This window comes from Oncorhynchus gorbuscha, linkage group LG11, assembly GCF_021184085.1.
Source record: "Oncorhynchus gorbuscha isolate QuinsamMale2020 ecotype Even-year linkage group LG11, OgorEven_v1.0, whole genome shotgun sequence".
In the NCBI taxonomy this organism is placed as follows: domain Eukaryota; kingdom Metazoa; phylum Chordata; class Actinopteri; order Salmoniformes; family Salmonidae; genus Oncorhynchus; species Oncorhynchus gorbuscha.
Window position 1 is genome coordinate 58,284,986 of NC_060183.1, and position 144,179 is coordinate 58,429,164.

Below are 144,179 nucleotides of genomic sequence, written 5' to 3' on the forward strand. Positions count from 1 at the left end.
AGGACCAAGCCTGGCCTGTTGAGGAGTGATGGACTCCATCCTAGCTGGACGGGTGCTCTCATCTTATCTACAAACATAGACAGGGCTCTAACTCCCCTAGCTCCACAATGAGATAGGTTGCAGGCTAGGCAGCAGGCTGTAAGCCCACCTGCCAGCTTAGTGGAGTCTGCCACTAGCACAGTCAGTGTAGTCAGTTCAGCTATCCCCATTGAGATCATGTCTGTGCCTCGACCTGGGTTGGGGAAAACTAAACATGGTGGTGTTCGCCTTAGCAATCTCACTGGAATAAAGACCTCCTCCATTCCTGACATTATTGAAAGAGATTGTGATACCTCACATCTCAAAATAAGGCTACTTAATGTTAGATCGTTCATGTCCAATGCAGTTATAGTCAATTAACTAATCACTGATCATAATCTTGATGTGATTGGCCTGACTGAAACATGGCTTAAGCCTGTTGAATTTACAGTGTGATAAATGAGGCCTCACCTCCTGGTTCCACTAGTGACCATATCCCCTGCGCATCCCGCAAAGGTGGAGGTGTTGCTTACATTTACATTAGTAAATTTAAATTTACACAAAAAAACGTTGTTTTTGTCTTTTGAGCATCTAGTCATGAAATCTATGTAGCCTACCCAATCACTTTGTATAGCTACTGTTTACAGGCCTCCTAGGCCATATACAGCGTTCCTCAATGAGTTTCCTGAATTCCTATCGGACTTTGTAGTCATGGCAGATAATATCAAATAGAAAAGTCCACAGACCCACTCAAAAAGGCTTTTGGAGCCATCATCAACTCATCGTGGGTTTTGTCCGACATGTCTCCGGACCTACGAACTCACTGCCACAGTCATACTCTGGACCTTGTTTTGTCCCATGGAATAAATGTTGTGGATCTTGTTTTTCCTCCTAATCTTGGACTATCCAACCACCATTTTATTACGTTTGCAAAACTTCAACAAATAATTTGCTTAGACCCCAACCAAGGATCATCAAACGTTCAAAAGTGCTATAAATTCTCAGACAACCCAAAGATTCCTAGAAGCCCTTCCAGACTCCCTCCACCTACCCACGGGCATCAGAGTACAAAAATCAGTTAACCACCTAACTGAGCTCCTTAATTTAACCTTGCACAATACCCTAGATGCAGTCGCACCCCTAAAAAAACATTTGTCATAAGAGAATAGCTCCCTGGCATACAGAAAATACCCAATTTCTGAAGCAAGCATCCAGAAAATTGGAACTTAAATGGTGCTACACCAAACTGGAAGTCTTCCGACTAGCTTGGAAAGACAGTACCATGCAGTATCGAAGAGCCCTCACTACTGCTCGATCATCCTATTTATCCAACATAATTGAGGAAAATAAGAACAATCCGAAATGTATTTTTGTTACTGTCGCAAAGCTAACTAAAAAGCAGCATTCCCTAAGAGAGGATGGCTTTCACTTCAACAGTGATAAACTCATTAACTTATTTGAGGAAAAGATCATGATCATTAGAAAGCAAATTACGGACTCCTCTTTAAATCTGCGTATTCATCCAAAGCTCAGTTGTCCTGAGTCTGCACAAACCTTAATGCTACATACTGGACCTTATTCCAACTAACTGAAAGAGCTGCTTCCTCTGCTTGGCCCTCCTATGTTGAACATAATAAACAGCTCTCTATCCACCGGATGTGTACCAAACTCACTAAAAGTGGCAGGAATAAGGCCTCTCTTGAAAAAGCCAAACCTTGACCCAGAAAATATGAAAAACTATCAGAATCTCGTCACGGTATCTCTGTGCATTGAAATTGACCCCGATAAAATTAAACATTTGTCTGTAGCTTATGCCTGCCCATACAATAACCCAACCGGCACTCTGTTCACAACGTTGACATCCACTCACCCTCAAATGACGCCATACTTGCTGCCTGCCTTCTGCCCGGTACAGTTCAAATCGAGATTCATCCTTGAAGAGCACACTTCTCCAGAATTCCAGTGGCCATTGAAGGTGAGCATTTTCTCACAGAAGTCTGGTCAAGACCCTGGTGAGGACAACGAGCATGCAGATGAGCTTCCATGAGACAGTTTTTGACAGTTTGTGCAGAAATTATTTGGTTGTGCAAACCCACAGTTTCATCAGCTGTCCAGGTGGCTGGTGAAGAAGCCGGATGTGGAGGTCCTGCTCTGGCGTGGTTACACATGATCTGAGGTTGTGAGGCCGGTTGGGCATACTGCCAAATTGACGTTGGAGATGGCTTATAGTAGAGGGATAACATTACATTCTCTGGCAACAGTTGTGGCTGCTTCGCGTGATGTATTGTTGTCTTTTGTGCTGTTGTCTGTTCCTGATAACGTTTGTACCATGTTTTGTGCTGCTACTATGTTGTGCTGCTGTCATGTTGTGTTGCTGCCATGCTATGTTGTTGTCTTAGGTCTGTCTTTAGGTGTGTTTTGTCTTATATTTTCATTATTTACATTCCTGCAGTCAGCATGCCAATTGCACACTCCCTCAAAACTTGAGACATCTGTGGCATCATGCTGTTCAATCAGCTTCTTGATATGCCACACCTGTCAAGTGGATTGGTTATCTTGGCAAAGGCTCCCTAACAGGAATGTAAACAAATGTGCCAAATATTAGAGAAAAAAATGTTTTTTTGTGCGTCTGGAAAATTTATGAGATCTTTTATTTTATCAATTTCAGATTATCCTTAGATGTGGCATAATAATGTCGATAAACCTTGTGGTGCTTGGGTTATTGTGTCCTGCCAATCTTCTCTATTTGGAATAGAAAAAACACAGCCATTTTTCCAGCCAAAGATAGGAGTCACAGAAAGCAGAAATATAGATAAAATTAATCACTAACCTTTGATTATCTTCATCAGATGACACTCATAGGACATCATGTTACACAATACATGTATGTTTTGTTCGATAATGTGCATATTCATATCCAAAAATCTCAGTTTACATTGGCGCCTTACGTGCAGTAATGTTTAGATTCCAAAACATCCGGTGATTTTGCAGAAATACTCATAATAAACATTGATAAAAGATACAAGTGTTATTCACAGAATTAAAGATAGACTTCTCCTTAATGCAACCGCTGTGTCAGATTTTTTAAAAACTTTGGAAAAAGCATAATCTGAGAACGGCGCTCAGTGCCCAAAACAGCCAGAGAAATATCCGCCATTTTGGAGTCAACAGAAGTTAGACATAACACCATAAATATTCACTTACCTTTGATGATCTTCATCAGAAGGCACTCCCAGGAATCCCAGTTTGACAACAAATGACTGATTTGTTCCATAAAGTCCATCATTTATGTCCAAATAGCCACTTGTTGTTACCATGTTCAGCCCACTAATTCATCTCCATGAGGCGCAAGCACTTCGTCCAGACAAATTCTCAAAGTTCCGTTACAGTCCTTTAGAAACATGTCAAACGATGTATGGAATCAATCGTTAGGATGTTTTAACATAAAACATCAATAATGTTCCAACCGGAGAATTCCTATGTCTAAAGAAAAGCACTGGAATGAGAGGTAACTCTGTCGGGAGCGAGTCATGAGACCAGAGCACTCTGCCAGACCACTGACTGAAAGAGGTCTCATGAGCCCCTCCTTTATAGTAGAATCCTCATTCAAGTTTCTAAAGACGGTTGACATCTAGTGGAAGCTGTAGGAAGTGCAACTTGACTCAATAGACACTGTGTTAGGTAGGCCAAGCTTTGAAAAACTACAAACCTCAGATGTCCCTCTTCCTGGTTGGATTTTTCTCAGGTTTTCGCCTGCCATATGAGTTCTGTTATACTCAGACATCATTCAAACAGGTTTAGAAACTTCGGAGTGTTTTCTATCCAATACTAATAATGATATGCATATATTAGCATCTGGGACAGAGTAAGAGGCAGTTCACTCTGGGCATGCTACTCATCCAAAAGTGCAAATGCTGCCCCCTATCCCAAACAGGTTATTAAAGGGTGCATGCTTATTGGTAACTGGAATAAGACATTTCATAAATATGTCAAGTACAGTGTCTGGTTGCTCCTCATTACACCACAGACCAGCAAATATTATTTACATCATCAACATAGAAATCAATACAAAACGTATTGTATGAAATCTTATACACTACATTAGGCCCAGCCTTTGGAACTTGGTTTGAAGCTTTTTCTTGAGTGGGCAGCTTAATGATAGCCAGTCAATATTGAAATCACCCAGAAAAAAATATACCTCTCTGTTGATATCACATACATTATCAAGCATTTCAAACATATTATCCAGATACTGACTATTAGAACTTGGTGGTCTGTAGATGTTTCCCACAAGAATGGGCTTTCGGTGAGGCTGATGAACCTATAGCCATATTACTTAAACAGTATTTAACATGAGATCCTCTCTAAGTTTGACAGGAATGTGGTTCTGAATATAGACCGCAACATTGGTATTTCTGTCTCTTCTGTGGATGTTATAACCTTGTATTGCTACCACTGTATCATATTATCTGAGTGAGTTTGAGATGTCATCTATTACTAGCAAGTTATTGATTTCATGAACCTTCTTTCTTAGGCTACATATGTTAATGTTGGCTATTTTAAGCACTTTTCTGGGATGCTGATTGTTTTTATTGTTTTACTGGGAAGCTTATCAGAAGTAGACATGGTCATGTTATTTATGTTTGAGCTGAGCTGCACACAGTGGACTTCCTACTAGGGCACACCGCCTCAGTGCTAACAGTATAACTATGGTTCATAGCCAGGTGATTACTGCATGCAATAGCTGTAGGGTCAACAGAGGTATTCAGGACAGTTAGAGGGACATCAATTGAGTTACTTACATTGTGTCTGCCAACACCCCTGGGATAATGTTAATTTTCAGCAGCACTACGACAACTCAACACAATGGTAGGGATTATCTGAGCTGGATCATTGAAAAATCATTGTCTCAACGCAGCCTTGAAATGCGTAGGCAGAGTCCAAGAGCCAAGATGATTTAGATGGACTCCGTCATCCCTGTTATTTGACAACTCAATCAAATATACATCAAAACTAGGTGTTGAACTGACACCTGTGCCCAGTGGGATGAATAATTGTATTACTTGTCATGACAAATTTATGTTAAATCCTGTGGTCAGCAGGGTCTTCATCTATATGGCTCTGGAGACCTACAAATGCATCTATGAATACGTGCTGTTTAGCGCTGCTTGGGAAGAAATAAGGAGATCACTGAATATTTCATGATGTTTGTGTCTCTGCACATAAATGAAATATTAGAATTATAAGAGAAAGAGAGGAAAAAAACTATCCCTATTTATCTCTCCTCAATAATCCAGTCTGTACAATATTGGTTCAAGGTAAACCAGCACAGCCAACTTCATGAGAGAGAAAGACTTAACACGTTTTAAAACAGACACGCATTTCATTCCTCCACAATCAAAGAGCCGTTGATGAAGACAGCAGGTGATTAGAAGTTACATGCATGATTCACCTTCTAGTATCCTTTTCCAATTAAGAAGGGCTCGTCCCAGGAGGGGCCTGTTTATTATTTCAGGACTTGTGACACATCACTCAGATACTGCATGATAATCGGGATAGAGTTTATCCGGAATTAATCCGGCAGGGCTGTTTTTTGCCCTTCGAGCAACAGCAGAGACACTCACAGGTTGGGTACTAATTTGGTTTCTGTGGCTTGTGGCATCTTTAACTAACACCTCGTAAGTACACAGAGATTTATTACAAATCCCCATCCATTCTCTCTGCTACTCAGGGACCAACGCGTTGCCAGGCAATGGGAACAGTAAAGTACAATCGCCAAGCACTAGTAGCTTTAAGACACCTGCTCAGCGCCCACGGGAGGATGCCTTGAGTGGTGTTTTTAATTAGCATTTTCTTTCAAACACATTGCTAATGAAGTTGCTGTGTGTGCCTGTGTGTGTCTGCATGTGTGTGTCTGCACTTGTATGAGTAGTAAAATATCAACTAATTACTGCAGTTTATTTAAGTGCCATTTTGATTTCCGTACTGGGTAAATAGCATACAATTTCATAAATGCATTGTGGGCACCATTGATAATTAGCTCTTTTGATATTAATGTGTTGTCCTACTCCAATACGCTGCTAGTCATGGAGCATTCTGACTGCAGATACATTTGGTTGTGTGAGAAAATAATATGCGTTTGAAATGTCAATGGGATCTGGTATCAGCATCAGAATCTCACTTGGCAGATTGAATTCAGCATTACCCAATGGATTGTGATCCAATTTACCTCTGTTGTATATGTTTCCAGCAGCCTTTTTGTTTCTATTGAGCAATGGATTTATATCAATACTCCAAATACTCTTTCTCTTCACTTCCTGTCCTCCCTTCTCAATGAGGGTTCAGTATATATCGTATCACATTACATTAATTGCCATGCAGACGCCTATAGGCTGGATGACTGTTCAATCACCTTCAACCATTTTCATGCTACACAGGTGTAGGAAACAAACAAATATCACTTTTATCTCACCTAAATAGACATCCTCTGACTCCCAGAATCTTCAAACTCGCTGTCATGACTTCCACGGAAGGTGGTTCCTCTCCTTTTTCGGGCGGTGCTCGGAGGTCGGCGTTGCCGGCCTACTAGCCATCACCGATCCATTTTTCTTTTTCCATTTGTTTTGTCTTTGATTCATTCACACTTGGTTTTCATTTGCTTTAATTTCTGTGTGTATATTTACCCCTGTTTCCATTTAGGTTTGTGCGGGATTATTTTCATGTTGCTCGTTGAGGTTGTCCTCAGTTTATTCACGTGTGTACGGTGTTGTAGGAAAAGTAAGAAGCGTTGTTTTTCTCCTTCCGTTAGTGACTGCGTGTTCCTATGTCTTGGGCATTTATTGGTATTGTACCTGACCCATTTTTGGACTTGCCTATTAAAGACGCTACTTTGACATCTCTGCTCTCCTGTGCTTGACGACCTTAACTACCTCAAGTACAGAATCGCAACACTTGCCCTCATTTTGCTCGCCGAGCTGCTTTGCATAATTCTCCATACAAAAGCAATAAAGTATAGAACTCTCAGACTGGGACCATGTGTCGCCATGCCGAATAATTCTTCTCCTCCTCCTCTGCCTCCTCTGGAGGTTTTTGGAGTTTGAGTGTTTGGTGTGGAGGGCACCCAGTTAGGGTGGAAGAAGACAGAGTTAGTTCCCTGTGTTTTGGAAGGTGTGGTGTACCAAAGGTGGTGTGTGAGCGATGGCTTCTCAGCCTAGCGCGGAGGAGACGCTGTCGATACGGCATGGATTCAGGTGTGTTCCTGAGATTGAAGTTAAAGTGGAGGAGGTTCTGCTCGCAGTCGGTAAACAGGTAGGGGCTGAATTTATACATTCTGCTTCCAGAATGAACAAAGCTGTGGTTGTGTTCATGAAAAGAGCATATTCGGATTTTCAAATCAGGAAAGAGACATTTTGGTAAGTTTGCTAGTGGTTTTTGTGTACTGTCGGCAGGTTTTCAGGCAGATGCCATTAAGCATGTTGTTTAGTTCCGGAGGCAAGTGTTCATGTTTCTAAATAACACTGAGCAACAGCTAAATGTGTATTTTAAAGAGAGGAAAGGGGAGGGGCTCTACAAAGGGTTTGGCAGCACAGATTGTCTACGGTGTTTTGAGTGTGGTGTTTTGGGGCATAAGAGCTTTGCCTGCCCACATAAAGGCCACAGACAAAGTGAGGGTACAAGCATCAGTGGTGAAATCGAGGTCAGTGTGCAGGGGGCAATGAGACAGCAGAGGCTGGGCCTAGTCATGCTATGGATGGTGGTGTAGCTGAGGTTGGGCCTAGTCAGGCCAGAGATGGTTCGGGTAGCTGAGGCTGGGCCTAGTCAGGTTATGCTAGTAAATGAGGAGAGTATAGTGGGGGAAGTGTAAGACACTAAGGGGGTGTCAAGTGGAAAAGGAAAAAAGGGAGAAGAAAGGAGGTGGGAGGGGAGAGGCTGGTGTGGTCAAAGGCACCAAGGAACCTTTGCCAAGTGCTGGGGGGAGGCTCTGACCAGAGAGGAAGGGCAGGTGGTCAGGATGGGAGATGAAGAGGAAAGTGAGTCTGAGGAAGCGGATGATGAGGAGGCCTTTTTTGGGTCCCCTTCAATGGGTCCGGAGCTTACAGCCAGTCAAGCAGAGGGGTCAAAGTACACGTTGAGGGAACTGACAAGGTTCCTGAATGAGACCAAGAGGAAAAAAGTTCATTTTGAAGCTTTTTTTTCTGATCCGAGAAATGCTATGAAAATGAGGGGCATTGTGCCCTCTCATCCAGGAAACGGTTTAGGTTGAGGAAGGATGCATGTATGGGGTGGTGAGTTTTTAATGAAATTAGAATGTTTTAATGAAATGAGAATGTTTCATAAGACAGAGTCACCCCCCCCCCCCGTGAGGATGTTTTATGTAAATGCACAATAAACACTCCAACTGTTTGTTCCTGTCTCTACAGAACTATTTGAGAGCAATGTAAAGGGCTGAGAACCTAAGTTATTCTTAAGATGAGTGAGTGCAAGTGAACTGGGTGTGTGTAGAGGGTGGGTCTCTACAGTATGTTTAAAACTCTATGGGTACCTAGAGTTTTAACCAATCAGCATCCAAGATTAGACCCACACACTGTATAAAACTCTGACCTTTGAATACCAATAAAATGTTTCCTGTAAGTCTATGATTTGAATTAATTCACATTGGCCTATATTTTATGCATCAACATTCACTCATGACATTAAACCTCTTCCCATTAATATAATTGATCATTACATCCACTATTACAGTACCATTGATAGTCTCGGTTGTCATTGTCAAAATTGTTTGTTATTTTATATTTATGGTTACAGATGTAATGCCATATAGTGGGGACAAATGCAATGTCACATAGTTACAGATACAGATGGTGATAGATTTGGACTTGGTCTGACATTTCTTGTAATTGACAGCAGTCTGAGCAGCTCAGGGCAGTTTGTACTGCTGGCCAGTCCACAGAGACAGGTTGGACTTGGAGAGGTGAGTTTTAATCACACCCCAGCGTGTTCTCTCTCTCTCTCTCTCTCTCTCTCTCTCTCTCTCTCTCTCTCTCTCTCTCTCTCTCTCTCTCTCTCTCTCTCTCTCTCTCTCTCTCTCTCTGCTGGTTAATAACCTTTTCTTTTAGTTTTGTTTTCGTTGGCCTTTAAACTGGGTGGAGGGCGGCGGCTCTGCATTCACAGTTTTAGCACGGCTCTGACGAATGCCCTTTTCTTCAGGACAGATTCATTTATTGGCATGCTACGCTTGACTGCCATCTACTACAATCTCCTCACACACCTCCGCTGCTCCACTCACACCGCTCACTGTTGTCAGATAGCAAGTGAAAAATGACCACTGACGCATGCCTCCTCCCTACCAGCCAGCGCAGTCGAACACAGAACAAGTGTAGAAACTCAACATTCAAACGCCCAAAGCAATAACATTCACTTTCTGAGATTGAGGAAATCGATAGTGCAGCCCCAATGATGCATCATCAGGCTGTTCTGGCCACAGCAACCCAATCACTCAAACTCTGTTAAGGCCAGTACAATACTACCGTGTCTATGGGCTCCTCCTGTTAGGTTTGTGTACATTTGTTTCATCATGCTGTGATTTGACACATCCAACATGTATTAGGCACCCTCCTTGAAGTCACACTATGTGTGCTCTGGCTGATTCAGCATTACTCCTGGGATTTAGCCAAGCGGTTCACCTTCCACCCAACCCTCAGGCGCACAACAACAATAGATATGTCCTAGATAAGGTCCAGTAATGTGTTTTGTAAATCAATCTGCGGTCACTGAACAGACAAGGCCACATTAGGATGTCTGCCTGTCTGTTATTCCTGATCCCGCCAAAAGAGGAAACTGCACAACCAGGCTTCTGAGAAACAAACACAAACTGTCCTGTATAACTGCCTGTACGAAACGCCTGCAAAACGCCACTCTAATCACTGCTGTCAGACTGTATAATAACATATCATATTTTAACATTAAAATTTCTTTCCATCATGAAAAATGTCCTGTAATGTTTACAATTGCTCAATATTCTATTTATGTCACGTATTGTGTTATGTATTTTAAATGTGCTTTGCAATTATTAGTAATGTAAATTCTGCCTTTCTTCATTTTCATCTGTGAGCAAGAATAAATAAATTAAAACTCATAATTCACTGGAATCGATTACCGCAGTCAGTGCATCCCTGTTGAGGGTCGTATGCAGCAGTTGTCTCTTCCTGTTATGCCTGTAATTACTTCCTGTCTGACTTGTGGTGGGCTGCACCGACCCAGGCCCATGAGGGGTGTAAGGAGGGGAGTTAGAGGAGGCCACAGACTAGGTTTGTCTTTATCGTTATGTTTACAGTGCCCATTTAATTGTGAAAGAGAAATAAATCGAAAGTAGAGGCCAACCAACAGCAGCCTAACAGTCTCCCGATGCCTCTGGCAGGTTACTGGCTTCCACACTGCTGTTAAGCTGTGATTGGACCAAACGACTCAAAAAGGCGATTGACGTTTACCAGCTCCCCTTCTCCTCAAAGGAAAGGCCTGATCTGGCTTCACCATTACTATTAGCCCACCATTATTTTGAACCTTGAGTGTGCACACATGCACCTGCCCATGCAAGACCCTTTATTCCTCCACCTGCTATTGTACTCAGCTACTTTTCCTCCCATGAGAAACTGTGCTCTGGGTACGAGACAAGGTAATTCAATTCTAATGCCGTGTACAATTATACAATTTATGGCATTAAACTCTCAGATGCTTTACAGCAACTGATTTTCAATATCAATGTGTTCCTGGCTATTGTCCTTTTTAAAAGAGGACAGGAATTTCAAGACGTTTGTGAGAAAGCGTACTGTGGGCAGGGAGAATTTATTGGTTGATGAATACAGTGCCTTCAGAAAGTATTCACACAATTTTTGAATAACTACCCCATCTCTGTATCCCACACATACAGATACTTGTAAGGTAGAGTAGTGCATTTCAAGCTCAGATCCAACCACAAACACTAGGGAGGTTTTTCAATGCCTCGCAAAGAGCCTCGATTTCAGACGCTGAATATCCCTTTGAGCGTGGTGAAGTTATCAGTTAGGCTTTAGATGGTGTATCAATACACCCAGTCATTACAAAGATACAGGCATCTTTCCTAATTCAGTTGTCGGAGAGGAAAAAAACTTCAAGGATTTCACCATGAGGCCAATGGTGATTTTATAGGTTGTAATATGAGAAAACTGAGGATGGATCAACAACATTGTAGTTTCTCCACAATACTAACCTAGATGACAGAGTGAAAAGAATACAAATATTCCAAAACATGCATCCTGTTTGCAACAAGTACTACTCTTCATATTTTCAAGCATGGTGGTGGCTGCATCGTGTTACGGGTATGCTCGTCATCAGCAAGGACTACAGGCCCAGGCAAAATCCTAGAGGAAAACCTGGTTCCAGTCTGCTTTCCAACAGACACTGGGAGACGATTTCACCTTTCAGCAGGACAATAACCTAAAACACAAGGCCAAATCTACACTAACGTTGCTTACCAAGATGTCATTGAATGTTCCCGAGTGGCATGGCTACAGCTGACTTGAATCAGCTTAAAAATCTATGGCAAGACTTGAAAATGGCTCTCTAATAATGATAATAATAAATGTTTAAAAATAATAATGGGCAAATATTGTACAAAGCTCTTAGAGACTTACCCAAAAAGACTCACGGATGTAATCTCTGCCTAAAGTGCTTCTACAAAGTATTGACTCAGGAGTGTGAACACTTATGTAAATTCAATATTTCTTTATTTCATTTTCAATACATTTGCACCAAAATCTAAAAACATGTTTTCACTTCGTGATTAAGTGGTATCATGTGTAGATGGGTGAGAATAGAATTAAAGGCTGTGACAACAAAATGTGGAATAAGTCAATAGGTATGAATACTTTCTGAAGGCACTGTATGTAAGGGTCGTCACTAGTTACCAAAGCCACAACTTAACCAATCAAATGAGGGAGTGTGATGATGGGCATGCCGACCGGCTTGCAGGGGCAAGTGAGAGACATTCTTCTTTCTAGTGATCCATCAATTATTTATTTTTTATTAGCTATAATAAACCCAACCATTCTAAATGCAAAGTGGTAATCGGATGTCTTATTTAAACTCAGCTTGCAAGCTTATCACAATGTTTGCCCTTACTCATAGTTACTTGTCTTAACCAAAATAGGTTTACTTCAATATCTGCATTGTTTTTAAAATGGCATATAGACAAACAAATTGACACATCTTTATTTAATTTTTTTTTATCCACAAGTAATCCACTAGTAAAAAACAATTCTTGAAATTGGCAGATTTAAGATGAAAACTTCAACCCTGTTACTTTATTTGTGTAACGTTTGTCGTCTTCCTCTGATGAGGAATAAGGGAGATCGGACCAATTTGCAGTGTGGTAAGTGCCCATTTTAATAAGACAAACTGAACACTACAAAAATACAAAATAACAAAGTGAAACAAACAAAACAGTCCCGTGTGGTAACAAACACTGACACGGAAAATAATCAACAGTGAAACCAGGCTACCTAAATATGGTTCTCAATCAGGGACAATGATAAACAGCTGCCTCTGATTGAGAACCATACCAGGCCAAACACAGAAATCCCAAAACATAGAAAAAGGAACATAGACAACCCACCCAACTCAATAAAAGAACGAAGGACAGAACGTGACAATTTGGTACCTAGGCACTTACTATATAGTCATTTATTTAACTTAACATAGCCCTGCAGTCCACCTTTTTGGTATTTTGTACCAGTTTCCATCTCTGCACAGAGGCATTCTCTTAAAGCTAATGAAAAGAAAACATTTCATCATAATAATTGATTGAGCTTACATGGCACTTACTAGACACCAAAAGCTGTTAATAGTGTAAGTGGACACTCACCACCCTAACCCCACTTACACGTATTACACTGTTAGTTAGTACTCACTAAAAAACACTACATAAAAGTATATGGTATAAGTTACGGTGTTCCACCTTTAAACTTACTGCCTTCTTTTTTTCCCGTCTTTCCCTGGTGGCATTCATATGTCTTTGTGCCCACAACTTGAAATGGAACACCAGTGAATGGAAGATTTTTACTTTCCCAAAAGAGCTTGTTTCCTACCAAAGGCTGTGAATCTGTTGAAGGTCAACAATATAAAATACAGTCCCTCCTTGAAAGTATTCAGACCCCATGACTTTTTACACATTTGGCTATGTAAATGTTTTTTTAAATGTATACATTTTTATTTACAAAAATTACCATTGCTTTGTTATTATGGGATATTGTGTTTAGGTTGAGGAGGGGAAAAACCTGTAATCAATTTTAGAATAGGGCTGTAACATTACAAAATGTGGAAAAGGTCAAAGGGTGTTAAGGTTCTCTTCTTCCTCCTCCTCTGAAGAGGAAGTGTAGCAGGGATCGGACCAAAATGCAGCGTGGTTATCTTCATACATCTTTAATAAAGATAATGACGAACAATACAAAAACCACTAAACGTAACGAGAAAAACCGAAACAGCCCTATCTGGTGCAAACAAACACAGAAACAGGAACAATCACCCATGAAACATTCAAAGAATATGGCTGCCTAAATATGGTTCCCAATTAGAGACAACGATAAACGCCTGCCTCTGATTGAGAACCACTCCAGGAAACCATAGACTTTTCTAGACAACCCCACTAACCACAATCCCATAACCTACCAAAAACCCCTAGACAAAACACACCACATAAATAACCCATGTCACACCCTGGCCTGACCAAAATAATAAAGAAAACACAAAATACTAAGACCAGGGCGTGACAAAGGGTCTGAATACTTTCCGAATGCACTGTATTACCAAAGATTTGTGTAACTAACCCAAGATAGATCACAGCCTGTCGTTTCTAATGGGAACAAACAAATCGTAGTGGGCAGAACAAGCATGAAGGTGGGCAGAGTCAATCTTGAGATAGCAAGAACCTATTGGCATGCTTTAGCATGCATTTGAATAATTCCGTTAGGTAAAGCCTACCTGCGAAATGCGTGTGTGCAAAAACTCAAATTGCCAAGTGGGTGCTTCACATTGAAACATCTGGTGAAATATCTGCTTTACCTGTGATATCACTATAAGAATGAAAGGCTTGTAGGAAACTAACCATTTTGCTCTGTCAAACAGAAAAACTCCTCTTTGCTTGGATTGGAATCCCTTATGCTAGTTAGCTCGCTAATTTTAGATGAGAGTAGCATAAATTAGCTACTAGTTATGTAAAAAATAAAATGCAACTTACCCCTTTGCCCAAAACCTTTGTCCTTTCTCAATGTTATGAATTTCAGTGATGTTGTCAATTATTGTTCCCAAATGTATTTAGTTATTCGGATCTCAAACTTGAACAAGATATGGCATTCAGAAAATGAGGTGTTTTCCGCAAACCGGAATACACGTCATCACACTCCTTCATCTGAATGGTCAGGCAGGCGGGCCTTCTGAGCCGACATACGTGTCATCACACTCCATCTACAGGGCTCTATAGTGTGAGTATTTCACTCGCATTTGCCCCTAAAAATAGATTTGTGCGAACTGGAAAAATGATTTATGAGCACAGTCTGCGAGTAAAGATTGCAACCTACCGTAATCTATTTCCCCCGCTGCTAATTGTTTAAAAACTACAAGTCCCTCGATCCACAAGCGACACGCGCCAACCACAGTAGGGTTTTCAGTGATGACGCAGTCCAGTCAAAGTGAAAGAAAGGTGCAGACATCGCTAAAAATGAATCCCATTCAATTTTATTTTAAGCGTAAAAGAGACGAGGAGAAAGAGTAATCAGGTGAGGGGCATTCACAAGGTTCAACTAATGAAGCCTCTTCACAAGGTTTACCTGAGACGGCTAACGTTGACATGGCGGCTAACGTTAGCGAAGCTACCGTGACCCCGCTATCACTTCAAAGCCCACGGCAGAGGGAGAACATATAGATTCAATGCGAATTGGCTCAAAACGTTCCCATGGCTAGAGTTAGAAAACAATGTCATGTTCTGCAAATATTGTAAGAGGGCAAAAACAGTTGGGCAACCCGTCCTTCCTGTCAGAAAACCCGCATCTGAAAAGAGATATAGCGTAGTGAAACATAACATCTCGCGGTGGCTTATCCAGTGCAGAGATCTGTACCAGTTGAGACAGAAGACACCATCAGGCACGGTGTCAGCAGCCTTGAGGAGGCAAGCACTGCTCTCTGAGGAGAAGAGGAGGCAGCTGAGAATAAAGATAAACATAACATACTAAATTGTGAAAGAAGAACCTTCGTCAAATTTGGTCGGACAACAGACCTTGAACACTACCATGCCATTGGTAAATTGTTTCTCTTTATAGGCTTTATTTTTGTGTGAAGTTTAATCATTATTCGTAATGGAGATAGAATTTAGTTGGTAAGAAATACTTTTGTATAATTGTTTTTTTGTGTTGTCCATTCGAGATGTTTTGGATGTCACCAAGGCCGTATTTCATGCTGTTTGCCCAGAGGATGGAGGGTCATGGATGTGCATCTCCTTCAGTGCAGATGGTGCCTCTGTGAACATGGGCCACCGTCGGGAGTGATTGCCCACCTACAGGGGAGGCAGAGGAAATTTAACCTCATTGGACTAGGGGGCAGTATTTTGATGTCCGGAAAAGCATGCCCAAAGTAAACTTCCTGTTACTCAGGCCCAGAAGCTAGGATATGCATATAGTTCTAGTAACAGAGTTTATTAACTTGTTGAGTGTAGGGGGCAGTATTTTCGTTGTTGGCTAAAAAACGTACTCATTTGAAACTGGCCATTTCTCAGGCCCAGAAACTAGAATATGCATATAATTGTCAGATTGGGATAGAAAACACTCTGAAGTTTCCAAAACTGTCAAAATATTGTCTGTTAGTATAACAGAACTGATATTGCAGGCGAAAACCTGAGGAAAATCCAACAAGGATGTGCTGTTTTCCCTGAAAGCTCTCTGTTCCGTGGGATGCCTTGTCTCCATTTAAAGGGATATCAACCAGATTCCCTTTCCTATCCCTCCCTCAAGGTGTGAACAGTCTTTAGACAAAGTTTCAGGCTTTTATTTTGAAAAATGAGCGAAAGATCCCATCGCGTCAGTGGATGGCAGAGTTTTTCATGCGCAACAGCCATTTTCTCTCTCTCTGCTATGGAAGTAACTACATTCCGGTTGACATATTATCGATTATATATTGTAAAAACAACCTGAGGATTGATTATAAAAAACGTTTGACAATGTTTCTTCAAACTTTACGGATACTATTTGGAATTTTTGTTTGCCCCGTCGTGACCGCTCAAGCCTGTGGATTTCTGAACATAATGTTTTAGGGTATCTAAAAAGGCAGGAGGCATGCTTGAGAAGATCCAGACCATGCTTGCTCAGCAGCAGGGTGATGGGAGGAGATTCCAGGTGTGTTAGGATGAGAGCTTGTTAGGATGTAAGAGAAATCGATTATTAAAATCGTTTATTAAGACAGATTCTCAGGGTGAGAATCAATGTATTCGTTGCCCAATAGAACGATTTAAGGATAAGGAGGGAAATGCTGTGGAGAAGTCTTAAAACATTTTATATGGGAGACAGACAAACGGCCAGACATTTCATTGTGTGTGTGTGTGTGTTATTTCTGTTAAAGGGTATAACACTGAAGGGGAATCTGAAAGGCTTCACAGACCTCACCAATCCCTAGCTGAAGCAGCACATGGAGGCAGCCATCAACATCGGCGTGGATGATCTCAAAGCCAGGTTTGGTGGTTTGCTGAAGGATGAGGGTGTTCAGACTCCAGTGGAGTATTTCAGAGTGCTAAACCCTGACACATGGCCAGATGACCAGGTCAGCCTTCTCCCCTTTGGCGAAGATGATGTGGCAGACCTGATGAGGCATTTCAAGGAGCCTCTAGAAAGGTAAGAATTTATTTGACATTGCATTGCCATATGAGACAATGTTATGTTTGCATATTTGCAAACTCACTTGCTCTGTTCAATCCTGCAGATTGGGGTGCAACATAGCTGCAATCCAGGATGAGTGGCAGGGGCTGAAAATCCTGGTCAGCCACAATTTCAAGAACAAGTCTTAGTGGCCTGTGGGAGACCGTGTTGACAAAGGACCCCTACAGGCACGATTACAAGGTAGGCTAACAGTCCTGAGTGGTTATGTATGGTATCCTTCTATGGTTGGTTTTGATATGTTAATGGTAAGAGTTTAAATGGAATTGAAAGATATCATCTTTTCCCTAGAACATACTGGAGTTGGTGCAGCTTATGCTGGTGCTGCCCATTTCAGCCGCCCAGTGTGAGCGAGGCTTCTCTGCGCACAACCGGATTAAGAATTCGACAAGAGGCTGCCTTGGGGTCTCCACCACCGAAGAACTGATGAGGATCAGCCTGGGGGGGTCTTCTATTGAGTTCGATCCCACTCCTGCCGTGGACCACTGGCTGTGCTCTAAGCGTGCCAGAAGGCCAACATACAAAAGCAGTTGGACAACTGCTATCCTTTGCGTCTAGTAGGCTTGGGTCAATGTGTGATTTTGGAATTGTTTTAAAAAAAACTGTCACAACAGTTTTCAATGTTTTCCTAAATTTCTTTGTGTGCTCCTACATTTTTTCATTTAGAATCACATGTACTCCTTGGGAAAAAAAGTTAGTGTAGAGCCCAGATCTAATTAGTAGAGTAGGCGGGCCTTCTGACTTTGTGGATGTGGTAACTAGTGACGAACATATGTTAGATTCTGAAGAGAGGCCCATGGGTGATTATTTGATGCTGGGCATCTCAGCATGAGTTTGTATGGGCTTCAGTCTCATCTTTATACCTTTAAGCTAACAGCTCTATAATTCTATATTTGTCAGCCTATCCGAACCCCCCATATCACAGCCAGAGAAGACCACACCACATCTGATACTCATACACTGAATAACTGACCAGATACAGTGTACGAGTCAGCATGGTCATTTTATCTAAAAACATGATTATTGATAGAAGGGAAAAGGTCGCTCTGGTCTAGGGAAGGTGATGGATTTGAGATGTTTAACTTATTTAATTGTGTTCAACACTTCCCACACTGCCCCTACTCGGATGGTATCGCGCCGTCCCAACCTTCGCTCTCTCTCCCCCGCTACTCTCTCCTCTTCCATCCTATCATCTCTTCCCTCTGCTCAAACCTTCTCCAACCTATCTTCTGATTCTGCCTCCTCAACCCTCCTCTCCTCCCTTTCTGCATCCTTTGACTCTCTATGTCCCCTATCCTCCAGGCCGGCTCGGTCCTCCCCTCCCGCTCCGTGGCTCGACGACTCATTGCGAGCTCACAGAACAGGACTCCGGGCAGCCGAGCGGAAATGGAGGAAAACTCGCCTCCCTGCGGACCTGGCATCCTTTCACTCCCTCCTCTCTACATTTTCCTCCTCTGTCTCTGCTGCTAAAGCCACTTTCTATCACTCTAAATTCCAAGCATCTGCCTCTAACCCTAGGAAGCTCTTTGCCACCTTCTCCTCCCTCCTGAATCCTCCCCCCCTCCTCCCTCTCTGCAGATGACTTCGTCAACCATTTTGAAAAGAAGGTCGACGACATCCGATCCTCGTTTGCTAAGTCAAACAACACCGCTGGTTCTGCTCACACTGCCCTACCCTGTGCTCTGACCTCTTTCTCCCCTCTCTCTCCAGATGAAATCTCGCGTCTTGTGACGGCCGGCCGCCCAACAACCTGCCCGCTTGACCCTATCCCCTCCTCTCTTCTCCAGACCATTTCCGGAGACCTTCTCCCTTACCTCACCTCGCTCATCAACTCATCCCTGACCGCTGGCTACGTCCCTTCCGTCTTCAAGAGAGCGAGAGTTGCACCCCTTCTGAAAAAACCTACACTCGATCCCTCCGATGTCAACAACTACAGACCAGTATCCCTTCTTTCTTTTCTCTCCAAAACTCTTGAACGTGCCGTCCTTGGCCAGCTCTCCCGCTATCTCTCTCAGAATGACCTTCTTGATCCAAATCAGTCAGGTTTCAAGACTAGTCATTCAACTGAGACTGATCTTCTCTGTATCACAGAGGTTCTCCGCACTGCTAAAGCTAACTCTCTCTCCTCTGCTCTCATCCTTCTAGACCTATCGGCTGCCTTCGATACTGTGAACCATCAGATCCTCCTCTCCACCCTCTCCGAGTTGGGCATCACCGGCGCGGCCCACGATTGGATTGCGTCCTACCTGACAGGTCGCTCCTACCAGGTGGCGTGGCGAGAATCTGTCTCCTCACCACGCGCTCTCACCACTGGTGTCCCCCAGGGCTCTGTTCTAGGCCCTCTCCTATTCTCGCTATACACCAAGTCACTTGGCTCTGTCATAACCTCACATGGTCTCTCCTATCATTGCTATGCAGACGACACACAATTAATCTTCTCCTTTCCCCCTTCTGATGACCAGGTGGCGAATCGCATCTCTGCATGTCTGGCAGACATATCAGTGTGGATGACGGATCACCACCTCAAGCTGAACCTCGGCAAGACGGAGCTGCTCTTCCTCCCGGGGAAGGACTGCCCGTTCCATGATCTCGCCATCACGGTTGACAACTCCATTGTGTCCTCCTCCCAGAGCGCCAAGAACCTTGGCGTGATCCTGGACAACACCCTGTCGTTCTCAACTAACATCAAGGCGGTGGCCCGTTCCTGTAGGTTCATGCTGTACAACATCCGCAGAGTACGACCCTGCCTCACACAGGAAGCGGTGCAGGTCCTAATCCAGGCACTTGTCATCTCCCGTCTGGATTACTGCAACTCGCTGTTGGCTGGGCTCCCTGCCTGTGCCATTAAACCCCTACAACTCATCCAGAACGCCGCAGCCCGTCTGGTGTTCAACCTTCCCAAGTTCTCTCACGTCACCCCGCTCCTCCGCTCTCTCCACTGGCTTCCAGTTGAAGCTCGCATCCGCTACAAGACCATGGTGCTTGCCTACGGAGCTGTGAGGGGAACGGCACCTCAGTACCTCCAGGCTCTGATCAGGCCCTACACCCAAACAAGGGCACTGCGTTCATCCACCTCTGGCCTGCTCGCCTCCCTACCACTGAGGAAGTACAGCTCCCGCTCAGCCCAGTCAAAACTGTTCGCTGCTCTGGCCCCCAATGGTGGAACAAACTCCCTCACGACGCCAGGACAGCGGAGTCAATCACCACCTTCCGGAGACACTTGAAACCCCACCTCTTTAAGGAATACCTAGGATAGGATAAAGTAATCCTTCTCACCCCCCTTAAAAGATTTAGATGCACTATCGTAAAGTGGCTGTTCCACTGGATGTCATAAGGTGAATGCACCAATTTGTAAGTCGCTCTGGATAAGAGCGTCTTCTAAATGACTTAAATGTAAATGTAATGTAAATGTGTTCCAAATTAACAAAAAGGTTCCATGCCAGAAAGGTAGTTGAATTCCATCAAGGCTGACTCTGTCCACCATGTTGGTGAGGATACATTTCTTTATTAATCTAACATGCCAGCACCAAAGGACACAATTAACTGTGGAATGGTGTTCTCTCTTTATTCATTAGCATCAAACACCTCTCTAATGGTTCGTAATAAACGAATCTGCAAACCAGTATGTTCCATTAGCCCTGCCATGCATGCATCAAAACATCAATAAAAATGTTTCAAATAGAGCAGAAGAATTAGTTGAAATGATTAAAACAAAGAAAATGTATTATATTCTGAAAACAGCTCAGATTTATTTTCCAGGCCGTAAAGAGACTCAAAAATGAGGTCCATTGTGTAACTCCGTTTGACCCCTTTGTCTCCTTGCGTTTGTTTGTTTACTTGTTCCACTGCCATCCAGGTGAATTTTGCAGAGGCATTGATGGGACCAGTCTCAGCAGGAGCTACCAGATGTCAATTAAAGCAGCAGTCAAAGGGGCAACACTAGGTGGAGCAGATAAATTAAATTAAATAAAAATTAAATAAAAATGTTATTTAGAGCCCTTGCCATTGATGCAGTTTAAAACAAATCAAATACAAGAGGAATAAGACAAAAGGAATAAAATGAAATACACAAGAATTGAGTTATATTTTCAGGGAGTACCAGTACCAGATAAATGCGCAGAAATACAAGGTATTTAAGGTACCAGTGTACATGAAGGTAGGGTAAAGTGACAAGGCACCAGGATAGATAATAATAAGAGTAAAATAATGAACAGAGTAGCAGTGTGTGTGTGTGTGTGTGTGTGTGTGTGTGTGTGTGTGTGTGTGTGTGTGTGTGTGTGTGTGTGTGTGTGTGTGTGTGTGTGTGTGTGTGTGTGTGTGTGTGTGTGTGTGTCTGTGTGCCTGTGTGTGTGTGTGTGTGTGTGTGTGTGTGTGTGTGTGTGTGTGTGTGTGTGTGTGTGTGTGTGTGTGTGTGTGTGTGTGTGTGTGTGTGTGTGTGTGTGTGTGTGTGTGTGTGTGTGCACTTGCATAATTTTGTGATGCGTGTGTGTTATGTTTGTGTTGTGTTGTATTCGTGTGTTTGTCATGTGTGTGCAAATGTAGTGAATGTGTGTGGGTTTTGTGTGGGAGTGTCAATTTAGTGTGTGTGAGTGAGTATATATACACAACATATGTTGTGTATATATAGTCCAGTGAGTGTGCGTAGGGTCAGTGCAAGATAAAGTCAGTGCAGATAGTTTGGGTACCATTACTTGACTATTTAGACATTAGGCTATTTAGCAGTCTTATGGCTTGGGGGTAGAAGCCTTCTCAGACCCTGTTGGTCCGAGAGCTGATGCTCTGGTGCCGTTTGCCGGCTGGTAACAGAGTGAACAGTCTCTGGCTTGGGTGGCTGGAGTATTTGGTCATTTTTCGGGGCTTCCTCTGACACCGTTTGATATAGAGGACCAGGATGGCAGGGAGCTTGGCCCCCAGTAATGTACTGGGCTGTCCACACCACCCTACGTAGCACGTTTTGATGTCAAGGGGGGTGAATTTGCCATACCAAGTGGTGACGCAGCCAGTCAAGATGCTCTCGATGGTGCAGCTGTAGAACTTTTTGATGATCCAAATCTTTTCACCCTCCTGAGCGGGAAGTTGCACTGCAGTGCCCTCTTTACGACTGTACAGGTGTTTGTGGACCATGTTAAGGCCTTAGTGATCTGGACGTGATGGGGGCGTGATCTCCCTCTTTCTCCTATAGTCCACGATTAGCTCCTTGTTCTTACTGAAGTTGAGGAAGAGGTTGTTGTCCTGGCATCACACTACTAAGTCTCTGACCTCCTCATGTAGGCGGATTCATTGCTGTTGGTGATCAAGCCTACCACCGTTGTGTTGTCAGCAAACTTGATGATGGTGTTGTACTCGTGCATGGCCACACAGTCATGGGTGCACAGAGAGTACAGGAGGGGGCTATGCAAAACACCGCTGAGGGGCCCTGGTGTTGAGCATCAGCGTGGCATAGGTGTTGTTGCCTACCCTCACCATCTGGGTCTTGGATGATGGTGTTGATGTGTGTCATAACCAGCCTTTCAATGCACTTCATAATTACAGATGTGAGTGCTACAGGGCAATAGTCATTTAAGCAGGTTACTTTGGAGTTTTTGGCAACAGGGACAATGGTGGTCAGCTTGAAACATGTTGGTGTTACAGACTGCGAACTCACTTACCAGCTGGTCTGCGCATGCCTTGAGAACACGTTCTGATATTCCGTCTGCAATTATTATTCACAGTTTTAGCACGGCTCTGACGAATGCCCTTTTCTTCAGGACAGATTCATTTATTGGCATGCTACGCTTGACTGCCATCTACTACAATCTCCTCACACACCTCCGCTGCTCCACTCACACCGCTCACTGTTGTCAGATAGCAAGTGAAAAATGACCACTGACGCATGCCTCCTCCCTACCAGCCAGCGCAGTCGAACACAGAACAAGTGTAGAAACTCAACATTCAAACGCCCAAAGCAATAACATTCACTTTCTGAGATTGAGGAAATCGATAGTGCAGCCCCAATGATGCATCATCAGGCTGTTCTGGCCACAGCAACCCAATCACTCAAACTCTGTTAAGGCCAGTACAATACTACCGTGTCTATGGGCTCCTCCTGTTAGGTTTGTGTACATTTGTTTCATCATGCTGTGATTTGACACATCCAACATGTATTAGGCACCCTCCTTGAAGTCACACTATGTGTGCTCTGGCTGATTCAGCATTACTCCTGGGATTTAGCCAAGCGGTTCACCTTCCACCCAACCCTCAGGCGCACAACAACAATAGATATGTCCTAGATAAGGTCCAGTAATGTGTTTTGTAAATCAATCTGCGGTCACTGAACAGACAAGGCCACATTAGGATGTCTGCCTGTCTGTTATTCCTGATCCCGCCAAAAAGAGGAAACTGCACAACCAGGCTTCTGAGAAACAAACACAAACTGTCCTGTATAACTGCCTGTACGAAACGCCTGCAAAACGCCACTCTAATCACTGCTGTCAGACTGTATAATAACATATCATATTTTAACATTAAAATTTCTTTCCATCATGAAAAATGTCCTGTAATGTTTACAATTGCTCAATATTCTATTTATGTCACGTATTGTGTTATGTATTTTAAATGTGCTTTGCAATTATTAGTAATGTAAATTCTGCCTTTCTTCATTTTCATCTGTGAGCAAGAATAAATAAATTAAAACTCATAATTCACTGGAATCGATTACTTACCGCAGTCAGTGCATCCCTGTTGAGGGTCGTATGCAGCAGTTGTCTCTTCCTGTTATGCCTGTAATTACTTCCTGTCTGACTTGTGGTGGGCTGCACCGACCCAGGCCCATGAGGGGTGTAAGGAGGGGAGTTAGAGGAGGCCACAGACTAGGTTTGTCTTTATCGTTATGTTTACAGTGCCCATTTAATTGTGAAAGAGAAATAAATCGAAAGTAGAGGCCAACCAACAGCAGCCTAACAGTCTCCCGATGCCTCTGGCAGGTTACTGGCTTCCACACTGCTGTTAAGCTGTGATTGGACCAAACGACTCAAAAAGGCGATTGACGTTTACCAGCTCCCCTTCTCCTCAAAGGAAAGGCCTGATCTGGCTTCACCATTACTATTAGCCCACCATTATTTTGAACCTTGAGTGTGCACACATGCACCTGCCCATGCAAGACCCTTTATTCCTCCACCTGCTATTGTACTCAGCTACTTTTCCTCCCATGAGAAACTGTGCTCTGGGTACGAGACAAGGTAATTCAATTCTAATGCCGTGTACAATTATACAATTTATGGCATTAAACTCTCAGATGCTTTACAGCAACTGATTTTCAATATCAATGTGTTCCTGGCTATTGTCCTTTTTAAAAGAGGACAGGAATTTCAAGACGTTTGTGAGAAAGCGTACTGTGGGCAGGGAGAATTTATTGGTTGATGAATACAGTGCCTTCAGAAAGTATTCACACAATTTTTGAATAACTACCCCATCTCTGTATCCCACACATACAGATACTTGTAAGGTAGAGTAGTGCATTTCAAGCTCAGATCCAACCACAAACACTAGGGAGGTTTTTCAATGCCTCGCAAAGAGCCTCGATTTCAGACGCTGAATATCCCTTTGAGCGTGGTGAAGTTATCAGTTAGGCTTTAGATGGTGTATCAATACACCCAGTCATTACAAAGATACAGGCATCTTTCCTAATTCAGTTGTCGGAGAGGAAAAAAACTTCAAGGATTTCACCATGAGGCCAATGGTGATTTTATAGGTTGTAATATGAGAAAACTGAGGATGGATCAACAACATTGTAGTTTCTCCACAATACTAACCTAGATGACAGAGTGAAAAGAATACAAATATTCCAAAACATGCATCCTGTTTGCAACAAGTACTACTCTTCATATTTTCAAGCATGGTGGTGGCTGCATCGTGTTACGGGTATGCTCGTCATCAGCAAGGACTACAGGCCCAGGCAAAATCCTAGAGGAAAACCTGGTTCCAGTCTGCTTTCCAACAGACACTGGGAGACGATTTCACCTTTCAGCAGGACAATAACCTAAAACACAAGGCCAAATCTACACTAACGTTGCTTACCAAGATGTCATTGAATGTTCCCGAGTGGCATGGCTACAGCTGACTTGAATCAGCTTAAAAATCTATGGCAAGACTTGAAAATGGCTCTCTAATAATGATAATAATAAATGTTTAAAAATAATAATGGGCAAATATTGTACAAAGCTCTTAGAGACTTACCCAAAAAGACTCACGGATGTAATCTCTGCCTAAAGTGCTTCTACAAAGTATTGACTCAGGAGTGTGAACACTTATGTAAATTCAATATTTCTTTATTTCATTTTCAATACATTTGCACCAAAATCTAAAAACATGTTTTCACTTCGTGATTAAGTGGTATCATGTGTAGATGGGTGAGAATAGAATTAAAGGCTGTGACAACAAAATGTGGAATAAGTCAATAGGTATGAATACTTTCTGAAGGCACTGTATGTAAGGGTCGTCACTAGTTACCAAAGCCACAACTTAACCAATCAAATGAGGGAGTGTGATGATGGGCATGCCGACCGGCTTGCAGGGGCAAGTGAGAGACATTCTTCTTTCTAGTGATCCATCAATTATTTATTTTTTATTAGCTATAATAAACCCAACCATTCTAAATGCAAAGTGGTAATCGGATGTCTTATTTAAACTCAGCTTGCAAGCTTATCACAATGTTTGCCCTTACTCATAGTTACTTGTCTTAACCAAAATAGGTTTACTTCAATATCTGCATTGTTTTTAAAATGGCATATAGACAAACAAATTGACACATCTTTATTTAATTTTTTTTTATCCACAAGTAATCCACTAGTAAAAAACAATTCTTGAAATTGGCAGATTTAAGATGAAAACTTCAACCCTGTTACTTTATTTGTGTAACGTTTGTCGTCTTCCTCTGATGAGGAATAAGGGAGATCGGACCAATTTGCAGTGTGGTAAGTGCCCATTTTAATAAGACAAACTGAACACTACAAAAATACAAAATAACAAAGTGAAACAAACAAAACAGTCCCGTGTGGTAACAAACACTGACACGGAAAATAATCAACAGTGAAACCAGGCTACCTAAATATGGTTCTCAATCAGGGACAATGATAAACAGCTGCCTCTGATTGAGAACCATACCAGGCCAAACACAGAAATCCCAAAACATAGAAAAAGGAACATAGACAACCCACCCAACTCAATAAAAGAACGAAGGACAGAACGTGACAATTTGGTACCTAGGCACTTACTATATAGTCATTTATTTAACTTAACATAGCCCTGCAGTCCACCTTTTTGGTATTTTGTACCAGTTTCCATCTCTGCACAGAGGCATTCTCTTAAAGCTAATGAAAAGAAAACATTTCATCATAATAATTGATTGAGCTTACATGGCACTTACTAGACACCAAAAGCTGTTAATAGTGTAAGTGGACACTCACCACCCTAACCCCACTTACACGTATTACACTGTTAGTTAGTACTCACTAAAAAACACTACATAAAAGTATATGGTATAAGTTACGGTGTTCCACCTTTAAACTTACTGCCTTCTTTTTTTCCCGTCTTTCCCTGGTGGCATTCATATGTCTTTGTGCCCACAACTTGAAATGGAACACCAGTGAATGGAAGATTTTTACTTTCCCAAAAGAGCTTGTTTCCTACCAAAGGCTGTGAATCTGTTGAAGGTCAACAATATAAAATACAGTCCCTCCTTGAAAGTATTCAGACCCCATGACCTTTTACACATTTGGCTATGTAAATGTTTTTTTTAAATGTATACATTTTTATTTACAAAAATTACCATTGCTTTGTTATTATGGGATATTGTGTTTAGGTTGAGGAGGGGAAAAAACCTGTAATCAATTTTAGAATAGGGCTGTAACATTACAAAATGTGGAAAAGGTCAAAGGGTGTTAAGGTTCTCTTCTTCCTCCTCCTCTGAAGAGGAAGTGTAGCAGGGATCGGACCAAAATGCAGCGTGGTTATCTTCATACATCTTTAATAAAGATAATGACGAACAATACAAAAACCACTAAACGTAACGAGAAAAACCGAAACAGCCCTATCTGGTGCAAACAAACACAGAAACAGGAACAATCACCCATGAAACATTCAAAGAATATGGCTGCCTAAATATGGTTCCCAATTAGAGACAACGATAAACGCCTGCCTCTGATTGAGAACCACTCCAGGAAACCATAGACTTTTCTAGACAACCCCACTAACCACAATCCCATAACCTACCAAAAACCCCTAGACAAAACACACCACATAAATAACCCATGTCACACCCTGGCCTGACCAAAATAATAAAGAAAACACAAAATACTAAGACCAGGGCGTGACAAAGGGTCTGAATACTTTCCGAATGCACTGTATTACCAAAGATTTGTGTAACTAACCCAAGATAGATCACAGCCTGTCGTTTCTAATGGGAACAAACAAATCGTAGTGGGCAGAACAAGCATGAAGGTGGGCAGAGTCAATCTTGAGATAGCAAGAACCTATTGGCATGCTTTAGCATGCATTTGAATAATTCCGTTAGGTAAAGCCTACCTGCGAAATGCGTGTGTGCAAAAACTCAAATTGCCAAGTGGGTGCTTCACATTGAAACATCTGGTGAAATATCTGCTTTACCTGTGATATCACTATAAGAATGAAAGGCTTGTAGGAAACTAACCATTTTGCTCTGTCAAACAGAAAAACTCCTCTTTGCTTGGATTGGAATCCCTTATGCTAGTTAGCTCGCTAATTTTAGATGAGAGTAGCATAAATTAGCTACTAGTTATGTAAAAAATAAAATGCAACTTACCCCTTTGCCCAAAACCTTTGTCCTTTCTCAATGTTATGAATTTCAGTGATGTTGTCAATTATTGTTCCCAAATGTATTTAGTTATTCGGATCTCAAACTTGAACAAGATATGGCATTCAGAAAATGAGGTGTTTTCCGCAAACCGGAATACACGTCATCACACTCCTTCATCTGAATGGTCAGGCAGGCGGGCCTTCTGAGCCGACATACGTGTCATCACACTCCATCTACAGGGCTCTATAGTGTGAGTATTTCACTCGCATTTGCCCCTAAAAATAGATTTGTGCGAACTGGAAAAATGATTTATGAGCACAGTCTGCGAGTAAAGATTGCAACCTACCGTAATCTATTTCCCCCCCGCTGCTAATTGTTTAAAAACTACAAGTCCCTCGATCCACAAGCGACACGCGCCAACCACAGTAGGGTTTTCAGTGATGACGCAGTCCAGTCAAAGTGAAAGAAAGGTGCAGACATCGCTAAAAATGAATCCCATTCAATTTTATTTTAAGCGTAAAAGAGACGAGGAGAAAGAGTAATCAGGTGAGGGGCATTCACAAGGTTCAACTAATGAAGCCTCTTCACAAGGTTTACCTGAGACGGCTAACGTTGACATGGCGGCTAACGTTAGCGAAGCTACCGTGACCCCCGCTATCACTTCAAAGCCCACGGCAGAGGGAGAACATATAGATTCAATGCGAATTGGCTCAAAACGTTCCCATGGCTAGAGTTAGAAAACAATGTCATGTTCTGCAAATATTGTAAGAGGGCAAAAACAGTTGGGCAACCCGTCCTTCCTGTCAGAAAACCCGCATCTGAAAAGAGATATAGCGTAGTGAAACATAACATCTCGCGGTGGCTTATCCAGTGCAGAGATCTGTACCAGTTGAGACAGAAGACACCATCAGGCACGGTGTCAGCAGCCTTGAGGAGGCAAGCACTGCTCTCTGAGGAGAAGAGGAGGCAGCTGAGAATAAAGATAAACATAACATACTAAATTGTGAAAGAAGAACCTTCGTCAAATTTGGTCGGACAACAGACCTTGAACACTACCATGCCATTGGTAAATTGTTTCTCTTTATAGGCTTTATTTTTGTGTGAAGTTTAATCATTATTCGTAATGGAGATAGAATTTAGTTGGTAAGAAATACTTTTGTATAATTGTTTTTTTGTGTTGTCCATTCGAGATGTTTTGGATGTCACCAAGGCCGTATTTCATGCTGTTTGCCCAGAGGATGGAGGGTCATGGATGTGCATCTCCTTCAGTGCAGATGGTGCCTCTGTGAACATGGGCCACCGTCGGGAGTGATTGCCCACCTACAGGGGAGGCAGAGGAAATTTAACCTCATTGGACTAGGGGGCAGTATTTTGATGTCCGGAAAAGCATGCCCAAAGTAAACTTCCTGTTACTCAGGCCCAGAAGCTAGGATATGCATATAGTTCTAGTAACAGAGTTTATTAACTTGTTGAGTGTAGGGGGCAGTATTTTCGTTGTTGGCTAAAAAACGTACTCATTTGAAACTGGCCATTTCTCAGGCCCAGAAACTAGAATATGCATATAATTGTCAGATTGGGATAGAAAACACTCTGAAGTTTCCAAAACTGTCAAAATATTGTCTGTTAGTATAACAGAACTGATATTGCAGGCGAAAACCTGAGGAAAATCCAACAAGGATGTGCTGTTTTCCCTGAAAGCTCTCTGTTCCGTGGGATGCCTTGTCTCCATTTAAAGGGATATCAACCAGATTCCCTTTCCTATCCCTCCCTCAAGGTGTGAACAGTCTTTAGACAAAGTTTCAGGCTTTTATTTTGAAAAATGAGCGAAAGATCCCATCGCGTCAGTGGATGGCAGAGTTTTTCATGCGCAACAGCCATTTTTCTCTCTCTGCTATGGAAGTAACTACATTCCGGTTGACATATTATCGATTATATATTGTAAAAACAACCTGAGGATTGATTATAAAAAACGTTTGACAATGTTTCTTCAAACTTTACGGATACTATTTGGAATTTTTGTTTGCCCCGTCGTGACCGCTCAAGCCTGTGGATTTCTGAACATAATGTTTTAGGGTATCTAAAAAGGCAGGAGGCATGCTTGAGAAGATCCAGACCATGCTTGCTCAGCAGCAGGGTGATGGGAGGAGATTCCAGGTGTGTTAGGATGAGAGCTTGTTAGGATGTAAGAGAAATCGATTATTAAAATCGTTTATTAAGACAGATTCTCAGGGTGAGAATCAATGTATTCGTTGCCCAATAGAACGATTTAAGGATAAGGAGGGAAATGCTGTGGAGAAGTCTTAAAACATTTTATATGGGAGACAGACAAACGGCCAGACATTTCATTGTGTGTGTGTGTGTGTTATTTCTGTTAAAGGGTATAACACTGAAGGGGAATCTGAAAGGCTTCACAGACCTCACCAATCCCTAGCTGAAGCAGCACATGGAGGCAGCCATCAACATCGGCGTGGATGATCTCAAAGCCAGGTTTGGTGGTTTGCTGAAGGATGAGGGTGTTCAGACTCCAGTGGAGTATTTCAGAGTGCTAAACCCTGACACATGGCCAGATGACCAGGTCAGCCTTCTCCCCTTTGGCGAAGATGATGTGGCAGACCTGATGAGGCATTTCAAGGAGCCTCTAGAAAGGTAAGAATTTATTTGACATTGCATTGCCATATGAGACAATGTTATGTTTGCATATTTGCAAACTCACTTGCTCTGTTCAATCCTGCAGATTGGGGTGCAACATAGCTGCAATCCAGGATGAGTGGCAGGGGCTGAAAATCCTGGTCAGCCACAATTTCAAGAACAAGTCTTAGTGGCCTGTGGGAGACCGTGTTGACAAAGGACCCCTACAGGCACGATTACAAGGTAGGCTAACAGTCCTGAGTGGTTATGTATGGTATCCTTCTATGGTTGGTTTTGATATGTTAATGGTAAGAGTTTAAATGGAATTGAAAGATATCATCTTTTCCCTAGAACATACTGGAGTTGGTGCAGCTTATGCTGGTGCTGCCCATTTCAGCCGCCCAGTGTGAGCGAGGCTTCTCTGCGCACAACCGGATTAAGAATTCGACAAGAGGCTGCCTTGGGGTCTCCACCACCGAAGAACTGATGAGGATCAGCCTGGGGGGGGTCTTCTATTGAGTTCGATCCCACTCCTGCCGTGGACCACTGGCTGTGCTCTAAGCGTGCCAGAAGGCCAACATACAAAAGCAGTTGGACAACTGCTATCCTTTGCGTCTAGTAGGCTTGGGTCAATGTGTGATTTTGGAATTGTTTTAAAAAAAAACTGTCACAACAGTTTTCAATGTTTTCCTAAATTTCTTTGTGTGCTCCTACATTTTTTCATTTAGAATCACATGTACTCCTTGGGAAAAAAAAGTTAGTGTAGAGCCCAGATCTAATTAGTAGAGTAGGCGGGCCTTCTGACTTTGTGGATGTGGTAACTAGTGACGAACATATGTTAGATTCTGAAGAGAGGCCCATGGGTGATTATTTGATGCTGGGCATCTCAGCATGAGTTTGTATGGGCTTCAGTCTCATCTTTATACCTTTAAGCTAACAGCTCTATAATTCTATATTTGTCAGCCTATCCGAACCCCCCATATCACAGCCAGAGAAGACCACACCACATCTGATACTCATACACTGAATAACTGACCAGATACAGTGTACGAGTCAGCATGGTCATTTTATCTAAAAACATGATTATTGATAGAAGGGAAAAGGTCGCTCTGGTCTAGGGAAGGTGATGGATTTGAGATGTTTAACTTATTTAATTGTGTTCAACACTTCCCACACTGCCCCTACTCGGATGGTATCGCGCCGTCCCAACCTTCGCTCTCTCTCCCCCGCTACTCTCTCCTCTTCCATCCTATCATCTCTTCCCTCTGCTCAAACCTTCTCCAACCTATCTTCTGATTCTGCCTCCTCAACCCTCCTCTCCTCCCTTTCTGCATCCTTTGACTCTCTATGTCCCCTATCCTCCAGGCCGGCTCGGTCCTCCCCCTCCCGCTCCGTGGCTCGACGACTCATTGCGAGCTCACAGAACAGGACTCCGGGCAGCCGAGCGGAAATGGAGGAAAACTCGCCTCCCTGCGGACCTGGCATCCTTTCACTCCCTCCTCTCTACATTTTCCTCCTCTGTCTCTGCTGCTAAAGCCACTTTCTATCACTCTAAATTCCAAGCATCTGCCTCTAACCCTAGGAAGCTCTTTGCCACCTTCTCCTCCCTCCTGAATCCCCCCCTCCTCCCTCTCTGCAGATGACTTCGTCAACCATTTTGAAAAGAAGGTCGACGACATCCGATCCTCGTTTGCTAAGTCAAACAACACCGCTGGTTCTGCTCACACTGCCCTACCCTGTGCTCTGACCTCTTTCTCCCTCTCTCTCCAGATGAAATCTCGCGTCTTGTGACGGCCGGCCGCCCAACAACCTGCCCGCTTGACCCTATCCCCTCCTCTCTTCTCCAGACCATTTCCGGAGACCTTCTCCCTTACCTCACCTCGCTCATCAACTCATCCCTGACCGCTGGCTACGTCCCTTCCGTCTTCAAGAGAGCGAGAGTTGCACCCCTTCTGAAAAAACCTACACTCGATCCCTCCGATGTCAACAACTACAGACCAGTATCCCTTCTTTCTTTTCTCTCCAAAACTCTTGAACGTGCCGTCCTTGGCCAGCTCTCCCGCTATCTCTCTCAGAATGACCTTCTTGATCCAAATCAGTCAGGTTTCAAGACTAGTCATTCAACTGAGACTGATCTTCTCTGTATCACAGAGGTTCTCCGCACTGCTAAAGCTAACTCTCTCTCCTCTGCTCTCATCCTTCTAGACCTATCGGCTGCCTTCGATACTGTGAACCATCAGATCCTCCTCTCCACCCTCTCCGAGTTGGGCATCACCGGCGCGGCCCACGATTGGATTGCGTCCTACCTGACAGGTCGCTCCTACCAGGTGGCGTGGCGAGAATCTGTCTCCTCACCACGCGCTCTCACCACTGGTGTCCCCCAGGGCTCTGTTCTAGGCCCTCTCCTATTCTCGCTATACACCAAGTCACTTGGCTCTGTCATAACCTCACATGGTCTCTCCTATCATTGCTATGCAGACGACACACAATTAATCTTCTCCTTTCCCCTTCTGATGACCAGGTGGCGAATCGCATCTCTGCATGTCTGGCAGACATATCAGTGTGGATGACGGATCACCACCTCAAGCTGAACCTCGGCAAGACGGAGCTGCTCTTCCTCCCGGGGAAGGACTGCCCGTTCCATGATCTCGCCATCACGGTTGACAACTCCATTGTGTCCTCCTCCCAGAGCGCCAAGAACCTTGGCGTGATCCTGGACAACACCCTGTCGTTCTCAACTAACATCAAGGCGGTGGCCCGTTCCTGTAGGTTCATGCTGTACAACATCCGCAGAGTACGACCCTGCCTCACACAGGAAGCGGTGCAGGTCCTAATCCAGGCACTTGTCATCTCCCGTCTGGATTACTGCAACTCGCTGTTGGCTGGGCTCCCTGCCTGTGCCATTAAACCCCTACAACTCATCCAGAACGCCGCAGCCCGTCTGGTGTTCAACCTTCCCAAGTTCTCTCACGTCACCCCGCTCCTCCGCTCTCTCCACTGGCTTCCAGTTGAAGCTCGCATCCGCTACAAGACCATGGTGCTTGCCTACGGAGCTGTGAGGGGAACGGCACCTCAGTACCTCCAGGCTCTGATCAGGCCCTACACCCAAACAAGGGCACTGCGTTCATCCACCTCTGGCCTGCTCGCCTCCCTACCACTGAGGAAGTACAGCTCCCGCTCAGCCCAGTCAAAACTGTTCGCTGCTCTGGCCCCCCAATGGTGGAACAAACTCCCTCACGACGCCAGGACAGCGGAGTCAATCACCACCTTCCGGAGACACTTGAAACCCCACCTCTTTAAGGAATACCTAGGATAGGATAAAGTAATCCTTCTCACCCCCCTTAAAAGATTTAGATGCACTATCGTAAAGTGGCTGTTCCACTGGATGTCATAAGGTGAATGCACCAATTTGTAAGTCGCTCTGGATAAGAGCGTCTTCTAAATGACTTAAATGTAAATGTAATGTAAATGTGTTCCAAATTAACAAAAAGGTTCCATGCCAGAAAGGTAGTTGAATTCCATCAAGGCTGACTCTGTCCACCATGTTGGTGAGGATACATTTCTTTATTAATCTAACATGCCAGCACCAAAGGACACAATTAACTGTGGAATGGTGTTCTCTCTTTATTCATTAGCATCAAACACCTCTCTAATGGTTCGTAATAAACGAATCTGCAAACCAGTATGTTCCATTAGCCCTGCCATGCATGCATCAAAACATCAATAAAAATGTTTCAAATAGAGCAGAAGAATTAGTTGAAATGATTAAAACAAAGAAAATGTATTATATTCTGAAAACAGCTCAGATTTATTTTCCAGGCCGTAAAGAGACTCAAAAATGAGGTCCATTGTGTAACTCCGTTTGACCCCTTTGTCTCCTTGCGTTTGTTTGTTTACTTGTTCCACTGCCATCCAGGTGAATTTTGCAGAGGCATTGATGGGACCAGTCTCAGCAGGAGCTACCAGATGTCAATTAAAGCAGCAGTCAAAGGGGCAACACTAGGTGGAGCAGATAAATTAAATTAAATAAAAATTAAATAAAAATGTTATTTAGAGCCCTTGCCATTGATGCAGTTTAAAACAAATCAAATACAAGAGGAATAAGACAAAAGGAATAAAATGAAATACACAAGAATTGAGTTATATTTTCAGGGAGTACCAGTACCAGATAAATGCGCAGAAATACAAGGTATTTAAGGTACCAGTGTACATGAAGGTAGGGTAAAGTGACAAGGCACCAGGATAGATAATAATAAGAGTAAAATAATGAACAGAGTAGCAGTGTGTGTGTGTGTGTGTGTGTGTGTGTGTGTGTGTGTGTGTGTGTGTGTGTGTGTGTGTGTGTGTGTGTGTGTGTGTGTGTGTGTGTGTGTGTGTGTGTGTGTGTGTGTGTGTGTGTGTGTGTGTCTGTGTGCCTGTGTGCGTGTGTGTGTGCGTGTGTGTGTGTGTGTGTGTGTGTGTGTGTGTGTGTGTGTGTGTGTGTGTGTGTGTGTGTGTGTGTGTGTGTGTGTGTGTGTGTGTGTGTGTGTGTGTGTGTGCACTTGCATAATTTTGTGATGCGTGTGTGTTATGTTTGTGTTGTGTTGTATTCGTGTGTTTGTCATGTGTGTGCAAATGTAGTGAATGTGTGTGGGTTTTGTGTGGGAGTGTCAATTTAGTGTGTGTGAGTGAGTATATATACACAACATATGTTGTGTATATATAGTCCAGTGAGTGTGCGTAGGGTCAGTGCAAGATAAAGTCAGTGCAGATAGTTTGGGTACCATTACTTGACTATTTAGACATTAGGCTATTTAGCAGTCTTATGGCTTGGGGGTAGAAGCCTTCTCAGACCCTGTTGGTCCGAGAGCTGATGCTCTGGTGCCGTTTGCCGGCTGGTAACAGAGTGAACAGTCTCTGGCTTGGGTGGCTGGAGTATTTGGTCATTTTTCGGGGCTTCCTCTGACACCGTTTGATATAGAGGACCAGGATGGCAGGGAGCTTGGCCCCCAGTAATGTACTGGGCTGTCCACACCACCCTACGTAGCACGTTTTGATGTCAAGGGGGGTGAATTTGCCATACCAAGTGGTGACGCAGCCAGTCAAGATGCTCTCGATGGTGCAGCTGTAGAACTTTTGATGATCCAAATCTTTTCACCCTCCTGAGCGGGAAGTTGCACTGCAGTGCCCTCTTTACGACTGTACAGGTGTTTGTGGACCATGTTAAGGCCTTAGTGATCTGGACGTGATGGGGGCGTGATCTCCCCTCTTTCTCCTATAGTCCACGATTAGCTCCTTGTTCTTACTGAAGTTGAGGAAGAGGTTGTTGTCCTGGCATCACACTACTAAGTCTCTGACCTCCTCATGTAGGCGGATTCATTGCTGTTGGTGATCAAGCCTACCACCGTTGTGTTGTCAGCAAACTTGATGATGGTGTTGTACTCGTGCATGGCCACACAGTCATGGGTGCACAGAGAGTACAGGAGGGGGCTATGCAAAACACCGCTGAGGGGCCCTGGTGTTGAGCATCAGCGTGGCATAGGTGTTGTTGCCTACCCTCACCATCTGGGTCTTGGATGATGGTGTTGATGTGTGTCATAACCAGCCTTTCAATGCACTTCATAATTACAGATGTGAGTGCTACAGGGCAATAGTCATTTAAGCAGGTTACTTTGGAGTTTTTGGCAACAGGGACAATGGTGGTCAGCTTGAAACATGTTGGTGTTACAGACTGCGAACTCACTTACCAGCTGGTCTGCGCATGCCTTGAGAACACGTTCTGATATTCCGTCTGCAATTATTATTCACAGTTTTAGCACGGCTCTGACGAATGCCCTTTTCTTCAGGACAGATTCATTTATTGGCATGCTACGCTTGACTGCCATCTACTACAATCTCCTCACACACCTCCGCTGCTCCACTCACACCGCTCACTGTTGTCAGATAGCAAGTGAAAAATGACCACTGACGCATGCCTCCTCCCTACCAGCCAGCGCAGTCGAACACAGAACAAGTGTAGAAACTCAACATTCAAACGCCCAAAGCAATAACATTCACTTTCTGAGATTGAGGAAATCGATAGTGCAGCCCCAATGATGCATCATCAGGCTGTTCTGGCCACAGCAACCCAATCACTCAAACTCTGTTAAGGCCAGTACAATACTACCGTGTCTATGGGCTCCTCCTGTTAGGTTTGTGTACATTTGTTTCATCATGCTGTGATTTGACACATCCAACATGTATTAGGCACCCTCCTTGAAGTCACACTATGTGTGCTCTGGCTGATTCAGCATTACTCCTGGGATTTAGCCAAGCGGTTCACCTTCCACCCAACCCTCAGGCGCACAACAACAATAGATATGTCCTAGATAAGGTCCAGTAATGTGTTTTGTAAATCAATCTGCGGTCACTGAACAGACAAGGCCACATTAGGATGTCTGCCTGTCTGTTATTCCTGATCCCGCCAAAAGAGGAAACTGCACAACCAGGCTTCTGAGAAACAAACACAAACTGTCCTGTATAACTGCCTGTACGAAACGCCTGCAAAACGCCACTCTAATCACTGCTGTCAGACTGTATAATAACATATCATATTTTAACATTAAAATTTCTTTCCATCATGAAAAATGTCCTGTAATGTTTACAATTGCTCAATATTCTATTTATGTCACGTATTGTGTTATGTATTTTAAATGTGCTTTGCAATTATTAGTAATGTAAATTCTGCCTTTCTTCATTTTCATCTGTGAGCAAGAATAAATAAATTAAAACTCATAATTCACTGGAATCGATTACCGCAGTCAGTGCATCCCTGTTGAGGGTCGTATGCAGCAGTTGTCTCTTCCTGTTATGCCTGTAATTACTTCCTGTCTGACTTGTGGTGGGCTGCACCGACCCAGGCCCATGAGGGGTGTAAGGAGGGGAGTTAGAGGAGGCCACAGACTAGGTTTGTCTTTATCGTTATGTTTACAGTGCCCATTTAATTGTGAAAGAGAAATAAATCGAAAGTAGAGGCCAACCAACAGCAGCCTAACAGTCTCCCGATGCCTCTGGCAGGTTACTGGCTTCCACACTGCTGTTAAGCTGTGATTGGACCAAACGACTCAAAAAGGCGATTGACGTTTACCAGCTCCCCTTCTCCTCAAAGGAAAGGCCTGATCTGGCTTCACCATTACTATTAGCCCACCATTATTTTGAACCTTGAGTGTGCACACATGCACCTGCCCATGCAAGACCCTTTATTCCTCCACCTGCTATTGTACTCAGCTACTTTTCCTCCCATGAGAAACTGTGCTCTGGGTACGAGACAAGGTAATTCAATTCTAATGCCGTGTACAATTATACAATTTATGGCATTAAACTCTCAGATGCTTTACAGCAACTGATTTTCAATATCAATGTGTTCCTGGCTATTGTCCTTTTTAAAAGAGGACAGGAATTTCAAGACGTTTGTGAGAAAGCGTACTGTGGGCAGGGAGAATTTATTGGTTGATGAATACAGTGCCTTCAGAAAGTATTCACACAATTTTTGAATAACTACCCCATCTCTGTATCCCACACATACAGATACTTGTAAGGTAGAGTAGTGCATTTCAAGCTCAGATCCAACCACAAACACTAGGGAGGTTTTTCAATGCCTCGCAAAGAGCCTCGATTTCAGACGCTGAATATCCCTTTGAGCGTGGTGAAGTTATCAGTTAGGCTTTAGATGGTGTATCAATACACCCAGTCATTACAAAGATACAGGCATCTTTCCTAATTCAGTTGTCGGAGAGGAAAAAAACTTCAAGGATTTCACCATGAGGCCAATGGTGATTTTATAGGTTGTAATATGAGAAAACTGAGGATGGATCAACAACATTGTAGTTTCTCCACAATACTAACCTAGATGACAGAGTGAAAAGAATACAAATATTCCAAAACATGCATCCTGTTTGCAACAAGTACTACTCTTCATATTTTCAAGCATGGTGGTGGCTGCATCGTGTTACGGGTATGCTCGTCATCAGCAAGGACTACAGGCCCAGGCAAAATCCTAGAGGAAAACCTGGTTCCAGTCTGCTTTCCAACAGACACTGGGAGACGATTTCACCTTTCAGCAGGACAATAACCTAAAACACAAGGCCAAATCTACACTAACGTTGCTTACCAAGATGTCATTGAATGTTCCCGAGTGGCATGGCTACAGCTGACTTGAATCAGCTTAAAAATCTATGGCAAGACTTGAAAATGGCTCTCTAATAATGATAATAATAAATGTTTAAAAATAATAATGGGCAAATATTGTACAAAGCTCTTAGAGACTTACCCAAAAGACTCACGGATGTAATCTCTGCCTAAAGTGCTTCTACAAAGTATTGACTCAGGAGTGTGAACACTTATGTAAATTCAATATTTCTTTATTTCATTTTCAATACATTTGCACCAAAATCTAAAAACATGTTTTCACTTCGTGATTAAGTGGTATCATGTGTAGATGGGTGAGAATAGAATTAAAGGCTGTGACAACAAAATGTGGAATAAGTCAATAGGTATGAATACTTTCTGAAGGCACTGTATGTAAGGGTCGTCACTAGTTACCAAAGCCACAACTTAACCAATCAAATGAGGGAGTGTGATGATGGGCATGCCGACCGGCTTGCAGGGGCAAGTGAGAGACATTCTTCTTTCTAGTGATCCATCAATTATTTATTTTTTATTAGCTATAATAAACCCAACCATTCTAAATGCAAAGTGGTAATCGGATGTCTTATTTAAACTCAGCTTGCAAGCTTATCACAATGTTTGCCCTTACTCATAGTTACTTGTCTTAACCAAAATAGGTTTACTTCAATATCTGCATTGTTTTTAAAATGGCATATAGACAAACAAATTGACACATCTTTATTTAATTTTTTTATCCACAAGTAATCCACTAGTAAAAAACAATTCTTGAAATTGGCAGATTTAAGATGAAAACTTCAACCCTGTTACTTTATTTGTGTAACGTTTGTCGTCTTCCTCTGATGAGGAATAAGGAGATCGGACCAATTTGCAGTGTGGTAAGTGCCCATTTTAATAAGACAAACTGAACACTACAAAAATACAAAATAACAAAGTGAAACAAACAAAACAGTCCCGTGTGGTAACAAACACTGACACGGAAAATAATCAACAGTGAAACCAGGCTACCTAAATATGGTTCTCAATCAGGGACAATGATAAACAGCTGCCTCTGATTGAGAACCATACCAGGCCAAACACAGAAATCCCAAAACATAGAAAAAGGAACATAGACAACCCACCCAACTCAATAAAAGAACGAAGGACAGAACGTGACAATTTGGTACCTAGGCACTTACTATATAGTCATTTATTTAACTTAACATAGCCCTGCAGTCCACCTTTTTGGTATTTTGTACCAGTTTCCATCTCTGCACAGAGGCATTCTCTTAAAGCTAATGAAAAGAAAACATTTCATCATAATAATTGATTGAGCTTACATGGCACTTACTAGACACCAAAAGCTGTTAATAGTGTAAGTGGACACTCACCACCCTAACCCCACTTACACGTATTACACTGTTAGTTAGTACTCACTAAAAACACTACATAAAAGTATATGGTATAAGTTACGGTGTTCCACCTTTAAACTTACTGCCTTCTTTTTTTCCCGTCTTTCCCTGGTGGCATTCATATGTCTTTGTGCCCACAACTTGAAATGGAACACCAGTGAATGGAAGATTTTTACTTTCCCAAAAGAGCTTGTTTCCTACCAAAGGCTGTGAATCTGTTGAAGGTCAACAATATAAAATAGTCCCTCCTTGAAAGTATTCAGACCCCATGACTTTTTACACATTTGGCTATGTAAATGTTTTTTTTAAATGTATACATTTTTATTTACAAAAATTACCATTGCTTTGTTATTATGGGATATTGTGTTTAGGTTGAGGAGGGGAAAAAACCTGTAATCAATTTTAGAATAGGGCTGTAACATTACAAAATGTGGAAAAGGTCAAAGGGTGTTAAGGTTCTCTTCTTCCTCCTCCTCTGAAGAGGAAGTGTAGCAGGGATCGGACCAAAATGCAGCGTGGTTATCTTCATACATCTTTAATAAAGATAATGACGAACAATACAAAAACCACTAAACGTAACGAGAAAAACCGAAACAGCCCTATCTGGTGCAAACAAACACAGAAACAGGAACAATCACCCATGAAACATTCAAAGAATATGGCTGCCTAAATATGGTTCCCAATTAGAGACAACGATAAACGCCTGCCTCTGATTGAGAACCACTCCAGGAAACCATAGACTTTTCTAGACAACCCCACTAACCACAATCCCATAACCTACCAAAAACCCCTAGACAAAACACACCACATAAATAACCCATGTCACACCCTGGCCTGACCAAAATAATAAAGAAAACACAAAATACTAAGACCAGGGCGTGACAAAGGGTCTGAATACTTTCCGAATGCACTGTATTACCAAAGATTTGTGTAACTAACCCAAGATAGATCACAGCCTGTCGTTTCTAATGGGAACAAACAAATCGTAGTGGGCAGAACAAGCATGAAGGTGGGCAGAGTCAATCTTGAGATAGCAAGAACCTATTGGCATGCTTTAGCATGCATTTGAATAATTCCGTTAGGTAAAGCCTACCTGCGAAATGCGTGTGTGCAAAAACTCAAATTGCCAAGTGGGTGCTTCACATTGAAACATCTGGTGAAATATCTGCTTTACCTGTGATATCACTATAAGAATGAAAGGCTTGTAGGAAACTAACCATTTTGCTCTGTCAAACAGAAAAACTCCTCTTTGCTTGGATTGGAATCCCTTATGCTAGTTAGCTCGCTAATTTTAGATGAGAGTAGCATAAATTAGCTACTAGTTATGTAAAAATAAAATGCAACTTACCCCTTTGCCCAAAACCTTTGTCCTTTCTCAATGTTATGAATTTCAGTGATGTTGTCAATTATTGTTCCCAAATGTATTTAGTTATTCGGATCTCAAACTTGAACAAGATATGGCATTCAGAAAATGAGGTGTTTTCCGCAAACCGGAATACACGTCATCACACTCCTTCATCTGAATGGTCAGGCAGGCGGGCCTTCTGAGCCGACATACGTGTCATCACACTCCATCTACAGGGCTCTATAGTGTGAGTATTTCACTCGCATTTGCCCCTAAAAATAGATTTGTGCGAACTGGAAAAATGATTTATGAGCACAGTCTGCGAGTAAAGATTGCAACCTACCGTAATCTATTTCCCCCGCTGCTAATTGTTTAAAAACTACAAGTCCCTCGATCCACAAGCGACACGCGCCAACCACAGTAGGGTTTTCAGTGATGACGCAGTCCAGTCAAAGTGAAAGAAAGGTGCAGACATCGCTAAAAATGAATCCCATTCAATTTTATTTTAAGCGTAAAAGAGACGAGGAGAAAGAGTAATCAGGTGAGGGGCATTCACAAGGTTCAACTAATGAAGCCTCTTCACAAGGTTTACCTGAGACGGCTAACGTTGACATGGCGGCTAACGTTAGCGAAGCTACCGTGACCCCCGCTATCACTTCAAAGCCCACGGCAGAGGGAGAACATATAGATTCAATGCGAATTGGCTCAAAACGTTCCCATGGCTAGAGTTAGAAAACAATGTCATGTTCTGCAAATATTGTAAGAGGGCAAAAACAGTTGGGCAACCCGTCCTTCCTGTCAGAAAACCCGCATCTGAAAAGAGATATAGCGTAGTGAAACATAACATCTCGCGGTGGCTTATCCAGTGCAGAGATCTGTACCAGTTGAGACAGAAGACACCATCAGGCACGGTGTCAGCAGCCTTGAGGAGGCAAGCACTGCTCTCTGAGGAGAAGAGGAGGCAGCTGAGAATAAAGATAAACATAACATACTAAATTGTGAAAGAAGAACCTTCGTCAAATTTGGTCGGACAACAGACCTTGAACACTACCATGCCATTGGTAAATTGTTTCTCTTTATAGGCTTTATTTTTGTGTGAAGTTTAATCATTATTCGTAATGGAGATAGAATTTAGTTGGTAAGAAATACTTTTGTATAATTGTTTTTTTGTGTTGTCCATTCGAGATGTTTTGGATGTCACCAAGGCCGTATTTCATGCTGTTTGCCCAGAGGATGGAGGGTCATGGATGTGCATCTCCTTCAGTGCAGATGGTGCCTCTGTGAACATGGGCCACCGTCGGGAGTGATTGCCCACCTACAGGGGAGGCAGAGGAAATTTAACCTCATTGGACTAGGGGGCAGTATTTTGATGTCCGGAAAAGCATGCCCAAAGTAAACTTCCTGTTACTCAGGCCCAGAAGCTAGGATATGCATATAGTTCTAGTAACAGAGTTTATTAACTTGTTGAGTGTAGGGGGCAGTATTTTCGTTGTTGGCTAAAAAACGTACTCATTTGAAACTGGCCATTTCTCAGGCCCAGAAACTAGAATATGCATATAATTGTCAGATTGGGATAGAAAACACTCTGAAGTTTCCAAAACTGTCAAAATATTGTCTGTTAGTATAACAGAACTGATATTGCAGGCGAAAACCTGAGGAAAATCCAACAAGGATGTGCTGTTTTCCCTGAAAGCTCTCTGTTCCGTGGGATGCCTTGTCTCCATTTAAAGGGATATCAACCAGATTCCCTTTCCTATCCCTCCCTCAAGGTGTGAACAGTCTTTAGACAAAGTTTCAGGCTTTTATTTTGAAAAATGAGCGAAAGATCCCATCGCGTCAGTGGATGGCAGAGTTTTTCATGCGCAACAGCCATTTTTCTCTCTCTGCTATGGAAGTAACTACATTCCGGTTGACATATTATCGATTATATATTGTAAAAACAACCTGAGGATTGATTATAAAAAACGTTTGACAATGTTTCTTCAAACTTTACGGATACTATTTGGAATTTTTGTTTGCCCCGTCGTGACCGCTCAAGCCTGTGGATTTCTGAACATAATGTTTTAGGGTATCTAAAAAGGCAGGAGGCATGCTTGAGAAGATCCAGACCATGCTTGCTCAGCAGCAGGGTGATGGGAGGAGATTCCAGGTGTGTTAGGATGAGAGCTTGTTAGGATGTAAGAGAAATCGATTATTAAAATCGTTTATTAAGACAGATTCTCAGGGTGAGAATCAATGTATTCGTTGCCCAATAGAACGATTTAAGGATAAGGAGGGAAATGCTGTGGAGAAGTCTTAAAACATTTTATATGGGAGACAGACAAACGGCCAGACATTTCATTGTGTGTGTGTGTGTGTTATTTCTGTTAAAGGGTATAACACTGAAGGGGAATCTGAAAGGCTTCACAGACCTCACCAATCCCTAGCTGAAGCAGCACATGGAGGCAGCCATCAACATCGGCGTGGATGATCTCAAAGCCAGGTTTGGTGGTTTGCTGAAGGATGAGGGTGTTCAGACTCCAGTGGAGTATTTCAGAGTGCTAAACCCTGACACATGGCCAGATGACCAGGTCAGCCTTCTCCCCTTTGGCGAAGATGATGTGGCAGACCTGATGAGGCATTTCAAGGAGCCTCTAGAAAGGTAAGAATTTATTTGACATTGCATTGCCATATGAGACAATGTTATGTTTGCATATTTGCAAACTCACTTGCTCTGTTCAATCCTGCAGATTGGGGTGCAACATAGCTGCAATCCAGGATGAGTGGCAGGGGCTGAAAATCCTGGTCAGCCACAATTTCAAGAACAAGTCTTAGTGGCCTGTGGGAGACCGTGTTGACAAAGGACCCCTACAGGCACGATTACAAGGTAGGCTAACAGTCCTGAGTGGTTATGTATGGTATCCTTCTATGGTTGGTTTTGATATGTTAATGGTAAGAGTTTAAATGGAATTGAAAGATATCATCTTTTCCCTAGAACATACTGGAGTTGGTGCAGCTTATGCTGGTGCTGCCCATTTCAGCCGCCCAGTGTGAGCGAGGCTTCTCTGCGCACAACCGGATTAAGAATTCGACAAGAGGCTGCCTTGGGGTCTCCACCACCGAAGAACTGATGAGGATCAGCCTGGGGGTCTTCTATTGAGTTCGATCCCACTCCTGCCGTGGACCACTGGCTGTGCTCTAAGCGTGCCAGAAGGCCAACATACAAAAGCAGTTGGACAACTGCTATCCTTTGCGTCTAGTAGGCTTGGGTCAATGTGTGATTTTGGAATTGTTTTAAAAAAAACTGTCACAACAGTTTTCAATGTTTTCCTAAATTTCTTTGTGTGCTCCTACATTTTTTCATTTAGAATCACATGTACTCCTTGGGAAAAAAGTTAGTGTAGAGCCCAGATCTAATTAGTAGAGTAGGCGGGCCTTCTGACTTTGTGGATGTGGTAACTAGTGACGAACATATGTTAGATTCTGAAGAGAGGCCCATGGGTGATTATTTGATGCTGGGCATCTCAGCATGAGTTTGTATGGGCTTCAGTCTCATCTTTATACCTTTAAGCTAACAGCTCTATAATTCTATATTTGTCAGCCTATCCGAACCCCCATATCACAGCCAGAGAAGACCACACCACATCTGATACTCATACACTGAATAACTGACCAGATACAGTGTACGAGTCAGCATGGTCATTTTATCTAAAAACATGATTATTGATAGAAGGGAAAAGGTCGCTCTGGTCTAGGGAAGGTGATGGATTTGAGATGTTTAACTTATTTAATTGTGTTCAACACTTCCCACACTGCCCCTACTCGGATGGTATCGCGCCGTCCCAACCTTCGCTCTCTCTCCCCGCTACTCTCTCCTCTTCCATCCTATCATCTCTTCCCTCTGCTCAAACCTTCTCCAACCTATCTTCTGATTCTGCCTCCTCAACCCTCCTCTCCTCCCTTTCTGCATCCTTTGACTCTCTATGTCCCCTATCCTCCAGGCCGGCTCGGTCCTCCCCTCCCGCTCCGTGGCTCGACGACTCATTGCGAGCTCACAGAACAGGACTCCGGGCAGCCGAGCGGAAATGGAGGAAAACTCGCCTCCCTGCGGACCTGGCATCCTTTCACTCCCTCCTCTCTACATTTTCCTCCTCTGTCTCTGCTGCTAAAGCCACTTTCTATCACTCTAAATTCCAAGCATCTGCCTCTAACCCTAGGAAGCTCTTTGCCACCTTCTCCTCCCTCCTGAATCCCCCCCCCCCTCCTCCCTCTCTGCAGATGACTTCGTCAACCATTTTGAAAAGAAGGTCGACGACATCCGATCCTCGTTTGCTAAGTCAAACAACACCGCTGGTTCTGCTCACACTGCCCTACCCTGTGCTCTGACCTCTTTCTCCCTCTCTCTCCAGATGAAATCTTCGTGCGTCTTGTGACGGCCGGCCCCCAACAACCTGCCCGCTTGACCCTATCCCCTCCTCTCTTCTCCAGACCATTTCCGGAGACCTTCTCCCTTACCTCACCTCGCTCATCAACTCATCCCTGACCGCTGGCTACGTCCCTTCCGTCTTCAAGAGAGCGAGAGTTGCACCCCTTCTGAAAAAACCTACACTCGATCCCTCCGATGTCAACAACTACAGACCAGTATCCCTTCTTTCTTTTCTCTCCAAAACTCTTGAACGTGCCGTCCTTGGCCAGCTCTCCCGCTATCTCTCTCAGAATGACCTTCTTGATCCAAATCAGTCAGGTTTCAAGACTAGTCATTCAACTGAGACTGATCTTCTCTGTATCACAGAGGTTCTCCGCACTGCTAAAGCTAACTCTCTCTCCTCTGCTCTCATCCTTCTAGACCTATCGGCTGCCTTCGATACTGTGAACCATCAGATCCTCCTCTCCACCCTCTCCGAGTTGGGCATCACCGGCGCGGCCCACGATTGGATTGCGTCCTACCTGACAGGTCGCTCCTACCAGGTGGCGTGGCGAGAATCTGTCTCCTCACCACGCGCTCTCACCACTGGTGTCCCCCAGGGCTCTGTTCTAGGCCCTCTCCTATTCTCGCTATACACCAAGTCACTTGGCTCTGTCATAACCTCACATGGTCTCTCCTATCATTGCTATGCAGACGACACACAATTAATCTTCTCCTTTCCCCCTTCTGATGACCAGGTGGCGAATCGCATCTCTGCATGTCTGGCAGACATATCAGTGTGGATGACGGATCACCACCTCAAGCTGAACCTCGGCAAGACGGAGCTGCTCTTCCTCCCGGGGAAGGACTGCCCGTTCCATGATCTCGCCATCACGGTTGACAACTCCATTGTGTCCTCCTCCCAGAGCGCCAAGAACCTTGGCGTGATCCTGGACAACACCCTGTCGTTCTCAACTAACATCAAGGCGGTGGCCCGTTCCTGTAGGTTCATGCTGTACAACATCCGCAGAGTACGACCCTGCCTCACACAGGAAGCGGTGCAGGTCCTAATCCAGGCACTTGTCATCTCCCGTCTGGATTACTGCAACTCGCTGTTGGCTGGGCTCCCTGCCTGTGCCATTAAACCCCTACAACTCATCCAGAACGCCGCAGCCCGTCTGGTGTTCAACCTTCCCAAGTTCTCTCACGTCACCCCGCTCCTCCGCTCTCTCCACTGGCTTCCAGTTGAAGCTCGCATCCGCTACAAGACCATGGTGCTTGCCTACGGAGCTGTGAGGGGAACGGCACCTCAGTACCTCCAGGCTCTGATCAGGCCCTACACCCAAACAAGGGCACTGCGTTCATCCACCTCTGGCCTGCTCGCCTCCCTACCACTGAGGAAGTACAGCTCCCGCTCAGCCCAGTCAAAACTGTTCGCTGCTCTGGCCCCCCAATGGTGGAACAAACTCCCTCACGACGCCAGGACAGCGGAGTCAATCACCACCTTCCGGAGACACTTGAAACCCCACCTCTTTAAGGAATACCTAGGATAGGATAAAGTAATCCTTCTCACCCCCCCCCTTAAAAGATTTAGATGCACTATCGTAAAGTGGCTGTTCCACTGGATGTCATAAGGTGAATGCACCAATTTGTAAGTCGCTCTGGATAAGAGCGTCTTCTAAATGACTTAAATGTAAATGTAATGTAAATGTGTTCCAAATTAACAAAAAGGTTCCATGCCAGAAAGGTAGTTGAATTCCATCAAGGCTGACTCTGTCCACCATGTTGGTGAGGATACATTTCTTTATTAATCTAACATGCCAGCACCAAAGGACACAATTAACTGTGGAATGGTGTTCTCTCTTTATTCATTAGCATCAAACACCTCTCTAATGGTTCGTAATAAACGAATCTGCAAACCAGTATGTTCCATTAGCCCTGCCATGCATGCATCAAAACATCAATAAAAATGTTTCAAATAGAGCAGAAGAATTAGTTGAAATGATTAAAACAAAGAAAATGTATTATATTCTGAAAACAGCTCAGATTTATTTTCCAGGCCGTAAAGAGACTCAAAAATGAGGTCCATTGTGTAACTCCGTTTGACCCCTTTGTCTCCTTGCGTTTGTTTGTTTACTTGTTCCACTGCCATCCAGGTGAATTTTGCAGAGGCATTGATGGGACCAGTCTCAGCAGGAGCTACCAGATGTCAATTAAAGCAGCAGTCAAAGGGGCAACACTAGGTGGAGCAGATAAATTAAATTAAATAAAAATTAAATAAAAATGTTATTTAGAGCCCTTGCCATTGATGCAGTTTAAAACAAATCAAATACAAGAGGAATAAGACAAAAGGAATAAAATGAAATACACAAGAATTGAGTTATATTTTCAGGGAGTACCAGTACCAGATAAATGCGCAGAAATACAAGGTATTTAAGGTACCAGTGTACATGAAGGTAGGGTAAAGTGACAAGGCACCAGGATAGATAATAATAAGAGTAAAATAATGAACAGAGTAGCAGTGTGTGTGTGTGTGTGTGTGTGTGTGTGTGTGTGTGTGTGTGTGTGTGTGTGTGTGTGTGTGTGTGTGTGTGTGTGTGTGTGTGTGTGTGTGTGTGTGTGTGTGTGTGTGTGTGTGTGTGTGTGTGTGTGTGTGTGTGTGTGTGTGTGTGTGTGTGTGTGTGTGTGTGTGTGTGTGTGTGTGTGTGTGTGTGTGTGTGTGTGTGTGTGTGTGTGTGTGTGTGTGTGTGTGTGTGTGTGTGTGTGTGTGTGTGTGTGTGTGTGCACTTGCATAATTTTGTGATGCGTGTGTGTTATGTTTGTGTTGTGTTGTATTCGTGTGTTTGTCATGTGTGTGCAAATGTAGTGAATGTGTGTGGGTTTTGTGTGGGAGTGTCAATTTAGTGTGTGTGAGTGAGTATATATACACAACATATGTTGTGTATATATAGTCCAGTGAGTGTGCGTAGGGTCAGTGCAAGATAAAGTCAGTGCAGATAGTTTGGGTACCATTACTTGACTATTTAGACATTAGGCTATTTAGCAGTCTTATGGCTTGGGGGTAGAAGCCTTCTCAGACCCTGTTGGTCCGAGAGCTGATGCTCTGGTGCCGTTTGCCGGCTGGTAACAGAGTGAACAGTCTCTGGCTTGGGTGGCTGGAGTATTTGGTCATTTTTCGGGGCTTCCTCTGACACCGTTTGATATAGAGGACCAGGATGGCAGGGAGCTTGGCCCCCAGTAATGTACTGGGCTGTCCACACCACCCTACGTAGCACGTTTTGATGTCAAGGGGGGTGAATTTGCCATACCAAGTGGTGACGCAGCCAGTCAAGATGCTCTCGATGGTGCAGCTGTAGAACTTTTTGATGATCCAAATCTTTTCACCCTCCTGAGCGGGAAGTTGCACTGCAGTGCCCTCTTTACGACTGTACAGGTGTTTGTGGACCATGTTAAGGCCTTAGTGATCTGGACGTGATGGGGGCGTGATCTCCCCTCTTTCTCCTATAGTCCACGATTAGCTCCTTGTTCTTACTGAAGTTGAGGAAGAGGTTGTTGTCCTGGCATCACACTACTAAGTCTCTGACCTCCTCATGTAGGCGGATTCATTGCTGTTGGTGATCAAGCCTACCACCGTTGTGTTGTCAGCAAACTTGATGATGGTGTTGTACTCGTGCATGGCCACACAGTCATGGGTGCACAGAGAGTACAGGAAGGGGCTATGCAAAACACCGCTGAGGGGCCCTGGTGTTGAGCATCAGCGTGGCATAGGTGTTGTTGCCTACCCTCACCATCTGGGTCTTGGATGATGGTGTTGATGTGTGTCATAACCAGCCTTTCAATGCACTTCATAATTACAGATGTGAGTGCTACAGGGCAATAGTCATTTAAGCAGGTTACTTTGGAGTTTTTGGCAACAGGGACAATGGTGGTCAGCTTGAAACATGTTGGTGTTACAGACTGCGAACTCACTTACCAGCTGGTCTGCGCATGCCTTGAGAACACGTTCTGATATTCCGTCTGCAATTATTAACCTCTTGCTCCTACCTGGCACGCAGGCGTCCCATCTAGAGCTCTGGAAATGCAAATGTGCTACGCTAAATGCTAATAGTATTAGTTAAAACTCAAACGTTCATTAAAATACACATGCAGGGTATTGAATTAAAGCTACACTCGTTGTGAATCCAGGCAACAAGTCAGATTTCTAAAATGTTTTACGGCGAAAACATAGCACATATTTATGTCAAACCACCACCGTGTAATGATCTTCGTCTGTTGTTTGTAGAAAGTCAGACCGAAATGCAGCGTGTAGGTTACTCATGACTTTTAATGAAGAAAATGCTGTACATGAAATAACTGAGAATACAAAACAACAAACGAGTGAAACTAATACAGCCTATCTGGTGACTAACACAAAGACAGGTACAATCGCCCACGAAATACAATGCGCACTCAAGCTACCTAAATACGGTTCCCAATCCAGACAACTAGAATCAGCTGACTCCAATTAGGAATCGCCTCAGGCAGCCAAGCCTAACTAGACACACCCCTAATAATACACACTCCCAATTAATACAAACCCTAATACGAAATACAACATATAAACCCATGTCACACCCTGGCCTACCCAAACATATAACAAAAACACAAGATACAATGACCAAGGCGTGACAGAACCCCCCCCCCTAAGGTGCGAACTCCGGGACGCACCTCAAGAGCATAGGGAGGGTCCGGGTGGGCGTCTGTCCATGGTGGCGGTTCTGGCTCGGGACTTGGACCCCACTCCATAAATGTCCTAGTTCCTCCCCTACGCGTCCTAGGATAATCCACCTTCTCCGCCGACCATGGCCTAATAGTCCTCACCCTGATCCCCACATAACTGAGGGGCAGCTCGGAACCGAGGGGCAGCTCGGGACCGAGGGGCAGCTCGGGACCGAGGGGCAGCTCGGGACAGAGGGGCAGCTCGGGACAGAGGGGCAGCTCGGGACAGAGGGGCAACTCAGGATAGAGGGGCAACTCAGGATAGAGGGGCAACTCAGGATAGAGGGGCAACTCAGGATAGAGGGGCAACTCAGGACAGCGGGGCAGCCCGGGACAGAGGGGCAGCCCGGGACAGAGGGGCAGCCCGGGACCGAAGCAGCCCGGTACTGAGGGGAAGCCCGGTACTGAGGGGAAGCCCGGTACTGAGGGGAAGCCCGGTACTGAGGGGAAGCCCGGTACTGAGAGGAAGCTCGGTACTGAGAGGAAGCTCGGTACTGAGAGGAAGCTCGGTACTGAGAGGGAGCCCAGTACAGAGAGGGAGCCTAGTACTGAGAGGAAGCTCAGTACTGAGAGGAAGCTCAGGCAGGTAGTAGGCTCCGGTAAATCCTGGCTGGCTGGTGGACCTGGATGATTAAGGTTGTCTGGCCGATCTAGAAGATCTTGGTAGACTGGCACTTCTGGCGGATCCTGGCAGACTGGCACTTCTGGCGGATCCTGGCAGACTGGTGACGCTGGGCCGACTGGCGGCGCTGGGCAGACAGGAGACTCCGGCAGCGCAGGAGAGGAGAAAGGCTCTGGCTGCGCTGAACAGGCGAGGCGCACTGGACGCGCTGGGCCGACTGGGAGCACTGGTGGCGCTTGACAGACAGGAGACTCCGGCAGCGCAGGAGAGGAGAAAGGCTCTGGCTGCGCTAAACAGGCTGGAGACTCCGATAGCGCAGGAGAAGAGAACAGCTCTGGTTGCGCTAAACAAGCGGGAGACTCCGGCAGCGCAGGAGGGGAGAAAAGCACTGGCTGCGCTGAACAGGCGAGGCGCACTGGAGGCCCGGTTGCGTGGTGCTGGAACTGGTGGTACTGGCGCGAGGACACGCACAGGAAGCCTGGTGCGGGGAGCTGCTACCGGAGGACTGGTGTGTATAGGTGGCTCTGGATAGACCGGACCGTGCAGGCGCACTGGAGCTCTTGAGCACCGAGCCTGCCCAAGCTTACCTGGTTCGATGCCCACTCTAGCCCGGCCAATAGGAAGGGCTGGTATAAGTCGCAGCTGGCTCTGCACCCGCACTGGAAACACCGTGCGCTCCATAGCATAACACGGTGCCTGCCCGGTCTCTCTAGCCCAACGGTGAGCACAGGGAGTATGCACAGGTTTCCTACCTGGCATAACTATTCTCCCTTTTAGCCCCCCCCAATACATTTTTTGGGGTGACTTTCCGGTTTCCAACTGCGTCGCAGTGCTGCCTCCTCATACTCACGCCTCTCCGCTTTAGCTACTTCTATTTCCTCCTTGGGACGGCGATATTCTCCCGGCTGCGCCCAGGGTCCTTTTCCGTCTAATATCATCTCCCAAGACCAGAAGTCCTCATATTGCTGCTCCTCACAATTAACAGGGAGAGTAGGCTCAGGTCTGACTCCTGACTCTGCCACTCTCTCTCTGCGCTTTCCCCCGTTACCTACGGTTTTCGCTCTGTATAGCCGTGCTCTCCTTTTCGATTCCTTTTCGATTCCATCCGTGTATAGCCCTCTTCGCATTGCTGTAGGGAATCCCAGGCGGGCTCCTGCACTCGCACTGGGTCGGCCGCCCACCTGTCGATTTCTTCCCACGTAGTATAATCCATATCGTCCTCCTTCAGATCCTGCCAGTTCACACGCTGCTCGGTCTGTGAATCGTGGTGGGTGATTCTGTAATGATCTTCGTCTGTTGTTTGTAGAAAGTCAGACCGAAATGCAGCGTGTAGGTTACTCATGACTTTTAATGAAGAAAATGCTGTACATGAAATAACTGAGAATACAAAACAACAAACGAGTGAAACTAATACAGCCTATCTGGTGACTAACACAAAGACAGGTACAATCGCCCACGAAATACAACGCGCACTCAAGCTACCTAAATACGGTTCCCAATCCGAGACAACTAGAATCAGCTGACTCCAATTAGGAATCACCTCAGGCAGCCAAGCCTAACTAGACACACCCCTAATAATACACACTCCCAATTAATACAAACCCTAATACGAAATACAACATATAAACCCATGTCACACCCTGGCCTACCCAAACATATAACAAAAACACAAGATACAATGACCAAGGCGTGACACACCGCAGACATAGCTCATTAGCATAGCCAAGTAGGAAAAAATATGCAATCAACAAACGCAGGATTAAAAAAAAATCATTTCACTAACCTTTTGAAATCTTCATCAGATGACAGTAATATAACATGTTACACAGTACATTCATTTTTTTTCAATAATCTGCAATATATATCCATAAATCTCTGTTTACTATGACGCATCGTTCAAAAAATGCTACTAAAATGTCAGGAGAAATGAAATAGCTCCGGCAGATAACGTCAGCTAACAAGGAATACACATCATAAACTTTGCCAATAATGCATGTTTTACATATGTATAGGAAGATACACTTCTTCTAAATGCAATCACTGTGTTACATTTATTTTTAACGTTACAGGTTGCGTTTACTAGGCTATACTAGGAGTCGGCGCTCCAAATGTATCATTATGCCTCTATCTTGGAGTCGACAGAAACCCAAAATTAACACATAAATATTCCCTTACCTTTGCTGTTCTTCTATCAAAAGACCTGGAAGGGATTATACTTACCAAAACAGCGTTTAGTTTCGGTCGAAATGTAGGCAAAATTCAAGTGGATGCGCACCAAAACGTCGAAAATATATATTATATGTCGAGTAAACTGGTCAAACTATGTTCATAATTAAGCGTTAACATGTTATAAAGGTGTACAGCAATTGTGAGGACGAAGCGAAACACACACGTCTTTTAATCGATCCTGAAGAAAAGACTTCACCGGAGCAGAGCGCGCATAATCGTACACTTTTTTTTCACGTGACCGAGACCTTTCGGCACGCTCAACGTCTCGTGAGCGCGCGATTCTCACAATGAGAAGCCCCATTGAAAGCAGGCTTCGCGCTGAACACGTACAGACTGTTCCCAGAGCGGTAGTTGTTTGGGAAGGCGTATACGATGACGTCAAAGTTGGGCCAACTTTTTCCATGACAAGAGAGACTTTGGGAGAATGCATGCCCTGAGACTTCTGCTTTACATAGAGACAAAACTTAAATGGTTTTAGAAGCTTTAGAGTGTTTTCTATTCGATAATATTTTTTATATGCATATATTAGCAACTTTTGACAAAAATGTATCCTGTTGTATATGGGTACCCAATTCCTCCAGAAGGGGCAGTAAACAGGGGTAGGCTTAACAGGTTAACCTGTTTAAGCATTTTGCTCAAATTGGCCACAGAGAGCAAAATCACAAAGTCATCTGGAAAAACAAAGGCTTTCACGAAAGGCACAGTGTTATATTCCACGAAGCGCACATAGAAGGCATTTTGCTCATTTGAGAGTTCTGCATCGCTGGGCAACTCACGGTTGGGTTTCCCTTTGTAATCAGTTATCATCTGTAAGCCCTGACACATACGATGAGCGTCAGAGCCAGTGCAATAGGATTCTACCTTCCTTCTATATTGTCCTTGTCCTTTTGCATGTTTGACGTCTTATCAGAGGTCATAGTGGGCTTTCTTGTATGCGTCCATGTCCATGTCCTGTTCCTTGTAAGAAGTAGCTCTAGCCTTTAGTCCAGCATGGATATTTCCTGTAATCCATGGTTTTTGGTTTGGATACGTTCTTATAGTCCCTTTTGGGACGACATCGTCAATGCACTTATTGATGAAGCCTGTGACTGTTGTGTTGAACTCCTCAATGCTATCGGATGAATGCCAGAATATATGCCAGGCTGTACTAGCAAAATAGTCTTGTAGCCTTGCGTCTGCTTCATGCGACGACTTCTGTATTGAGCGCATCACTGGTATTTCCTGTTTTAGCTTTTATTTGTAAACAGGAAGCAGGAGAATGGACTCATATTCAGATTTACCTGAAGAGAGGACAAAGGAGGGCCTTGTAAGCGTTTCTTTGGGTAGAATACAAGTGGTCTGGAGTCTTTTGCGCACCTAGTGGCACAGGAGATGTTTTGGTAGATGTGAGGTAGGACAGTTTTAAATCTCCCTGCGTTAAAGTTCCCACCCACCAGAAACACTGCCACTGGATGAGCTGTTTCTTGTTTGTCCATGGACCCATACATTTTGTTGAGTGCCAAAGAGTGTGTTGAGTTGTGGAGGGATGTATACATCCATGATAATTATGGATGAGAACTCTCTTTGTAGATAAAAGGGTCTGTAGCTTACTACGAGGTATTCTATATCAGGTGAGCAAAAGCTAGAGATTTCTCTCACACTTGAAGCAGAACAACAGTTTTTATTTATGAAAAAGACACTTAATCTCCTATCGACTTCCCCGAAGCCGCCTTCCGATGAGAACCACCGAGTACTAGGCGCGTAGCGTCATCATCCAGCCACGTTTCAGCAAGACATATAATATTTAAACTATTCAAGTCTCTCTGATAGGAAACTCTCAAACGAAGCTCATCCATCTTACTCTGTTATTGTCTACACCTCATTGTTTTGGTAGCTCATGGAACAAAGGAATAGGGTCAGGTATTATCAGTGGAATAAGCTGATAGTTGAAGTTGTATTTGAAGTCAAAATCAAGGTTAGTAACTGTCGATCTAATGTCCAGAAGTGCTTAGCGGTCATATGTGATAAAGTATGAACTTTATGTGAAGATAAATACGATAAAAGTCACTATATAGCAAAGTTGGGTTGGAACTCATAAAATTTCACCCTTCTCAATCGGCACCATCTTGATAGAGACAGAGTGTATACCTGAGAGGCAATGGTCAAACTCTCAAAGTTTCAAAACTTATGTCAGCTTCCAAAATCCTCATAACCTATGTAGGCTAACAGACATACACATACAGAAATCATCTGCATATTCTAACACACTAACATTTAACACTTGCTTATTCCGAACACTATAAGACTATATCAAATAGGCTAGATAAGACTGCAGTTGGCACATATGTTTTTCCCATACTGCTGAAGCAACACGATATACAAGACGCCAGCAGGATATGCATGTATTTCTGTGAGCTTTGGAGATGGTCCAGAATGAGGTGTTTTCCAAGCAAGTAGATAATCCTTTTATATCATGCTGATGCTCTGGCATAATGTTCAATAATAAAGCCCCATCTTCTTTCTTTCCTCTTGACAAACCCATCAATGGGGTCTTTTATACTGTATTTTCTTTGTGATGATCTATGACATTTAAATCCTTAGATTTGTGAAGGAATACAGCCATTAACACTCGTAGTTACATAGCGTTAAGGAAGCCAATAATGCATCATATTTTGCTGAACCATCTCTGCACAACCCATTAGTACAGACAATATAGAGAGACAGAAAAACTGTTAAAAAAAACGGAGAGAGAGACGGGAAAACGGATGGAGAGAGAGATGCAAAAACAGGGAGTAATGGAGAAAGAGAGATAGAAACAGAGAGAGCGAGACAGAGAGAGAGACGGGGAGAAATAAACGGCGAGAGAGATGGAAAAACTGGAAAAAAATGGAGACTGAAAAAAACAGACAGAAAAATTGAAAAAAAAACGGACAGAGACGGAAAATGGAGAGAACGGAGAGAGAGACGGAAAAATGGAGAGAAATGGAGAGAGAGACGGAAAAATGGAGAGAACGGAGAGAGAGACAGAAAAATGGAGAGAACGGAGAGAGACGGAAAAATGGAGAGAAACGGAGAGAGAGACGGAAAAATGGAGAGAACGGAGAGAGAGACGGAAAAATGGAGAGAACGGAGAGAGACAGAAAAATGGAGAGAACGGAGAGAGACGGGCAAATGGAGAGAAACGAAGAGAGAGACGGACAAATGGAGAGAAACGAAGAGAGAGACGGAAAAATGGAGAGAACAGAGAGAGAGACGGAAAAATGGAGAGAACGGAGAGAGAGACGGAAAAATGGAGAGAAACGAAGAGAGAGACGGAAAAATGGAGAGAAACGGAGAGAGAGACGGAAAAATGGAGAGAACGGAGAGAGAGACGGAAAAATGGAGAGAACGGAGAGAGAGACGGAAAAATTGAGAGAAACGAAGAGAGAGACGGAAAAATGGAGAGAAACGGAGAGAGAGAAGGAAAAATGGAGAGAAACGGAGAGAGAGAGACAGAAAAACTGAAAAAAACAGAAACTTTTTTAAACGGAGAGAGAGTAAACTTCTTTACAGCAGGGGTCCAAATATGGGTAAAGGTTACATTTGGTTCAATGTGCCTCACTGCCTATCCAAGTCCTTCTAACATCCCAATATCCTCTGCCACAAGTCATCAATAAAGTACCCTTGTAACATACTCTATAATCTCCTAAACCAATATCCTCATATTATTTGGAAGGACTTTTGAACACTTATATGCAGTTCCTAACATCAGTGATATGAGCTTTTTGACTAAGGTCAGTTCTTTATGAAATTGCATGACATGTCTTTTCCCTTTTACAATGTTATTGGAACAGTTTCTTATTTCTGTCCCTACGTCAGGTCTCACATGGGGATTCAGCAGAAACTCAAGTAGAGTTTCTATTGTACTGTACATAAAATAATCAAAATCATCTTACTTTACATGCTAATATTCGATATGTCACTACAATAATATCTAAAAAACTATGCAATACTATCATCTGAAAGACTCTATTCTTGTGTCACAGCACTTGATTTCTTTAATTAAAATGTTCTTTGCAGCAGCTCTCTTGCCATTCTGAAATAGCTCTCTCCTCATCATGCAAAATAGAATATCTGATAGTGGAATGAAATATGTAGTGTAAAACCGTGAAAAATTATATATCTTGTTTTTGCTCGTTTCTGTATTTCCTGCATTATTAAATATGTTTCCGCTCATGCTTGGTGGCGATGAGACAAATAGGAGTAAAATTAAAGGGAATGGAGCGTGGTGCGGAGGTCACAGAGAACAAATGAAGAGGAGTGCCGGTAGCAAAGCATAATGAAGTGCTCGCTGAGATGGGACGAGTGGATGAGGAGGCGAGGGGAGGGGGTGGAGAGACATGATGCCAGACCTTGGCAAGGTGCGAAATGGATGTAATCAACATTCTGCAACCTGTGAAGAGCAAGAGTAACAATGGCAACAAAAGGCTTCATAGTGACAGAGACAGACCTGTGTGGTGTGTTTGTGATCAGAATGTACTGTACTGTCCTGTTCTATCCTAGGATGTGGGGTCCAGGGGTCACTCTGACATACCTGTCTTCTTCCCGCCAGATGGATTTCTTTGAAGAGAGCTGCCTTCGGGATGATAATAACCTGGGCTATCACTGGAAGGAACACAACGAAAGATTTCATGGGTTTTAACCCCCCAAAAAAATAATAATAATAATATATATATATACTGGACAAAAATATAAACATGTAAAGTGTGGGTTCCATGTTTCAAGAGCTGATATAAAAGATCCCAGAAATTGTCCAAATGCCAAAAAATGTATGTTTTTATCCCTGTTAGTGAGCATTTCTCCTTTGCCAAGAGAATCCATCCACCTTACAAGTGTGGCATATCAAGAAGCTGATTAAACAGCATGATCATTACACAAGTGCACTTTGTGCAGGGGGACAATAAAAAGCCACTCTAAAATGTGCAGTTTTATCACAATATACAATGCCACAGATATCTCAAGTTTTGAGGGAGCGTGCAATTGGCATGCTGACTGTAGGAATGTCCACCAGAGCTGTTGCCAGAGAATTGAATGTTTATTTCTCTACCATGAGCTGCCTCCAAAGTCGTCTTAGAGAATTTGTCAGTATGTCCAACCGGCCTCAAAACCCGCAGACCACATGTAACCACGCCAGCCCAGGACCTCAACATCCGGCTTATTCCCCTGCGCGATGGTCTTAGAACAGATACCCAAACAGCTGGTGAAATTGTGAGATTGCACAACTGAAGAAGTTCTGCACAAACTGTCAGAAACCGTCTCAGGGAAGCTCATCTGCTTTTCCGTTGTCCTCACCAGGCTCTTGACCTGACTGCAGTTCTGCGTAACCGACTTCAGTAAGTAAATGCTCACCTTTGATGGCCACTGGCATGCTGGAGAAGTGTGCTCTTCACGGAAGAATCCCGGTTTTAACTGTACCGGACAGATGCCAGTTTTCTGATGTTAACGGCGACAGGGAAGCCTAGTGGTTAGAGCGTTGGACTAGTAAGTTGCAAGTTCAAACCCCTGAGCTGACAAGGTACAAATCTGTCGTTCTGCCCCTGAACAGGCAGTTAACCCACTGTTCCTAGGCCGTCATTGAAAATAGGAATTTGTTCTTAACTGACTTGCCTAGTTAAATAAAGGTAAAAAAACAACAACAAAACAGTGAACAGAGTGCCCTGTGGTGGTAGGGTTATGGTATGGGCAGGCATAAGCTATGGACAATGAACACTGTTGTATTTTATCGATGTCAATTTGAATGCACAGTGATACCGTAAAGAGATCCTGAGGTCCATTGTCATGCCATTCATCTCCCGCCATGACACACTTTTGTTTTTATCCCAAACTGAAAGAGTGTAATCTCACTTAGCAATAAACACTGGCCATTTTGCTAGTAGGCGGTTGAATTCTGATTGTGTTTTTTCTCCCTGTTCCCAGTGACATTTGTGAGTCAGTCTACTTGCATGTTACTTCCCCCTGCTGCGTGCAACAACCCATTCAACCATTACTTTCCTCTCTCCCACTGAGAAGAACCTTTACGAAAGCGTCTACCAAAAATGTCCTCATTGCTTAGTGCCCCCTCTGGGGCTGGATGGGGACAGAAGAGATAATGGACTGAATTCTTGACTGAATGTATTGATTACTTTGGGATGTAAAAACACAGGCTTCTGTTGGTGTTGCATCAAATCCAAATCAAATCAAAGTTTATTGGTCGCTTACACAGATCTGCAGATGTTATAGCATGTCAGCAAAATTATTCTGTTTCTAGCTCAAACAGTGCAGTAATATCTAGAAACAATGCAATAAACAACATTTTTAAAAACAAGGAATTAAGAAATTCTAAATAATTCACCAACAGTGTCACCAGCAAAGCACCCCCACACTATCACAACTCCTCCTCCATGGTTCACGATGGGGAACACACATTTTCACTCTCTCGGTCCCAGCTTTGATGCACCTGTATTGACCTCACCTTCTGGATGATAGCAGGGTGAACAGACCGTGGCTCGGATGGTTGATGTCCTTGATTATCCTTTTGGCCTTCCTGTGACATTGGGAGCTGTAGGTGTCCTGCAGGGCAGGCAGTGTGCCCCTGGTGATCCATTTGGCCGAACGCTCCACCCTCTGGAGAGCCCTGCGGTTGCAGGTGGTGCAGTTGCAGTACCAGGCGGTGATACTCTCGATTGTGCATCTGTAAAAGTTTGTGAGGTTGTTAGGGGCCAAGCACAATTTATTCAGCATCCTGAGGTTGAAGAGGCTCTGTTGAGCCTTCTTCGCCACACTTCCTGTGTGGGTGGACCATTTCAGATTGTCAGTGATGTGTACGCAGAGGAACTTGAAGCTTTCCACCTTCTCCATTGCTGTCCCTGTTATGCAGGTGAGTGAGGACCCAAAAGCGATATAACGGAAACAGAGTCTTTTAATGTCCAAACAGGGAAAACATAAATCCTCAATCATTACAGGGGAAGTCCAAACAGGGAAAACACAAATCCTCTAGTTTAACAGGAGAGTCCCCCTTCTAGTTGTTGAGGAGAGTTGCAAGGCTAGCGGCAACAGACTGCAGGTCCCTTCGGGTAGGCGCGGGCCGTAGAGGATAGACACACCTGCTCACACGTAGTATCTGATGACGAGGCAGAATACAACTGGACGGAACAAAAGCAAAGCAAACAGCAAACAAGAATCCGACAAGGACAGAAGCAGAAACAGAGAGAGAAATAGAGACTTAATCAGAGGGCAAAATAGGGGACAGGTGTGAAAGAGTAAACGAGGTCGTTAGGAGAATGCGGAACAGCTGGGAGCAGGAACGGAACGATAGAGAGAGAGAGGAATAGAGAGAGAGAAAGAAACCTAATAAGACCAGCAGGGGGAAACGAAGAGAAGAGAATGCACAGGGACAAGACATGACAATACAATACATGACAGTACCCCCCCACTCACCGAGCGCCTCCTGGCGCACTCGAGGAGGAAACCTGGCGGCAACGGAGGAAATCATCGATCAGCGAACGGTCCAGCACGTCCCGAGATGGAACCTAACTCCTCTCCTCAGGACCGTAACGGGAAACGATGAAGAGGGAATCTAGTGCAATTACTATTATAAAAATGAGACACGGGTAGAGAACTGTAAGAGTTTGAGCAATCAGGACCAAACAGGCCAGGAGAGTAACAACTAGGGACAGACTGAGACACAGCAAGGCTAAGACCAGGAACAGGAGAGAGGCGGTGGCTGTGGACAGACTGAGACACAGCAAGTGCAGGAGCAGGACCAGGAGAGATGCGGTGGCTGGGGACAGACTGAGACACAGCAAGGGCAGGAAAGATGCGGTGGCAGGGGACAGACTGAGACACAGCAAGGGCAGGAGAGATGCGGTGGCTAGGGACAGACTGAGACACAGCAAGGCCAGGAGCAGGACCAGGAGAGATGCGGTGTCTGGGGACAGACTTAGACACAGCAAGGCCAGGAGCAGAAGCAGGAAGAGAGTTACCGGACTTAGTCTGCGCGCAGTCCGAACAAGCAGCCACGAAACGATGCGTATCACGCTCCTGAGTGGGCCACCAAAAACGCTGGCGAAAAGAAGCAAGCGTACCCCGAACGACGAGGTGGCCGGCTGACTTGGCAGAGTGAGCCCACTGAAGAATGGCCAGACGAGTAGGAACGGGAACGAAAAGAAGGTTCCTAGGACAAGCGCGCGGAGAAGGAGTGTGAGTGAGTGCTTGCTTAACCTGCCTCTCAATTCCCCAGACAGTCAACCCAACAACACGCCCCTCAGGGAATCTCCCCTCGGGGTCGGTGGAGGCTACTGAAGAACTTAAGAGACGGGATAAAGCATCAGGCTTGGTGTTCCTTGAGCCCGGACGATAAAAAATAACGAACTCGAAATGAGCGAAATACAGTGCCCAACGAGCCTGACGCGCATTAAGTCGTTTGGCAGAACGGATGTACTCAAGGTTCTTATGGTCAGTCCAAACGACAAAAGGAATGGTCGCCCCCTCCAACCACTGTCGCCATTCGCCTAGGGCTAAGCGGATGGCGAGCAGTTCGCGGTTAGCCACATCATAGTTACGTTCCGACGGCGACAGGCGATGAGAAAAATACGCGCAAGGGTGGACCTTATCGTCAGAATGGGAGCGCTGGGACAGAATGGCTCCCACGCCCACCTCTGACGCGTCTACCTCGACAATGAACTGTTTAGTGACGTCAGGTGTAACAAGGATAGGAGCGGATGTAAAACGCTTCTTGAGGAGATCAAAAGCTCCCTGGGCGGAAACGGACCACTTAAAGCACGTCTTGACAGAAGTAAGGGCTGTGAGAGGAGCTGCCACTCGACCGAAATTACGAATGAAACGCCGATAGAAATTCGCGAAACCGAGAAAGCGCTGCAGTTCGACACGTGACTTAGGGACGGGCCAATCGCTGACAGCATGGACCCTAGCGGGATCCATCTGAATGCCTTCAGCGGAAATAACAGAACCGAGAAAAGTGACGGAGGAGACATGAAAAGCGCACTTCTCAGCCTTCACATAAAGACAATTCTCTAAAAGGCGCTGGAGGACACGTCGAACGTGCTGAACATGAATCTGGAGTGACGGTGAAAAAAATCAGGATCTCGTCAAGGTAAACAAAAACAAAGATGTTCAGCATGTCACTCAGTACATCATTCACTAATGCCTGAAAGACAGCTGGAGCATTAGCGAGACCGAACGGCAGAACCCGGTATTCAAAATGCCCTAACGGAGTATTAAACGCCGTTTTCCACTCGTCCCCCTCCCTGATGCGCACGAGATGGTAAGCGTTACGAAGGTCCAACTTAGTAAAGAACCTTGCTCCCTGCAGAATCTCGAAAACTGAAGACATAAGGGGAAGCGGATAACGATTCTTAACCGTTATGTCATTCAGCCCTCGATAATCCACGCAGGGGCGCAGGATCCCGTCCTCTTCCTTAACAAAAAAGAACCCCGCTTCGGCGGGAGAGGAGGAAGGGACCACGGTACCGGTGTCGAGATAAACTTCCGGTTCCGGTTTGGAGCGAGTGGTCGCATCGGCGCTTCGCTCCCGCAGGTAGTATAACTTTTTACATTTCATTATATTTCATTATAGCACAACGGTTTGATTTGTCTAATCTTAGCAATTTCTTCTCAGCTAGCTACATAGCCGTCTTTGTATCAAAGATAATTGCGTAATTATCGTATTTCGCCGTCCTAACGTAGTCTTCACTAGCCAGCTAGCTAACGTCCACTGATTAGCTGCACTGGGAAAACTATTACACTCAACTGAACGACTTGATTAGTGTAGTTTTAGCTAGCTACATAGCTGTCTTTGCTGTCTTCGTATCTTCGTTCCAAGATAATTGTGTTGTTTAGGTTTAGAGTGTGTAGTCTTAGAGTGATTATCTTAATTTACCGAGGTTAGCTAGCCAGCTATTTGTCGTCCTTAACGTAGGAGACTCTGCTAGCTAGCCAACAGCTAGCCAACGCTAGCCAACGTCTTCTGAATAGAACTCAACAACCCGGTCGCATTCACAGGTAGTATCACATTTTCATTTCATTTCATTACAGTACAACGGTTTGATTTGTTTGATCATAGCTAGCTACATAGCCCTCTTTGTATCAAAGATAATTGTGTAGTCTAGAGCGATTTTCTAGGTTAGCTAGCCAGCTATTGTCGTTCTTTTAACGCAACGTAACGTAAACAACACTACTAGCTAGCCAGCTAGCCCCCGAATAGCAGCACTGTAGAAACTATTATACTCAACGGAACGACTTGATTAGTGTAGTGTCAACAACGCACCCACTGCCAGCTAGCCTACTTCAGCAGTACTGTATCATTTTAATCATTTTAGTCAATAAGATTCCTGCTACGTAGCTTAACTTTCTGAACATTCGAGACGTGTAGTCCACTTGTCATTCCAATCTCCTTTGCATTAGCGTAGCCTCTTCTGTAGCCTGTCAACTATGTGTCTGTTTATCCCTGTTCTCTCCTCTCTGCACAGACCATACAAACGCTCCACACCGCGTGGCCGCGGCCACCCTAATCTGGTGGTCCCAGCGCGCACGACCCACGTGGATTTTCAGGTCTCCGGTAGCCTCTGGAACTGCCGATCTGCGGTCAACAAGGCAGAGTTCATCTCAGCCTATGCCTCCCTCCAGTCCCTCGACTTCTTGGCACTAACGGAAACATGGATCACCACAGACAACACTGCTACTCCTACTGCTCTCTCTTCGTCCGCCCACGTGTTCTCGCACACCCCGAGAGCTTCTGGTCAGCGGGGTGGTGGCACCAGGATCCTCATCTCTCCCAAGTGGTCATTCTCTCTTTCTCCCCTTACCCATCTGTCTATCGCCTCCTTTGAATTCCATGCTGTCACAGTTACCAGCCCTTTCAAGCTTAACATCCTTATCATTTATCGCCCTCCAGGTTCCCTCGGAGAGTTCATCAATGAGCTTGATGCCTTGATAAGCTCCTTTCCTGAGGACGGCTCACCTCTCACAGTTCTGGACGACTTTAACCTCCCCACGTCTACCTTTGACTCATTCCTCTCTGCCTCCTTCTTTCCACTCCTCTCCTCTTTTGACCTCACCCTCTCACCTTCCCCCCCTACTCACAAGGCAGGCAATACGCTCGACCTCATCTTTATTATTATTATTATTATATATTACTAGATGCTGTTCTTCCACTAACCTCATTGCAACTCCCCTCCAAGTCTCCGACCACTACCTTGTATCCTTTTCCCTCCCGCTCTCATCCAACACCTCCCACACTGCCCCTACTCGGATGGTATCACGCCATTCCAACCTTCACTCTCTCTCCCCCGCTACTCTCTGCTCTTCCATCCTATCATCTCTTCCCTCCGCTCAAACCTTCTCCAACCTATCTCCTGATTCTGCCTCCTCAACCCTCCTCTTCTCCCTCTCTGCATCCTTTGACTCTCTATGTCCCCTATCCTCCAGGCCGGCTCGGTCCTCCCCTCCCGCTCCGTGGCTCGATGACTCATTGCGAGCTCACAGAACAGGCCTCCGGGCAGCCGAGCGGAAATGGAGGAAAACTCGCCTCCCTGCGGACCTGGCATCCTTTCACTCCCTCCTCTCTACATTTTCCTCCTCTGTCTCTGCTGCTAAAGCCACTTTCTACCACTCTAAATTCCAAGCATCTGCCTCTAACCCTAGGAAGCTCTTTGCCACCTTCTCCTCCCTCCTGAATCCTCCTCCCCCCCCCCCTCCTCCCTCTCTCTGCAGACGACTTCGTCAACCATTTTGAAAAGAAGGTCGACGACATCCGATCCTCGTTTGCTAAGTCAAACGACACCGCTGGTTCTGCTCACACTGCCCTACCCTGTGCTCTGACCTCTTTCTCCCCTCTCTCTCCAGATGAAATCTCGCGTCTTGTGACGGCCGGCCGCCCAACAACCTGCCCGCTTGACCCTATCCCCTCCCCTCTTCTCCAGACCATTTCCGGAGACCTTCTCCCTTACCTCACCTCGCTCATCAACTCATCACTGACCGCTGGCTACGTCCCTTCCATCTTCAAGAGAGCGAGAGTTGCACCCCTTCTAAAAAACCTACACTCGATCCCTCCGATGTCAACAATTACAGACCAGTATCCCTTCTTTCTTTTCTCTCCAAAACTCTTGAACGTGCCGTCCTTGGCCAGCTCTCCCGCTATCTCTCTCTGAATGACCTTCTTGATCCAAATCAGTCAGGTTTCAAGACTAGTCATTCAACTGAGACTGCTCTCCTCTGTATCACGGAGGCGCTCCGCACTGCTAAAGCTAACTCTCTCTCCTCTGCTCTCATCCTTCTAGATCTATCGGCTGCCTTCGATACTGTGAACCATCAGATCCTCCTCTCCACCCTCTCCGAGTTGGGCATCTCCGGCGCGGCCCACGCTTGGATTGCGTCCTACCTGACAGGTCGCTCCTACCAGGTGGCGTGGCGAGAATCTGTCTCCTCACCACGCGCTCTCACCACTGGTGTACCCCAGGGCTCTGTGCTAGGCCCTCTCCTATTCTCGCTATACACCAAGTCACTTGGCTCTGTCATAACCTCACATGGTCTCTCCTATCATTGCTATGCAGACGACACACAACTAATCTTCTCCTTTCCCCCTTCTGATGACCAGGTGGCAAATCGCATCTCTGCATGTCTGGCAGACATATCAGTGTGGATGACGGATCACCACCTCAGGCTGAACCTCGGCAAGACGGAGCTGCTCTTCCTCCCGGGGAAGGACTGCCCGTTCCATGATCTCGCCATCACGGTTGACAACTCCATTGTGTCCTCCTCCCAGAGCGCTAAGAACCTTGGTGTGATCCTGGACAACACCCTGTCGTTCTCAACCAACATCAAGGCGGTGGCCCGTTCCTGTAGGTTCATGCTCTACAACATCCGCAGAGTACGACCCTGCCTCACACAGGAAGCGGAGCAGGTCCTAATCCAGGCACTTGTCATCTCCCGTCTGGATTACTGCAACTCGCTGTTGGCTGGGCTCCCTGCCTGTGCCATTAAACCCCTTCAACTCATCCAGAACGCCGCAGCCCGTCTGGTGTTCAACCTTCCCAAGTTCTCTCACGTCACCCCGCTCCTCCGTTCTCTCCACTGGCTTCCAGTTGAAGCTCGCATCCGCTACAAGACCATGGTGCTTGCCTACGGAGCTGTGAGGGGAACGGCACCTCAGTACCTCCAGGCTCTGATCAGGCCCTACACCCAAACAAGGGCACTGCGTTCATCCACCTCTGACCTGCTCGCCTCCCTACCACTGAGGAAGTACAGCTCCCGCTCAGCCCAGTCAAAACTGTTCGCTGCTCTGGCCCCCAATGGTGGAACAAACTCCTCACGACGCCAGGACAGCGGAGTCAATCACCACCTTCCGGAGACACCTGAAACCCCACCTCTTTAAGGAATACCTAGGATAGGATAAGTATCCCCCCTTTAAGATTTAGATGCACTATTGTAAAGTGACTGTTCCACTGGATGTCATAAGGTGAATGCACCAATTTGTAAGTCGCTCTGGATAAGAGCGTCTGCTAAATGACTTAAATGTAAATGTAATGTAAATGAGAGCTACAGACAAATAATCTTCGAGAGCCTTACGTTCGGTAGCCGACATAGAGTCTAGTCTACCCCGTGGGGGAGTAGTTGTCATGTTTTGTCTTATATCATCTTGTCATTTTGCTTTTCCTTCTGTTCGTTTCCCCCTGCTGGTCTTATTAGGTTCGTTCCCTTTTTCTATCCCTCTCTCTCCCCCTCCCTCTCTCTCCTCTCTCTATCGTTCCGTTCCTGCTCCCAGCTGTTCCTATTCCCCTAATCATCATTTAGTCTTCCCACACCTGTTCCCGATCCTTTCCCCTGATTAGAGTCCCTATTTATTCCTTTGTGTTCCGTTCCTGTCCCGTCGGTTCCTTGTTTTGTATTCACCATGCTGTGATTGTGTTTCGCCCTGTCCTGTCGTGTTTTTTGCCTTCATCAGATGCTGCGTGTGAGCAGGTGTCTCTGTCTACTACGGCCTGCGCCTACCCGAAGCGACCTGCAGTCTGTGGCCGCTTCTCTTGTCATTCCCCTCTACAGACTAGAGGATTTCTGTTATTCCCTGTTTGGACTTGAATAAACTCTGTTTCTGTTAAGTCGCTTTTGGGTCCTCTATCACCTGCATGACAGAAGGAACCGACCAAGTAATGGACCCAGCGACTTCAGACGCTCGTTACACTGCCGTCGAGATCCAAGGAGCCATGCTCGGCAGACACGAGCAGGAATTGTCTGCTGCTCGCCATGCCGTGGAGAACCTGGCCGCTCAGGTTTCCGACCTCTCTGGACAGTTCCAGAGTCTACGTCTCGTGCCACCTGTTACTTCCTGGCCTGCCGAGCCTCCAGAACCTAGGGTTAATAACCCACCTTGCTACTCCGGGCAGCCCACTGAGTGCCGCTCCTTTCTCACGCAGTGTGAGATTGTGTTCTCTCTCCAACCCAACACATACTCTAGAGAGAGAGCTCGGGTTGCTTACGTCATTTCACTCCTTACTGGCCGGGCTCGAGAATGGGGCACAGCTATCTGGGAGGCAAGGGCTGATTGCTCTAACAAGTTCCAGAACTTTAAAGAGGAGATGATTCGGGTTTTTGACCGTTCAGTTTTTGGTAGGGAGGCTTCTAGGGCCCTGGCTTCCTTATGCCAAGGTGAACGGTCCATAACGGATTATTCTATTGAGTTTCGCACTCTTGCTGCCTCTAGTGAGTGGAACGAGCCGGCGCTGCTCGCTCGTTTTCTGGAGGGACTCCACGCAGTGGTTAAGGATGAGATTCTCTCCCGGGAGGTTCCTTCAGATGTGGACTCTTTGATTGCTCTCGCCATCCGCATAGAACGACGGGTAGATCTTCGTCACCGGGCTCGTGGAAGAGAGCTCGCATCAACGGTGTTTCCCTGCTCCGCATCGCAACCATCTCCCTCCTCTGGCTTTGAGACTGAGCCCATGCAGCTGGGAGGGATTCGCATCTCGACTAAGGAGAGGGAACGGAGGATCACCAACCGCCTGTGCCTCTATTGCGGAGTTGCTGGACATTTTGTTAATTCATGTCCAGTAAGAGGCCAGAGCCCATCAGTAAGCGGAGGGCTACTGGTGAGCGCTACTACTCTGGTCTCTTCATCTAGATCTTGTACTACTATGTCGGTCCATCTACGCTGGACCGGTTCGGGTGCTACATGCAGTGCCTTGATTGACTCTGGGGCTGAGGGTTGTTTCATGGACGAAGCATGGGTTCGGAAACATAACATTCCTTTCAGACCGTTAGACAAGCCTACGCCCATGTTTGCCTTAGATGGTAGTCATCTTCCCAGTATCAGATTTGAGACACTACCTTTAACCCTCACAGTATCTGGTAACCACAGTGAGACTATTTCTTTTTTGATTTTCCGTTCACCGTTTACACCTGTTGTTTTGGGTCATCCCTGGCTAGTATGTCATAATCCTTCTATTAATTGGTCTAGTAATTCTATCCTATCCTGGAACGTTTCTTGTCATGTGAAGTGTTTAATGTCTGCCATCCCTCCCGTTTCTTCTGTCCCTACTTCCCAGGAGGAACCTGGCGATTTGACAGGAGTGCCGGAGGAATATCATGATCTGCGCACGGTCTTCAGTCGGTCCCGAGCCAACTCCCTTCCTTCTCACCGGTCGTATGATTGTAGTATTGATCTCCTTCCGGGGACCACTCCTCCTCGAGGTAGACTATACTCTCTGTCGGCTCCCGAACGTAAGGCTCTCGAGGATTATTTGTCTGTGTCTCTTGACGCCGGTACCATAGTGCCTTCTTCTTCTCCGGCCGGGGCGGGGTTCTTTTTTGTTAAGAAGAAGGACGGTACTCTGCGCCCTGCGTGGATTATCGAGGGCTGAATGACATAACGGTTAAGAATCGTTATCCGCTTCCCCTTATGTCATCAGCCTTCGAGATTCTGCAGGGAGCCAGGTGCTTTACTAAGTTGGACCTTCGTAACGCTTACCATCTCGTGCGCATCAGAGAGGGGGACGAGTGGAAAACGGCGTTTAACACTCCGTTAGGGCATTTTGAGTACCGGGTTCTGCCGTTCGGTCTCGCCAATGCGCCAGCTGTTTTTCAGGCATTAGTTAATGATGTTCTGAGAGACATGCTGAACATTTTTGTTTTTGTCTATCTTGACGATATCCTGATTTTTTTCTCCGTCACTCGAGATTCATGTTCAGCACGTTCGACGTGTTCTACAGCGCCTTTAGAGAAGTGTCTCTACGTAAAGGCTGAGAAGTGCTCTTTTCATGTCTCCTCCGTTACTTTTCTCGGTTCCGTTATTTCCGCTGAAGGCATTCAGATGGATTCCGCTAAGGTCCAAGCTGTCAGTGATTGGCCCGTTCCAAGGTCACGTGTCGAGTTGCAGCGCTTTTTAGGTTTCGCTAATTTCTATCGGCGTTTCATTGTAATTTCGGTCAAGTTGCTGCCCCTCTCACAGCTCTTACTTCTGTCAAGACGTGTTTTAAGTGGTCCGGTTCCGCCCAGGGAGCTTTTGATCTTCTAAAAGAACGTTTTACGTCCGCTCCTATCCTCGTTACTCCTGACGTCACTAGACAATTCATTGTCGAGGTTGACGCTTCAGAGGTAGGCGTGGGAGCCATTCTATCCCAGCGCTTCCAGTCTGACGATAAGGTTCATCCTTGCGCTTATTTTTCTCATCGCCTGTCGCCATCTGAGCGCAACTATGATGTGGGTAACCGTGAACTGCTCGCCATCCGCTTAGCCCTAGGCGAATGGCGACAGTGGTTGGAGGGGGCGACCGTTCCTTTTGTCGTTTGGACAGACCATAAGAACCTTGAGTACATCCGTTCTGCCAAACGACTTAATGCCCGTCAAGCTCGTTGGGCGTTGTTTTTCAATTCGTTTCGAGTTTGTGATTTCTTACCGTCCGGGTAGCAAGAACACCAAGCCTGATGCCTTATCCCGTCTGTTTAGTTCTTCTGTGGCTTCTACTGATCTCGAGGGGATTCTTCCTTATGGGCGTGTTGTCGGGTTGACAGTCTGGGGAATTGAAAGACAGGTTAAGCAAGCACTCACGCACACTGCGTCGCCGCGCGCTTGTCCTAGTAACCTCCTTTTCGTTCCTGTTTCCACTCGTCTGGCTGTTCTTCAGTGGGCTCACTCTGCCAAGTTAGCTGGTCATCCCGGTGTTCGAGGCACTCTTGCGTCTATTCGCCAGCGCTTTTGGTGGCCGACTCAGGAGCGTGACACGCGCCGTTTCGTGGCTGCGTGTTCAGACTGCGCGCAGAAGAAGTCTGGTAATTTTTTTTCTGCTTCTGCTCCTGGTCTTGCTGGGTCTCAGTCTGTTCCCTGCCATCGCATCTCTCCTGTTCTTGTTCCTGCCCTTGCTGTGTCTCAGTCTGTCCCTAGTTCTCATTTTTTTTTTAGAGTAGTACCCTAGTTTCCCTTTTTATCGTTTTTCGTTACGGTCCTGAGGAGAGGAGTTGGGTTCTTTCTCGGGACGTGCTGGACCGTTTGATCTATGATTTCCTCCGTTGCCGCCAGTGTTCCTCCTCGAGAGCGCCAGGAGGCGCTCGGTGAGTGGGGGTACTGTCATGTTTTGTCTTATATCATCTTGTCATTTTGCTTTTCCTTCTGTTCGTTTCCCCTGCTGGTCTTATTAGGTTCGTTCCCTTTTTCTATCCCTCTCTCTCCCCTCCCTCTCTCTCCTCTCTCTATCGTTCCGTTCCTGCTCCCAGCTGTTCCTATTCCCCTAATCATCATTTAGTCTTCCCACACCTGTTCCCGATCCTTTCCCCTGATTAGAGTCCCTATTTATTCCTTTGTGTTCCGTTCCTGTCCCGTCGGTTCCTTGTTTTGTATTCACCATGCTGTGATTGTGTTTCGCCCTGTCCTGTCGTGTTTTTGCCTTCATCAGATGCTGCGTGTGAGCAGGTGTCTCTGTCTACTACGGCCTGCGCCTACCCGGAAGCGACCTGCAGTCTGTGGCCGCTTCTCTTGTCATTCCCCTCTACAGACTAGAGGATTTCTGTTATTCCCTGTTTGGACTTGAATAAACTCTGTTTCTGTTAAGTCGCTTTTGGGTCCTCTATCACCTGCATGACAGAAAAAAAACACGACAGGACAGGGCGAAACACAATCACAGCATGGTGAATACAAAACAAGGAACCGACGGGACAGGAACGGAACACAAAGGAATAAATAGGGACTCTAATCAGGGGAAAGGATCGGGAACAGGTGTGGGAAGACTAAATGATGATTAGGGGAATAGGAACAGCTGGGAGCAGGAACGGAACGATAGAGAGAGGAGAGAGAGGGAGGGGGAGAGAGAGGGATAGAAAAAGGGAACGAACCTAATAAGACCAGCAGGGGGAAACGAACAGAAGGAAAAGCAAAATGACAAGATGATATAAGACAAAACATGACAGTAGTACCCGGAAGGAGATCAATACAACAATCATACGACCGGTGAGGAGGAAGGGAGGTGGCCCTGGACCGACTGAAGACCGTGCGCAGATCATGATATTCCTCCGGCACCCCTGTCAAATCACCAGGCTCCTCCTGTGAAGAGGGGGCAGAAGAAACAGGAGGAATAGCAGACACTAAACACTTAACATGACAAGAGACGTTCCAGGAGAGGATAGAATTACTAGACCAATTAATAGAAGGATTATGACACACTAGCCAGGGATGGCCCAAAACAACAGGTGTAAAAGGTGAACAAAAAATCAAAAAAGAAATGGTTTCACTATGATTACCAGAGACAGTGAGGGTTAAAGGTAGCGTTTCACGCTGAATCCTGGGGAAAGGACTACCATCCAAGGCGAACATAGCCGTGGGCTCCCCTAACTGCCTGAGAGGAATGTCATGTTCCCGAGCCCAGGCTTCGTCCATAAAACAGCCCTCCGCCCCAGAGTCTATTAATGCACTGCAGGAAGCTGCCGAACCGGTCCAGCGTAGATGGACCGACAAGGTAGTACAGGAACTTGACGGAGAGACCAGAGTAGTAGCGCTCACCAGTAGCCCTCTGCTTACTGATGAGCTCTGGCCTTTTACTGGACATGAAATGACAAAATGACCAGCGGAACCGCAATAGAGACAGAGGCGGTTGGTGATTCTCCGTTCCCTCTCCTTAGTCGAGATGCGAATACCCCCCAGCTGCATGGGCTCAACACCTGAGCCAGTGGGGGAGATGGTAGAGATGCGGAGAGGGGGGACACTGTTAACGCGAGCTCTCTTCCATGAGCTCGGTGACGAAGATCTACCCGTCGTTCTATGCGAATGGCGAGTTCAATCAAAGAATCCACACTGGAAGGAACCTCCCGGGAGAGAATCTCATCCTTAACCTCAGCGTGGAGACCCTCCAGAAAACGAGCGAGCAACGCCGGCTCGTTCCAGTCACTGGATGCAGCAAGAGTGCGAAACTCTATAGAGTAATCCGTTATGGATCGATTACCTTGACATAGGGAAGACAGGGCCCAGGAAGCTTCTTTCCCAAAAACAGAACGATCAAAAACCCGTATCATCTCCTCCTTAAAGTTCTGATACTGGTTAGTACACTCAGCCCTTGCCTCCCAGATAGCCGTGCCCCACTCACGAGCCCGTCCAGTAAGGAGAGATATGACGTAGGCGATACGAGCAGTACCCCTGGAGTACGAGTTGGGCTGGAGAGAGAACACAATATCACACTGGGTAAGGAACGAGCGACATTCAGTGGGCTCCCCAGAGTAACACGGTGGGTTATTAATTCTGGGCTCCGGAGACCCGAAAGCCCAGGAGGTAACCGGTGGATCGAGGCGGAGATTGTGAATATCCTCCGAGAGGCCGGAGACTTGGGCGGCCAGGGTCTCAACGGCATGTCGAGCAGCAGACAATTCCTGTTCGTGTCTGCCTAGCATCGCTCCCTGGAACTCGATGGCTGAGTGGAGAGAATCCGAAATCGCTGGGTCCATTCTTGGTCGGATTCTTCTGTTATGCAGGTGAGTGAGGACCCAAAAGCGATATAACGGAAACAGAGTCTTTTAATGTCCAAACAGGGAAAACATAAATCCTCAATCATTACAGAGGAAGTCCAAACAGGGAAAACACAAATCCTCTAGTTTAACAGGAGAGTCCCCCTTCTAGTTGTTGAGGAGAGTTGCAGGGCTAGCGGCAACAGACTGCAGGTCCCTTCGGGTAGGCGCGGGCCGTAGAGGATAGAGACACCTGCTCACACGTAGTATCTGATGACGAGGCAGAATACAACTGGACGGAACAAAAGCAAAGCAAACAGCAAACAAGAATCCGACAAGGACAGAAGCAGAAACAGAGAGAGAAATAGAGACTTAATCAGAGGGCAAAATAGGGGACAGGTGTGAAAGAGTAAACGAGGTCATTAGGAGAATGAGGAACAGCTGGGAGCAGGAACGGAACGATAGAGAGAGAGAGGAATAGAGAGAGAGAAAGAAACCTAATAAGACCAGCAGGGGGAAACGAAGAAAAGAGAAAGCACAGGGACAAGACATGACAATACAATACATGACAGTCCCGTCAATGTGGATAGGGGTGTGCTAACTCTGTTTTTTCCCTGAAGTCCACGATCAGCTCCTTTGTTTTGTTGACTTTGAGGGAGAAGGTTATTTTCCTGGCACCACTCCGCCTGAGTCCTCACCCTTTAAGCTGTTCAAGGTTTCAGGCTTGTTTCTTCCAAAACGAGGAAGAATTTTGAGTTTTGGTACAAAGAGTCACAGTGGAAAATCAGTCTGTGGGCGCACGAGGAAGAGGACACGCACTTGCTAATTTTACTTTCTATTGAACATACACTACTTCTTTCCCTATGAAATATTATAGTTTATTTACATTTTAGGGTTCCTGAGGATTAAATAGAAATGTAGTTTGACTTGTTTGAACAAAGTTTAGCAGTAGCTTTTTGGATTCCTTTGTCTTCATGTTGAACGAGTGGATTACTGAAATCAATGGCGCCAGCTAAACTGACTTTTTGGAATATAAAGAAGGATTTTATCTAACAAAACAACAATTCATGTTGTAGCTGGGACTTGGAATTGCAAACAGAGGAAGATTTTCAAAAAAGTAAGTGATTATTTAAATTCTATTTGTGATTTTATGAAGCCTCTACTGGTTGAAAAATATGTTGATGCTGGGCGCCATCCTCAAACAATTGCATGGTATACTTTTGCTGTAAAGCCTATTGTAAATCAGACAATGCAGGTAGATTAACAAGACTTTAACCGATATAAGTTACTTGTAAGTTCATAAATGTTTAATATTACAATTATTTATTTGAATTGCGCACCCTCCAATTTTACCGGATGATGTTGACAGTAGCCTTAAACTAGCCTCTCAAAGCACTTGATGATAGAAGTGAATGCTAAAGGAAAAGGGGGAATATTTCAGTAGCTGGGAAACATGGGCCTTCTTTGCCAACTTGCCAAACAGTAATGCAAAATTAATCTCCCTATGAAACACTGCTACGGCTCACTAACTTGCTTGAGTTTCTGCCATCATATGGATACACAGTAGAGTCCAGGCCAAAAGGGAAGGTGTTCTTAATGTTTTGTAAACTCAGTGTATATCGTCCTGCCTTTCTGTGTCCCTCTATCTGTTCCTCTCTCTCTCTTTTATATTTGTCTCTCTCGCTCTCTCCCCGTCTCACTTTCTCTCTCCGTTTCCTTTCTCTCCCCCCTCTCTCATGTCCTTTCCCATCTCAGGCTGTCTCTCTCTCCTCATTCCCTTATGGACAGCCCTTTGTCTCCTCTCTCCTCAGTTCACCTGTCTGTCCAGTGTGAGGAATCAAAAGGGCCTGTCAGATGCCTGTTATGGCCCCTTGAGCCCTGTCAGTCTCCTGTCTGCAGGCTAAGAAGCTCCATGGAGGGCCTAGGATTAAACTGACCCATCCACCTGTGAGAGATGGACAAGCTGACTGACATGGATGCCAGTTCACTAGGAGCAGAATGAAGGTCCGGGAAGATACAGTTCAGTCCACCATAGATTTTATTACCGGTGCAATGTGTTATGTTCTAAGCTAGAAATCTTGTTGATTGAATGTAACCTCTGTGGTGAGTGGGTAGCAGTGACACCAATGGAGTTAGCAGACTAATGGGTGTGGACCATCTGTTTTCTTTAAATGGCAAATTATACAGGCATACCGTGTGCATACCTATGGATATTTCCCCCATGTGAGTGTGTGAGAGACATTATTATAGAGAAAGAGGTTATCCTTTTCTTATGTCAGATATGTCCAGTATGTTACATGGTGGAATATATTGGGCTTTTGTTATGTGATCACAGTGACTCCAACCAGGCCATCTTGGAGAACATGTGCCAGGGAGTAACAGGGTGGCCATTTTGTGTCTCTGCTTTGCCATCTGTGTACCTGGCAGGCTTGGAAAATATCCGCTGTTCACTGTGGAAGCCAGAGCATTTGGACAGATGTGTCCTTGACTGAGCACGGTACAATGTACCAGCACATATCCAGCACATATCCAGCACATATGGTGCAGGCGGAAATACATTAATGGAGACCATAGATGGCTGAAGAAGGATTCCTCCTTAGGTCTGGATTCATCGCTTGGCAACCATCAAATGAGGAGGATGATGTGTGCACCAATCAGATGATGCATGAAGAAGAACTGGACTCATCAGTTGGCTAGCACATATACAGAGAGGTCGAGGGACATGAGAGAAGCTTTTCAATCTAATTCTGGTGCATCTCCATTGTCCCATCCCGTCCCTCCCTCCCTTCTCTCGTTTTCTGTTTCTCTCTCTCTGTGTCACATCTGCTCCTGCCATGCCCTCTAGTGCTCATCCGGTGTCTCCTTGACCTCCTGCCACTCCCCCAGAGCTCTCCCCCTCTCCCTCTGTGTGTGTGTGTGATTGTGTGGGCGGAGAAAGGTGTGCTTGAGTCAGAGTAGATCCCCACCAGCTGCAACCTGTTCCATAATCAAGACCTCTCAAATACTCAGTCATGCCACTTCCACAAGGTCAGACTGTAATCTTTGCCCAGTCAGTCCATGTTTCTAGCCGTTTGTTTCTGTTTCCCCTTGCCTGATGCTGTATTCCTCTCCGCTACAGTTCTGCCTGCTCTGACTCTGGTCCCTGTCTCCAGTGCGATTTCTTGTCAGTCCTGCTACTCTGTCCTTGATTCCCCACTCTACGCTCCCTTGGATTCCCCTCTGGACCTGCTTACCCTGTCCCTACACCTCTCGCTCCAGCCTCAGCCTCCGCACCTGGTTTCCAGCAACCCGAATAAGCTTTCCCTGGCCTGCACTCAATCTTCCCCAGTGTTTTAATAAATAACTTGGTTACCTCATCCCAGTCTCCTCATCTGAGCCTGCTCTTGGGTTCATTTGTTCCGCTCCGCGTAACACAATGTTCCTCGATCTCTCCTCCACTCTCCTTTTACCTCTCATTTTAAAGCATATGCATTAACCTCTAGTGACACCCCATCCCGTAAACGGGACAGTTGTCATCATGTGACACTAATTAGCATAACGCAACGGACGGAAATCTTCCTAGAAAATATTCCTATTCATGAAAATCACAAGTTAAGTATATTGGAACACAGCTTAGCATTTTGTTAATCACCCTGTCACCTCAGATTTTCAAAATATGCTTTACAGCCAACGCTAGACAAGCATTTGTGTAAGTTTAACGTAGCCTAGCATAGCATTATGCCTTGCTAGCAGCAGGCCAACTTGTCACAGAAATCAGAAAAGCAATCAAATTAAATCATTTACCTTTGATGAACTTTGGATGTTTTCACTACGAGACTCCCAAGTAGACAGCCAAAGTTAATTTTTTCCCAAAAGATTATTTTTGTAGGCGAAATTGCTCCGTTTGTTCTTCACGTTTGGCTGAGAAATCACCCGGAAATTGCGGTCACCACAATGCCGAAAAGTATTCCAAATCAGCTCCATAATATTGACAGAAACATGACAAACGTTGTTTAGAATCCATCCTCAAGGTGTTTTTCTAATACAGTGCCTTGCGAAAGTATTCGGCCCCCTTGAACTTTGCAACCTTTTGCCACATTTCAGTCTTCAAACATAACGATATAAAACTGTGTTTTTTTGAAGAATCAACAACAAGTGGGACACAATCATGAAGTGGAACGACATTTATTGGATATTTCAAACTTTTTTAACAAATCAAAAACTGTAAAATTGGGTGTGCAAAATTATTCAGCCCACTTAAGTTAATACTTTATAGCACCACCTTTTGCTGCGATTACAGCTGTAAGTCGCTTGGGGTATGTCTCTATCAGTTTTGCACATCGAGAGACTGACATTTTTTCCCATTCTCCTTGCAAAACAGCTCGAGCTCAGTGAGGTTGGATGGAGAGCATTTGTGAACAGCAGTTTTCAGTTCTTTCCACAGATTCTCAATTGGATTCAGGTCTGGACTTTGACTTGGCCATTCTAACACCTGGATATGTTTATTTTTGAACCATTCCATTGTAGATTTTGCTTTATGTTTTGGATCATTGTCTTTTTGGAAGACAAATCTCCGTCCCAGTCTCAGGTCTTTTGCAGACTCCATCAGCAGACTCCACCATGTTTGACAGTGGGGATGGTGTGTTCAGTGTGATGAGCTGTGTTGCTTTTACGCCAAACATAACGTTTTGCATTGTTGCCAAAAAGTTCAATTTTGGTTTCATCTGACCACAGCACCTTCTTCCACATGTTTGGTGTGTCTCCCAAGTGGCTTGTGGCAAACTTTAAACAACACTTTTTATGGATATCTTTAACCTCTTGCTCCTACCTGGCACGCAGGCGTCCCATCTAGAGCTCTGGGAATGCAAATGCGCTACGCTAAATGCTAATAGTATTAGTTAAAACTCAAACGTTCATTAAAATACACATGCAGGGTATTGAATTAAAGCTACACTCGTTGTGAATCCAGGCAACAAGTCAGATTTTTAAAATGCTTTTCGGCGAAAGCATGAGAAGCTATTATCTGATAGCATGTAACACCCCAAAAGACCCGCAGGGGACGTAAACAAAATAATTAGCATAGTCGTCGCTACACAAACCGCACAAATAAAATATAAAACATTCATTACCTTTGACCATCTTCTTTGTTGGCACTCCTAGATGTCCCATAATCACTATTGGGTCTTTTTCTCGATTAAATCGGTCCATATATAGCCTAGATATCGATCTATGAAGACTGTGTGATAAACGGAAAAAAATAGCGTTTCATAACGTAACGTCATTTTTTTTAATTCAAAAAGTCGATGATAAACTTTCACAAAACACTTCGAAATACTTTTGTAATGCAACTTTAGGTATTAGTACACGTTAATAAGCGATAAAATTCATCAGGAGGCGATGTAAATTCTATAGCTGTCCGTCTCGAAAAGATGTCTGGAGAGAGCTCGACCAAAACATCCGGTCGGAGACCGGAGGGAATCGGTTCCCTTGATTCGGTTTTACCAAGAATCAAAGCTGAATCAAATGACAAGACTCTAAACATCGTGTGGAAGCTGTAGGCACTGAAACCTCGGCCTCATGTAATTCGGTTCACTTTGAACAATTCCTGGAAGTAGCGCAAGGATATTTATTTCCATTTTCAGTGATCAGATTTTCTTGCACTTTTCGATGAAACACACGTTATGTTATAGTCACAGCTGTGATTTAACCAATTTTATAAACGTCTGAGTGTTTTCTATCCACACATACTATATTCCTGGCCTTAGTAGCAGGGCGCTGAAATGTTGCACTATTTTTAACAGAATGTTCGAAAAAGTAGAGGGTCGACTGAAGATGTTAAGAAATGGCTTTCTTCTTGCCACACTTCCATAAAGGCCAGATTTGTGCAATATACGACTGATTGTTGTCCTATGGACAGAGTGTCCCACCTCAGCTGTAGATCTCTGCAGTTCATCCAGTGTGATCATGGGCCTCTTGGCTGCATCTCTGATCAGTCTTCTCCTTGTATGAGCTGAAAGTTTAGAGGGACGGCCAGGTCTTGGTAGATTTGCAGTGGTCTGATACTCCTTCCATTTCAATATTATCGCTTGCACAGTGCTCCTTGGGATGTTTAAAACTTGGGAAATCTTTTTGTATCCCAATCCGCCTTTAAACTTCTTCACAACAGTATCTCGGACCTGACTGGTGTGTTCCTTGTTCTTCATGATGCTCTCTGCGCTTTTAACGGACCTCTGAGACTATCACAGTGCAGGTGCATTTATACGGAGACTTGATTACACATAGGTGGATTGTATTTATCATCATTAGTCATTTAGGTCAACATTGGATCATTTAGAGATCCTCACTGAACTTCTGGAGAGAGTTTGCTGCACTGAAAGTAAAGGGGCTGAATAATTTTGCACGCCCAATTTTTCAGTTTTTCATTTGTTAAAAAAATTTGAAATATCCAATAAATGTTGTTCCACTTCATGATTGTGTCCCACTTGTTGTCGCAAAGTTCAAGGGGGCCGAATACTTTCGCAAGGCACTGTATCTATTTGATAATATATCAGTCGGGACAATTAGTTTTTCACTCTGACCGATTGGAGTAATGGCTACCTCTGTATTTTACTCGAGAATCTCTCTCGGAGCCACCATGTGACCACTTACGCAATGTGGCTGCCTACCGCTATTCTTCAACAGAAATGCGTAAAACTACGTCACAATGCTGTAGACACCTTGGGGAATACATAGAAAGTGTAAGCTCATTGATGGTACATTCACAGCTGAATAGGGAGTCATTGGAATGCAGCGCTTTCAAAACCTGGGGCACTTCCGTATTGGATTTTTCTCAGGTTTTCGCCTGCAACATCAGTTCTGTTATACTCATAGACAATATCTTTACAGTTTTGGAAACACTAGTGTTTTCTATCCAAAGCTGTCAATTATATGCATATTCTAGCATCTTTTACTGACAAAATATCCCGTTTAAAACGGGAACGTTTTTGTTCCAAAAATGAAAATACTGCCCCCTAACACCAAGAGGTTAAAATATAATATTTCATAGGGAAAGAAGTGTGTTCAATAGAAAATTAAAATTAGCAAGTGCGCGTCCTCTCTTCCTCGTGCGCCCACAGACTGATTTCCACTGTGACTCCCATTACAAAAACTCAAAATTATTTAGGGAGAAACAAGCCTGAAACCTTGAACAAAGACTGTTTACATCTAGTGGAAGCCATAGAAATTGCAATATGGGACCTGGAATTGCACAGGACCCATAGCTTTCCATTGTAAGAGCAGGTGATCTCAAACAAAAGATCTGGTTGGATTCTCTTCTGATTTTCTCCTAACATATCAATTGTGTTATAGTCTCATAAATTATTTTAACATTTATACAAACTTAAAAGTGTTTTCTATCCAATGGTACCAATTATATGCATATCCTGGCTTCTGGGCCTGAGTAACAGGCAGTTTACTCGTCGGTCAGGCGGAAATTCTGAAAAAAGGACCTGTAGCCCCTTTGGGGTCGGGGGCAGCATTTTCACTTTTGGATAAATAGCGTTCCCAAACTGAACTGCCTCCTACTCTGTCCCAAATCCTAATATATGCATATTATTAGTAGTATTGGATAGAAAATACCCTGAAGTTTCTAAAACTATTTGAATCATGTCTGTGAGTATAACATAACTAATTTAGCAGGCGAAACCCAGAGGACAAACCATTCAGATTATCTTTTTTAAGGCATTGTCTTTTCAATAAGTTTTTATGGGGAATCCGACATTCCTGCAGTTCCTACCGCTTCCACTGGATTGTCACCAGTTTGTAGAAATTTGTTGAGGTTTTTCCTTTGTGTAATGAAGAAGTACCATAGCTCACAACGAACCGCACTTCATGTGTACCTTTTGATAGAGGCACGTAACCAGAAAAGTAGTGTCAGTTTGTTTTGCTCCTGTATTGAACACAGACAGATCATCCCTTCTTCAACTTGATCAATTATATATGTTTAGGAATACCTAAAGTTTGATTACAAAAGTAGTTTGAAATGTTTTGGCAAAGTTTACAGGTATCTTTTGAGATATTTTGTGACGACGTTGCGTAAGTTGGAAGCTGTGTTTTTCTGGATCAAACACGCTAAATAAATTGACATTTTGGATATATATATTGACTGAATTAATCAAACAAAAGGACCATTTGTGATGTTTGTGGGACATATAGGAGTGCCAACAAAAGAAGCTCGTCAAAGGTAAGGCATGATTTATATTTTTTTTCTGCGTTTTGTGTTGTGCCTGCAGAGTTGAAATATGCTACTCTCATTGTTTACTGTTGTGCCATCATCAAAGAATAGCATCTTATGCTTTCCCCGAAAAGCCTTTTTGAAATCTGACATGTTGGCTGTATTCACAACGAGTGTAGCTGTAATTTGCTATCTTGTATGTGTAATTTAATGAAAGTTTTATTTTTATAGAAATGTATTTGAATTTGGCGCTCTGAATTTTCCCTGGCTATTGGCCATGTGGGACGCAAGCGTCCCGCCTACCCCAGAGAGGTTAAGTATGCTCTATCTAATTCTCTCTCGGAGGAGGAGGACCTGGGCGCTAGGACCATGCGTCAGGACTACCTGTCCCCAGTCCACCTGGCCTTGCTGCTGTTCCTTTTTCAAATGTTCTACCTGCGGCTATGGAACCCTAAACTGTTCATATTTACTCTTGAGGTGCTGTGCTGTTACATCCTCTAAAACTACTGTGATTATTATTATTTGACCCTGCTGGTCATCTATGAACGTTTGAAAATCTCGGCCATATTCTGTTATAATCTCCACCCAGCACAGCCAGAAGAGGACTGGCCACCCCTCATAGCCTGGTTCCTCTAGGTTTCTTCCTAGGTGTTGGCCTTTCTAGGGAGTTTTTCATAGCCACCGTGCTTCTACACCTGCATTGCTTGCTGTTTGGGGTTTTAGGCTGGATTTCTGTACAGCACTTTGAGATATTAGTTGATGTACAAAGGGCTATATAAATACATTTGATTTGATAGAGGACTGAGGGTCCTCCAAATATTGAAAGTGTGTAAATAGTTACCCATGTTATTTTGTAAATGTATATATATTTTTCTTCACATTTTTTCCATATTTTTTCTCCATTTTTTGGAGGGGTGTGTTAGAATACCATTTTGGTATTTTGCATATAGTTATTTGTTTCAAAATGTATACCTTCACCAATTTGGCCACTTGGGTACATTTGGGCTACTTGTGTGGGACTGTTATGTTCCCCAGTTTATGTGTTGTAGTTTGTGTATTTGCATGTGTTTATTTCAGGAAATGGCTTCTTGAAATCCCTCAAGCAGCTGATTGGTCGACTCCATGGCTAATTGGAGAGCTGACCCCGCCCCCTCGTCAAGACACAGCTGTCTCCAGTTACACATTCATTCTGAAGTTATATAAAAGCCAGTGTTCTGTTCAGGAGGGAGAGATTTGCTGGGAGGTCATTGCAGAGATTTTGATAGAGCTTGATTTTGCTGGGAGTTCATTGCTGAGAGTTATGTTTTGTGAGTTTGTTGCTCAGATAGAGCTTATTTGATGTCCTTTGTTTCTTAGTTTGTTTGTGAAAATTGTTTAATATTCTGTTTCATTTGTTCCCAGGGGGGAAGGGGAAGGCACCTAGGGAGTGCTTAGGTAAGAGGCCTGCGGGCATACATAAACCCGTAGTATATTCATTGTCTATGCACAATAGGTAAGACCTGGGCGGACCACCCCCTGTATTTTTGGTTAGGGCACCAGGTGGTGCTAAATTAGGTAAGTATTGGTTAGGCAGGTAAGATAGGAGAGGGGGGGGGGTTTGAGATTTACTTTGGTTTTCCCATATTACCGTGTAAAGGAATAAAGTCCTTGTAAACGGTACCACATTCTGTCTGTTGTCGTCCTTACTCGCACCTACAGTCCATACCTTTTTCACTTCACGGAGAGTTTAATTGTAGCAGGGTGTTGCGTTCCCTCTTCATAGAGGCGTGCGTAACAGGGACACCTGGGTGACTTCATGATAAATGTAATGTAGCACTCTCATTTTGGAAGTTATCATTCTGAAACGTTACACAAGTACTGTTGCCCTCTTATATTTTTCACAAAGGCTGATTGGGACAATTTATCTAAATGTGTTTTTATCTTGTTCATTTTAAAGATGATACAAAAATAAAAAACATGTTTTTTTTTCATATTTTTATCTAAACCAGATCTATTGTGTTATATTCGCCTGCATTCAATTCACATTTACACAAATGTCAGAGTTTTCTTTCAAATGGTACCAAGAATATGCATATCCTTGGTTCTGTGCCTGAGCTACAGGCTGTTAGATTTGGGTATGTCTTCAGGTGGAAATTGCAAAGTAGGGGGAGCTCTAAGAGGTTAAATTCACACAGGACATCTGGATAAGACAGAAGTACTCCAGATATAACAAACTGACCCTAGCCTCCGACACAAACAACTGCAGCATAAATACTGGAGACTGAGACAGGAGGGGTCAGGAGACAGTGGCCCCATCTGATGAGAGCCCCGGACAGGGCCAAACAGAAAGGATATAACCCCACCCACCCACTTTGCCACAGCCCTACACAATATTGTGCTGCTGATGCCAGGTGCCATAGCAGTCTTTCTGCTGTAAAGCAGAGAGTCACCAAGCATGTGGTGCAGGTGATGGGGGATTTAATTTTGAAAAGAACAGTGTCGCCTCCATGCTGTGCCCTTTTGGCCCTGAGGCACATCCATTTCTGCAGAAATAAATTTGGGCAGATTAACACCACTTGTGGCAGGAGCTGGATGAACCAGCTTCAGTGGGGGTTTGAAACCTTGCCCCTGAGGGCTGCCATTCGGAGTCAGTGTCACTGTGAAAGAAAATGTTCAGTTAGAATAGTTTCACATATGAGCCCTGTATCAACAGGTATAATAAACAGATATATATATAGAGTACAGGGAACATAAGGTTGAATATATTATGACCTAGATTTTCTGTCTCTATATGACAGACCAGCTAGATCTTATGTCTCATATTATGACAGACCAGCTAGATCTACTGTCTTTATATTACAACAGACCAGCTGTATCTACTGTTTCAATTTCACTTTGGCCATTGTTGTGGGCTTGCCCTCCCCTCAACAGCCTCAAATAGGCTATTTCATTTGGGGGTGGGGTGGGACTGCAGACACACGCATCTCACATTTCATGACATTACATGTTTATATATTGCTTCTAAAATAAATAAAAATCACAAATAATATTTTATATTATTAATTTCAAACAAGGGCATTAGCACGATAAGAACTTACCAGTCCAAAACGATGTCCTCTCCCGTTCAAAGAATATTCCTCCACAATCGCTAAATGAATCGTCCTTCAACAATCTCTGTCTCACTTTCCCAATCAATTTATTCTAAAATTGTGTGTACATCTGTATATCTAGACTTAGATTTAACTTTCCCTGACTTCGTCGCCATAATGATTGATATATAATCAGCTTAATCTGCGCGTTTACCAAACAATGCAGTGCGTAATATGTGTTTCTCCTTCCGGTATGAAACTTCAATAGCGAATGACTCTCCTTACGCTGGAGCTTACTACATGGGTTGGTCTTGCAACACATAAACATGAATTACTGCCGTTTACCTCAGCTCATTGGCTATCTACCCAGCTATATTTCAAAAGGATCAGTGGTCATTGAGTTAAAAGATAGTCAATCAGCGAAACAGCGGGCAAATCATTGGCGCACAATGATGTCATGACTTGTTGTCTTCAAATTGGTTTCTTTCAGTCAATACGTCCCGGCGAAATGACCCATCAGGTTTGATTGTGTTACAAACAAACCAGTTGATTGCAGTGAAACCAAACATGACTGGAAAAGTCACGTTCTGTGTGGGTTATTTACCTGGAATGTGTCGTTACATTATAAGCCACAGCAATATTTTCAGATCGCTCAAATACAATGGCACTGTTGTGAGGATGTGACAGGAGGTGGTTGACTTAATGACATTAGCAATAACAGACATAACACCAACATTGAACCCCTTCCTTTTCTCATTGACTGCTATCCCTTTGATTCTTAATCCCTACTCTTGAAGATATTGATGTGGTTGGTTTCTATGTGCTACACATCTCTTATTTCACGCTTCTCTCTCAGTGAGTCTGTAAGGTTAGGATAGCACTGTAGGGCTGGGGGCATTGCAGTGTTACAGTGCCTTCATGTCAAGCTGCTTTTTCCTTCTTCTCTGGGTCACTCTGTCTCTGTCATGGTCTGTGGGAGCATGTACAGCTGTGTGAACACATTGTCTGGGGACATCTACACAGCACACCTCTCTCTCAGTGAGCCTGTCATTCAACTGAAAGACGGTCACATGATTGGTCTAAAAGCAAGGATCAGAAGTTCTGTAGGTTGTCCCCTTCTTCCACCAAATGCAGAACTTCTCAAGAGGAAAATCTTATAAGGAGTCAAGGTGAATGATTGAAGTTCAAAGAGGGATTTACTGTTATATATGTCATAGAACTAGCTATTCATGGCCATAATACTGGCTTATACTAGTTTTTAAATCCCTAACTTGATTCACATTTTCGTGTAATTCTGGATTTGTGAGGAAAACGGCAAAACTCTCGCTTGATCAAAAATGTTCCTCATCAAACTGCATTTGTATTATATGACTTTGGTTAACTGTTCGGATAAATGACTAAATAAAATGATGAGTGCCATTATCGGCTGTAAAACCATGTTTTGAATGGACATGAATGTCAAACATTGTCAGAGATTCAGATTGCATTTATAACTTACATGAAGCCCATCGATAGTGGCCTTTAAAGTTAGGGATCCTCAAAGTTAGGGCCCCATTTTGTTATCTCCCCAGTTCTGTTGCAAATACTACGGAAGCCTGGTAAGGGGGCCGGGGGGTGGCAAAGGGCACCTATGGTGAGTCTGGGAAAACTGATAGAATATAAGTGTCTCCTCTCCATTCTTATCTGTTCAGAAACATCACCTGCAACGCCTCCATCTCCTGTTTATCTTCCCTCACACTTTTTTCTCTCTCTGCTTTCTGCTTTATTCTGAGACCTTGTTCTTATACTTCCATGTTCCTTTTAAATACTGCCTCGCTCTGTCTCCAGACATCTCACTCGTGGCTAATTACAGGTACATATGCATTTGAGTGAAACCGGAAAGTGTATTTCAAAACCTCAATCTCAGCACTCTTTTCCACAATCTTACTTTATATTTCTTCGTGTAATGGCTTTCTCATTAAAAAAGGAATATATATATATATATATATATAAATATATATATATATATATATACAGTTGAGTCTGAAGTTTACATACACCAAATACATTTAAATTCCTTGTCTTAGGTCAGATAGGATCACCACCTTAATTTATGAATGTGAAAAGTCAGAATAATAGTAGAGAGAATAATTTATTTCAGATTTGATTTCTTTCATCACATTCCCAGTGGGTCAGAAGTTGACATACACTCAATTAGTATTTAGTAGCTTTGCCTTTAAATAGTTTAATTTGGGTCAAATGTTTTGGGTAGCCTTCCACAAGCATTCCACAATAAGTTGGGTGAATTTGGCCCATTCCTCCTGACAGAGCTGGTGGAACAGAGTCAGGTTTGTAGGCCTCCTTGATAGCATATGCTTTTTCAGTTCTGGCCACATATTTCTATAATATTGAGGTCAGGGCTTTGTGATGGCCACTCCAATACCTTGACTTTTCTGGCCTTAAGCCATTTTGCCACAACTTTAGAAGTATGCTTGGGGTCATTGTCCATTTGGAAGAGCCATTTTTGACCAAGCTTTAACTTCCTGACCGATTTCTTTAGATGTTGCTTCAATATATCCACATAATGTTTCTTCCTCATGTTGTCATCTATTTGGTGAAGTATACCAGTCCCTCCTGCAGCAAAGCCCCCCCACAACATGATGCTGCCAACCCCATGCTTCACGGTTGGGATGGTGTTCTTCGGCTTGCAAGCATCCCCATTTTTCCTCCAAACATAATGATGGTCATTATGGCCAAACAGTTCTATTTTTCTTTCATCAGACCAGAGGACATTTCTCCAACAAGTACAATATTTGTCCCCATGTGCAGTTGCAAACTGTCTGGCTTTTTTTATGGCGGGTTTGGAGCAGTGGCTTCTTCCTTGCTGAGTGGCCTTTCAGGTTATGTCGATATAGGACTCGTTTTACTGTGGATATAGATACTTTTGTACCTGTTTCCTCCAGCATCTTCACAAGGTCCTTTGCTGTTGTTCTGGGATTGATTTGCACTTTTCTCACTGCAGTACGATTTCAATTCCAGTAATTAATGAAATACATTTACTCTGACACGTCGCAACCCACCATTAACAGGTCCGCGACCCATACTTTAAGAAAGGCTGCTCTACAGACTGCCATTGACACAGGGAGTGTGTGTGTGGAGAAATTGAAAATGCAAAGAGCCCATTTCTGATCTGTCACACACCAAACAGAGGGGGATCTGAAAGCCACATTGACACAGATTCACATTGAGTTATTTTATGTCTCTTTGGGCAATTTATAAAGAATACCCATAAGACTGTGGCTGAGAAATGTCAGCAATTTTGATGCTGCATTTAAAAATGAATCTGAAGCTTCTCCATCATAAAAATCGGATGTTTCTTTTGATAATGGTTGGCATGAGGCTCAACACATTAATACCCCTAAAAATTGATGCATTTTCAATGTCTCATCCTGCTGTGTTTCCTGAATTCTTTTTGACTAGTATCATATTTTAGCAACAGATGACATAACGTACTCTGTTATGTGTCATTGAAAAACCAAATATAGCATGAACTTTAGCTCATGGACACAATATCCTCTCTTTGAACATCTCTCTCCTGTCTGGAACAGCTTGACGTCCTTCACACCCTTTGTGGAGTGTAGACATTTCATCAATGATTGAACATCTAAATGGTCTTTTTTCACTTTTTAGCCCACATCCTTAAAACTTTTTAAGTTCAATAAAGATGACTAATAGGTAGCAATTTATCTTTCAAACATTGGGTGGTACCTTGATGTGAAGACAACATTTACTGAGGTACCTTTTCTGTGACAGAAAAAAAGATGTCACAACCATTCCCCTTAACGCAGGTCTCCATCCATGCCAATCAGTGTGAGGCCTCAGGCTGGTTGTGTGTGAGTTAGTCCTCAGGCTACTGCCCCCTGCCACCGGGATGACCCTGAGGACGATTGTGCTGGGGTGGATGGGAGTTCACTGATGTTTGCTCAGACTTTTACTTATTCACATTCACCCATAAGGCCCGCACCACTAGGAGAATACTAAACCTGTTTCATATGCTGTTTCATATGCATGCTAAGATATCCAGTACAGTTGTCTGAAAATGGGCATCCACTACTGATCTCAGACCAGTTCCCCTGAAGGGTTGCTGAAGTGGTAGAGTACTTGTTTGCCCCTTAATTTCCTGTCATCCAGGACCAATTCAAACTGTCGGTGGGACAGAGAAACATGGGTTTTATACAGAGTTGAGGAAAGTGGATAAACTAATTTGAGTAATTAAAGGTTGTAGAGAAACATGGGTTTTATACAGAGTTGAGGAAAGTGGATAAACTAATTAGAGTAATTAAGGTCATTTCATTTAGCTTCACAAAGGCTAGGGTTTAATAGCACTGCCTTGCAGGCCATTTTTGCCATGCAGTATCACTCCATGATTTGTTGTCATTTGCAGAGCAGATCGAAAGACGGTTGACAATGATTCTGTAACCCAATTGTGTGTGGCCCCAGGGACACAGCGACCCTCTGTCTCTCATCAAATATTCAGTCAATTATGAGGGGACATTATTATTTGAAAATGGTGTATCAAACTGAGAGGAAATTAAAACCAAGTTTGACCACTGGAGTTGTAATCAATGACATCTTGCAATATAGCTTTTTCTGCAATGGCATGTTATGATATGTACCTCTATTTGCACAAACACACCATAGAGACAAACAATCGTTGACCTCATAACAAAGAAGTACAAAGTAGTAATTTAGCAGATCTGGGACACGTTGTTTTTGATGTTCTCTAAACTCACTAATAAGAGAAAAACAAGAGAGAATCAAGTAACCTAACTTCCTTTACTAATGATCAAGACTTATTTGTGAGTCAACACAGTCACTGAGAGGTTGCTCCTGAAACATTTATGAGGAAACAGCTGAGAAACAACAAAAGACTAAATGGATTTTCTTTTGATTATGTGTCTGATCTAAATACTATCCCTACAAATGAGGTGGATAGGTAATCATTTCAAATTTTACACTTACTGAATCTATTAATTTGAGCCAGTTTGCTACAGCAGGAATACAATCCTGCAGCAACGGAAATGGGAATACTTATGTGGATTATAATAAACAAAAACATGTGTAGTGGTTGATGCATTTTTTGTAATTGTATATCATGTCGAAAATTTCGAAGTGGAAATGACAAACTTCAGAATCCTTTATAAATTCCAAATACAATACAAGTTTTACATTTCCTGAATTGCAGGAATGCAGTGGTGGAAAGGACTTACGTAATACTTTAAAGAACTACGTAGATGTTTGGGGTACTGTATCTGTACTTTGCTTTACTATTCATATTTTTGACAACTTTTACTTCACTACATTCCGAAAGAAAATACGTTTTACTCCATACATTTTCCCTGACACCCAAAATAACTCCTTACACTTTGAATGCTTAGAAGGACAGAAAAAGGGTTAAATTCACACACTTACAGTTGAGGTCAGAAATGTACATACACCTTAGCCAAATACATTTAAAATGCATTTTTCACAATTCCTGATATTTAATCCTAGTAAAAATTCCCTGTCTTAGGTCAGTTAGGGTCACCACTTTATTTTAAGAATGTAAAATGTCAGAATAATTGTAGAGAGACTGATTTATTTCAGGTTTTATTTTTTAAACACATTCCCAATGAGTCAGAAGTTTACATGCACTTAATTAGTATTTGGTAGCATTGCCTTTAAATTGTTTAACTTGGGTCAAACATTTCAGGTAGCCTTCCACAACCTTCCCAAAATAAGTTGGGTGAGTTTTCTTCCATTGCTCCTGACAGAGCTGGTGTAACTGAGGCAGGTTTGTAGGCTTCCTTGCTCGCACATGTTTTTTTTAGTTCTGTCCACAAATGTTCTATAGGTTTGAGGTTAGGACTTTGTGATGGCAACTCCAATACCTTGACTTTGTTGTCCTTACACCATTTTGCCACAACTTTGGAAGTATGCTTGGGGTCATTTGCGACCAAGCTTTTACTTCCTGACTGATGTCTTGAGATGTTGCTTCAATATATCCACATAATTTTCCATCCTCATGATGCCACCTACTTTGTGAAGTACACCAGTCCCTCCTGGCACCCTGACAACATGATGCTGCCAACCCCGTGCTTCACGGTTTTTCCTCCAAACATAACGATGGTCATTATGGCAAAAGCAGTTATATATTTGTTTCATCAGACCAGAAGACATTTCTCCAAAAAGTTTGATCTTTGTCCCCATGTGCAGTCATGTGAAAGCTGTAGTCTGGCTTTCATTATGGAGGTTTTGGAGCAGTGGCTTCTTCCTTGCTGAGCGGCCATTCAGGTTATGTCGATATAGGACTTGTTTTTACTGTGGATATAGATACTTTTGTACCTGTTTCCTCCAGCATCTTCACAAGGTCCTTTGTTGTTGTTCTGGGATTCATTTGCACTTTTCAACCAAAGTACGTTCATCTCTAGGAGACACAATGCGTCTCCTTCCTGAGTAGTATGATGGCTGCGTGGTCACACTATTGTTTGTACAGATGAACGTGGAACCTTCAGACATTTGGAAATTGCTCCCAAGGATGAACCAGACTTGTGGAGGTCTACCATTTTTTTCTGAGGTCTTGGATGATTTCCTTTGATTTTCCCATGATTTCAAGCAAAGAGGCAATGGGTTTGAAGGTAGGTCTTGAAATATATCAACAGGTACACCTCCAATTGACTCAAATGATGTCAACTAGCCTATCAGAAGCTTCTAAAGCCATGACATAATTTTCTGGAATTTTACAAGTGTTTAAAGGCACAGTCAACTGAGTGTATGGAAACTTCTGACCCACTGGAATTGTGATACAGTGAATTATAAGTGAAAAAATCTGTCTGTAAACAATTGTTGGAAAAATTACGTGTGTCATGAAGAAAGTAGATGTCCTAACCGACTTGCCAAAACTAGCAAAAACCGACTTGCCGACTAACCGACTTGCCAAAACTAACTAGCTGGGGTGCTTGACTGCTATTTTTTCCATTATTATGAACAAAACAAATACAAAAACACAAATATAAAAACAAAAATCTAACAGAGGGGTTTTACATATCGAGATACATTTTCAATTTGTCTATGTTTAATGGTACGTATTGCGTTTCTGTTTTTACACTTGTTTCTCACTTTTTACAGTAATTTCAAAATGTTTTTTAGCTATTCCCCCCGCAAGGCAATCAAACAAGCTTAGCGTCATTATAGAGACAGTATAATCACATTTCAACGGCTCAGACACGAGAGGTATGTGACAGGGCCTACAGTCAATCATGGACTACAAAAAGAAAACCAGCCCCGTCGCGGACCCTGATGTCTTGCTCCCTGACAAACTAAACAACTTCTTTGCTCGCTTTGAGGACAATACAGTGCCACCGACACGGCCCACTACCAAAACCTGCAGACTCTCCTTCACCGCAGCCAACGTGAGTAAAACATTTAAACGTGTTAACCCTCTCAAGGCTGCCGGCCAGACGGCATCCTTAGCCATGTCCTCAGAGCATGCACAGACCAGCTGGCTGGTGTGTTTACAGACAATATCCCTATCCCAGGCTGCTGTTCCCACATGTTAGCCATCACTAACATTGAGTGGCTGCTGCCAACATACTGACTCAAGCCACTTTATTATTTAAAAATTGGATGAAATAAATGTATCACTAGTCACTTTAAACAATACCACTTTATATTATGTTTACATACTCTACATTACTCATCTCATATGTATATTTTTTATTTATTTTTATTTCACCTTTATTTAACCAGGTAGGCTAGTTGAGAACAAGTTCTCATTTGCATCTGCGACCTGGCCAAGATAAAGCATAGCAGTGTGAACAGACAACACCACAGAGTTACACATGGAGTAAACAATAAACAAGTCAATAACATAGTAGAAAAAAAAGAATCAATATACATTGTGTGCAAAAGGCATGAGGAGGTAGGCAATACATACAGTGCCTTGCGAAAGTATTCGGCCCCCTTGAATTTTGCGACCTTTTGCCACATTTCAGGCTTCAAACATAAAGATATAAAAATGTATTTTTTTTGTGAAGAATCAACAACAACTGGGACACAATCATGAAGTGGAACGACATTTATTGGATATTTCAAACTTTTTTGACAAATCAAAAACTGAAAAATTGGGTGTGCAAAATCATTTCGCTACCCTCGCATTAAAACATCTGCTAACCATGTGTAAGTGACAAATACAATTTGATTTGATTTGATGCGTTGTGCATAAGAACAGCCCTTAGTCATGGTATATTGGCCATATACCACACTCCCATGTGCCTTGTTTAATTAAACTATATCACAGAGTTGTTATGAATCCCTCTCTGTAACCCATGAAAGTGTTAGAGAACATACCATTTTTGGAGGGAAATGGCTTTCCCGGCCAAGTCTCTCATCAAAGTCATTGAGCTCCTCCAATGTAAGTATTGGCAGTATGGGTTCCCTGTCCTCCTCATCCCTATAGGGTTCTTGGTCCAGCGGAGCTCTTGCAGTTGCACTTATTGTGTGTACAAGTTTAGTCAGATTCTCCACTTTGAGGTGAAGCTCCCCCCGCTGTTTGAAGGTGATCCTTTCAACTGCTGTTACATGAAAACAGTTACATTAGTACTAATCCTAAAACACAGCAGTTTTCTGATTTCAATAGAAAGTCGAGGCCAAATATACCAGTGCAATTTGATGAGAGACCTGTTCTGGCTCCTATTAACGTACTGCCTGCAGAAATACACTTGGGCAGATGAACACCACTTGTGGTAGGAGCTGGATGAACCAGCTTTAGTGGGGGATGGACACCTTGGCACTGGGGGCTCCCATTCGGAGTCAGTGTCACTGTGAAAGAAAATGTTCAGTTAGAATAGTTTCACATGTGAGCCCTGTATCAACAGGTATAATAAACAGATATATAGAGTACAGGGAACATAAGGTTGAATATATTATGACAGACCATGTCACGTTCTGTCCATCGTTCGTATGTGTTTTCCTTGTTTTAGTGTTGGTCAGGACGTGAGCTGGGTGGGCATTCTATGTTGTGTGTCTGGTTTGTCTATTTCTATGTTAGGCCTGATATGGTTCTCAATCAGAGGCAGGTGTTAGTCACTGTCTCTGATTGGGAACCATATTTAGGTAGCCTGTTTTGTGTTGGGTTTTGTGGGTGATTGTTCCTGTTTCTGTGTTTTGCACCAGATAGGGCTGTTTTTGGTTTTCCACGTTCATTGTTTTGTAGTGTTCATGTTTATCTGTTTTTGATTAAACATGAGTCAATATAACCATGCTGCGTTTTGGTCCTCCTCTACTTCACCACAGGAAAACTCTGACAGACCAGCTAGATCTACTGTCTATTATATTATGACAGACCAGCTAGATCTACTGTCTTTATTATATTACAACAGACCACCTGTATCTACTGTCTCCATTTCACTTTGGCCATTGTTGTGGGCCTGCCCTCCCCTCAACAGCCTCAAATAGGCTATTTCATTTCACAAATAATATTTGATATTATTAATTTCAAACAACGGCATTGGCATGAGAAACTTACCAGTCCAAAACGGTGTCCTCTCTGTTAAAAAAATATTCCTCCATTTGGGAATCGCTAAATGAATCATCTTCCAACAATCTCTGTCTCATTTTCCCAATCAATTTCTTCTAAAATTGCATGTACATCTGTATATCTAGATTTAGCTTTCCCTGACTTAGTCACCATACTGATTGATATATAAACAGCTGAAGACGCACTTTACCAAAACAACGCTGTGCGTAACATGCGTTGCTCCTTCCAGTATGAAACTTCAATGGCGAATGACCCTCTTTACGCCAAAGTTTACGACATGGGTTGGTCCTCCAACACATGAACATTACATATTGCTGTTTACCTCAGCTCAATGGCTATCTACCCAGCTAGATTTTGAGACGATCAGTGGTCATTGGGTTAAAATACAGTCAATCAACGAAACAGCGGTCATATCATTGGTGCACAATGAGAGCGTCTGCTAAATGACTTAAATGTAAATGTAAATGTAATGTCATTACTTGTTGTCTTCAAATCGGTTTCTTTCCATCAATACGTCCCGCGAAATGACCCATCAGGTTTGGTTGTGTTACAAACAAACCAGTTGATTGCAATGAAACCAAACATGACTGGAAAAGTCACGTTTCGTGTGGGTTATTTACATCGAATGTGTTGTCAAATGGAATGAGACGGAATTCACGATACTAGCTGTTCACAAAATGATTAGTGTTAGGCTATATAAATGGATTTTATCAAACAAAAGACCATTCATTGTGTAACAATGAGCATTGGGATTGCAAACAGAGGACGATCGTCAAAGGTAAACGATTTATTTTATTGCAGTTTGTGATTTTCTTACGCCTGTGCTGGTTGAAATGGTTGAGGGGCTCTATCCTCAGATAATCACATCGTATTCTTTCGCAATAAATCCTTTTTGAAATCTGACAATGCAGTTGGATTAGCAAGATTCTACACTTTGGAAACATGTGAGACACTTGTATTTTCATGAATGTTTAATATGACTATTTATGTAGCGATCACCGTATGTTGTCGAATTTCATCCCGGGTTCTGTGCGCAGAGGTTAAAGGCCTACCTTCAAACACAGTGCCTCTTTGCTTGACATGATGGGAAAATCTAAGGAAATCAGCCAAGACCTCAGAAAAAAATTGTAGACCTCCAAAAGTCTAGTTCATCCTTTGGAGCAATTTCCAAATGCCTGAAGTTACCACGCTCATCTGTACAAACAATAGTATGCAAGTATAAACACCATGGGACCACGCATTCATCATACCGCTCATGAAGGAGACCTGTTCTGTCTCCTAGAGATTAAGGTACTGCTGTGAGAAAGTGCAAATCAATCACAGAACAACAGCAAAGGACCTTGTGAAGATGCTGGAGGAAACAGGTACAACAGTATCTATATCCACAGTAAAATGAGTCCTATATCAACATAACCTGAAAGGCCACTCAGCAAGGAAGAAGCCACTGCTCCAAAACCACCATAAAAAATCCAGACTGCGGATTCCAATTGCACATGAGGACAAAGATCGTACTTTTTGGAGAAATATCCTCTGGTCTGATGAAACAAAAATAGAACTGTTTGGCCATAATGAACATCATTATGTTTGGAGGAAAAAGGGGGAGACTTGCAAGCTGAAGAGCACCATCCTAACCTTGAAGCTTGGGGAGGCGACATCATGTTATGCGGGTGTTTTGCTGCAGGAAGGACTGGTGCACTTCACAAAGTAGATGGCATCATGAGGGAGGAAAATGATGTGGATATATTGAAGCAACATCTCAAGACCTCAGTCAGGAAGTTAAAGCTTGGTCGCAAATGGATCTCCCAAAATGGACAATGGCCCCAAGCATACTTCCAAAGTTGTTGCAAAATGGCTTAAGGACAACAAAGTCCAGGTATTGGAGTGGCCATCACAAAGCCCTGACCTCAACCCTAAAGAAAATTTGTGAGCAGAACTGAAAAAGTGTGTGAAAGCAAGGAGGACTACAAACTTGACTCAGTTCCACCAGCTCTGTCAGGAGGAATGGGCCAAAATTCACCCAACTTATTGTGGAATGCTTGTGGAAGGCTACCCAAAACATTTGACCCAAGTTAAACAATTTAAAGGCAATGCTACCAAATACTAAGTGAGTGTATGCAAACGTTTGACCCACTGGGAATGTGATGAAAGAAATAAAAGATGAAAGAAATCATTCTCTCTATTATTATTCTGACATTTCACATTCTTAAAATAAAGTTGTGATCCTAACTGACCTAAAACAGGGAATTGTTACTCAAATTAAATGTCAGGAATTGTGAAAAACTAAGTTTTAATGTTTTTGACTAAGGTGTATTTTTATCTTCTGACTTCCAACTGTAGCTCCCGAAAGCTTGTACTCTTACCACATTCATTTAACTTGTTAATGGGAATGCTTGATATTATCAGGAAGATGTATAAGTGGGCTTCCCATTCACTAAATTATAACTGCACATTCGAAAATCACTTGACCCTGAGTTTCGTCATGGATACAGAATCTGCTAGAAATGGCTGCTGTCAATATGTAAAAATATATATACTACTAGTGATGAATTCACATGGTCTTCAATGCAACTCCCTGCAGTGATTTTATCCTATGCCATTACACCCACAAAGACAATACTACATATTACTAATATTAATTAATTAATTAATTAATTAATTAATTAATTAATTAATATTAAAGCAATGTAAAGTGTTTATATACATGATTTAATTGAGACGAACATTCCAGCCTCTTAAACGTCTGAAAGTAAACTTTGACAGGGCCTATTTAAACTTACTTGAATACAGATTTACAGTATAGAGAACCCAAAAGTACTCTAATGGGGGGAAATGGGCCAACTGTAAACTGTCACATGAATGCTTCTCTCTCACACCAATTACAGACAGGAGATGCAAATTGGGATGATTGAAAAAAAGATGCAAAGAGGATGTTATCTGAAGATAAAAGCCCTGTGCTGCGCTCTCTCTGTGCATCTCAAAGGGAATGGGGATGCACAATACCTTAACACCACCAAAAGGGAATGGGGATGCACAATACCTTAACACCACCAAAAGGGAATGGGGATGCACAATACCTTAACACCACCAAAAGGGAATGGGGATGCACAATACCTTAACACCACCAAAAGGGAATGGGGATGCACAATACCTTAACACCACCAAAAGGGAATGGGGATGCACAATACCTTAACACCACCAAAAGGGAATGGGGATGCACAATACCTTAACACCACCAAAAGGGACCATTCCTTAGGAAGTGCGCACACACACACACACACACACACACAAGAAAGACAAAAGTTGAAAGCCACCGAATATAAGTAGCTCCCTCCCCCTTTCCTTCCCACTTGTTTGTATTTGTCAGGGTTACAGGGAAATGTAAATGGTGTGCCTGAGAAAAAAGCTCTAAGTTAACCTTGAAGGAGATAAACAGATTTGAATTCAGTCCAGTCTCCTTTCCCTGTTGGCATGCACACACATCTCAATGAGCCCCAGCAGTCCCAGACAAATGGGCAGAGTTCAGGAAGAGTGTCAGAGAAAATGAGGTCTGTGGAGCGAGAGAGAGCAATGACGTGGTGCACATATCTGCACATATGGGATGTAGTACGCAATTTTTCGGGACCACTTTTGGTTCATGAGTGCTACTTTCAGAACTACTGGCTAAAAAGTAAACAAAAGTACTGTAGTGGAAAACTAGAGAGAGTGAACAAATGTGAAAGATGATGAAGGCCAGTGATAAAGATGCGTATAGCGACTCAGGCACAGAGGCCCAGCATGAGAACTCAATCACAATTTGTGGTATTGTCTGTATGGCTGACCATATGATGGCTATCACAAAAGTCAAAACACACCTTATCCGTGACTTTGTCCAGAGCGGGACATTCCCATAGAACCCAGGGAGCACGGACACTATCAGGGGTCTGAAGACAGATGAAAACTTGAATCGACTAAATAAATGTTACTGTGTGAACTAAATTTCCGTGTTTGTATTGTTTCAAGAGCTGCACATTTTGATATGTTTAATAGTATTGTAAGTGCAATGGATTTATTTTTACAGAGATACTGTGTTATTCTGTCTGCCGGATGGCGGTCAGTTCAAGGAAGGAGAGACAGATGAGTGCTCCTGTCGAATGCGTGTGGTGTTTTTATGCCCTTTTGTTTATTGTTTTTTTGCCAAATAAAGTGATGTCAATTAGATGATGGGCGATACTGAGATTTGGCGCTCTAGGAAGAATAAAAGATGTGTTGAAACTTTGTTCATGGAGTCATTGTAAACCAATCTTCTGTTGTAGCATTCTGTAGTTACAGTATAGTGTGTCTTTTCAATGTTAGACTTTGAGATATTTTGTATTTTTTGACATTGAAGAGTTCTGATACAGTGGGGAGAACAAGTATTTGATACACTGCCGATTTTGCAGGTTTTCCAACTTACAAAGCATGTAGAGGTCTGTAATTTTTTTATCATAGGTACACTTCAACTGTGAGAGACAGAATCAAAAACAATAACATGTAAATGAATTACGTAAAAATCATACAATGTGAATTTCTGGAGTTTTGTTTTAGATTCCGTCTCTCACAGTTGAAGTGTACCTATGATAAAAAAAATTACAGACCTCTACATGCTTTGTAAGTAGGAAAACCTGCAAAATCGGCAGTGCATCAAATACTTGTTCTCCCCACTGTATGTACCATTTGATAATTATATTATTATTGCATAAATGTAGTCCTAATATTTCTGAATAATATTCCTTTAATTATTATTTGAGATATGGTGTAATGGAAAATGTTATTCACACTACGCTTGGCATCTAACTGTGCAGCTCTAAGCTAAGGTTAACTCAATAATTTAATGCTAGACATTGATCAAAATACATTAGCTCTTTGTCTCTGAATAATTGCGTAACAGTTATCTTGGACACATGTAACTTATAGTATTCAAAGTGGTGATGCAAGGCTTGCTACCTTGCCTTGACCCATCGGATACGCTTATGGGCCTATATCAGTCACACGATAATGGAGTCAGATTGAATATTATATTATGGTCGTATTACTCCTGCACTAACTCCGGTTATTCTCAGACTGAGTGGATTTCCACTAGTTTACAAATAAAATCAAATTTTATTTGTCACATACACATGGTTAGCAGATGTTAATGCGAGTGTAGCGAAATGCTTGTGCTTCTAGTTCCGACAATGCAGTAATAACCAACAAGTAATCTAACTAACAATTCCAAAACTACTGTCTTATACACAGTGTAAGGGGATAAAGAATATGTACATAAAGATATAAAGATATATGAATGAGTGATGGTACAGAGCAGCATAGGCAAGATACAGTAGATGGTATCGAATACAGTATATACATATGAGATGAGTATGTAAACAAAGTGGCATAGTTAAAGTGGCTAGTGATACATGTATTACATAAGGATGCAGTAGATGATATAGAGTACAGTATATACGTATACATATGAGATGAATAATGTAGGGTATGCAAACATTATATTAGGTAGCATTGTTTGAAGTGGCTAGTGATATATTTTACATCATTTCCCATCAGTTCCCATTATTAAAGTGGCTGGAGTTGAGTCAGTGTGTTGGCAGCGGCCACTCAATGTTAGTGGTTGCTGTTTAACAGTCTGATGGCCTTGAGATAGAAGCTGTTTTGCAGTTTCTCGGTCCCAGCTTTGATGCACCTGTACTGACCTCGCCTTCTGGAATATAGCGGGGTGAACAGGCAGTGGCTCGGGTGGTTGTTGTCCTTGATGATTTTTATGGCCTTCCTGTAACATCGGATGGTGTAGGTGTCCTGGAGGACAGGTAGTTTGCCCCCGGTGATGCGTTGTGCAGACCTCACTACCCTCTGGAGAGCCTTACGGTTGAGGGCGGAGCAGTTGCCGTACCAGGCGGTGATACAGCCCGCCAGGATGCTCTCGATTGTGCATCTGTAGAAGTTTGTGAGTGCTTTTGGTGACAAGCTGAATTTCTTCAGCCTCCTGAGGTTGAAGAGGCGCTGCTGCGCCTTCTTCACGACGCTGTCAGTGTGAGTGGACCAATTCAGTTTGTCTGTGATGTGTATGCCGAGGAACTTCAAACTTGCTACCCTCTCCACTACTGTTCCATCGATGTGGATAGGGGGGTGTTCCCTCTGCTGTTTCCTGAAGTCCACAATCATCTCCTTAGTTTTGTTGACGTTGAGTGTGAGGTTATTTTCCTGACACCACACTCCGAGGGCCCTCACCTCCTCCCTGTAGGCCGTCTCGTCGTCGACCAATTCAGTTTGTCTGTGATGTGTATGCCGAGGAACAGTAAGGGTTCTTCAGCTGTCCCCATAGGAGTACCCTATTTGGTTCCAGGAAGAACTCCTTTTGGTTCCAGGAGAACTATTTTGGGTTCTGTGTAGAACCCTCTGGGTAAAGGGTTCTACATGGAACTCAAAGGGTTTTACCTGGAACCAAAAAAAGGGTTATTTAAAGGGTTCTCCTATGGGGACAGCTGAAGGCCGTCGTTGAAAATAATAATTTGTTCTTAACTGACTTGCCTAGGTAAATAAAGGTAAAATATAAAAAAGGTTCTGGATTGCACTTTTTGTCTAAGAGTGTACCAGAAATGATCTTTAATGTGTTTGCCTGCTGCCTCTGATATCCCTCCATCATGACCTCTTTTCCTAAGACAGAGCTCTGAGAATGCTACCCAGATCTGGTCTGATCTGAAGATTGGAACTGGCACTCTCTCGCTCTCTCAAAATGTCACCCGAATGATTGATGAATGAGTGTATCCATTCATTAAATGTATGGTGTTCACTTTCCAACTCGAGTGTGAAGTTTTGAGTTTTTACTTCAGAAGAAGTGAGAGTGATTAGACCATAACGTTATTTATGACAAGCATCTGCTGAGGAATTAAGACGTTGAGAGATGATTGTCAAAATGATTGATCGGACAGGTAAAGAAAATAAATGGGCCCTTCATTTATTAAACTGTAACCACGTTTCCATCCAGTTTTTACACAAATGATTTCATATCATATAAGAATATATCACGGCAGCTGTGATAGAAACAGGAAGTTTTGGTGTAATTGTATAAATGGAAATATATCATTTGTTCATCTGTAAAAAATGGCAGTGGAAACCCCATAATGCGCAAAAATTGATATAATAACCATCATATGGAAGTAAATTTAGAGTCACGTGATAATTTGGTGTTTGATCCTCCCACTACAAGTCAAGAAACCATACAGTTTATTAGGCTACAGACAACATAGATTATGATGAACATCACAGGGTGGTGAAAGTGCACATGATGAGCTTGATGTCGCTTTCCAATAGATATTGAGGGTCTCATTCTGGTGACATGATGATCTATGCTTGACTGCTTTTTTGACAAATACAACTATTCTCCGTCTTATCCATAATAATCTCATCATGTAAACTAGCCTACCAACACAGCCTACCCGTACTGTATCTGTGAGCTGTTGGCTAGAGGGCAGGTGCCAGGACCAGAGTATTTAACGCAACAGTTATTGTGACAAAACTATCAGTAGAGTTGAAAATGCAATGGAAATACAATTTTTATTCGGTACATGAAAACTTCAGCAAAGGTGCTGTCATACCTCCTCATTTTTCACAACATACCATTTTCAATTGCCAAATCACTTTTAAAAATGGTGGCGTCCTTCCTCCATCGTCTATCTCTCATCTTGAGGCCTCCTCCTCCTCGTCTTCAATCACAATGGTGGTGGAACGCATGAAGCTTGTTTAACTCACACACACCTTCTGTGAAACCGATCAAAATGCTGAGTGAAACTTTTTTTCCCCAGCTCTCTGATTCCTGATCTTCTTTTCCCTGTAGCACTCTCTTGTCGCCGTGTATGAGACACTTGTGATGATAAAAGGGGGAACTGAGGGAGATGCCTCTTCAAAGCTTCTGGATCAAATAGACCCCTGTTCGTTCATTTCAGATGGTGCATAGTGATACGTTTTGAGGAACAGTCACCAGGTGTTGTGTTCACTTGTTTTAGTTCATATGGTTGTCTGCAGCAGAAGATGTTTGGTTAGAAACATTTAGCATCATTCACACAAAGCCTTAGGCTGTAAATAGTGTTTTCTTTCTACAACAGGGGTTCTTTGAAAGTTAAATTAACTTTAACAACTCTTCTTACATTGTTGACTACTTTTGAATGCCTCTTTTGGTTTTATTACAGTAACAATAAGCAACTAAACTGTCTTTCAAAGATAATTCCTAAAAATCCAAATAACTTCACAGATCTTCATTGTAAAGGGTTTAAACACTGTTTCCCATGCTTGTTCAGTGAACCATAAACAATTAATGAACATGCACCTGTGGAACGGTCGTTAAGACACTAACAGGCAATTAAGGTCACAGTTATGAAAACTTAGGACACTAAGGAGGCCTTTCTACTGACTCTGAAAAACACCAAAAGAAAGGTCCCCAGGGTCCCTGCTCATCTGCGTGAATCTGCCTTAGGCATGCTGCAAGGAGGCATGAGGACTGCAGATGTGGCCAGGGCAATAAATTGCAATGTCCATACTGTGAGACACCTAAGACAGCGCTACAGAGAGACAGGACAGACAGCTGATCATCCTCGCAGTGGCAGACCACGTATAACAACACCTGCACAGGATCATTACATCTGAACATCACACCTGTGGGACAGGTACAGGATGGCAACAATAACTGTCCGAGTTACACCAGGACCAAACAATCCCTCCATCAGTGTTCACACTGTCCGCAATAGGCTGAGAGAGGCTGGATTGAGGGATTGTAGGCCTGTTATAAGGCAGGTCCTCACCAGACATCCCCAGCAACGATGTCACCTATGGGCACAAACCCACCTTCGCTGGACCAGACAGAACTGGCAAAAAGTTCTCTTCACTGACGATTTGCGGTTTTGTCTCACCAGGGGTATTGGTCGGATTTGCGTTTATCCTCGAAGAAATGAGCGTTACACCGAGGCCTGTACTCTGGAGCGGGATCGATTTGGAGGTGGAGGGTCCGTCATAGTCTGCGGCGGTGTGTCACAGCATCATCGGACTGTGATTGTTGTCATTGCAGGCAATCTCAATACTATGCGTTACAGAGAAGACCTCCCTCATGTGGTACCCTTCCTGCAGGCTCATCCTGACATGGCCCTACAGCATGACAATGCCACCAGCCATACTGCTAGTTATGTGTGTTATTTCCTGCAGGACAGGAATGTCAGTGTTCTACCATGGCCAGCGAAGTTCCCGGATCTCAATCCCATTGAGCACGTCTGGGACCTGTTGGATCGGAGGGTGTGGACTTGGGCCATTCCCCCTGAAATGTCTGGGAACTTGCAGGTGCCTTGCAGTACTTAATGCAGTTGATGGCCACACCAGATATTGACTGTTACTTTAGATTTTGAAACTCCTTTGTTCAGGGACACATCAATAGTCACAGAAATGTGAACTTGTTCAGTGTGTGTCTCAGTTGTTGAATCTCGTTATGTTCATATATACAAATATTTACACGTTAAGTTGCTGAAAATAAACGCTGTTGACAGTGAGAGGACATTTCTTTTTTTGCTGAGTTTAGTTGTAGGACACAGTTTCCTGTGATGGTTTACTGTGAGTACTCTAAAAGGCCTACATGTGCTTTACTTAGAAATATTGATTTTTTTGTGAAATATCAGAGGCTGACTTCTGTGTATGGCATCAAAATATAATATATGAGCCATACATCAGGCTATATTCACAGGACACTTGTAAAACCATTTATATCCCCACTCCAAAGGTTTATTTAAATCAGAGTTGAGCTATGAGGTGGGGAGTATTTTGTGGGCTAGTAGGTAGATTTCTTTGTAAATCAAATATACCCTCTATCCATTGGAGAAAGACCACTAACAAGTACATGTGAAAGGTTTCTTCTAATAAGAGTGGTTATTATTGAATCTTGTTATAATCCAGTTTAATCCATTTGAAATCAGTTGGAATGCAATCATTCACTTTATAAAACAAAAGATAACTTTGATAGCTTTGATATAGTCCGAAGGACTCAAATAATAAAGAATGTTAAGAGTTCATGGGCAAGTTCCTTGCGGGTGTTGTGTGTTTTGTGGACAGCAAACTGGGCCTTAATAATCTGTAGACATCTGTGGGGCCAGAGAGGTGACAATGCTTAATGATTAAATCACAAATGAGACTCCTTGTTTATCTTGATGACAAGGAGCACTGAAGAAGTACTCTCTGACTGCTCCTGCACTGCCCTGGACATTTTAATGAGGGCTGAAGCTGCTGATGATCATACTAACAAGGCTAATAATAATAATGTACTGAAATACCAGTGTTTGTGTTTGCTTCAAACATACACAGACCAGGGGCAATGTTGTAGTATGTGGTTTGGAATATAATGTGGTGTTTTGGGTGTTTGTGTAGAATGTGAGTGTGTAGACTCTACAAAACATTCCATCATATTTAGTCTCACAGTCTCAAATGCAGAGTTAAACAGAAAACCAGACTGAATGCTTTGATGTTGGTCTATTATGTATTTACTCTGGTTCTTTCAGTTTCATTTAAAATAAAGCATATTACAGTGACCTATAGGCTTGAGTTCCATCACCTAATCAGAGAGAGAGAGACAGAGAGAATGAGAGAGAATGAAAGAAAGCATTGAGTGAAAGAATGAAAAGGAGAAAGAGACATAGAAAGAAAGAAAAAAGAGAGAGAGAGAGAGTGCCAGAATGAGCTTGAGAAATCAGAGGTGGCGAAAATGAATGGCGCGTTACCCTGAACCGTCCCCTTTATCAAAGCCTCCATCCCCACAGTGTCAATTGAGAGGGAGTGAGCATATCAGATCCATTTGTTAATAGACCTCTTTCATGTCTGCTTTTTCCGGCTTCAATTCCTGATAACAGAATATTTGTTCTGATTCCTCCAGACGGACAGGATTCTCCAGGGGGGGGTGATGGCCGCCTTGGTGCCCCGCTGTTCAGTCCTCCCTGGCCAAATTATAGACTAAGGGACAGGCCTGAGCGACAGAGAGGTGGAGCATGCACAGTATGAGGCTATTACTTATAGAGGAAATGTAATGGAAGTAGCTCCCTCTGAGTCTGTGTTGGGAGGGAGCTACTTCCATTACATTTCCTCTATAAGTAATGCTACTGCTACTGTGCATGCTCCACCTCGCATGTGCCTATTACCCTGACTCAATCCCCCCTCTGTCAACTCTCAGAAACACAAAAACACACCTCGAGCCATCCCTGCCACTGACCTCCTACCATTAGTGACATTAGAAACACTCCTGTCTTCCTGAACTCCTCATACACAACTATAATAACTTTTTTCAGGAAGCTATGCGTATGTCGCACGTCACTACTTCCCAGGAGAGGCATTTGAACTTATTTTTTATACAAAATGCGTTTGTCAGAAATACCTTCTGGAACATGTGCCTTAATAACAAACTTCTATTTCATCTGTAAATACGAATAAAATGTTAAATTACGAGCCTAGCTGGTTTAGTCACAGAAAAGGCAGGAACCTTCCTGCTAGCCAAGATTTGAACGCGGAACGAGGTTTGTTGTTTTGGAAAGTTTTCAAAGTCTTTTGTATACCATTGAAGTGGGAAGTTTAGATACACTTAGGTGGGAGCCATTAATACTTGTTTTTCAACCACTCCACAAATTTCATGTTAGCAAACTATAGTTTTGGCAAGTCGGTTAGGACATCTACTTTGTGCATGACACAAGTCATTTTTCCAACAATTACAGTTTACAGACAGATTATTTAACTTAAAATTCACTGCATCACAATTCCAGTGGGTCAGATGTTTACATACACTAAGCTTACTGTGCCTTTAAACAGCTTGGAACATTCCAGAAAATTATGTAATGGCTTTAGAAGCTACTCATAGGCTAATTGACACCATTTGAGTCAATTGGAGGTGTACCTTTGGATGCATTTCAAGGCCTACCTTCAAACTCAGTGCCTCTTTGCTTGACATGATGGGAAAATCAAAAGGAATCAGCCAAGACCAAGAAAAAAAATCTGGTTCATCCTTGGGAGCAATTTCCAAATGCCTGAAGGTACCACGTTCATCTGTACAAACAATAATATGCAAGTATAAACACCATGGGACCACGCAGCCGTCATACCGCTCAGGAAGGAGATGCGTTCTGTCTCTTAGAGATGAACGCACTTTGGTGCGAAAAGTGCAAATCAATCCCAGAACAACAGCTAAAGGACCTTGAGAAGATGCTGGAGGAAATGGGTACAAAATTATCTACAGTATATCCACAGTAAACAGTCCGACATTGACATATCCTGAAAGGCCGCTCAGCAAGGAAGATGTTACTGCTCCAAAACCGCCATAATGAAAGCCAGACTACGGTTTACAACATGGGGACAAAGATTATACTTTTTGGAAAAACATCCTCTGGTCTGATATTGTGTCCATATTGATTTATTCAAAAACACAACTGAACACTGGAATAAAATAATAAACGTAGAATCAATGAAACAGTTCTGTAAGGTGACAACACACACTAGACAGAAAATAAACACCCACAAAACCCAGGTGTAAAAAATGCTACTTAAGTATGATTCTCAATCAGGGACAACGATTGACAGCTGCCTCTGATTGAGAACCATACTAGGACGAACACAGAAATCCCAAATGATAGAAAAACGAACACAGACAACCCACCCAACTCACGCCCTGACCATACTAAAACAAAGATATAATAACAGAACTAAGGTCAGAACGTGACAGCACGTGGGTGGCAGCATCATGTTGTGGGGGTGCTTTGCTGTAGGAGGGACTGGTGCACTTCACAAAATAGATGGCATCCTGAGTAAGGAAAATTATGTGGATAAATTGAAGCGACATCTCAAATCAGTAAAAGCTTGGTCGTAAAATGGGTCTTCCAAATGGACAATGACCCCAAGCATCCTTCCAAAGTTGTGGCAAAATCGCTTAAAGGCAACAAAGTCCAGGTATTGGAGTTGCAATCACAAAGCCCTGACCTCCATCCTATAGAAAATGTGTGGGCAGATCTGAAAAAGTGTGTGTGAGCAAGGAGGCCTACAAACCTGACTCAGTTACACCAGCTCTGTCAGGAGGAATGGTCCAAAATTCACCCAACCTATTGTGGGAAGCTTGAAGGCTATCCGAAACGTTTGACGCAAGTTAAACAATTTAAAAGCAATGCTACCAAATACTAATTGAGTGAATGTATTCTTCTGACCCACTGGAAATGTGATGAAAGAAATAAAAGCTGAAAGAAATCATTCTCTCTGTCACGACTTCTTTTCCGAAGTCGGTCCCTCTCCTTGTTCAGGTGACGTTCGGCAGTCGACTTCACCGGCCTTCTAACCATCGCCGCTCCACCTTTCATTTTCCATTTGTTTTGTCTTGTTTTCCTGCACACCTGGTTCACATTCCCTCATCAGACTAAATGTATATTACCCTCTGTTTCCCCCATGTCTGTGTGTGGAATTGTTCTTTGTGTAGGATGTTACGCTACAGGCTGGCTTGCGCTAGGTTTGTTTCAAACCTAGGTTTATTTGTTTTGTTTAATCCGGTTCATGTTACCGTGGTTGTGCTTTGTGCTGCCTCGCCTGTGCCTTTGGCTTATATTGAAGTTCTCCTGTTATCACCCATCTCTGCTCTCCTGCGCCTGACTTCCCGGCAACCAGTCACTCACCCCGTTACACTCTCTACTATTATTCTGACATTTCACATTCTTAAAATAAAGTGGTGATCCTAACTGACCTAAGAGAGGGAATTTTTACTGGAACTAAATGTCAGGAATTGTGTAAAACTGAGTTGAAATGTATTTAATAATGGGTATGTAAACTTCCGACATCAAATGTATACAGTGGGGCAAAAAAGTATTTAGTACAAGTTCTTCCACTTAAAAAGATGAGAGAGGCCTGTAATTTTCATCATAGGCCTCTGGCACAATTAAAATCCAGAAAATCACATTGTAGGATTTTTAATACATTTATTTGAAAATTATGGTGGAAAATAAGTATTTGGTCAATAACAAAAGTTTGGCTAGGCTACTCCAGGACCTTGAAATGCTTCTTGCGAAGCCACTCCTTCATTGCCCGGGCGGTGTGTTTGAGATCATTGTCATGCTGAAAGACCCAGCCAAGTTTCATCTTCAATGCCCTTGCTGATGGAAGGAGGTTTTCACTCAAAATCTCACAATACATGGCCCCATTCATTCTTTCCTTTACACGGATCAGTCGTCCTGGTCCCTTTGCAGAAAAACAGCCCCAAAGCATGATGTTTCCACCCCCATGATTCACAGTAGATATGGTGTTCTTTGGATGCAACTCAGCATTCTTTGTCCTCCAAATACGACAAATGTAGTTTTTTTACCAAAAAAGTAATATATTGGTTTCATCTGACCATGTCACAGGACACATCTGGCACTGCAGGATTTGAGTCCCTGGCGGTGTAGTGTGTTACTGATGGTAGGCTTTGTTACTTTGGTCCCAGCTCTCTGCAGGTCATTCACTAGGTCCCCCCGTGTGGTTCTGGGATTTTTGCTCACTGTTCTTGTGATCATTTTGACCCCACGGGGTGAGATCTTGCGTGGAGCCCCAGATCGAGGGCGATTATCAGTGGTCTTGTATGTCTTCCATTTCCCAATAATTGCTCCCACAGTTGATATCTTCAAACCAAGCTGCTTACCTATTGCAGATTCAGTCTTCCCAGCCTGGTGCAGGTCTACAATTTTGTTTCTGGTGTCCTTTGACAGCTCTTTGGTCTTGGCCATAGTGGAGTTTGGAGTGTGACTGTTTGAGGTTGTGGACAGGTGTCTTTTATACTGATAACAAGTTCAAACAGGTGCCATTAATACAGGTAACGAGTGGAGGACAGAGGAGCCTCTTAAAGAAGAAGTTACAGGTCTGTGAGAGCCAGAAATCTTGCTTGTTTGTAGGTGACTGTTAGTGGAATTTCTAAATTCCTGTATGTTTTGTAGCCAAAACCAAATCCACACTCATTCTAATTCATTAATGATTTGTAAGTTCATTAATTATGCATGAAGTAGATTGACACCAGTCTTAAAAGCCAAAGGTAACAGCGTTTAATTCCAGAGAGTACTGCCACATACACATATTTCCACAGGTTAGAAACTGAAAATGACGTCAGCGTTTTCTAAATGTTCTATCTATTTCACCAGTAGAGGGGCCCCTAGCTCTCAAGCCTTCGCGTTATCAGCACGAAGTCAAGGTCAGTCAGTATAAATCAGCATTCTAGACAGTCTGGAGATCGGCCGTTCCTGCCACCTGGAGATTGTACAAATGAATGAACTAAGGAACAGACCTTCATTGTTACTAAACTCCTGACTACATTATATACAATTGGGAATGGGAGCAAGAGAGATAATTCACATGTACAGTACATTATAGCATTTGGACTAGTCAGTTCTGATTGGAATGTATACATAATTAGTCATTTCAACCCTAATTTCCTCTAACAGTGACCAAATACTTATTTTCCACCATAATTTGCAAATAAATTCGTAAAAAATCCTACAATGTGATTTTCTGGATTTTTTTCTCTCATTTTGTCTGTCATAGTTGAAGTGTACCTATGATGAACTACAGGCCTCTCTCATCTTTTTAAGTGGGAGAACTTGCACAATTGGTGGCTGACTAAATACTTTTGTGCCCCACTGTATACAATTGAAGTAGGCGAGTGCACTAGAACAGTCTGCAGGACCCGGGCCTCACCCTTTTGGACTCAGAAATCAGATATCTACTGTTTGCAGATTGTCTGGTGCGCTATGAGCCTCTTCGACTTCCTGGAATCTTATGTGACTGCTGTTGGGGTCCTGGTAGTTAGATGTAATTTCTGCCAACATAGAGGCTAGGAGTACCTGTCGTTGCCATTGAATTAGATGTTCTCCCCTCAGCATTCACTCTAGGGTTACCCAATAAGAGACCAGGCTGTATTGTCCAGAGAGACAGAAAATAAATACATGACAATGTTATATATACAACAATCAATAAATCAAATAAGCCTAGGTCTAAACAACATAATATACAGTGCCTTGCGAAAGTATTCGGCCCCCTTGAACTTTGAGACCTTTTGCCACATTTCAGGCTTCAAACATAAAGATATAAAACTGCATTTTTTTGTGAAGAATCAACAACAAGTGGGACACAATCATGAAGTGGAAGGACATTTATTGGATATTTAAAACTTTTTTAACAAATCAAAAACTGAAAAATTGGGCGTGCAAAATTATTCAGCCCCTTTACTTTCAGTGCAGCAAACTCTCTCCAGAAGTTCAGTGAGGATCTCTGAATGATCCAATGTTGACGTAAATTACTAATGATGATAAATACAATCCACCTGTGTGTAATCAAGTCTCCGTATAAATGCACCTGCACTGTGATAGTCTCAGAGGTCCGTTAAAAGTGCAGAGAGCATCATGAAGAACAAGGAACACACCAGGCAGGTCCGAGATACTGTTGTGAAGAAGTTTAAAGCCGGATTTGGATACAAAAAGATTTCCCAAGCTTTAAACATCCCAAGGAGCACTGTGCAAGCGATAATATTGAAATGGAAGGAGTATCAGACCACTGCAAATCTACCAAGAACTGGCCGTCCTTCTAAACTTTCAGCTCATACAAGGAGAAGACTGATCAGAGATGCAGCCAAGAGGCCCACGATCACTCTGGATGAACTGCAGAGATCTACAGCTGAGGTGGGAGACTCTGTCCATAGGACAACAATCAGTCGTATATTGCACAAATCTGGCCTTTATGGAAGAGTGGCAAGAAAGCCATTTCTTAAAGATATCCATAAAAAGTGTTGTTTTAAAGTTTGCCACACGCCACCTGGGAGACACACCAAACATGTGAAAGAAGGTGCTCTGGTCAGATGAAACCAAAATTGAACTTTTTGGCAACAATGCAAAACGTTATGTTTGGCGTAAAAGCAACACCCTGAACACACCATCCCCACTGTCAAACATGGTGGTGGCAGCATCATGGTTTGGGCCTGCTTTTCTTCAGCAGGGACAGGGAAGATGGTTAAAATTGATGGGAAGATGGATGGAGCCAAATACAGGACCATTCTGGAAAAAAACCTGATGGAGTCTGCAAAACACCTGAGACTGGGATGGAGATTTGTCTTCCAACAAGACAATGATCCAAAACATAAAGCAAAATCTACAATGGAATGGTTCAAAAATAAACATATCCAGGTGTTAGAATGGCCAAGTCAAAGTCCAGACCTGAATCCAATCGAGAATCTGTGGAAAGAACTGAAAACTGCTGTTCACAAATGCTCTCCATCCAACCTCACTGAGCTCGAGCTGTTTTGCAAGGAGAAATGGGAACAAAAATTCAGTCTCTCGATGTGCAAAACTGATAGAGACATACCCCAAGCGACTTACAGCTGTAATCGCAGCAAAAGGTGGCGCTAAAAAGTATTAACTTAAGGGGGCTGAATAATTTTGCACGCCCAATTTTTCAGTTTTTGATTTGTTAAAAAAGTTTGAAATATCCAATAAATGTCGTTCCACTTCCTGATTGTGTCCCACTTGTTGTTGATTCTTCACAAAAAAATACAGTTTTATATCTTTATGTTTGAAGCCTGAAATGTGGCAAAAGGTCACAAAGTTCAAGGGGGCCGAATACTTTCGCAAGGCACTGTAGAAGAGGCTCAGGGTGCATTAAGCATATTCATTTATAAGCCGTATTGATGATGGCACATACATTTACATTTAAGTAATTTAGCAAAGGCTATTATCCAGAGCGACTAACAGGAGCAGTTAGGATTAATTGCCTTGCTCATGTGCACGTTGACTGATGTTTCACCTTGTCGGCTCAGGGATTTAAATCTTCAACCTTTCGGTTACTGGCCCAAATATCTGAACAAAAGGCTACCTGCCGCAATACTGTTGATGGCTCTCATTGTTCAAATTATGTTAGTGGACAAGTTTGATGCTGTTTTTCTTCCTCTTGTGTGTGTGTTTAAAGGCAAATTAGGATATCATTGGTATAAAGGCTAGACTGTCAATTGCAAGCAACATGTTCTTCTCTACTACAACTACTGACTTTATACTTCACACTGTTTGGTAATATACATTCTTGTTTATTTACACCCAGATTGTGAAGTGCACGTCCCATACATTCTATTACTATGGCACGTTTCCACTCGTTCTAGGCACTGCTTAATAGCCAGCAAGTTATCGTTGTCAGACAAACTTGAAGGGGACTACAGTAGCCAGTTACATTATTGGGTGTAGGCAGGATATTTGAAAATTCAGTTGAAAGGGTGTCATTAGGTAGGCTATTTATTTTAATCTTAGAGAGTAACATAAATATCCTGTGAGTAATATTAGCCAAAACACTTCCAAGAGCTTTCATTTCAACCAAAAGCTGTGGCACATTGTTTCCAGTTGATCCTGGGCATTCTGAAGATCTCCAACACAGCAGGATTGACGAGAGACAAGAAATTGGAGTGTTTAGTTACACAAATACCATCTTCTTCAATTTGATGTTCTACCTCCTTTATCGGAATATGCTGGTTCCATTCTCTGCCGTGTCTGCAGAGAAAGTCATTACAAGGACTATTATGGTCATGTGAGGGCAGAGCATTGTGTTTGGGAAGTATTTATGATGGACTTTGACGTTGCATGGGGTTTCTATGAGGAAGGCGGAGGTAGAATCATGCTTATTACCTACATCTAAATACTCAAGAAATGGACCTAAAACTGTCTGGGGTACTGATAAACGACCAGACAAGTGTTATTAAGGGCCCAGAGGTGTTTTGGGGTTCATTTCCCCATCATGGTGATTCTATTGGGAATATAGGAGGACAATTGTCTCTGTTGAGATAATTTCCTTTTGAATGTCTAGCCAAATATTCCTGTTTTGAATAACTTAATGGTGTGGGTTAAGTCAGATCCATACCAAATCAGCATACGCCCGAGTCTCTTCCCTGTGTACCACCTGGTAGTTCGGTGGATGGGACTATCGATGATAATATGTGACCGACTGCCTCGTTAAGAAGCAACATTTTAAATTGTGTTTTTTTACATTGGATAAAAGTAGAGGAAAAATGGGAAAGTAATTCTGCTTTGAAAGTTGATCAACTTATAACCCCACTTTTGATAAAAATGTCCCTTGAATATAATGGTACACCTACTGGAGAGCTCTTCTTTCCCTCTTAAGCCTAAGCCCCACCCATCTCTTTAAGGATTCACTTCTGAGGGAATGTGGCAAACACATGCTGTATCAAATAAAATCTCTATAAGTCTATTTATCACATGCAGAGGATACAGAAGGTGTAAACGGTACATTGAAGTGGTTACTTGCATAGTATCAATATCAAAAAACTGAAAAATATTTCATATTCACTCTGGTTCACACTGACCGTGACGTGTGCAACAAGTAGCCCATCACTTTTTCCAACTGATCTGTCGATAGTGCCTGCTAAATTCAGGGTATCAATGTTGTTTAGAAAAGTAGCTAAACTTAATAGTTCTTGATGGCTAATGTTATAACTTTCAAAAACAGCACAGGTAGAAAGAACTATAAACACATACTGAACAGCTCAGGCTACATGGCAGACCAATCCAAACTCATGTCCAGCCCATCCAAGGTTCCTTTATTTTTCCATGTATAAACTAACTAGGCTCGCAATTTAACAATTGTATTCGTATTTATGGATGTACTTCAAGTTTGTTATTAAGGCGTATGAAAGATCACATGTTTCAGAAGGCATTTCTGGCAAAAAAAAACATTTTGATCAAAAATAAATGTTTACGTTCAAAGGCCATTCCTGTGAACTAGTGACATCAAATCAAATCAAATCAAATCAAATTTGTCACATACACATGGTTAGCAGATGTTAATGCGAGTGTAGCGAAATGCTTGTGCTTCTAGTTCCGACAATGCAGTAATAACATACGCCAAGTTTCCTGAAACGAGTCACATATCTGTATTTCTGAAGCAGCTGAACACATACCTTGTATATTCTATGGTAAGACAGTAAAAGCCCTGTGTTCCATAGTGTCCAGTGTTATTATTTGTGTGGTTTAGGCTTGGACCAAAAGTCAGTCTCTTTCTCTCTCACTCTCCCAGCAGCAGATTGGGGAGGTGAGCAGGGGTTGTGGAGTAATGGCCTATTATTGTGTCTTTCTTATACACTGTCACATCTTCTCCTACGTTTTGGATGATTTTTGTGGTCACTCAAGTTATTCTGTCAATTCCTTGCAAAACTTCTCATTATATTACTGTGCAAATCTAAATGTTTTTTTCGAGAAGAAAATACACAGTGATCAGCTCCATCTCATTTTACACAGAGACTAAGAAATACTATCTCTGCCTTTTTTATTTAATGATTTCGGCAACAATGCAAGGCAATTTAGGCTCTAATCTTATATGACACATTAAAGAGAGGGGAAACAGGCACCAAAAGCCCCCTAACAATATGTTTGCTCATTAATTGTTCAACGTCTTCAATTAAATGAACACAGATGCAATGGCAACATACATTACAGCTTTATTTACAACCACTGCCTCTATATGTTTACAACCACTGATATAACTACACTGAACAAAAATAAACGCAACATATAAAGTGTTGGTCCCATGTTTCATAATCCATCCACCTGACAGGTGTGATATTTCAAGAAGCTGATTAAACATCATGATCATTGCACAGGTGCACCTTGTACTGGGGACAATTAAAGGCCACTCTTAAATGTGCAGTTTTATCACACAACACAATGTCACAGATTTCTCACTGCAGGAATGTCCATGAGAGCTGCAGCCAGAGAATTGAATGTTAATTTCTCTACCATAAGCCGCCTCCAACATTGTTTTAGAGGATTTGGCAGTACATCCAACCAGCCTCACAACTGCAAACCACATGTAATCACTCCAGCCCAGGACCTTCACATTCGGCGTCTTCACCTGCAGGATCGTCAGAGACCAGCCACCCGGACAGCTGATGAAACTATGTGTTTGCACAACCAAAGAATTTCTGGACAAACTGTCAGAAAACGTCTCAGGGTAGCTCATCTGCATACTCGTCATCCTCACCAGGGTTTGACCTGACTGCAATTCGGTGTCGTAACCGACTTCAGAGGGCAAGTTCTCACCTTCGATGATCACTGGCACACTGGAGAAGTGTGCGCTTCATGGATGAAAATAACTGTACCGGGCAGAAGGCAGACAGCGTATATAGCATTGTGTGAGCGAGCGGTTTGCCGATGTCAATGTTGTGAACAGAGTGCCCCATTGTGTCAGTGGGGTTATGGTATGGGCAGGAGTAAGCTATGGACAACAAAAACAATTGCATTTTATCGATGTCAATTTGAATGCAGAGATATCGTGATGAGATCCTGTGGTTCATTGTTGTGCCATTCATCCGCTGCCCTCACCTCATGTTTCAGCATGGTGCACGACCCCATATCACAAGGATCTGTACACAATTCCTGGAAGCTGAAAATGTCCCAGTTCTTCAATTGCCTGCATACTCACCAGACATGTCACCCATTGAGCATGTGTTGGATGCTCTGTATCGATGCGTACGACAGAGTGTTCCAGTTCCCGCCAATATCTAGCAACTTTGCACAGCCATTGAAGAGGAGTGGGACAACATTCCTCAGGCCACAATCAACAGCCTGATCAAAGATGTGTCGCACTGAATGAGGCAAATGGTGGTCACACAAGATACTGACTGGTTTTCAGATCCATACCCTTATCTTTTTTATGCATCTGTGACCAACATGTGCATATCTGTATTTCCAGTCATGTGAAATACATACATTTGGGGAAAATATATTTATTTCAAATGACTTATTTCATTATACAGTGCATTTGGAAAGTATTCAGACCTCTTCACTTTTTCCACATTTTGTTACGTTACAGGGTTATTCGAAAATTTATTTAAACAAAAACAGGTTTTTAAGAAATGTTAGCATATTTAGTAAAACATATAAGTGTCAAAGGCTTTTATTGACAATTACATGAAGTCAATATTTGCAGTGTTGACCCTTCTTTTTCAAGATCTCTGCAATCCGCCCTGGCATGCTGTCAATTAACTTCTGGGCCACATCCTGACGTATGGCAGCCCATTATTGCATAATCAATGCTTGGAGTTTGTCAGAATTTGTGGGTTTTTGTTTGTCCACCCGCCTCTTGAGGATTGACTACAAGTTCTCAATGGGATTAAGGTCTGGGGAGTTTCCTGGCCATTGCTCTCGGAGGATGTGTTGGTACCATTCTTTATTCATGGCTGTGTTCTTAGGCAAAATTGTGAGTGAGCCCACTCCCTTGGCTGAGAAGCAACCCCACACATGAATGGTCTCAGGATGCTTTTCTGTTGGCATGATACAGGACTGATGGTAGCGCTCACCTTGTATTCTCCGGGCAAGCTTTTTTCCGGATGCCCCAAACAATCGGAAAGGGGATTCATCAGAGAAAATGACTTTACCCCAGTCCTCAGCAGTCCAATCCCTGTACCTTTTGCAGAATATCAGTCTGACCCTGATGTTTTTCCTGGAGAGAAGTGGCTTCTTCTTTGTTGCCCTTCTTGACAACAGGCCATCCTCCAAAAGTCTTCGCCTCACTGTGCATGCAGATGCACTCACACCTGCCTGCTGTCATTCCTGAGCAAGCTCTGTACTGGTGGTGCCCCGATCCCGCAGCTGAATCTGAATAAACTTGGGCAACCTGAAGCCTTCTTGACAACAATTGAAACACTCTCCTTGAAGTTCTTGATGATCCGATAAATGGTTAATTTAAGCCCTTTTTGTGCAAAGCAGTGATGACAGCACGTGTTTCCTTGCAGGTAACCATGATTGACAGAGGAAGAACAATGATTCCAAGCACCACCCTCCTTTTGAAGCTGCCAGTCTGTTATTCGATCTCAATCAGCGTGACAGGGTGATCACCAGCCTTGTCCTCATCAACACTCACACCTGTGTTAACGAGAGAATCACTGACATGATGTCAGCTGGTCCTTTTGTGGAAGGGCTGAAATGCAGTGGAAATGTTTTTAGGGGATTCAGTTAATTTGTATGGCAAAGTGGGACTTTGCAATTAATTCCAATTCATCTGATCACTCTTCATAACATTCTGGAGTATATGCAAATTGCCATCATACAAACTGAGGCAGCAGATTTTGTGAAAATGTATATTTGTGTCATTCTCAAAACATTTGGCATGACTGTACATACGGTCTCACAGTTGACAGTGCATGTCAGAGCAAACACCAAGCCATGAGGTCGAAGGAATTGTCCGTGGAGCTCCAAAACAGGATTGTGTTGAGGCACAGATCTTGGGAAGAGTACCACATTTCTGCAGCATTGAAGGTCCCCTAGAACACAGTGGCCTCTATCATTCTTAAATGGAAGAAGTTTGGAACCACCAAGACTCTTCATAGAGTTTGCCACCTGGTCAAAATGAGCAATCGGGGGAAAAGGGCCTTGGTCAGGGAGGTGACCAAGAACCTGATGGTCACTCTGACAGAGCTCTAGAGTTCCTCAGAGAAGATGGGAGAACCTTCCAGAAGGACAACCATCTTTGCAGCACACCACCAATCAGGCCTTTATGGTAGAGTGGCCAGAAGGAAGCCACTCCTCAGTAAAAGGCACACGACAACCCACTTGCAGTTTGCCAAAAGGTACATAAGTACTCTCAGACCATGAGAAACAAGATTCTCTGGTCTGATGAAACCAGGATTGAACTCTTTGGCCTGAATGCCAAGTGTCACGTTTGGAGGAAACCTGCCACCATCCCTACCGTGAAGTATGGTGGTGGCAGCACCATTTTTCAGCGGCAGGGACTGGGAGACTAATCAGGGTTGAGGCAAAGATGAACGGAGCGATCCTTGATGAAAACCTGCTCCAGAGCGCACAGGACCTCAGACTGGGGCAAAGGTTCACCTTCCAACAGGACAACAACCCTAGGTATACAGCCAAGACAACACAGGAGTGGCTTCGGGACAAGTCTCTGAATGTCCTTGAGTGGTCCAGCCAGAACTCGGACTTAAACCCGATCGAACATTTCTGGAGAGACCTGAAAATAGCTGCACAGAAACACTCTCCAGCCAACCTGACAGAACTTAAGAGGATCTGCAGAGAAGAATGGGAGAAACTCCCCAAATACTTGTGTGCCAAGCTTGTAGTGTCATACCCATGAAAAGTTGAGGCTTTAAAACTATATTAATACTTATGTAAATGTAATATTTCAATATTTTTATTTTTATAAAATGCACAAATATTTTTAAAAAGCTGTTTTTGCTTTGTCATTATAAGGTATTGTGTGTAGATTGATGAAAGAAAAAAAACAATTTAATAAATTTTAGAATAATGCTGTAACGTAACAAAATATCGAAAAAGTTAAAAGGTCTGAATACTTTCCAAATACCCTGAATGAACTCTAACTCAGTACAATCTTTGTTGCATGTTGCGTTTATATATTTTTTAAATTTATTTCCCTCTCCTACTCTATTTCCCCCACATAACCAATATATACACCGAACATAATTCTCAGCACATGTCTCTGTCTATTTATTAGTGGCTTGACTTCTTCTTTCATTTCAGTTTGACATATTTGCTGTCTCATATCTTGGGGGTTATTGAGGAAAACAAACAAACAGGGTTGTATTTACCATATGTCGTTATCTTCATAATAATAAAGCAGGCCTCTTAATAATGTAGTGCTTTTTGGCTGCAGGCCAACACAAAAACATACAAACAGCCCTGTCATCTTTATTTTTTAATTTCACCTTTATTTATCCAGGTAGGCTAGTTGAGAACAAGTTCTCATTTGCAACTGCGACCTGGCCAAGATAAAGCAAAGCAGTGTGACACAGACAACAACACAGAGTTACACATGGAGTAAACAATAAACAAGCCAATAACACAAACAAGTCAATGACACAGTAGAGAAAAGAAAGTCTATATACAGTGTGTGCAAAAGGCATGAGGAGGTAGGCAATAAATAGGCCATAGGAGCGAATAATTACAATTTAGCAGATTAACAGTGGAGTGATAAATGAGCAGATGATGATGTGCAAGTAGAGATACTGGTGTGCAAAAGAGCAGAAAAGTAAATAAAATAAAAACAGTATGGGGATGATGTAGGTAGATTGGGTGGGCAATTTACAGATGGACTATGTACAGCTGCAATGATTGGTGAGCTGCTCAGATAGTTGATGTTTAAAGTTGGTGAGGGAAATAAAAGTCTCCAACTTCAGTGATATTTGCAATTCGTTCCAGTCACTGGCAGCAGAGAACTGGAAGGAAAGGCGGCCAAATGGGGTGTTGGCTTTGGGGATGATCAGTGAGATATACCTGCTGGAACGTGTGCTACGGGTGGGTGTTGTTATCGTGACGAGTGAACTGAGATAAGGGAGAGCTTTACCTAGCAGAGGCTTGTAGATAACCTGGAGCCAGTGGGTCTGGCGATGAATATGTAGCTAGGGCCAGCCGACTAGAGCATACAGGTCGCAGTGGTGGGTGGTATAAGGTGCTTTGGTAACAAAACGGATGGCACTGTGATAGATTGCATCCAGTTTGCTGAGTAGAGTATTGGACGCTATTTTGTAGATGACATCACCGAAGTCGAGGATCGGTAGTATAGCCAGTTTTATGAGGGTAATTTTGGCGGTGTGAGTGAAGGAGGCTTTGTTGCGAAATAGAAAGCTGATTCTAGATTTGATTTTGGATTGGAGATGTTTAATATGAGTCTGGAAGAGAGTTTACAGTCTAGCCAGACACCTAGGTATTTATAGTTGTCCGCATATTCTAGGTCGGAACCGTCCAGGGTGATGATGCTAGTCGGGCGGGTGCGGGCAGCAAATGGTTGAAAAGCATGCATTTGGTTTTACTAGCGTTTAAGACCAGTTGAAGGCCTTGGAATGAGTGTTGTATGGCATTGAATCTTGTTTGGAGGATAGTTAGCACAGTGTCCAAGGAAGGGCCAGAAGAATATAGAAGGGTGTCGTCTGCGTAGAGGTGGATCGCCCGCAGCAAGAGCGACATCATTGATACATACAGAGAAAATAGTCGGCCCGAGAATTGAACCCTGTTGTACCCCCATAGAGACTGCCAGAGGACCGGAAAACATGCCCTCCGATTTGTCACACTGAACTCTGTCTGCAAAGTAGTTGGTGAACTAGGCGAGGCAGTCGTCAGAAAAACCAAGGATTTTGAGTCTGCTGATAAGAATATGGTGATTGACAGAGTCGAAAGCCTTGGCCAGGTCGATGAAAACGGCTGCACAGTACTGTCTTTTATCGATGGCGGTTATGATATCTTTTAATACCTTGAGCGTGGCTGAGGTGCACCCGTGACCGGCTCGGAAGCCGGATTGCATAGCGGAGAAGGTACGGTGGGATTCGAAATGGTCAGTGATCTGTTTATTAACTTGGCTTTCGAAGACTTTAGATAGGCAGGGCAGGATGGATATAGGTCTGTAACAGTTTGGGTCTAGGGTGTCACCCACTTCGAAGAGGGGGGATGACCGTAGCAGCTTTCCAATCTTTAGGGATCTCGGACGATACGAAACAGAGGTTGAACAGGCTGGTAATAGGGGTTGCAACAATGGCGGCGGATAGTTTTAGAAGGAGAGGGTCCAGATTGTCTAGCCCAGCTGATTTGTACTGGTCCAGGTTTTGCAGCTCTTTCAGAACATCTGCTGTCTGGGTATGGGTGAAGGAGAAGCTGGAGAGGCTTGGGTGAGTAGCTGCGGGGGGGGGCGGAGCTGTTGGCCGGGGTTGGAGTAGATAGGAGGAAGGCATGGCCAGCTGTTGAGAAATGCTTATTGAAATGTTTGATAATCATGGATTTATCAGTGGTGACCGTGTTGCCTAGCCTCATTGCAGTGGGAAGCTGGGAGGAGGTGCTCTTGTTCTCCATGGACTTTACAGTGTCCCAAAACGTTTTGGAGTTAGAACTACAGGATGCGAATTTCTGTTTGAAAATGCTAGCCTTTGCTTACCTGACTGACTGCGTGTATTGGTTCCCGACTTACCTGAACAGCTGCATATCGTGAGGACTATTTGATGCTTTGGCAATCCGCCATATGTTGTTTTTGTGCTGGTCAAGGGCAGTCAGGTCTGGAGTGAACCAAGGGCTATACTGTATCTGTTCTTAGTTCTGCATTTTTTGAACGGGGCATGCTTATCGAAGATGGTGAGGAAATTACTATTAAAGAATGACCAGGCATCTTCGACTGACAGGATGAGGTCAATATCCTTCCAGGATACCCGGGCCAGGTCGATTAGAAAGGCCTGCTCTCAGAAGTGTTATAGGGAGCGTTTGACAGTGATGAGGGGTGGTCATTTGATTGAAAACAGCAGAGGTGTATTTGAAGGGCATGTTGGTCAGGATAATGTCTATGAGGGTGCCCATGTTTACGCATTTACGGTTGTACCTGGTGGGGTTCCTGATGATTTGTGTGAGATTGAAGGCATCTAGCTTAGATTGTAGGACTGCCGGGGTGTTAAGCATATCCCAGTTTAGGTCAACTAACAGAACGAACTCTGAAGCTAGATGGGGGGCGATCAATTCACAAATGGTGTCCAGGGCACAGCTGGGAGCAGAGGGGGGTCGATAGCAGGCGGCAACAGTGAGAGACTTATTTCTGGAGAGGTTAATTAAAAAAATTAGAAGTTCAAACTGTTTGGGTATAGACCTGGAAAGTATGACAGAACTTTGCAGGCTAACTCCTCCCCCTGAGGCAGTTCTATCTTGACGGAAAATGTTGTAGCTGGGTATGGAAATCTCAGAATAGTTGGTGGCCTTCCTAAGCCAGGATTCAGACACGGCAAGGGTTGGCGAAGTGTGCTAAAGCAGTGAGTAAAACAAACTTAGGGAGGAGGCTTCTGATGTTGACATGCATGAAACCAAGGTTTTTTCGAATGAGAGTGCCTGGGGACACCCGGGGCCTGGTTTTACATCCACATCACCCGAGGAATAGGATGAGGGTACGACTAAAGGCTATTAAAACTGGTCGCCTAGAGCGTTGAGGACAAAGAATAAAAGGAGGAGAATTCAAGGCGTGGTAGAATAGATTCAGTGCATAATGTGCAGACAGGGGTATGGTGGGGTGCGGGTACAGTGGGGGTAAGCCCAGGCACTGAGTGATGATAAGAGAGGTTGTATCTCTGGATAAGCTGGTTATAATGGGTGAGGTCACCGCATGTGTGGGAGGTGGGACAAAGGAGGTATCAGAGGTATAATGAGTGGAACTAGGGGCTCCATTGTAAACTAAAACAATGATAACTAACCTAAACAACAGTATACAAGGCATATTGGCATATGAGCGAGACATACAGCGAGGCATAAAGTAATCACAGGTGTTGATTTGGAGAGCTAGCTAGGACAACAACAACAGCTAATAAAACAACATCAGGTAAAATGGAGATGAATGGGCAGAGGGTCAGTTAACTACACACAGAGCCTTAGTTTGCGGCTGTGGCATGATTAATGGACAGTCCAGCGGGCATCAGCTATGTAGCCAAGTAATCATGGCCCTGTGTGGAATAATACTTAGCTGTGAAGAGGAGGGTGTGTGCATGCATGCGTGTCTGTACATTTGTATGTGTGCATGTCACAGTGTAAAATGGCATATTTCCAAATATACAGTGCCTTCAGAAAGTACTCATACCCCTCGACTTTTACCACATTTTGTTGTGTTACAAAGAGGGACAAAAATGGATTTAAGCTCATATAATTTATTATGTGACTTGTTAAGCACATGTTTACTCCTAGATGTATTTAGGCCATAACAAAAGGGTTGAATACTTTTTGACTCAATACATTGACATTTTTATAATAATAATAATAATAATATATGCCATTTAGCAGACGCTTTTATCCAAAGTGACTTACAGTCATGTGTGCATACATTCTACGTATGGGTGGTCCCGGGAATCGAACCCACTACCCTGGCGTTACAAGCGCCATGCTCTACCAAAAATGTATATTATGGGATAATATGTGTACGCCAGTGACAAAAAAAAATTGCAATTTAATCCATTTTCAATTCAGGTTGTAACAAAGAAAAATGTGGAAAAAAATAAAAGGAGTGTGAATACTTTCTGAATACATTTAGTGAAGGCACTTAAGGTGAAGAAATTTGTAAGTCGCTCTGGATAAGAGCGTCTGCTAAATGACTTAAATGTAAATGTAAATGTAAGAAGTGAATTTCAGATAATCTGTCACGACTTCCACCAAAGTCGGCTCCTCTCCTTGTTCGTTCGGCGGTTGACGTCACCGGCCTTCTAGCCATCGACACTCCATTTTTCATTATTCCATTTGTTTTGTCTTGTTCCCTGCACACCTGGCTTATATTCCTAATCATTTTGTGTATATATATATATATATATATACACTGTATATTCAGTATATATATATTCCTCTGTTCCCCCCATCAAAATCAAATCAAATCACATTTTATTTATATAGCCCTTCGTACATCATCTGATATCTCAAAGTGCTGTACAGAAACCCAGCCTAAAACCCCAAACAGCAAGAATGCAGGTGTAGAAGCACGGTGGCTAGGAAAAACTCCCTAGAAAGGCCAAAACCTAGGAAGAAACCTAGAGAGGAACCAGGCTATGTGGGGTGGCCAGTCCTCTTCTGGCTGTGCCGGGTGGAGATTATAACAGAACATGGCCAAGATGTTCAAATGTTCATAAATGACCAGCATGGTCGAATAGTAATAAGGCAGAACAGTTGAAACTGGAGCAGCAGCACAGTCAGGTGGACTGGGGATAGCAAGGAGTCATCATGTCAGGTAGTCCTGGGGCACGGTCCTAGGGCTCAGGTCCTCCGAGAGAGAGAAAGAAAGAGAGAATTAGAGAGAGCATATGTGTGGTGGCCAGTCCTCTTCTGGCTGTGCCGGGTGGAGATTATAACAGAACATGGCCAAGATGTTCAAATGTTCATAAATGACCAGCATGGTCAAATAATAGTAAGGCAGAACAGTTGAAACTGGAGCAGCAGCATGGCCAGGTGGACTGGGGACAGCAAGGAGTCATCATGTCAGGTAGTCCTGGGGCATGGTCCTAGGGCTCAGGTCAGTTGAAACTGGAGCAGCAGCATGGCCAGGTGGACTGGGGACAGCAAGGAGTCATCATGTCAGGTAGTCCTGGGGCATGGTCCTAGGGCTCAGGTCAGTTGAAACTGGAGCAGCAGCATGGCCAGGTGGACTGGGGACAGCAAGGAGTCATCATGTCAGGTAGTCCTGGGGCATGGTCCTAGGGCTCAGGTCCTCCGAGAGAGAGAAAGAAAGAAGGAGAGAATTAGAGAACGCACACTTAGATTCACACAGGACACCGAATAGGACAGGGGAAGTACTCCAGATATAACAAACTGACCCTAGCCCTCCGACACAAACTACTGCAGCATAAATACTGGAGGCTGAGACAGGAGGGGTTAGGAGACACTGTGGCCCCATCCAAGGACACCCCCGGACAGGGCCAAACAGGAAGGATATAACCCCACCCACTTTGCCAAAGCACAGCCCCCACACCACTAGAGGGATATCTTCAACCACCAACTTACCATCCTGAGACAAGGCTGAGTATAGCCCACAAAAATCTCCACCACGACACAGCCCAAGGGGGGGGCGCCAACCCAGACAACCCATCTCCTTGTGTGGAATTGTTTTCGTGTTATGTGTTAAGTGACTTGTCAGGCTGGTTTTCCATGTTCCATGTTTATTTCACGGAGTATGTCTACTTGGTAACTATAGCTTTTGTGACTGTTTTCGCAATTGGTACTTTTGACATTTTTGCTGGAGGTTTTGATGCAGTTGCGTCCGTCTGTTGGTTTCTCCTGCCTAAATAAAGTGTGCGCCTGTTCACAACTCTCTGCTCTCTTGCACCTGACTTCGATACCAGTACGCACACCCATGACACAATCCTAATCATGTCTAAAATGAAGTATGGATGTCACAGGATGAATTAACCAAAGCAACATCCCCTAATGAATTGAACTCACTCCCTTCTAATTTCTACATTATCATTTGCTCTCCTGGGAAAAGAGATGGACAAAATGCCACACAATCAAACCAATTTAAAATTAACAAGACCCATAAATTGAATTCTGGATACTGGCATTGTGTGCCTCCCCTGCTAGCCTCTCCTGCTCCATCGTCCACACAGTCAGCCCAATGTCGGATGCCAAGTATTCATTTTGCAGTAATCCCTTGATGTGTGTCACAATGCGTAATACCCAATCATTAAAACAACACAATAACCCATGAATAACACAACACGAAATCCCATCATTAACACAACACTTCATCATTAACACAACACAATACCCCATCATTTACACAACACCTCACCATTAACACAACACAGTACCCCACCATTAACACAACACAATACCCCATCATTAACACAACACAATACCCCATCATTAACTCAACACAATACCCCATCATTAACACAGTACAATACCCCACCATTAACACAACACCCCATAATTAACACAACATAATACCCCATCATTAACTCAACACAATACCCCATCTTTAACACAGTACAATACCCCATCATTAACACAACACCCCATCATTAACACACCACAATACCCCATCATTAACACACCACAATACCCCATCATTAACACACCACAACACCCCATCATTAACACAGTACAATACCCCATCATTAACACACCACAATGCCCCATCATTAACACAACACCTCATAATTAACAAAACACAATCCCCATCATTATAAAACAACACAATGCCCCATAATTAAAACAAAAACACCCCATCATTAACACAACACTCCATCATTCAAACAACACAATACCACATCATTAGCACAACACAATGCCTCCTCATTAACACAGCACCTCATCATTATTAGCTCTGTTATTGTAGGTGCTTCTATCTGAGCTCTAGTGTTTACCTCTGACAGTGACGATACCTGATTAAGCTTTCAGACTTCCTCCCGCTCTGCCTGATTCTTAATAAAAATTGAAAAACCACTCTAGTGGAATCCCATTAAATTTGGACAAAGGCACATTTTACTCTTGAACTTATTTAGGCTTCCCTTAACAAAAGGGTTGAATACTATTGAGTCAAGACAGTGCTTTTAACTGTTAATTTGTTTTTAAAAATCTTCAAAAACATATCCACTTTGACGTTATGGGGTATTGTGTGTAGGCCAGTGTCAACAACAATAACAAAAATCGCCAATGAATCCATTTTAAGTTCAGGCTGTAACAAAGTGAAATGTGGGATAAGTCAAAGGAATACTTTCTGAAGACATTTAATGAAGGCACTTAAAGTGTGGAAGTGAATTTCAGACAATCCTAATCGTGTCTAAAATGAAGTATGGATGCCACAGGATGGATGAACCAAAAGACCAAAACACAATACAATACCCCATCATTAACACAATACCCCATCATTAACACAACACAATACCTCATCATTAACACAATACCCCATCATTAAAACAATACAACACCCCATCATTAACACGACAAAACACCCCATCATTAACACGACAAAACACCCCATCATTAACACAATACCCCATCATTAAAACAATACAACACCCCATCATTAACACGACAAAACACCCCATCATTAATACAACACAATACCCCATCATTAATACAACACAATACCCCATCATTAACACGACACAATACCCCATCATTAACACAATACCCCATCATTAACACAATACCCCATCATTAACACGACACAATACCCCATCATTAACACAATACCCCATCATTAACACAACACAATACCCCATCATTAACACGACACAATACCCCATCATTAACACAATACCCCATCATTAAAACAATACAACACCCCATCATTAACACAACACAATACCCCATCATTAACACGACACAATACCCCATCATTAACACGACACAATACCCCATCATTAACACAACACAATACCCCATCATTAACACGACACAATACCCCATCATTAACACGACACAATACCCCATCATTAACACGACACAATACCCCATCATTAACACGACACAATACCCCATCATTAATACAACACAATAACCCATCATTAACACAACACAATACCCCATCATTAACACGACACAATACCCCATCATTAACACGACACAATACCCCATCATTAACACGACACAATACCCCATCATTAACACAATACCCCATCATTAACACAATACCCCATCATTAACACGACACAATACCCCATCATTAACACAATACCCCATCATTAACACAACACAATACCCCATCATTAACACGACACAATACCCCATCATTAACACGACACAATACCTCATCATTAACACAATACCCCATCATTAAAACAATAAAACACCCCATCATTAACACAACAAAACACCCCATCATTAACACAATACCCCATCATTAACACGACACAATACCTCATCATTAACACGACAAAACACCCCATCATTAACACAATACCCCATCATTAACACAACACAATACCCCATCATTAACACGACACAATACCTCATCATTAACACAATACCCCATCATTAAAACAATACAACACCCCATCATTAACACGACAAAACACCCCATCATTAATACAACACAATACCCCATCATTAACACAATATCCCATCATTAACACAATACCCCATCATTAACACGACACAATACCTCATCATTAACACACCACAATACCCCATCATTAACACAATATCCCATCATTAACACAATACCCCATCATTAACACGACAAAACACCCCATCATTAATACAACACAATACCCCATCATTAACACAATATCCCATCATTAACACAATACCCCATCATTAACACGACACAATACCTCATCATTAACACACCACAATACCCCATCATTAACACAATATCCCATCATTAACACAATACCCCATCATTAACACAACACAATACCCCATCATTAACACGACACAATACCCCATCATTAACACGACACAATACCCCATCATTAACACAATACCCCATCATTAACACAATACCCCATCATTAACACGACACAATACCCCATCATTAACACAATACCCCATCATTAAAACAATACAACACCCCATCATTAACACGACACAATACCTCATCATTAACACGACACAATACCCCATCATTAACACGACACAATACCCCATCATTAACACAATACCCCATCATTAAAACAATACAACACCCCATCATTAACACGACACAATACCTCATCATTAACACAATACCCCATCATTAACACAATACCCCATCATTAACACGACACAATACCTCATCATTAACACGACACAATACCCCATCATTAACACAACACCCCATCATTAAAACAACACAATACCCCATCATTAACACAATACCCCATCATTAACACAACACAACACCCCATCATTAATATAACACAATACCCCATCATTAGAACAATAACAATACCCCATCATTAACACAATACCCCATCATTAACACAACAATCAATACCCCATCATTAACACAATACCCCATCATTAAACAATACCCCATCATTAACACAATACCTCATCATTAACACGACACAATACCTTACCCCATCATTAAAACAACACCCCATCATTAACACAATATATCATTAATATAACACAATACCCCATCAACAACACAATATCCCCATCATTAAACAATAATATCCCATCAATACAATGCCCCATCATTAACACAATACCCCATCATTAAAACAACACAATACCCCATCATTAAAACAATACAATGCCCCATCATTAACACAACACCCCATCATTAAAACAATACCCCATCATTAATACAATACAATACCCCATTATTAACACAACACCCCGTCATTAAAACAATACAATACCCCATCAGTTTAATACAACACAATACCCCATCATTAACACAACACCCCATCATTAAAACAACACAATGCCCCATCATTAACACAATATAATACCCCATCATTAACACAACACAATATCCCATCAATAAAACAACACAATACCCCATCATTATCACAATACAATACCTCATAATTAACACAACACCTCATCATCATTAGCTCTGTTATTGTAGGTGCTTCTATCTGAGCTCTAGTGTTTACCTCTGACAGTGATGATACCTGATTAAGCTTTCAGACTTCCTCCCGCACTGCCTGATTCTCAATACAAATGGAAAACTGTAGGAGAATCCCATTAAATTAGGACAAATAATTGGCTGATTTCTTCAGGGGGAGAATTGCAGAGTTTAATGCAGAGGTAATTGCATGGTCAGGGACTATATTAAAGTTATCTTTCTTCCACAAGCTCAACTTTTTCTCTCCCATCGACTGGCAGTTTTGTCAGGCTGCTTCTAATTGAGCACAAATAAAAATGTGGTGACACACGCATCAGGACCGTGTGTACTGTATGAGTCAGGCTATGAGACGGAGACGAGCGGACTCTCTCTCTGTCACACTCTGTCTTTATCTCTGTCTCTCTCTCACTCGCTTGATCTCCAGGGAAACCAGTTTAACAGGAAAGCAAGCATCCCACCGTTTCTCAGTGGATTCTCACTGTGGACTTTAGAGTGTGGCCAGACCTGTATGAGAATAGACATGCCAGAAAGCATTTCACCATCAATTTGCCTAATCATCATAACACTACAACTCTCACATACTGATCATCAGTTTACAAGACATTCCCACTGTGCATTATCTACTGATATGAGTGTCTAGTAATAAATGGTCCTTCCACTGCATAAAGACATTGGCTATGCCCCAAATGGCACCCTATTCCTGGCTCTCCCCTGCTCATAAAAAGGTTAAATAAATAACAAATATATTTTTTGACCAGGGCCCTAAACAGTGAATAGGGTGCCATTTGGGATGCATCTCTGTAGTATTCTAAAGGGGGTCCAGGTTAAGTGATTGATCACCAGTTGAGTCATTATGGATATGTCTGGTGTACCGATGGATGGCTGTAATGTGTCATGTTGTTGCCGTTGGCCTGACTAATGGCCTCTGTGAGAGATGACGTGCTGACAGATGATCTTGTGTCTCTAATGAGGATCTGAGATAGGCAGTTAGGCATCGCATCGTTCTCTACAAAATCAAACTCACACAGTTAAGTATCCATGTCACAAGGAGCTCTCAGCCATGAGATGGCTCCCTAGGGCAGAGATCATTACTCTGTCACAGAGTCATGAATGGCCATGTAAAACAGGCTGTATCTGGATTGGTTAAACATTTGTGAAGGGATAGCGTCCCTCCCAGTATCTTCAAAAATATATGACTTCGGTCAATGTTGTTCCTCTCTTTCACATTCCAGCAGACACTCTTTAACAGGGCCCTCTCACAGCAGCACAGTCATGAAAAAGACAGATGTTTATATCCCTGGTCTATATTTTTATCATCATCACTGCATTGTTGGAAAGAGCTCTCAAGGTTAGAAATCACAGTACTGTTTTACACCTGTTGTATCATGTGCACTTGAAATAAACTATATCTCCCCTTCAAGACAGCACTGTACACTGTTTTAACATGAGGACAGATGACGGCAGAAACAGCGAGGGAGGAAGTGGGATGATGACAATGAGAGATAATGAAAGGGGCTGGGGGGAGATGACAGAGGGATGGATTAAAACAACCTTTAAGAGAAAACAGTGAAGAGGAAAAGGAAACGAGGGGGACAGAGGCAGGTATCGGCCCATGGTAGCAGTATGGCAGACAAGTCGCTGAGCTGTTTCAGTTAATCACTATCTTGGTGCATCATCTGCATTTTATCCTCTGTATGAATCTAATTATACAATATTTAATCAGCCATTTCATTTTAAAGTGACTTTTAATCATCCTGACTGCACACGACAGCAACATCACAATGACATAAATCAGACAGGGACTGGAGCAGAGAGGATGATCATTAAGAGTTCACTAGAGAAATGGAGCTCTCTTGGGGAGTCGGTTGGACTAGTGGGTCATTAACGGCTGGATTATCATCACCAATTAACAACTCCACCAGTCGGCAGGTAACACAGTGTGACACAGACAGAAGAACATGTCAGTGTGCCTGGGAATGTTGCCTCCCACCAGTGGAAGAATGATCCCTGTGTCAGCTAGTTGATGGATATTGGAGAGCTGACAGTTGAACAGACTTCAGTGTCAGGCAGTGAGATGAAATTCTCCACCTCTGGAGGCAGAGTGATACATAATGTACTGCATATCAAAAACATGGTGTCAGGTTACGTTGTGGTTCTGCATATATATCCGGAGGCTATTCATTCCAAAGACAAGAATTAGTATAAGACAAACATCACACTGTTTTTGTAAACAGTAACCAACAAATCGTCAGGAGTGCATAGTGAAGGCATGTCAATTACATTTATTTTAATACGTTTATTTAAGAGGCTAAATTGAATCCTTTGAATTTGTTCTAAACCCCCATATGGAATATTGAGTTGCACACCCTAATATTGATTTGCACCCCCTTTTGCATTCAGAACTGCCTGAAGTCGTCAGGGCATGGACACTAAAAGGTTCAAAAGCATCACTGGTCTGTCATGGAAAGAGCAGGTGTTCCTAATGTTTTGAACATTGTATATTCTACTGAATTATATATATTCAAGGATAAAAATATTTTTTGTATTTAATGCATTCTTTATTCACTACACGCGTAAACATGTGCTAATGAACTAATCCGTCTATGGAGAAACAGTTTACTTTAATTAATCTCACATGTGCTCCAGCTCCCAGCATGCTCTACACGTCAATAATGAAGTCTGCCATTTTACTGCCTCTCAGCCAGAGTAGTGATGCAGGTCTCATTGATCAGCAGTCTGCTGATCGTTTTGATGGGGATACTGATTGAATGGAAAAACAACTAATCATTTAACCTTGAGAAAAGGTGATTAGAAGCTTTAGGGGACAGGAACGTGGGATAGAAAAAGCAATGCTGGTCATGGCATCTCTTGGACATACATTTTGGCATTGGAGCGTAGGGAGGTATGCAGAGAAAAGGGGGGGGGGGCAAGAGGGATAAAGAAAAAGAGCTAACGCATCTGCCTGTAATTTCAATGTAAAGCGCAGATCACATATTCAAATTGTCATGCTTATGCCAGATGTAGCTCACTCATTAGTTATGTCTAATCCCGAGGCGTGCAATGTGATATGCTCAATTTGTCTTCATAAGACTTTCCCCATTTTTCGCTGAGAAAAAGAGCATGGACAGATAACAATCTGCAGAATCTCCAAACTACTGTGCTTCAAACTCGAAAATACCCCCCTCCCCCAACACACCGTGTTGAAGTTTGAGCAGGGGTAATATACTATAATTAGGGTAATTATGTCGGCATAGTAATTATGGTTACTTAGCATTTTTGAAATACTTTATATTTCTCTCTTGTTGTAATTCAAACATGATACCCTCTCTCTACAACCATGCAATATTAGTTCTGGTTCTCCTTGGAGTTCTTTAGAAAGCATTGGGGTAACTCATTAGGACTAATGAACGCATGGAGGGAGGATCACACAACCACACAAAAAAGATTGCCAATTTACTTGGCCTCTCTCCATAAAGCATTAATTTCTCCTTTCTATTATTGAACACCTCAGAATACAGTCACACATCTGACTAGGATTTGTTGATTTTATGTAAATTGTCCAGTCTTACACAGTCAACATGAGACAAATAAAAGAGAAGAGGAAACGGGAGAGAGAGGAAGAGAGGTTACACTCCATTGAAACATTTCTAATACTGCAGGGCCATCTCAGAGAGCACAGTTAAGTAGAAAATAAGCTGTTGGGTTGAGTTTTATTGAATCAGGTTCATCTCACTTGGCCACAGCTTTATGGCTGATTTTAATAAGAGGAACACAATAAATTCAGCCATTAAAGTGACAGAGGAGCAGGATGTGTCACAGAGTAACAAATCACCAAGTTCAGATGTCTGTCTCCACATATGCATTACGTTTGGGCCAGTTCTGTCCTGAGAGGGGATCTTACTATTGCAGACAATGCTGCACAATCAATGTTCAGAGCCATTTTCATTGATATTAGGATTTCTAGCTCATCAGTGTCTACAATGCTGTATGCTTAAATATGTATGAAAAAAAATTATACTCCGTTGGATCAGTTGATGTTGTTGGTGTGAAGGAAAGTGGCAGAACACCAATGTCACCATTGGTTAACAACAACCCATTATATACCAACAGTCGGCAGGTAGCCTAGAGGTTAAGAACGTTGGGACAGTAACTGAAAGGTTGCTAGTTTGAATCCCCAAGCTGATTAGGTGAACTATCTGCCGATGTGCTCTTGAGCAAGTCACTTAACCCTAATTGCTCCTGTAAGTCTTTCTGGATAAATTACTAAAAATGTAAATGAGATTGCAGTGATAAGCAACTGCTTGCTAAGGTTACAGTTAGGTTTAGAACAAGGGTTAGGGTGTAGCAGTGTTAGAGAGGGGTAAAGTTTTTTGTTCGGGCGCCAGGCAGGTATTTGCACTGCCAGTATGAGAAGAGTAGGAGAGGAAAAAGTACTGCTAACACACACACACACACACACAAAGAGTGTAGCCTGTTTGGGAATGGATAAGACACACCATATAAACACGAGTCACAGCACAGGAGTAAACCAAAAGAGGCAACAAACATACAATAATCTGTAGTGATTCCCAGAGTGAGGAGTGAATGCTTGCATGTTTGTAGTCCACCCCCAAAAAGGCCCAGGCCAATTCACAATAGTCCCATAATAAATCAATCAGATCAAATAATACTCAAAAATAATAAACAAAGGCACACTCCCTTGAACACAAATGTCAATCTGACCTGCAATGCAATAATAGTTCCCCAGCGACACTGAACATAAAAGGGAGCGCAGCGCAATGAGAGAAAGTCTGCTTCAGTGTAAAGATGATGGTCTTAGCTGTTCTTCATGCTTGCAATTGCGCTCGTACCTCCGTCACACACTCGGGTTTGTGTTTCACAAAAACTTCACAACAATTTTGCTAATAATCCATGAGATCAAAGGAATGAGCGATTCTAGACATGTCGGTAACACCGGCGATCTGATTTAGAACTTTCAGAATCTAAGCATGGTGAAAATAAAAAAGTATTCTGCAATGAGTTGCACATACATTGAAAACTGCCACGACAACCGAGAGCTCACACACACTGTATTTACAGGATTTTGCCACACTCCTCCCCCCATGAACAATAAAGCCTGTAGAAAACGAAAAGGATACAATCTTTGGCATGCTGATCCCACACACATTATTAAGCAATCATCCTCTTCAGGGTTCGGTTTACCCTCTCTGTCAGGTTGTTCTGAAGGTGGTAGGCCGTGGTCAGCTTGGCAACTACACCCCATTAGGTACAGAGCTCTTTGTAGATTATTGAGATGAGCTGTGGACCTCTGACTATATTGGGTAAAGATCTCCCTTAGCAGAATAGGAGTAATGGTGTATGCAATCGTTTTGCAGAGTGGAAACAACTCCACCCAGTGTGTGTAGTAATCCACCAAAAGGAATTAATTCCGGCTGCCCCAGATTGTAGGAAAAAGCCCAATGAGTTCAATTCCCAGCATTTCATTAGCATGGTTCACAATGGTCTGCTGCAGATACCCAGCAGTCTTCCAATGTCTGGTTTGTACTTCTGGTAGACATCATACTGTTGTACAAACTTCTTGGTATGCACCCACATGCCTTTCCAGTACACCACAATATGTCAGTTTAAGATAGAGATATATTTGGAGGGACTGGGTCTCAATCCACTACATGTCCACCTATGTCGGGCTTCTGCATCTGCGGTGGAAGGTGGCCGAGCTACAGCAATGTTTGTGAGACAATGAGACATCTTGAAAATCGGTCTTCTCACGAAAACGTCTGTAGTGTCTGAACAGTTTGGCCTACTAATATGACCACTCTGTGAAAAGATGAGACTCTCATAAATACGATACTGTTCTCCATGTTACTTTACGACTCCCACAACCCCCATGGAACTCATCTGAAGTCGGAAATGTTGATGTGCAATCTTCTGTCTGTAATGTCCAAACTGTTTTGGCTACAAACATATATCACCCCACTTTCAGTAAAATTTCAGCCATCCCTTTAAATTTGATGTACCTTTAATTCAAATCTTCTCGACAGACTAAATAGAATGTATGGAGACAACGGTTCAGACTATTAGAGATTGATGAAAGAAAGGCATGTAAATACACACATATTTTGCTCCTTTTTAGCACCAATTGGAATATAAAAAACACTCTGATCTTGTAAATTATTTAGGGTTAGTTAAAATATTTATGAATAATAAAAATCTGATTTGGAGAGCCTTTACGCAAAAAAATATATTGGTGAATCAAAAATACAATGGCTGGATTCATCCTGAAAGTTGTCATATTCAGTTGGTCAATCCATGAAATATTGGAAAGTGAGAAAAGTGTACAATAGGGGTTGAATAGTAGCCCTATAAATCTACCCAAATAATCCTCAGTATATATTTTTGTAAATAACAGTTGGTGCACGATATCTAAGGAAGTCTTGAGCTATTGCTCGCCTGAGGTATAGTATCTCATGATAAGGTGTAGACCACACTATCTACGTAGAGAGTTTTCATATTTTTCGTAACTGTTTACATAGTGACAGCCTCTGACTGTGGCGGTAAGACAGCATTGAATGTGCTGTATTCTGCCATAAGCAAACAGGTAAATGCTCATCCAGAGTCGGCACTCCAATTAGCCGGGGACTTTAATGCAGAGAAACTTAAATCCGTTTTACAAAATTTCTATCAGAATGTTAAATGTGCAACCAGGGGAGAAAAAACACTCTAGACCACCTTTACTCCACACACAGAGACACATACAAAGCTCTCACTCACCCTCCATTTGTCAAATCTGACCATAATTGTATCCTCATGATTCCTGCTTATAAGTACAAATTAAAGCAGGAAACACCAGTGACTAGATCAATAAAAAGTAGTTAGATGAAGCAGATGCTAAGCTATAGGACTGTTTTGCTAGCACCGACTGGAATATGTTCCAAGATTCCTCCGATGGCAATGAGGATTACACCACATCGATGACGTCGTCCCCACAGTGACCGTACATACATACCCCAACCAGAAGCCATGGATTACAGGCAACATCTGCACTATGCTAAAGGCTAAAGCTGCCGCTTTCACGGAGCGGGACTCTAATCTGGAAGCTTATAAGAAATCCTGCTATGCCCTCCGACAAACCATCAAACAGGCAAAGTATCAATACAGGACTATTACAGACTACAAAGGGAAGCACAGCCGAGAGCTGCCCAGTGACACAAGCCTACAGATGAGCTAAACTACATCTATGCTCGCTTCGAGGAAAATAACAGTGAAACACGCTTGAGAGCACCAGCTGTTCTGGACGACTGTGTGATCACGCTCTCCGCAGCCGATGTGAGTAAGACCTTTAACTTCTTATGGCAGGGCGGCAGTATTGAGTAGCTTGGATGAATAAGGTGTCTAAAGTAAACGGCCTGCTCCTCAGTCTCAGTTGCTAATATATGCATATTATTATTAGTATTGGATATAAAACACTCTAATGTTTCTAAAACTGTTTCAATGATGTCTGAGTATAACAAACTCAGGCAAAATCCTGACTTGAAATCAGAACAGGAAGTGAGAAATCTGAGCTTTGTATGTATTCACCAGAGTCCCCAACGAAATCCCCTTGAGATATTAATGATGTTGCACTGCCTAGGGGTTCCACTAGATGTCAACCAATAATATACATTTTAATGAGACTTCTATGGTGTTGTGGGAGTGTATGGGAGCAGAATGTATCAGGTGTCTATCAAGCAGCCATTTTCTGATCACGCTTATTCCTCAAGGTACCCACTTGCATTCCATTGCCCATGAAGACAAGAAGGAATACTCCGGTTGGAACTTTATTGAAGCTATATGTTAAAAAAATCCTAATGATTGATTCTGCACTTAGCTTGAAATGTTTCTTCGACCTGTAATATAACTTTTTAAAGTTTTTGTCCGATGTAACGCTGACCAGAATGAGCGTTTGGATATGTATACAAAAGAAGGTATTTGGACATAAATAACGCATATTATCGAACAAAACAAACATTTATTGTGGACCTGGGATTCCTGGAGTGCTTTCCGATGTAGATCAAAGGTAAGGGAATATCTATCATGTCATTTCTTGTTTATGTTGACGCCATCATTGCGGCTGTGGTGATTTTTACTTCTGAGCGCCGTCTCAGATTATTGCATGGGTTTCACACAGCGGTTGCATTATGGAGAAGTATATCTATAATTCCATGTGTATAACTTGTATTATCATCTACATTTATGATGAGTATTTCTGTTGAATCCATGTGGCTATACAAAATCACTGGATGTTTTTGGAACTAGTGAATGTAACGGGCCAATGTAAACTCAGATGTTTTTATATAAATATTAACTTTATTAAACAAAACATGCATGTATTGTGTAACATGAAGTCCTATGAGTGTCACCTGATGAAGATTATCAAAGGTTAGTGATTAATTTGATCTCTTTGTGCTTTTTCTCTCTCTCTCTTAGGCTGGTAAAATTGGCTGTGTATTTCAGTGAGTTGTTGGTGAGCTAACATAATCTTTTGTGGTACTTTCCCCGTAAATCCTATTTGAAATCGGACACTGTGGTGGGATTAACAACAAGGCTACCTTGAAAACGACATAAGATACATGTATGTTTGAGGAATTTTAATTATGAGATTTCTGTTCTTTTTAATATGGCGCCCTGTACTTTCACTGGTTGTTGTAATATCGCTACCGTTAACGGGATTGCAGCCAAAAGAAGTTCAGGTCAACATTCACAAGGTGGCAGGGCCAGATGGATTACCAGGACATGTACTGTGACCATGCAGTGACCAACTGTCTTCACTGACATTTTCAACCCCTCCCTGTCCGAGTCTGTAATACCAACACGTTTTAAGTAGACCGCCTGTGCTCAAGAACACTAAGGTAACCTGCCTAAACCGACCTGTAACACTCATGTCTCTAACACCATTATCCCAGAAACCCTTGACCCACTCCAATTTGTATACCGCCCCAACAGATCCACAGATGATGCAATCTCTATTGCACTCCACACTGCTCTTTCCCACCTGGACAAAAGGAACACCTATGTGAGAATGTTATTACTTTACTACAGCTCAGCTTTCAACACCATAGTGCCCTCAAATCGAATCATTAAGCTAAGGACCCTGGGACTAAACACCTCCCTCTGCAACTGGATCCTGGACTTCCTAACAGGCTGCCCCCAGGTGGTAAGGGTAGGTAACAACACATCCACCAGGCTGATCCTCAACACAGGGGCCCCTCAGGGGTGCGTGCTCAGTCCCCTCCTGTACTCCCTGTTCACTCATGACTGCACGGCCAAGCATGACTACAACACCATCAATGATTTTGCCGACGACACAACAGTGCCTGATCACCGACAACAATACGCCTATAAGAAGGAGGTTCGAGACCTAGCCGTGTGGTGCCAGAACAACAACCTCTCCCTCAATGTAATCAAGACACACAAGCTGAACGTGCACTACAGGAAAAGGGGAGCCGAAAACGCCCTCATTCATATCGACAGGGCTGTAGCGGAGCGGGTCGAGGGAGTCAATATCCCTGATGTCCACATCACCAAACACACCAAGACAGTCATGAAGAGGGCACGACAACACCTTTTCCCCCTCAGGAGAATGAAAAGATTTGGAATGGGTCCCCAGATCCCCAAAAAGTTATACAGCTGCACCATCAAGAGCATCCTGCATCCGGTTATATAACTGACCTGGTTATGGCAACTGCGCGGCATCCGACAAAAAGGCACAACAGAAGGTAGTGTGTATGGCGCAGTACATCGCTGGGGCCAAGCTTCATGCCTTCTAGGACCTATACAAGAGGCGGTGTCAGAGGAAGGCACAAAAAATTGTCAAAGACTACAGTTACCCAAGTCATAGACTGTTCTCTCTGCTACGGAACAGCTAGCAAATCAAATCAATTCAAATTTTATTGGTCACATTCACATGGTTAGCAGATGTTAAAGCGAGTGTAGCGAAATGCTTGTGCTTCGAGTTCCAACCGTGCAGTAATATCTAACAAGTAATCTAACAATTTCACAACAGCTACCTTATACATCCAAGTGTAAAGGAATGATTTAGTTCATGTACATATAAATATATGGGTGAGAAATGGCCGAACGGCAAAGGCAAGATACAGTAGATGGTATAGAATACAGTATATACATATGAGATGAGTAATGTAGGGTATGTAAACATGATATAAAGTGGCATTGTTTAAGTGACTAGTGATACATTTATTACATCCAATTTTTAATTATTACAGTGGCTACAAATTGAGTCTGTATGTTGGCAGCAGCCACTCAATGTTAGTGATGGCTGTTTAACAGTCTGATGGCCTTGAGATAGAAGCTGTTTTTCAGTCTCTCGGTCCCAGCTTTGATGCACCTGTACTGACCTCGCCTTCTGGATGATAGCGGTTGAACATGCAGTGGCTCGGGTTGTTGTTGTCCTTGATGATCTTTTTGGCCTTCCTGTGATATCAGCTGGTGTCGGTGTCCTGGAGGGCAGGTAGTTTGCCCCCGGTGATGCGTTGTGCAGACCTCACTACCCTCTGGAGAGCCTTACGGTTGTGGGCAGAGCAGTTGCCGTACCAGGCGTTGATACAGCCCGACAGGATGCTCTCGATTGCGCATCTGCAAAAGTTTGTGAGTGTTTTAGGTGACAAGCCAAATTTCTTCAGCCTCCTTCAGCCTCCTGAACAATTAATCAAATTGCCACTCTGAATATTTACATAGACCTGCTACTCGCTATTTATTATCAATGCATAGTCACTTTACCCCTACCTACATATACAAGTTACCTCAACTAATACGTGTTCTCCGCATGAATTTAACTAGCCAACGTTGCGATGACATCGCCCACGAGTGTGATGGGGAATTTCTGTTGGAGAAGCAGATTGATGAAAATGAAAACGTGTCAGTTTGTCTTAATAACATGTTAAAATAAGGAAGACATAGGCTCAAAACTACTTTGCATCTTCAGAGTAGCTAATTCTCTCAAAGGGAGAATGTTTCACTTCTCTCATTCCTCAAAGGTTGATGTGTTTCGCAAGCGTTCCCGGAAGTCTCCTGATGTTGCGCCTTTGGATTTATTAACTGTGCATTCGTAGCTACTACTGTACACATGCACATTGACTCAGTACTGGTACCCCTGTATATAGCCACGTTATTGTAATTTTATTGTGTTACTTTTTATTTAATTTTTTACTTTAAAATATTTCCTGAACTGCATTGTTGGTTGAAGGCTTGTAAGGCTTGAGGCGGCAGCGTAGCCTAGTGGTTAGAGCGTTGGACTAGTAACCGGAAGGTTGCGAGTTCAAACCCCTGAGCTGACAAGGTACAAATCTGTCGTTCTGCCCCTGAACAGACAGGTAACCCGCTGTTCCCAGGCCGTCATTGAAAATGAGAATATGTTCTTAACTGACTTGTCTGGTTAAATAAAGGTAAGTAAGGAACTGATCATTTTTTTGGTTTTAGGTTACTGTCCTGCTGGAAGATGTATTAATCTCCCAGTGTCTGGTTGAAAGCAGACTGAACCAGGTTTTCTTCAAGGATTTTTCCTGTGCTTAGTTCCATTCTGTTTATTTTTTATCCTGAAAGACTCCCTAGAGCTTGTTGGTGATAAGCATACCCATAACATGATGCAGCCACCGCCATGCTTAAAAATATGAAAAGTGGTACTCAGTGATGTGTTGTTTTGGATTTACCCCAAACATAACGCTTTGGAAGAAAATTCAAGACATAAAATAATTTTATTTGCCACATTTTTTGCAGTTTTACTTTAGTGCCTTATTGTAAACAGGATGCATGTTTTGGAATATTTGTAGAATTTCTTTGCAGGAAGAAAAAAATTTCTTCACTTTGTCATTTAGTATAGTATTGTGGAGTAACTACAATTTTGTTCCATCCTCAGTTTTTTGTCCTATTACAGCCATTAAACTCAATACACTTGGATGGTGTATCAATATACCCAGTCACTACAAAGATATAGGCATCCTTCCTAATTCAGTTGATGGAGAGGAAAGAAACCACTCAGAGATTTCACCATGAGGCCAATGGTGACTGTTTTAAAGATCAAGGTCGGAATACGCATAGAGAGAAAAGTGCGTCAAAAGGGAAAATACATTCCATTTACACTTAACTCGGGCTGGAATTCTCCCCTCATTGTCTATGAAGCTGTGTTGCAGTGTATTCCAATGGTAGACAGACTTCTCTATTTAAGATGAAAGATATAAAAGTCCTCAACCATCTCAAACCATAAGTGCTATTGCTCAAACTGCAGTATTGAGGTGACCTGAGAGAGAGAGAGCATTTTCCTGGGTGTTTGGCCTCAGCGTGAGTCAGTCACCTCACCTTCACACAGCCTCTTCCTATGTCCCCTCTCATAACCTGGTGTTACAGATCAATATGGCTCCTAGAACTATGGAAGGACTCACACTGCTTCACAATCAGCCCCCAGAGCCTCTGTTACAGCCTTTGCTTGACACTGCGGTGAGGCAGGAAATCAAAGAACTTTTAAATGAATACATGAGAGGTCTTTGTGGGCCCAAAAGCCACTGACTGGAGCCTAGGGCTGTGTATCATTCCTGGTATGTGTCTATTTCTTTCTCTCCGTTATAAAGAGAAAATGTGTTCAGCTGTTCACTGTGGAGATGGTAACTTATGAAACCTGTCCATTAGGTCCACCCTCAAGAAGTTCATTAGAATTCTTACCATTCAGCTAGTTATGTAAGGTGAATATTAATGGTGGGGTTCCTCAAAAATGTGGTAACTGTAATCATACATAGATACAGTATTTAAACAACTGTTACTACTGCCCATTTAGTTATGTGTCCTACAGTACATATAATAGTGTCTCTGTAATCACCTAGTGGCATTACATATTATGTGTATTTCCTGTTTAAAATTACTGTACTGGACCGTTGAGGGTACGTGAGGGAACTGGAAAAGTCCTATTTTTCCCCTCATGGTGAATAGTTTTCTGAGAGGATTAGACAGTATTATTAGATAGATTTTCTTCCACGGGGAATAATATAAATCCTGTGAGAAGTGATATCTGTAACCTTTGTTTTAACCTGCTGACTTAACTTCTATAATGCAACATGGGTGAAAATGCAAATCTCTCCCATTTATCCCGTTTGTTTATGCCTGTCATGGATGGAACAACATACTAGATTTCATTTCTTATGACAAAGAAGGGATTGCCAGCAGTGGCTTTGTAACAGAACCTTGAGAAAAATTATTGAAACGTCCAAATTGAATTTAAGTTTGCCTTTAGGCACATATATACGATGTGTGCATTTGTCCTTTGAATATTTTACTTATGTACCCAGCCTGGTCTCATAGACTAGACATAACATAGTAAATGTAAATCTGTGACACTTCAATTATTATGATATGTTATGTTTGTTATACTCTTATTAAAAATACTTCCAAAACGGTCCTTCATCTGTCCCCATAGAAGAACCCTTTATGGTTCCAGGTAGAACTATTTTGGTTTCCATGTAGAACCGTCTGTGGAAAGGATTCTACATGGAACTCAAAAGGGTTCTGCCTGGAACCAAAAGTGTTATTCAATAGCACCTTTATTTCTAAAAGTGTATGGTTACATAAGACAGTTGGTTACATAAAACTCTTATTGCTGGGGGGCAGTATTGAGTAGCTTGGATGAATAAGGTGCCCAGAGTAAACTGCCTGCTACTCAGGCTCAGAAGCTAAGATATGCATATTATTAGTAGATGTGGATAGAAAACACTCTGACGTTTCCAAAAATGTTTGAATGATGTCTCGGAGTATAACAGAACTCATATGGCAGGCACAAACCTGAGAAAAAATCCAACCAGGAAGTGGAAAATCTGAGGTTTGTAGTTTTTCAAGTCACTGCCTATTGAATATACAGTGTCTATGCGGTCAAATAACACTTCCTAAGGCTTCCACTAGATGTCAATAGTCTTTAGAACCTTGTTTGATGCTTCTACTGTGAAGGAGGGGGGAATGAGAGCTGAATGAGTCAGGGCTCTGCAAGAGTGGCATGAGCTGATCACGCGCGCTCACGTGTTAGCGACCTGCATTCCATTGCAATTCTAAAGACAAAGGAATTCTCCGGTTGGAACATTATTGAAGATTTATGTCAAAAACATCTTAAAGATTGATTCTATACATCGTTTGACATGTTTCTACGACCTGTAATATAACTTTTTGAACTTTGTCTGAACTTTAGCCTGGACTTGCACGCGTGAGTTTGGATTTGTTTACCAAACGCGCTAACAAAAGGAGGTATTTGGACATAAATTATGGAATTTATCGATCAAAACAAACATTTTTTGTGGAACTGTGATTCCTGGGGGTGCATTCTGATGAAGATCATCAAAGGTAAGTGAATATTTATAATGCTATTTCTGACTTTTGTTGACTCCACAACATGGCGGGTATCTGTGTGGCTTGTTTTGTTGTCTGAGCGCTGTACTCAGATTATTGCATGGTGTGCTTTTTCCGCTTTAAAAAAAATCGAACATAGCGGTTGCATTAAGGAGAAGTGTATCTATAATTCCATACATAATAGTTGCATCTTTTATCAATGTTTATTATGAGAATTTCTGTAAATTGATGTGGCTCTGCAAAATCACCGGATGTTTTGGAACTACTGAACATAACGCGCCAATGTAAACTCTGATTCTTTTACATAAATATGAACTTTATCGAACAAAACATACATGTATTGTGTAACATGAAGTCCTATGAGTGTCATCTGATGAAGATCATCAGAGGTTAGTGATTCATTTTGTAGCGGTATTTATTAGAGAGGGGTAAAAAATGATTTTGTTTGGGCGCCAGGCAGGTATTAACCATGCCGAAAGGAAAAGAGTAGAATAGAGAGTACCACTACCAGACCCACACACATCAGCAGAAGAGACTGCCTAGAGTGTAGCCTGTGTACCAGATAGCCAGTGGAGAGAAAAAAGAATACACACCATATAAAGCACATCACAGCACAGGGGTAACCCCAACAAGAATACCTCATACAATAATACTAATACTAATAATGGCAGAGCAATTTAACAGCAACTTCATATAAGAAAGAACCCAGTCATCAAAAGAGGATTTGCAATAATATGCGTG